Source organism: Carya illinoinensis, chromosome 10 (genome assembly GCF_018687715.1).
Source record: "Carya illinoinensis cultivar Pawnee chromosome 10, C.illinoinensisPawnee_v1, whole genome shotgun sequence".
Lineage (NCBI taxonomy): Eukaryota > Viridiplantae > Streptophyta > Magnoliopsida > Fagales > Juglandaceae > Carya > Carya illinoinensis.
In genome coordinates, this window is record NC_056761.1 from 30,693,370 (window position 1) to 30,837,548 (window position 144,179).

At 37.4% G+C, this 144,179-nt stretch overlaps 8 protein-coding genes and 1 long non-coding RNA gene across 25 annotated transcripts; 4 read left to right on the plus strand and 5 right to left on the minus strand.

Annotated features, from left to right (window-relative positions):
• Nucleotides 1-14,117: 14,117 nt before the first annotated feature.
• Nucleotides 14,118-18,619, minus strand: LOC122279226. Of its 4 annotated transcripts, none has more exons than XR_006229523.1 (3): nucleotides 17,114-18,619; nucleotides 15,783-16,805; nucleotides 14,118-14,527 (listed from the first exon to the last, which is right to left on the minus strand). XR_006229523.1 is itself a non-coding variant. In XM_043089681.1 (2 exons), exon 1 carries the CDS (start codon nucleotides 18,532-18,534, stop codon nucleotides 17,131-17,133), a length of 1,404 nt encoding a protein of 467 aa, XP_042945615.1. In that variant the 5' UTR covers nucleotides 18,535-18,619; the 3' UTR covers nucleotides 14,118-14,527; nucleotides 17,114-17,130. The 4 variants fall into 4 exon arrangements, 2 of the variants coding, with proteins under 2 accessions (XP_042945615.1, XP_042945613.1); XR_006229524.1 differs by lacking the exon at nucleotides 14,118-14,527 and having other exon boundaries at nucleotides 14,680-16,443; nucleotides 16,531-16,805; XM_043089681.1 differs by lacking the exon at nucleotides 15,783-16,805.
• Nucleotides 18,620-22,623: 4,004 nt separating this feature from the next.
• On the plus strand, nucleotides 22,624-25,840 carry LOC122278636 (protein FAR-RED IMPAIRED RESPONSE 1-like). The gene is made up of 7 exons (XM_043088817.1): nucleotides 22,624-22,686; nucleotides 22,782-22,904; nucleotides 23,022-23,930; nucleotides 24,208-25,341; nucleotides 25,432-25,545; nucleotides 25,618-25,689; nucleotides 25,772-25,840. The coding sequence occupies exons 1-7, from the start codon at nucleotides 22,624-22,626 to the stop codon at nucleotides 25,838-25,840; spliced, it is 2,484 nt and encodes an 827-aa protein (XP_042944751.1).
• A 21,228-nt stretch (nucleotides 25,841-47,068) lies between these two features.
• Nucleotides 47,069-48,229, plus strand: LOC122278637 (uncharacterized mitochondrial protein AtMg00810-like). The gene is made up of 3 exons (XM_043088818.1): nucleotides 47,069-47,084; nucleotides 47,271-47,395; nucleotides 47,516-48,229. Exons 1-3 carry the CDS (start codon nucleotides 47,069-47,071, stop codon nucleotides 48,227-48,229), a joined length of 855 nt encoding a protein of 284 aa, XP_042944752.1.
• Nucleotides 48,230-65,701: 17,472 nt separating this feature from the next.
• Nucleotides 65,702-72,184, minus strand: LOC122279952. Its single transcript, XR_006229696.1, has 3 exons — nucleotides 70,587-72,184; nucleotides 65,909-68,137; nucleotides 65,702-65,810 (listed from the first exon to the last, which is right to left on the minus strand). It is a non-coding gene; the product is annotated as an uncharacterized LOC122279952 (long non-coding RNA).
• Nucleotides 72,185-74,149: 1,965 nt separating this feature from the next.
• LOC122279951 (isocitrate dehydrogenase [NAD] catalytic subunit 5, mitochondrial-like) lies at nucleotides 74,150-82,065 on the minus strand. The gene is made up of 7 exons (XM_043090868.1): nucleotides 81,719-82,065; nucleotides 80,261-80,581; nucleotides 80,020-80,181; nucleotides 79,864-79,938; nucleotides 79,595-79,704; nucleotides 79,451-79,523; nucleotides 74,150-74,817 (listed from the first exon to the last, which is right to left on the minus strand). Exons 1-7 carry the CDS (start codon nucleotides 81,908-81,910, stop codon nucleotides 74,626-74,628), a joined length of 1,125 nt encoding a protein of 374 aa, XP_042946802.1. The 5' UTR covers nucleotides 81,911-82,065; the 3' UTR covers nucleotides 74,150-74,625.
• Nucleotides 82,066-82,207: 142 nt separating this feature from the next.
• Nucleotides 82,208-88,362, plus strand: LOC122279949 (protein FAR1-RELATED SEQUENCE 5-like). Its single transcript, XM_043090867.1, has 8 exons — nucleotides 82,208-83,529; nucleotides 84,458-84,536; nucleotides 84,627-84,758; nucleotides 84,855-87,149; nucleotides 87,264-87,353; nucleotides 87,460-87,534; nucleotides 87,611-87,665; nucleotides 87,953-88,362. Exons 4-8 carry the CDS (start codon nucleotides 85,896-85,898, stop codon nucleotides 87,961-87,963), a joined length of 1,485 nt encoding a protein of 494 aa, XP_042946801.1. The 5' UTR covers nucleotides 82,208-83,529; nucleotides 84,458-84,536; nucleotides 84,627-84,758; nucleotides 84,855-85,895; the 3' UTR covers nucleotides 87,964-88,362.
• Nucleotides 83,344-85,886, plus strand: LOC122278638 (protein FAR1-RELATED SEQUENCE 5-like). Its single transcript, XM_043088819.1, has 2 exons — nucleotides 83,344-83,529; nucleotides 84,855-85,886. Exons 1-2 carry the CDS (start codon nucleotides 83,344-83,346, stop codon nucleotides 85,884-85,886), a joined length of 1,218 nt encoding a protein of 405 aa, XP_042944753.1.
• Nucleotides 88,363-88,748: 386 nt separating the features above from the next.
• Nucleotides 88,749-89,300, minus strand: LOC122278639. Its single transcript, XM_043088821.1, has 2 exons — nucleotides 89,145-89,300; nucleotides 88,749-89,063 (listed from the first exon to the last, which is right to left on the minus strand). The coding sequence occupies exons 1-2, from the start codon at nucleotides 89,298-89,300 to the stop codon at nucleotides 88,749-88,751; spliced, it is 471 nt and encodes a 156-aa protein (XP_042944755.1).
• Nucleotides 89,301-94,064: 4,764 nt separating this feature from the next.
• LOC122280091 (ethylene-insensitive protein 2-like) lies at nucleotides 94,065-104,300 on the minus strand. 14 transcript variants are annotated; one of them, XM_043091059.1, is made up of 11 exons: nucleotides 104,162-104,300; nucleotides 102,883-103,073; nucleotides 102,628-102,764; nucleotides 102,426-102,504; nucleotides 102,228-102,316; nucleotides 101,426-101,469; nucleotides 101,143-101,253; nucleotides 100,847-101,059; nucleotides 97,926-98,105; nucleotides 95,142-97,832; nucleotides 94,065-94,743 (listed from the first exon to the last, which is right to left on the minus strand). In XM_043091059.1, the coding sequence occupies exons 5-11, from the start codon at nucleotides 102,313-102,315 to the stop codon at nucleotides 94,366-94,368; spliced, it is 3,705 nt and encodes a 1,234-aa protein (XP_042946993.1). In that variant the 5' UTR covers nucleotide 102,316; nucleotides 102,426-102,504; nucleotides 102,628-102,764; nucleotides 102,883-103,073; nucleotides 104,162-104,300; the 3' UTR covers nucleotides 94,065-94,365. The 14 variants fall into 14 exon arrangements, with proteins under 14 accessions (XP_042946993.1, XP_042946989.1, XP_042946987.1 ...); XM_043091055.1 differs by having other exon boundaries at nucleotides 101,426-101,504; XM_043091053.1 differs by having other exon boundaries at nucleotides 101,426-101,512.
• Nucleotides 104,301-144,179: the final 39,879 nt, after the last annotated feature.

Below are 144,179 nucleotides of genomic sequence, written 5' to 3' on the forward strand. Positions count from 1 at the left end.
ATTTACATTTAAAACAAGTCATTCACTACCCACAAGCATTTGCCAATCTTTTATATAAACAAAAATTATGTCATGATAATACTTGTCATTCTATTCTTACTGCTGATTCATTCTTTGTGAATGACAATCAAACTAACAAGTTCTTCTCCAAGGTAGAAGTGAAAATGGCTTGTATCCAATGCACATGAAAGGCTTGTTCACCAATCAATCCAAATGACACATTGTTTTCTTTGGAATCAAAACCTCTTCCATCATTTGGCATAACCCATAAGGACACCAAACAAAAAACCTTGTGAATAATATAATTCCTAGTTTTCAATTATCAACTTCAAGTTCAAAAATGTCTACTACACTATGTGAGCCTTTACAATTATCTAAAAATAAAAGGTTTCCATTTTTCTCATCTACCTGAGTTGATTGAGTTGAATTATTACATATTTTATAGATCTAGAACCAATATATTTTAAATATTTCATGATATTATTATTAGTTTTAGATGGAAAATGGTTAATAAGCATAAATCCGAGTTGTGATTTAAATTAGTTAATATTTGTTATGAAATCATTGAAAAGAGAGAGCCATAACGTGTTATAAAACTTTTAAAAGGGAGAGAAAGAGATAGAGCTCAGAGAGGTTATGAAACTTATGAATTCCTTAAAGGATACATCGATATATATAGGAGTACAAAGAAGACTATGTTTTTGACGACTAGCACTATGCATTTGACGACTTGTACTATGCATTTGACGGCTAGCTAAATGTGGTCATACAATTCAAGATAGTTTATAACACTTCCCTTTTGGATGACCATATTTAAAGAATATGCCTCGTTAAAACCTTGCCAAGGAAAAACCCTGTGGAAAAAAAACCAATGGCGAAGGAAAAAGAGTACAGTATTCATGTGTATCGCCGAGTGCTTTAGGATTGCCTCATTAAAACCTTGCAAAGGAAAACCCAGTGGGATAAAACCTTAAAGAAGAAAAAAGAGTACAATCAGCACAAGTCTTCAAGACATTACTTCCCTTGAAAAGTGCATGATAACAAGTTTTCAAACCTCCGCATTCCAATGTTCTGCATAATCTTCTTAAATGTTGCAGTTGGTAATGCTTTAGTGAATAAATCTGCCAGATTTTTACTTGACCGTACTTTCTTGATATCAATTTCAACTTTCTTCTCATGAATTGCAATGATCTTCTTATGTGTATATGAAAGATAACTCGCATCTGTACATCCAACTAACTGTGGACTTGATCCATGTTGATAAAATAATCACAACTGGATCTTTCTGCTCATCACTACTCTTCTGGAGTTGTACACGTCTGGAGTTCTTGTAAATAACACAGTTAGTGGAGAATTCATCAATATTAAACTGCTAACCTCATTTTTTAATAAAACAGTGGCCAGCCTTTTAAGATCAGACAAGCACCGCGGATTTTCAACTCCTCTGTAGGTGTCAGGCGTGCTGTCAGGCGCCGCAGAGCTATGAAGCTATATTTCGTCTCTTTTCTCTTGCTTCACGAGAGATGTTGTATCATAATTTTCTCTATAAAAGAGATATTCAGCTCATCTTCATTCGCATCTCATTTTCTTCACTTTTTTGTAATCATACTGCATTTTTATTCTGCAATCTCTTTCTGCATTCTTATCCTACAATGGCTCAGCGATCTTCTCATGGCCAATATATGAGGTACTCTGCATCTCGTTCATCAGCTGTTCCTGCTTCTACCACAGGTGCTATCATGCAATATAATGATCTGACTCATAGGTCAGATAATGAAGCTATCTATGAGCTTGTGAGTCTCGGTACCCGATACTCATCATCCATTGTCGCATTTTCTCAGCGACTGCAATCCAGAACTTGTGGAGTTGACAATCTCCACGAGAATATTGCTATACTTCAGCGACTTCTTCTGGAGTCCAACATGAAGATAGAATCAATAAAGCAAGAGAATAGGAATTTAAAATCCTTACTTAAATCTTCTTTTCGATTGCCCACCCCTTTAGATAGGGATGCCATGCAGATTCTTGAAGAACAAGAGCGTTTGAAAAATGAGGCAAAATGCCTCAAATTTCTGTAATTCTTGTTTCAAGATAATAAAATAATATTTCACAAATATTCATATTTATGTTTCTATTTTTTGGTAGATGTTTTGTGTGCTCCCTTTTATTTCTTCTTTAATAATGCACACTTCATATCAAACCCATAATATGAATCTGAAATACTAATTGTATTAAAAGATGGTATTTCATGACTAATAACATCATCCATCTTCCCCTTGAAGCCGCAAGGGTTTCAGATTTATATTTCAAATATGTGCAGTTTTCATTAGCTCTTCTGGAGCCTCAATGACATTTAAATCATATATATAAACTGCAATAATAGCTTGTTTCCATTTGCGTTTGGATTGCTTTAGATCATATAAGGATCTTTGAAACTTGATAGAATACATATTTCCAAATGTATTCATATTAGAAGTTTCAGACATTTTCTATCCTTCAGGGATTTTCATATATATATCATGATCCAATGATCCATATAAATATACAGTTAATCATGCATATCCAAACTCTTGGTAACTTTCAAGCTAATAAAAATCTCAATATGATTTCAACTACTTTAAAATCATATCAATATTGTTTCTTCGAGAAACTAACTTGTGATTTCTATATCACATTTTCATATTAAAAGTTTCAGGCTTTTTATATCATGAATATAAATATCCACTGATATTTAACAAAAATCACCTCTTTAGGTGTTTGGACTTCAAGTCCATATTTATCACATTTTACTTAGTGATATCAATTCTGCAGGAATTGAGAAACTGACTCGTGATTTATATATCACATTTTTATTTCCTTTCCATAAATACCCACTGACATTCAACAAGCATCGCCTCTTTAGGTGTTTGGACTATAAGTCCCGATGCATCATATTTTACTAATGAATCAATTCTGCAGGAATTGTTTCTTTCAAATTTGGCCAATATTTTACGTCGTATTCTTCGACGATTCTTGATTCACTTTCATCATTACTTCTGGTAATATCAATTGCCATCTCATATGGAAATACGTTGTCGACAACGATTTTATTTCTATCCATAATTTCTCCATTATTCATGAAATGTAACAAGATCTCGTTATTTTCAGGTACCTGTCTCTCTTCAAGGGAAGACATTTTCATGAAAAACCTCTTCAGGAGGCACTCTTCAAGAGTTTATATAGGAGAATTTTATATTTGGATGGACTTTATTGCTTGTTTTGTGCGTATGGCCTCTTCAGGAGCACCAAATTATTTGTGCCTTTCTCTTTTGAGATGCAGTACCTTTTGTATCAATAGGTCTCACATGCTTTCAGACTGCTGAATTTCTTAATTGTCCTACAGGGACTTCAATCCTCGCTAGAATTTTAGCAGCTAGAATATGAGACATTTTTATCTTATTGCATCCAAAATTTAATTCTCATCTGAACTTCTGGTTCACATATGATAATCAAGATAACGTCGAATAATTTCATCTTATTTGCTTCAAGCAAATTTTTCTTTCCACTTCTGGTAGTAAGACTTTATAGTAAAAGAATCTTCTGGTTCTTTTATGGACGTCCATATGAAAATCATTTGACTTATCATAATTGATTTTGGATGATCAAGATAACCATAAAAAGATACAAATATTTTGAATCATATCACCTTTTGATGCATCATAATATTTGATTCAATAATTTGTATAATATCATCTCAAAGAGAAAGCTTACAGCTTTTCCAATACGAGCTTCTGGCCTGAAAAGATATTCATTATCACGTCCAATCTCTTAGTTTCTTTGAATGAAACGCATCATTCTTTTCACTTCAGGGAATAGAATGATATAAATTCATTATCATTCACTTCAGGGAATGATATAGATCTAGTAAGACGTAACTAATGATTCTTATCAAAAGCTCATTATTTTGCTCAGTCACTGAAAGACCTGATACAAATTTAGAATATATTGTGAACGTTTGCATTTCATATTGCTACTTCAGGAGCATACTCGATATTGCTACTTTAGGAGCACATTCGAGACGTTCATTCAAATATATATTCTTTCCAAAATTTCAATTATGCAACTTCAGGTGCATAAATCATAATGAGCTTTTGGTACAAGTATCACTCATATGAGATACTCAATAAAATTATTGATTTAGGGCGATCCTTCAGGGATGCTCCATTTCCATTCTCAGATAAATCATATCATCAATAATTTATAACAAATATAAAAGAATAAATAAAACTTTCATTACTACAAAACATTGCAGAATATAAAAATATTTTATAATAAGATAAAGGAAATACATTAATTAAAAAGGAACACTTCCATGATCAACTCTACCACTAGAATCCTCAAAGAAATCAGAAACATCAAGGCCTGTAATATCTTCTCCATCTATAGAATCTAAAGCATATGATGGTTCAGTAAAATTTGTTTCAAATTTCTTTATTTTTTCTTTTATAGAAGATTGATATAAGTCAACCAAGTGCTTATCTGTACGACAGACACGAGCCCAATGTCCAGTCATACCACATCTATGGCATCCATCTTCATCTTTCTTTAAAAATTTGTTTTGAGGACCTTTGCCCTTCTCTGAGTTGAACCACTCCTGGTGGTACGGTGTATATCTATTATTGTCCCTTTTAGTGTGGTCACTTCTAGAACCTCTACTTCTATAGTTTTTCCTACCACGTCCACGCCCTCGTTTTCTTTGAAAAAATACACCATTCGCTTCTGGGAATGATGTAAATCTAGTACCATTCATTTCAGGGAATGATATAGAACCAGTAGGACGTGACTGGTGATTTCTTAACAAAAGCTCATTATTTTGCTCAGCTAATAGAAGACAAGATATAAGTTCAGAATAGTTTTTGAACTTTCGCTCTCGATACTGCTGTTGCAGGAGCACATTCGAGGCATGAAAAGTAGTATATGTCTTCTCTAACAAGTCATCATCAGTGACTTTTTCACCACATAATTTCAATAGCGAGCTAATTTTAAAGAGTGCAGAGTTATACTCACTAACACTCTTGAAGTCTTGCAACCTCAGGTGCATCCAATCATGACGAGCTTTTGGGAGGATTACAGTTTTCTGGTGTTCATATCTCTCCCTTAAATCATTCCACAAAATAAGTGGATCTTTCACCGTTAGATACTCAGTTTTTAATTCTTCATGAAGATGGTGCCGAAGGAAAATCATTGCCTTAGCACAGTCCTGCAGGGACCCTTGATTTCATTCTTTAATTGTATTTCCCAGGTTCATCGCATCCAGATGGATCTCAGCATCAAGGATCCAAGATAAATAATTTTTTTCAGAAATGTCAAGAGCAACGAATTCCAATTTTGTAAGATTTGACATTTTTTACATATATAAATCAGGAACATAAGCATGTTTAACATTCACAAAATCAATAGAATAAGTATAGAGTTTTCATTAAGTAATGTAACATTTCATATTCATTTTGGAAACTACAAAAATATATTGAAAAACTTACTTGAAGTAAAGGACTACTAGCTTCAAAATCGTCAGAACTTTCGTGCTGATAACGTGTTATGAATCATTGAAAAGAGAGAGCCATAAAGTGTTATAAAACTTTTAAAAGGAGAGAGAAAGAGATAGAGCTCAAAGAGGTTATGAAACTTATGAATTCCTTAAAGGATACAGCGATATATATAGGAGTACAAATGAGACTATGCTTTTGACGACTAGCACTATGCATTTGACGACTAGCACTATGCATTTGATGGCTAGCTAAATGTGGTCATACAATTCAAGATAGTTTATAACAATATTATGGTTTATGCTTAATTTTATAACCTATGATTTAATTGGGCAATATTTCCTCAAATGCACAACACATTTTTTATATTATATTCTTTGTTTTTATTTTTGTGGTTTCTATTTCTTTTTCAGGTCTTATTCCAGGTTGATACATTTCCTAGTAATTTTGATATTAGGAGGAACCAAATGCGGACGTTTGATTTTTTTTGGAAGCACAAAAGCAAGCACCACGTATTGTTTTCCTAAAGAATCAAAAAGTAATGAAGTGGTGGAAACATGTAGGACCCAATTGGGAACATGAGTGAAAAGAGTTTATTCCTTGGTAGGATACGGAGCAAGAAAACAAAGAAACAATACTTTTATTTTCAATAAACACAAAAGTGACTGGAAGTATGGAACATGCACAATATAGACTGAATTAAAAAAAAAAATGCAACGTAGCAGGCTTTGTTCTGGACGTGAGATGCAGCAAGCAAAGTTTTCTTTTCTTGCTTTTTTGACGAACACAGGCATCACATGGGAAGCTTCTTCTTTTTTGGTCTCTTTGGGTTTTGAGACCAAAAAAAAAAGCAACACACAAGTTTCTCTTTTTGGTTGAGACGAACATTACCCAGTTTATTTCGAGGCAGCTGTTTCGCACAGGAGCTATGCTGCACACGACAGAAGCAACACAGCAAATAAAGAAAAGATAGCAGCCACATTGCACAAGTTGGATGGAAGACACAATTTCTTCCCCATGATTTCTTTCGATTTTAACCGCTACAAGAGCAGACGATAGCAGAGGGCTTTTTGGTGCAGAGCATACAGCAGCATTTCAGCTTGGGGGATTTTCAGCTTTCAGCACTTCAGCTTTTGGACGCATGGGTAGGAGACATTTTTCTTAATGCTTCGGTGCTCCTTCACAACCGCAATTTTGGTTTTAGAAATTCATTTTTAGATTTCATGTATTTACTGGAGGAGCTTTCATCGCATGGACGGGAGTTCCTAATGGGAATTGCTGCAATGGGAACAGACAGACGGGAGGGAGTTTTTTGGCTCTATCTTCTCTCCACCTTTGCTCTCTTTTAAGGGCAATTTTTCAAGTGTTGGGTTTTTGGTGTTTTATTTTAGTTTTCTGATAGAGAATTTTTTTTTTTTTATTTCCATGGCTCTTATCATAAACTTGGCTAGCTAGATTTTTGTAACAAGGTTAGAGGTGAAATCTAATAATTTAGACATTATTTCGGATCAATAATATAGTTTACATTTTGAGTTTGATCGATTGAATGGTTTTATTATTAGATACTTTGATTATCAATATATTTATCTTGATTCATTGTGATTTTTGAGTATATTGGATGCTTGAAAAATCTATGTGATATTCAAATGAGTTTGTTAATATTTTAACTATCAATTGTTCATGCTTAATCTTTAGTGATTAGTTTTTTTTTGCCTTAACTGCTAAATCTTCCAGTTTGACAGAATCATTATTCTAGTTTAATTGAAGTCAATTGATCAGATACAATATTCTCAATTATTAGATGGATCCTTGAAACTTTAGTCGTTCTCCACATCAATTTATTTTACCATTTTAGTTGTATTCTGTTAAATTAAATATTTTCATCTCAGTAATTTTCTCCTCTATCAGATTAGATGTTCCTTTTAATGATTTGTTTATATTGTTTAAGTTTATTTTTTTTTATCATATAAGTCAATCTCTATGGATTCGACCATGTTAGATACTACGACACATGTATACTTGCAGATAAAACTGCTCTAAATTTTTTATTCACTAATTTGAGCAAAATTTAGGCATAATAAGTTTTTGGTGCCATTGCTGAGGAACTTATACATTATGATGTTTGGTCTACTCAAATTCAATCTATTGATGGATGACGCTACTATGTTCTTTTCATAGATAATTTTTCACGCTTTACTTGGATGTTCCTTCTTAAACTTGAATTTGATGTACTTTCATGCTTCATCAAGTTTAAAACTTTGGTAGAAAACCTGCTCTCACAAAATCAAGTATTTTCAATCGGATGGAAGTGGAGAATTCACTTCTTCCCTCTTCAAACAATTTCTAGACAGCAATGGCATTCACCATTGTCTTTCTTATCCTTATACAACCCAACAAAATGGCCCAGTGGAGCGAAAACATCGCCAAATCATTAAGACAGGTCTTGCACTATTAGCCACTTTTCACTTACCTTCCAAACATTGGTCTAATGCATTCTCTTCATTTGGCTACCTCAACAATTGACTCCCCACTCCCCTACTTAATTTTTCTTCTCCCTTTTTCAAGTTGTTTCACAAACATCATGACTACACATTTTTACAAGCCTTTGGATGTGCATGGTTTCCTCTCCTCAAACTATATAACAACCATAAGTTGGAATTTCAAACCTAGAAGTGTATCTTCCTTGGTTACAACTCCCACCACTATGGCTACAATTGTTTGGATCTTACTTCCAACTGCATCTTTGTCTCTCGCAGTGTTGTCTTTGATGAACAGACCTTCCCTGCCACAGATATGCAAACTTCTTCTCCTCTGCCTTGCAAAGACCAACACATAGGTATTGTCTCTTCTCTCTCACTCACTTGTTACAACTTCTAACCCCTTCAATTTTCCATCTACTACACCTATTTCATCTTCATTGCCACTCCTTCAATCAGACACTATTTCTTCCACCGACTCAGTTCATAGCACCATCAGTTCTTGCTCTCACCCAGTAACCACATCTCCTACTGCCACACACCCCACCTTAGTGCATTCAATGACAACTAGAGCAAAAGCAGGCACCTTTCATCCCAAATCATTTTCTAAGTATCAACTTTATTACTCAACCAAACATCCCCTCAAAGCCTTTCACACCACCACGTTACCTCCTGAGCCTAATTCTTACACTCAAGCAACTAAATCCTTGGAATGGAGAGAAGCCATGGCAACAGAATTTCATGCTCTTCAACTCAATAATACATGGAATCTTTGTCCATACCCTAAAGACCATAACATCATTCATAGCAAGTGGGTCTTCCGAATCAAACAAAAATCAGATGGTTGTCTTTATAGGTACAAGGCACATTTAGTTGCCAAAGGTTTTCAGCAATGTTATGGCATAGATTACACTAAGACTTTCAATCAGTGACCAAACCATCCACCATACGTGTAGTTCTCACTCTTGAAATCCCCTTTTATTGGCCTATCAAATAGTTGGACGTGTCCAATGCCTTCCTCTATGGACAATTGCAAGAAATTGTATACACAAAGCAATCACAAGGTTTCAAGCACACTAACTTTCTAGAGTATGTGTGCAAGCTCAACGAGTCCATTTATGGACTCAAACAAGCTCCAAGGGATGTTTTCCACATACTCTCTCAAATTCTACTCACTCTCAACTTCAAGGAATCCCAGGTTGATCACTCCCTATTTACCTTTCACAAAGATAACATTCACATCTTTCATTTGGTCTATGTTGATGGCATCATTTTCACTGGAACTCATACACACCATATTTCTACTTTGATTCATCAACTTCAACAAGAATTTGCAGTTAAAGACCTAGGTACACTTGCCTTCTTCCTAGGCATTCAAGCAATATGAGACCACATAGGCATTCACCTAAATCAGTCAAAGTATATTCTAGACCTCTTACATCAAGCTAACATGGTTGGAGCCAAATCATGTTCCTCTCATGCTGCCTCAAGTTCAAAGTTATCAGTACACAATGGGGATCCACTCCTAATGTCACTACTTATCATCAAATCGTGAGTGCACTTCAATATTGCACTTTAAATAGACCAAACATAGCATATTCTGTTAATCAATTGTCTCAATTCCTTCATTATCCAACAACCATACACTGGACTGTAGCAAAAAGGGTTCTTCAATACCTTAAAGGCTTCATCACTCATGGTTTACATCTTAACACTGGCTCACTTTCATTTACTGCCTACTATGACTCAAATTGGACAGGTTCGGTTGACAATAAAAGATCCACCAAAGGCTTTGGTGTCTTTCTTGAATCTTCTCTTGTTTCATGGAGTGTTAAAAAACAAGTTGTGGTCTCTCGAAGTAGAACAAAAGCTGAGTATTAATCATTAGCGCAAGTGACAGCTAAGCTTTTGTGGCTAAGGATGCTCTTACATGATCTGAAACCCCCTCCCCTCACGACACCAACCATCTGGTGTGATAATCTTGTTGCCATTTCTCTTGCATCCAATCTCATATTTCATGCCCTCACAAAACACATTGAAGTGAACTACTAATTCATTCGAGAGAAAGTAATCAATTGAAGAGATATTTAGATTAAACACATTCCCACTTCAGCTTAAGTTGCAGATGTCTTCACCAAAGGTTTAACCATTGCCAGATTTATCTTCCTAGGTAGCAAGCTAATGGTTCAACCTCACCCCATTACCTTGAGTGGGGTTTGTTAATGTTATAAATTCTCAAGACCATAATTCAAGTCAGAGCATATCTCCAGACAAGCCTAATTCATGCCATATTAATCTTCAGGATCCTCACAATCAACTTAGCCTGATATCAAGGATTCCACCATTACATAGCAAGATTGTATTTAATTCTTTGTTTCCATTTATAGCTTGATTGATTAGCTGTACATAATATATGGCATACTCAACTACTCTAATTACTCAATAATTTGTGTATATAAACACCTTCAACATATCAATAAGACACATGCTTTTCTTGGCATTCTTTTTTATTACACTGGCGTGGTGGTGGGTATGCTGGGTAGCGACACCTTTGCGAATGGATGTCATTTTCAGTTAGGGAAAAATTAGAGGAGAGAGAAAGAACCGGATGTGAAGAGGAATGAATTCACCTCTCGACGTCTACTTTGGTGATCCACGACGGAGATGGCATGAGCAAAAGAGGAGTTGTTCTCTCGGCACACTCACTACATGTACATCGTGTTTGAGGGAGGATAATAATGTAGAGAAAGGGACAAAAATAAGTGAAAGTGTGACTGGTTAAAGTACTGCACAAAGGAGTACAGGCGAAATCGACTTGATGAAGTTTTGCATGATGCAGATTGTGTGCGTTAGTCGGCTAGTTGTCTAAAAACTATTTTGATAAATATAAAGAAAAAAAAAAGACTGTAGAACTTATCACTATGAATAATTTTATTTGAAAACTTTTACACTACACAATTTATGTGACACAAGCTTCAAGTTTGGCCTGTACAGATTCAAGCAAATTCCTCCCTGCAGTCTCTTTTTGCCATTATGCTGCTACCAATAAAAAGTAGCCCTCTTCTCTCCCCCAATTAAGCTCATAATGGAAACTACTAGGATTACCTCGCCTTGGTACAAGCCCAGACAGACCACAATCTAACATGAGTGGTCGATGGTCAAAGCAAATAGCAACAAATGAATCGACTTTATAGTTTCTGTTCCCATCTAGCCAAGATTGATTAGCCAACACTCTGTCTAATCTCTCTTTGGTATAGGTCTCATCCTCGTGCCTGTTACTTCAGGTAAATTTCTCCCCTTGCCAACCCAAATCATACAAATTCCCACATTCTAAAACATTTCTAAATAAGTCCATTTGATTCTCATTCCTCAAACAGCCCTCAATCTTCTCATCATTTGATAGAATCTAATTAAAGTCCCTAATGACACACCAACCTAAACCAACAGGTTTTAAGGATTATAATAATTCCCATGCATCTCTCCTTTGATTAACTTCTGGATGACCATAAAAGCATGTAAGAAGCCATCTATGATCACTAAGTACATTTGATATTATAACATTTACGTGCCTAGCAGAGTAATTAACCAACTCAATATTAAGATCCTGATTCCACATAATCATAAGACCACAACTTTTACCCCTTGCATCAACACCAATACAATTCTCATATTTAGCTTTTATTACAACGAGCTTAGCACGATAAGTAGACAATTTTGTTTCCATGACAAACACCACCTCGGGCACTTTAGTCTTCACTAAGGAGCAAAGATATTGAACTGTTTGGGGGTTCTCAAGCCCTTGAAAATCCCAACTTAATATTTTCATAATGCTTGGCGGGGCTTACACCCAGCCTCTGCCAATTCATTATGTAAAACATCCACAGTTTTACCTCTCTTAGAAGTTACTAAGTCTAAGAGGATAGAATCATCTTCATCAATTAGTCTTTTCCTACTCAGCTGGATACCCAATTGTGTACCAGGCGAGCCTTGACCTCGAGCCCTCCTCTTCCATTTGCCTCCCCCTTTCAGAGCAGGTTGAGTCTTTCCTCTACTAGATACCTTCCCCTACAATCCACTGGAAGAAGTTGGAAGGGATGGAGTTGTTAAGTCCTCAGAAGATGGAGTAGCAAAAGAACATGGACGTCCCCCCCCATTTGAATCATATGATTATAGTCTTGGGCCAAAACAACTTCCTCTACCTGTACTGGGCCGCCAGGCCCAACACTGCCCATCACCTTTTCCTTATCGCAACCAGTAACTACACCAGATAACTTCTTTGCTTTTGAATCCTTTTTAATAGCAACCACCGAAATTTGCTCAAAACGGTTACCACTTCTCTCAAATAATTGATAAACCTTATCCCCACTTTCCATGCCCTGAACTGAACCATCCTTATCCCCTCGAAATTCTCCTTATTTCATGGAATTGCCAAACCCCCGCAGTGCCTCCAAACCCTTACATTGTCCGCCATGTTCCGAGCTATCCACAGATCCTTCCATCCCCACATCCTTCTTCAGACCACTAACTTCCTTCCCAACAAAACTAGTTGAAGAAGATAAGGGTGATGATCTACGTCGAAATCCTCCCTCTACAAGAAGCCATGCACCAAGCTGTAAACCTCATTATCATTCTTCTCAAGAGCCAGAAACACCATAAGGACGCCCTGCAAGATCATGAACAATCCACCCACACTCAAAACAAATCTTCGGTAGCTTTTCATATTGGAATGAAACCCACAATTTACTCCCTAGATGATTAATGAACCTGCCACGAGCAATAGCCTTATGCAAAGGAATCTCAATTTTAACTCGTAAATATCTTCCCCATCCTATTCCATCAACAGCCACATCAACCTCTAACACCTTGCCAATAGAGGCACCAACCTACTCGCCATACTCCCTTATCATACATCCCAAAGGGTGGTCATGTAACTGCACCCAAAAAACCTCACTTTCAAATTTGATTTGACTAGGTAATAACGTTCCATCATACAGAAGAAGAAGAAGAAGAAATAACATATTGTCGAAGAGCCACGTACGTCCATCCAGTATCCATTGCTTATTAGCATGCGTAGCGAACGTCACCACAAAAACATTCTTGTCAACCTCTTAAAAGATAGCCTTCCTGCTAATTCTCCAGATTTTTGCCATTGAGTTTGCTATAAGATCATTTCTCACACTTCTTTCATTGCAAATTTTACCAATAAGACTAAGTTCACCTTTTCTCTATACGTCAACCTCCCTTACCGAAGGAATATGAATAACCACTTCCTCCTCGTCCAAGAGGTGTAATTGCCTCCACTTATCTTCAAGATCGCCCATCACACGAGGATCTGCAAGATCTAACTCACTTCCTCATAGCAAAACTTAGAACACCACCTCTGAAATCGCTTGGGCTCTACCAGAGATGAGACTCAATAATTAACGTGCACAATTATTGATAATAATCAAATTGATTATTACTTTTGGGGTCATAGTGCAGTGTGGCAAGCACTTTCCCTAATTGTTATGAACTTAACTCCACAAAGCTCTAGCCATCTTCAATATAGCAAAAGATGGTCAACGAACTCCCCACTTCTAAATATTGCAGCACCGATCAATCACCACAATGTCTCTTTTTCTTAAATTATCTATGACGAGAATGTTTCCTAAAGGGTCCTTATCCGCCCAATACTCTTCCAAGAAAAGGGATAGTCAGCATGCTTTCCAGGACCTCCATGCTCCTTCTTTCAACAATGTGGGTTTGGTGTTTAATAGCATTTTTGCCTCAATCTTACTGAGCATACTTTGTACTTATCCCAAGAATCTAAGTGGTGATAGATTCTCAGCTTCACACTAAGAAATATGGGAGCAACTTTTTATAGTCATTTCCCTTGTATTGGTTTCGATTTTCGTTTTGTATTGACTTATGTGGGGTATTTGTTAGGATTCCCCTTCTCCATGTTTGAACTACCTTTTAATTTAATACAATTATTATCCTCCCATCAGACAAAGGGACTGTTATTGGGGATGTGTATTCACTCCATGCTCCAAGGGGCTACAAAAGAGTTAATACACACTCTTTCCAACAATTCATGGCATCATTAGGAAGGCGGGGCAGGGGTAATTGCTCTTCGTTGCTTGCACAAACTTATAGCATAGGCAAAGAATATGCCATTCACTAAAATTATCCTAGGATAAGGAAATAAACATTTTCAAGAAACATATGTTGGGTTTGTTGTAACTCGGGGGAGCAGCAAACACATTCTCAAAAGGCCACAACACTGCAGCGTCATTGATGCTCACTTCTAATTTTCTTCGTTCAATAAGAAAGATTTGAGCATGTGACTGATCTCAACCTCATCATACCTCTTCATCAATTGAGTCAAGAGCCAGGAGTGTCACCAATGCTTGTATGAAGCTTTGTGCACTCAACTGTAGCTTTGATAGAAGCACCCCCCAAGTCGAGTAAAACTGAAATCGGGACTCCCGCCTAAAAATTTATTCTCCACAACCACAAGCCCTCTCCTTCTCCTCGATAGACCACCTAGATTATATCAAAGAAAGATAATAGTGTGACTTGATAATGTTGTGATGTACTTTGTTTTTGATTGATAAAAAAAAATGTCGTGAAACACTTTTTTGATAAGTCAAGATTTTATTGATTACATAAAGAGCGTTATCAATGTACCCACCTAATTTGAAAAAGAGAACCATAAAGAGCGTTATCGATGTACAGAGGAAGTATACAAGATAAACATCTAATTTGAAAACGAGAACATTAAAGAAAATCCCTAAAGCAATCAAAAAATCCCTAAAGCTATCAAGAAACAAAGTTGAGCAGCCATCCATTGGAATAATGTTCCAAAACAAAGACCACTTCTGGCACTGTCTTCTCGCAATTCTCAAAGTTCCAATCGTTCATTTATCTCCATGAGCACCACATTAAGCATGCGGGATCAACTTCCGTAAAATATCCTTATTAGGGATAGCAAAATTTCCTCTCCAACATGATAAAAGATCCACCAAAAATAGAAATTGGAAAAATGCTTAAAACCGAACAACGTTAAGTCATTGTCCCAACCTAGCACCATGATCTTTCCCTGATAACACATGATCCTACAAACCTCTATAAGATCATCTATTTGTTTTTATTTAAGTATTCAGAACCATGCTTCTTGAGCAAGTTTATTGTAGTCATTCATAACTCCATTAGCAACTCTTAGCACATATAAAACATTCCTACCTTAATAGCTACACCTTAGGTAGGCAACCATCAGATTTCTGTTGGTCTAAACAATAAATACTGGATCTGATACAGGATTATCAAGGAACTTACTGATACTCGTCACACGATAATTGTTTTTTAACAAGTCCCTTCACACAAGATATTGTTGATTCTAAAGCTACACAAAGTAACTTTTGTAATTTTTTTTGTCTCCTTTGTTGTGGAATTTACTCCAAAACTTCTAAAATATATTTTCCAAAATATCATAGAGTTTTAACTTTTAAGAGAAAAGCATAATTGAAACTCTGGAACTCAAAGCTTATAACTTCTCTACCACTCAAGTCTCCTACATAACTCACCTCAGTATAAATTATCTCCACTCCAGCTATCCAGGGAGTTTATTTATTTATTTTGATAAATGGGTATCTCGGGAATTAATCCAAAAATGTTTCCTAAAGACTTGAAAGTACTAAAATTGCAATTGCCTAATGCTAAAATAGATAACAGATAATTACTTCTCAAAAAAAAAAAAAAAAGATAACAGGTAATAATGTATCTTGAGATCTGTGTTTACCCAAACAGATTGGGTTTGTGTCTTTTCATTTTCTGTGATTTGCAATGAAGGTCTCTCGTTGATCATCATCTTCTTCAGTATTTTCCATTAAAATTAAAGATGGGTTACTCAAAACTGGTCCTTATTGAAACTAAGGTTTTTAAGCTCTCTGTGGAAGGTAGTCGATCGGTGCATATTGTAGAGTGAGGTAGAAAGGTGGTGAAAGAGCTTGTTCTTCTTGGCAGTGACATGGCTTGTGCAGATGTTGGAGGAGTGTGCTTGCTCAAATGGGAAAAAGGAATTTTACAAAATCTACCCTGTAAGCAGCAGTGCTTTCATCGCACATAAATGTTATAATGCTTATGGAAGATTCCTGATTCTAGTGGGATATAGAGGGGGTGGAAGAAGAAGCCACATCATAATCCCTGAAGAAGTGGAAGGGAAGGGTTGGAAAAAAAATGGCTATGGAGATCCACGAGGTGCATGAAAGCGTAAGAAAATCTGGGAAGAATTTATCATAAGGGGCTGGAAACATCCAACAGGACTCGGAAAAAGGCTTGCTTAAGTCATACGCGGAGGCTGTCTTGACTCCATGCACTAGCTCTGCCATTAGAGGAGTCCATTGTAGGCCGGAGGAAGCACTAAGAAGAGATGGGCAGTCACGAAGGGCACGAAGGGCAATCTGGACAATTCACAAAGGCATGGTGTTACCGTTGTAGAGGCATGACAGACACTTTGGTCAGACACACTACCAACCAACAACACTTACGCAACAAGGGCGGGGGGCGCTCAACTCAGTGGTCATGGTGCAGAGCAAATCACCTTAGATAGCAAAAGCCTCAAAAGGGAGATACTAGACTTGAGGGAGATGGTCAACTGCTTTATTTAAAGGGTAAACCCACGTTTCAGGCTGGGCTTAGAAGTATCTGCAGGCTATATATGGATTTAAGTCGTACGCAGAGGCTGTCTCGACTCATTTGAAGAAGTTAAATAGAAAATGATCACAGACACAAATGCTCTGTAATATAACAGCACAAGTACTTCCTGCAGTAAATGCGAAAAATATCATTAGCATTGGCGAGTTCTCACATCACCATCACATACAGGAAACATTGCAAGGCATTGAAATCATGATCCATGCAAGATATACACATGAAGCTTTTCATCCAAAAATATACACAAGTGGCATATTGCCTTGTAATGTAATAAGAGTACGTACAACGCATTGATGCTGACTACACCAGACAACTGTGGCGCTAATCACATGTTGCATAACAAGTACACACAAAGCACCAAAAGATTACTGCTAATTTATCTTTAAAATTAAAGCTTCCTACGGATGAAAGTCTCACCTGATCACCACAGAGAATCATCTTAGGCTGTCAACCAAACCCTCCAATTCTCTCCTCCCAAACCTCCTACCCTGCAAGCTAGAATCCTTACACCTTACAGCAAAGTAAAATATGAGCCAAGCCACCATGAAATAAACCTCCACAGCTGACTGAAACACCATTGCAAAGACCCTCCCACAGACTCGAGCAAGAACCCATCTTACAAATGAGCCACAAAAGATAGCTTCCAAACACTTAATCTGGATAGCCTGGTTCAACATTGTCGATATCAGATAACAACCTTCCTTCATTATCTCCCTCCCGGTCCTCCTTGAGTCTACTATGGCAACCCAAGCATCCACAGAAAAAATAAACGCCACAATCGTATCGGCCAAAAACCACGTAAACAAAAACCCTGAAATCTCCTTCTCATAACCACTGATCCATGGAGACATGATCGAAAATGGCATCAATTTCAACCTCACAAAAAGCTTAAAAAACGAGTACTGATCTTCGATTTCGCCGAAATACCACAACCCTAAGAGTTGAGTTAGTGCATCTCTCACCGCCCATCTCATCAAAATAAACCCTGAAAGCCTCTTGAGGCCCAATCTCGAACCCTCCCACATTGTACCGAAAAACGAACTGAACCTCCCTAACAGATCATTCGCAACAGTAATAAAAACAATGCCTAATACCAATGAATACGAAACGAGAAACCCTAGAATCACCCAACCATAGGCGGCGGATAGAAAACTCACAAGGAAGAGCAGCGTTGCGGCGTCGCGCCGACCAAGCTCTAGTCCTCTGATAAGGAAATGGAAATCCACGATTCTGTCCAAGTCTTGAACTTCCTCCGAGCTTTCCCCTTGCTCATCTTTGTGGTCGTCGCGTTTGTCATCTTCGGAGGAAAGATACAAGCTCTCAGCTCGGAAACTAATTCCGGTGCGGACGATCTCGGGGATGTTGATCCCGTTGTCAATTACGGGACTCGAAGACCCTAATCTGGGGCTGAAATTGTTGAAAAAGACAAGGGTACCATTGACTGGTGGCTTGCTGTTGAAGCCGAAGGTGGAACGATCCTCTTCTTCATTGCCGGAGAAGAAGTCCTCGTCAAGGGTACCGATGCGAGTGAGGTGAAGGAAGGGGCGGCGGCGGCGACGGCGTAGAGCGGCGGGGGATTCATCGGGGGAAGAAAGGCCATGGCGACGGGAGGCTTGGGAGCCGGCGAGGTCGAGACGGGATAGGAGCGCCTTGAGGGAAGCATCTCGATCGATGAAGGAGGTGAGATGGCGGGTGCCATCCTCGACGGTGGTGCGGAATGAGAAGAGGAGGAGGGACAGGAAGAGGAAGGTGGGGAGTTTGGAGGTGAAGGAAGAAGTTGTTTCGCGGAAGATCTGCGAGGTTCTGGAGAGGTTCTCCAGCCGGAACTGATCAGTCATGGCGTTGATTTTTCATGGGTCTGGGGTTGGGAGAGAGACCAATAGAGAAGACGAGCGGCCTGCGTGTTCTCGAGAAGGAAAATGACTTCACGCGACGAAGTAGCGCGTAATTACTACGCGCTGGAGGTGTGAATTCAGATTTGTTGGTGCTGAGGGTGTACACGTACATTTGTATCATTTATTTTTTTAAAAAAAAAAAACAATATCTGTCATTTTTATATCACTTACAACATATAATTTTTTATTTTTTTTAATTTAATAAAAATAAAATAAAAAATTCAAAAATTAAATATAATATATGATATAAAAATGATAAATAGAATGGTTGTTTATTAAATGGCTAGACCGCCTAACATTGAATTTTTCTGGCTACCGTTTTGATTTATAGGTAGAAATCTTGAGGGGCTGCTCTCTATCATATTATTAAAACTCGTTTGATTATATAATTTATTTCATTTTATTTAATTATTATAATATTTTCAAATTTTTATAATAAATTATTTAATTCTTTTAAATTTTAAAAATAAAAATAACACTAAAAAGTTATATTTTAATAATATTTTATTTCATTTTATTAAAATGTATTGCTAATCCTATATTTTTTTAATAGGATGGCACTACAGCCAAGCTACTGTTAGTATAAAATTATATTTTTTGTTTTTTTATTTTTATTTTTATTTTTTTACATGTATTTTTTAATACTTTTAAATAATTTTTTAAAAAAACATCATAACATTATTAAAAAAATATTTTCTTAATTATAAAGTAAAAAAAAATATTTGACAGCTGGAGCTGGGAACGGGGACTTAGCATTTTTCTTTTGAATAAGATAATGATTAGTTTATTACTTCTTATTATCTTTTTATTATTTTTTTTAATTTTTTATTATTATTTTATTTTATTTAATAATTAAGAAAATAACTATTAGTGAAGTTATATATTTTTTAATGGTTAAAAATGTTAAAATAATATTTAAAAAAATAATAAAAATTAAACAATTTAAATACACTATAAAATAATAAGAAATGGTAATCCTATGACTAACCTTTCGAATATGCTTCGAATTTGAGCGGCCCAGAGAGTGGGATTGATTGGCAGATGATTGGTTTGTTTGGAAAGTTTTCTATGCCATCGTGTCCTTTGGAGCTATTCCAGATCAATCCATTTCCGGTTATGACTTACGACTTATCAAGAAGAATGATGCTACACAAATCATAGTTCACAATAATATTTTAAAATAAAGATATTTTTAAAATAATATTATTTTTATAAATTATTTTATAAAAATATCCATCATTTCAAACATAAGTGCATAACATATTATAAAAACATTATGTGTAAATAATTTTTCTATCAAGAATCCTTAAGTTTACTAGTCTACGGGCAGATTTTTGGACAATATGAAAATTTTTCATAATTTGATTCTTAAATATTTTTTAAATATAAAATATTTTTTAATTTCAAATTTTTAATTTTTTTATCTAATTATTATTTAATTATTATTAAACACAAAAATCAATACAACGTAAAAACAAAATATAAAAGTCAATACAATTTTTATAAATTTCAAAATATAAATTATATTAAAAAAATATATATTCAAACTTTTATAGGTTATATTCAAACAATTACAATTTAAAAGACAAGACATCGAGGCTTCTTGCTTAGTTAAAATTACTATAAGTAATGGAGTGAAGAGGAACCCTTTTGTGTAAAATAGACCATGTTTAATCATACTATTTGAATATCTAAGAATTTTTTTTATAGAACTGTTATATATACAAATAGATTACACAAAATAAACTCACAAAATGATACGGTTTCATAGAACTCGTTAGATCTACTTCATGATAAAAGTATATTTAAAATCTGACGTATAATATCAAACTATTTTAATTTGTGAATTTGCTTTTGTATAATCCATTTATAATTAAAGTATTTTTCATTATTTTAGCTGAGTCCATTTTCACTTATGTCTTCCATGCATAAATGAGTTGATGTCAACTTAAAACAAAAATTATTATCACACACAAGCGACTTATATTGGCATTTAAAGCATTGAAGAAATTATGAAGGTGGAAACTAGAGTATGAAGAATTAAGACAAGTGAATCAATGCTTTCTATAGAAACACTAGCTCCATTTTCCCCACAACAATAATAACATCTTGCTAGAATGGTTATTAATGGTAAAATTTCCCAGATAATTGATAATGAAAGGATTTGTTCCATCATCTTCATTCCACCCTTGTGCATCATAATTAGAATTAGCCTAGGCAACTATGATTGTGATGCTCTCAACCTCTCGCCTGGGATTTGATGGAAATCGCAACGTCAAGATTTGAAACAATAGTTATACACCCCTCACAATCATGACAGATAATATGCATAAGCCTAACATGTTATTAGCAATATGCAATAACTTACAAAAGAATGTTAATATATAGCTTGTATCAAATAGATTACATCCCAATTTAAAATTTCCTTGTTTCCACCATAATATTTAAATTGCAAGCCGTATATCATAAACTATAAACATTGATAACCCTTTATAGATATATACATTTATATACATACATCCTGTCTCCAAAATGTTCAATAGTTACAATGTCCTCCTTCCAAGAAACTTCTTAATCAAAGTATTATGGGACATCAACCTGCTCTTCCTCCTGGTCTTGCTCTATTTCCTCTACAATAATGCTACATACCACCGGGGCGTAACCCCGGCGCGTCCCCGTGACTGACGTGGCAACTGCCACGTCAGTCGGGAAGAAAAAAAAAAAAAAAGAGAAAAAGGCTGAAGAAAGCAGAGAACGCGGGAGGAATTGGTTTGAGGTGATTTTGAAGAGAAGCGGGCAGAGGCGAAACCGGAAGCTCTCATCGCCGAACTGGAAGCTCCCATCGCCGAACCGGAAGCTCCCATCGCCGAACCGGAAGCTCCCATCGCCGAGGAGTTGAACCCTTCATTCCTCTGTGCAGTCATCTGTTTTTGTGAGTAAGTAAGAGAACGGTGAAGAAAACTGTGCAGGATCTGAAAACCCCAAGCAGAGACGTTGCCGAGGAGGTAGAACTGGTTTTTAGCTTGTTGTTTCATCTGCATTTGTGGGTAAGAGAACGGTTTTAACTGGTTTTTAGTTGTTGTTACACATTTTCTGGTTTGTTTATTTGTTCTGTTGTGTTAAACTTTGTTTTTATTTGTTTTTGGGCATTTTCTATTGCTTAGTAGTGGGTTATTTTGGGTATTTTCAGTAGCTTGGGTTTTTTTTTTTGGTACTTGCGTTTGATTCAGGAAGGAGAAAGCTCATTCAGTAAACTGCACTTTAACCGGGGATGTATCTAGCATTATTGTTAGACTTTTCCTTAGAATTTGTAATGAATTTGAGGGTCACGGAGGTTTGAGGGTCACGGAGGTTTGAGGCTCTGTGATTAATTTGTAACGTTTTTGAGGTTCTGTAATGAATTTGACACTTGTGGAGGAATAGGCAAATGAGAGGTATTTTGGTGAACACCAGTATGTAGACTACTGAATTGGCAAACCAACAATAACCTTTTGTTCTTATCATGAAAACATACATCAAAAGATGAGAAAGCAAAATAATTACCACTTGGATATTTAACAATATGTTCATCAACATCAACACCTAAAAGGTTGAAGCCTGCTCTAGTCAAAAGATTACCTGCATCCCGCACCTAAACAAGAAAATCTGAGAATGTCTAATAGGGCCTGTAATTGACATATATTTCTCATTTTATGTTTCTTACTCTATTATTTTCAAATTGAATTCTCAAAATAAAAATAAAAAATTTTGAGCATTTTTTTTAGAGTGGGTTATGATAAATTTTGAGCATTTTTTTTAGAGTGGATTATGATAAATTTTGAGCATTGGTAAGACTGGTGAGTTAAGACTGGGAGAGCTGGGGTTTGTTTGGATTTCTCTTCATTTCATATACATATGTGTATTTGCATGTACATGCATGTTCTGGAGTAGTACATATGTATATGAATTGATGATGTCCATTAATTATGATTGGCCTCCATATTTATTAAGACTTACTTAATCCTGGTTGTAGTTCTATTATATTTTCCCAGCATGGAAAACGAGAATGAACAGGCAACTACATGTCCATCATCTAGCTCAAATCCTCTATCGGAGGTATGTATGTTATATAATTGTGCACTTCAATAACATTGGTATTGTTGATATTTCTTGTTTGAAAATATATTAATAACTTTATCCAATAATGTTAGGCCATACCATCAACCACGCAAAACATTCCACCTTACATGGCTGGTTACTTTGGACCAGTGCCTACGTGGTCACCAACTTTTCTATCATATCCGGCTGGTAACCAATATCCAATCAACATACAGGTAGTGATAACTTGTAGCGGATTTTATGTGAATAAGTTGTCTTTTTTGCAACTATTACAAAAATAAGATGCCTTAATTGCAGCAGTTAGATTGATGAGCTTTTATAATTTGTTGCAGAATTCTGGTTACGGATTTCAAGGAATCATGGAACCTCCGACTCCTATCAGCAATACAAGCTCTGCCACGAGCAAGATAGTTGGTTCAGAACTCGATAATAGAGCTGATGGTTGGGAATCTGAAGCGCCTTGTGGATCTCCTATAGTTGAACAGCGTACTGAGGAACGACCAAATCATACAGAACCTAATATTGGCAGTCCCTTGAAATCTCAAAATGTCAAAGTGGTTGATGATGATATGATTGAGGAGCCAAAGTCGGGAATGGAGTTTAATTCCCTTGAAGAGCTATTATGTTATTATAAGGAATACGGTAAAAAATGCGGGTTTGGGGTGATGACAAAACGGACTGATAGGGGAGAAGATGACTCTGTTAGATACGTCACTCTTTGTTGTGCCCGAGGTGGGAAGGCCCGGAATAGGACGTTGAATGTTGCCAAGCCACGTCCAACAGGAAAGACAGAATGTAAGGCAAGGATTAATGCCTTAAAGCAAGATGGAGTGCTGAGGTTGACGACAGTACATAATATCCATAACCATGGCCTCAGTCCGAAGAAATCCCGCTTCTTTCGATGTAATAGAGAAGTTAGTGATGCCGTAAAAAGGGTCCTAGATACCAATGATTTGGCTGGCATCCGAGCGAGTAAGAGTTACGGATCTCTCGTTGTTGGAGCGGGTGGATTCGAGAATCTCCCATTTCTCGAAAAGGATTGTCGCAATTATATTGACAAGGCAAGACATCTACGACTTGGCACAGGTGGTGCTGGAGCGCTTCGACAGTATTTCTTACGGATGCAATATAAAAATCCTGGATTTTTTTATATGATGGACATAGATGATGACGGGAGGTTAAAGAACGTCTTTTGGTCAGACCCCCGTAGTAGAGCAGTGTACCAATATTTCGGCGATGTGGTGACATTCGACACCACATACCTAACAAATTGATATGGGATGCCCTTTGCACCATTTGTTGGTGTAAACCACCATGGGCAGTCAATTCTGTTGGGAGCCGGCTTGATTTCTAGTGAGGATACTGAGACATTTGTGTGGTTATTCGAGACATGGTTGCAATGCATGGATGGTATCGCTCCGAAAGCAATTATCACTGATCAAGATAGATCGATGAAAAATGCAATCGCTCGTCTTTCCAAATACCCGGCACAGATTTTGTCTTTGGCATATACTGAAGAAAGTTCCCGAGAAACTTGGCTCATATGGTTCCTACAAAACTGGGATGAAAAGTGCCTTGATGAAATGTGTATATGACACCCAACGTGTTGATGAGTTTGAGAAGTGTTGGGATGAGTTGATTACCACTTACAACTTGCATGAGAATGCGTGGTTGCAGAGCCTTTACGTTGAGCGTGAACATTGGGTACCGGCATATTTGAAGGAGTGTTTTTGGGCTGGAATAAGTACAACGCAGCGAAGCGAGAGCATGAATGCATTCTTTGACGGTTATGTACATGCTAGGACAAACTTAAAGGAGTTTGTAGACCAATTTGATAACGCGTTGAAAATGAAGATTGAGAAAGAAAATCTCGCAGACTTCCAGTCATTTAATGTCACAATCCCCCTCATATCTCGATCTCCAATTGAAAAGCGGTTCCAAGAGTTGTACACAATTGCGAAGTTCAAGGAAGTTCAGCAGCAAGTCAACGGCATCATTGACTTGAATCCGAAGTTACATAAAAGTGATGGGAATGTAAAGACATATATGGTTGAGGATGAAGTAGCTCTTGAGGAGTTAACTAAGTTGGTTCGGCATTTTGTGGACTTTAGTGAGGATGATGCAGTTGCAAAGTGCTCTTGTGGTTTATTTAAGATGAGGGGGATATTGTGTCGGCACATCTTGGCTGTATTCAGGTGTAACGATATTAGAAATTTGCCAGAAATATACATTTTAGATCGATGGAGGAAGGATATTAAAAGGCGATACACATTAATCCACAGTAGCTATGATGAGGGGGACCAACGGCCAGATGCTAATAGATATGCAAGTCTCTTAAGTATTTGTTATCAAATGATCACTCATGCAGCTGGTTCGAGAAAACATACTGAGGATGCGAGAAGTAAGTTACATGCCATGATTGAGCTGTATTGTGCAAATGAAGAACCCCCATCTTTCACTCAAATTGGTTCTAATGTGGATCCTTCGGCAAATGACACTACGGTCGGGTGTCTTGGGGAAGTACACAGTCCACGTGTTGTGCGAGGTAAAGGTAGACCTCCATCTCTAAGAAGAGCATCCAGGATGGAGATAGACATGAGGAAAGTAAAAGCAAAGACAAAGAAAGCACCGGTAAAGGGAAAGCGGAAAGAGGTACCATACTTTTGTGTTATTCGGGGGTACCAATTTGGTTTATTAAGACTTCCAGTATTTGTTATTAATGTATATTTTTTTATTGATTAGCGAGATGGAGGAGATACTCGGGTCGTGGAGAAAGGAGATGCACCTGTTGCGGAAGTATGCAGGAGTTTATTTGGCACTTCTGAGATTGATCTCTCCAATGTTGGAGACATGCAGGTATATTAATAAGTTTATATTTATTATTAAGTTCATTGATTTGGTTGTATACTTACCATTGAGCTCCAGCAGGCTATTCCGGGTGTGGGTATAGACATTACTGGAACACAGTCCCGAGAAATCGTGATGCAGAGTCAAGAAAGTGTATGTGGATTTGTGCCCTTTATCCTCGACATTAAAACTAATATTTATTTGTAATATTAATATTTTGATTTATTATTTACAGATGCAAGTTGGGTTGGATGGATCACTCTTGGATTTGTTTGGGTTGGGCGGATCACAACAGTTGGAATGATGAGATTGTTATTTGTGGAGCATCAAGTGGTTGTGAATATTTAGTAGTATTGAATGCATCATTGACTTGGATGTGTACTTGGCTCTAAAGTCTCATATGCTGAATGAGAGTTTAGTTTATGGAATGAATGAGTTTATTTAGTTTATAATGTTTAGTTTCGAAGGCTGAATGAGTTTAGTTTATGGAGGAATTGATGGTAGTTTTTGCTAATTATTTATGATTGAATGAGAGATCAATAGCAGTGCTGGAACTAATATTTTCTGCATGTGCTTCTTTTACTTGGAACTAATATTTCTCTAAGTGTTGCTCTGTCCAGTTGGATATATAGTATTTGGGTGTTGGGAATATGTGTTTCCAGCGTTGAGAATTGATAGGAATCTAAGTGTTTCCAGCAGGTATTCGGACACCCAGCTGAGTATTTCCAATAAAAGCGTACTAATTTTTCTTAAAGTGATATGTGTGTGTGTGTTTAAAGTGTGCTAACTTTGATTCTGGGTATTAGTTTTAACTGATTGATGAAGCTCATAAAGAATAGAGAGGACCTTTTTTGTCAAATCGAGAAGGTAAAGAATAATATTTTTACTAGAGTATGAGCATGGACAACGTGATGTAGACTTCCAGAAAAGTGCACATTTAAACATCTCCAATTTACCACAATTATTTGAGGTACACCTGCTAGATATTCGGACGCCTACATGTCCATCATGGTGCTGTCCAACAGCAATTTGGCCTATAACCGATAGACCATTCCAGCTGCTAGCAAAGATTAGCACCTAGAATCATGCTAATAGACCAATTCCACAAGGATATTATCCAAAAAAATATTTCATCAGCCTTCCAAAAATAACATCTCAACTAATTATAATTTCCATCACATTAATCCACAAGAAATAATTACTAAGAAACAACACCATTTTCCAATCAAGTTTCTTCCATCAATTTCATATAACCAACCATTTGGGCAGAAACAAGCTGAGCTTTTACTTCAATTACATTCATCTCCAACTCAGTTAGATAACTAGGATAATATTCCACAAAATACAACGAACTAGTTAACAACAATCCCAAATTCACTTATAGTTAGCTAGGTAAAATGCATGTACAAGTACAAAACAACAATAAATCCAAAATAGCGTGCACAATCCCTTTCTTCTAGCTTCTTGTGCGTTAAGCACCAACTCCTTATTCGTAACCTCGTCGCTTTTATTGGACAGCACCATACTTACCCTCTCGAGGCGATCCACTATCTTACGGAGCTCATTCTCCCTCTTTTCCAGCATCTCAAGTATCTTCTCTACTTCTTTCTCCTTCATTAACAGTTCATCAATTCTTTCTTGAACTTGTAGCTCAATCACTTCATTACCATCCAACCACTTGAAAAACTTACAATATGGTAAGCCCTGTTCAGAAATATTTCAAGAATTTATTAATAACAGGAACTGTGCATTATATTAATGGATATACAGTTGCAAAATATTTTAGGCAACAAATAATGTAGTTACATGGGTATTATACTTTGAACACCCTAAGAAGGGTCTTCTAGGATTTTTTGTAGTAGTTGACCATTTCAATGTGGCTTCCAACTCGCAGAAGCACACTTATTTTCCCAAACTACGTTTGGGAAAAGATGATGAAGATATTGATGATGTGGATTTTGACATTCTAAGATGAACCCCCATAAAACAATTGGATAACAGTTGAATAATAATGGAATAATTGGTAAAGAGCAGCAAGTTTTGACAATTTAATGAAGAGCAGCACAAATAGAAAGTATTCTGTTCAGTATAATTAGTTTTTAACATTCCAATTATGCTAATGAAGGGAAGTTAGTGAAATACTACTCTGAAACACATAAACCAACAGTCCTGAGTTATAATGGTTTTTAAAAAAGCTTCTAATCCCAAGTTTTCAATGTGGCTTCATAAAAAATAAAACTCCACAAAATTATTTTAAACAACAGCTGACAGAATTATCTTCTTCTCTCCCAAGTTTAGAACTATATTTATTTGTTACAACTTCCTTATACCCAACTTCCTTAAAGATCTGTATCTAAACAGAAAAGGGCTAAAAAGAAACACTAGTGTCTAACTTCATGAGAATCCATCCACACCGATCCAAATAGCACCAAGTACATTCATAGCAATATCCACCCATCCATTTCCAAGAGCAACAACAGAGAAATATTCAAATCAAGAATTGAATAACTAAATGAGAATCATGAGAATCCATCCACACCGATCCAAATAGCACCAAGTACATTCATAACAATATCCACCCATCCATTTCCAAGAGCAACAACAGAGAAATATTCAAATCAAGAATTGAATAACTAAATGAGAATCATGAGAATCCATCCACACCGATCCAAATAGCACCAAGTACATTCATAGCAATATCCACCCATCCATTTCCAAGATTAACAACAGAGAAATATTCAAATCAAGAATTGAATAACTAAAATGAGAATCATGAGAATCCATCCACACCGATCCAAATAGCACCAAGTACATTCATAGCAATATCCACCCATCCATTTCCAAGAGCAACAACAGAGAAATATTCAAATCAAGAATTGAATAACTAAATGAGAATCATGAGAATCCATCCACACCGATCCAAATAGCACCAAGTACATTCTTAGCAATATCCGACCATCCATTTCCAAGAGCAACAACAGAGAAATATTCAAATCAAGAATTGAATAACTAAATGCAAGCTTTAGTTGTAGCGTATATATGGAAAAGTCTAAACTCGAAAATGGGTATAAAAGGTAACAAGGCAATAACAATATAAAGAAACGAAATAAACCTAAATTCCTTCGGTCTTCCCACAGCTTATCTACTGCCCGTGCAGCTCGCGGTGGTTGTTTCGTTTTGGAATGGGTTGTTTCTCAAGCAAGTGCCTTCATGGCTTCCCATAATCTTTGAGTTAGGGTTCGTCTGGGTTTCAGCTTGGAGGTTAGGGTTAGGGTTCGGGTGGGTTAGAATGGGATGAGTTAGGGTTAATCCTGGAGCTTGAGGGTTCGGCTAGGTTATGGTGGGATGAGAGGGAGGATGAGAGGAACTGGTTAGGGTTCGGGTGAGGGCGCCGACAGGCTTCAGCGAAGAGAGAGATGAGGGGGACGAGATTAGAGAGCCACGAGCAAAAGGCTGAACACGGGAGTCAACCTTTCAATCATCCCCATGAGCTGAAAACGGCGTCATTGGATTTAGTTGCCACGTAGGCAACGGGGACGCAAAGTGGACGTAGCCCGGGGATGTTTAGAATTTTCCTTTGCTCTATAACAAGATTTATAGTTTCAAAGAATGAGATTGTAGTGGGATTATTATAGCGAGATTATAATCATTTCGGTAAGTTAGTCCTAAACTACACTCATGTAGATCATGCAATGACAAAGATGCAATTGAATATGAATGTCAATGCGCATGTTAAAAAGACTTTTTTTTTAAAAAAAAAAAAATCTGAAATTACAAACACCATATTCTTATCATATTAACATACACCATGGCCTCCCATCATAACCATGTGTACGCATGGCTCTCTTCATCATACCTACAAGTAAAATTTGTTGATGTGACTTCGTCTGAAGAATGCATTTAGCATCTCTAACTCCTACGAGTAGAAGGGATCCCCTATGTGTAACAACCCGTACCCGCATAGGTCGGAAAGTTACTACCTGTAACCTATAATCATATCTCTCAAATACAAATATCATTATCAAAGATTCCAAAACAAAACATAAATTCATCATTTTCAACTTAATACATAGATTTCCTCCACAAGGTCATCAATGTGATAAATCAAATAACATAAATCAATGTTTCCACAATCTTTCAATAACTTCAACATAATAAACTGATAATTCAATAAATCTCACTAAACCCAAATAACATAAAGAAATTCATATAATCAAACAAAACACTTCTATTAGCAATGGTACTCTTAGGTACTCAACTCCCTATCCTCATCTAGCCTTACTCAATCTTCTATTCTTGATCCCTATTTGAACCATCAATATTATATAAAAAATATTGTGAAGATGATAGATGAGTTATTAACAACTCAATAAGAAAAAAACATATACTAGTCTGCTAATATAAACATTTTTAAAAAGTTCAGTATGCAAAAATAAAACAATTTATTTTTAGATTTTATATCCCAGAAACATATTATCAAAACATCAGAACAACATTTCAATTGTTCATATTCAAATACCTTTTGGTATAACATGATTGAACATTTTCATCTTATTATATCATTTTATATTATATCATATCACCATATCATATCATATACCATGTTTAGCCCTCGTGGTAGGATTGTGCTATCCTTGGTGGCCTGGTAGAATTGTGCTATCCTTGGTGGCCAAACTAGGCAGTATCAGAATGTGAAACTTTCTCTTATTTATTCTCAGAGTCCCAGGTAAGCACACAAAAGATAACACGCAAAGAAACCACTTCTTTCTAAAGTAGGTGTATTCATATCAAATATGTTGGTACCAACCACATAACAAAATCAGAACAGAATCAGAAAGTCATATCGAAGATTTTTTAGATGCCATATCATATCAAACAAAGTATTGAACATTTTCATATCATTTTTACATATTCAAAACGGATTCAAAGCATCTTCATATAACATGTATAAAATTTACAAATTTTATATTTGCTCTTTTGCACATTTCAGAAACGACAGTCAAAATATTGCTCATGTTTACACAAGTCATGTCAGAAAACACTTGTTCTTTTATACAAATTTTATGAATAATACAAAACACATAACTAAGATTGTTTTCACATATGTTTTCAAAACATGTCATGCACAGCTTTCATAAAATCATCCTCAGTTCATTTTTTTTATACAAAATTTAGCATAGAAATCCCGCTTACCTAATTCTTGTAGCGTATTCTCTACATTCTAGGACTGTAATCTACTTGTGTCATGATAACTAAATTATAATATTTAGTTAATAACCAAACTAGCATATAGATTTAGTTAACCAAAATCTTCACCCTCCTATGAATAGAATAAAACAAGTCTATAAGCAGTTTAATTCATATACAAGTCCAACGCCCATTATTTGTAGAAATAAATCAGCCCTCATTTACTCTCGTCATGTCAATCTATTAAGCATTTTGCAAACTAACCTATCTCACACACTCAACTCGTTTATGATATCATAAAAGTCACTCCCACATGTCAAAAGCATTCCAAATCAACAAACACATCAATCCCGAACATCCATACAACTCACACTATCCCTACTAGCCCAACTTAACCAACCCAATCACAGTCACAATGTACACCCGAACAGCCCCCATAACCCTACCCAAAAACAACCATTGAGCAAAACTAGACAGTCACATAATACAACATATCCCATAACCAACATTAACCCAAAACAGTGAAATGCACCTAAACAATTTTACATTAGCTCTAACAATCAGTATATAACTCAAACAATAACAAAATAGCCACTTCTCAAATCCCGAGCATCCACTTATCTCATTACACGTCCATTATAATTTGTCCAGCCTTAAGACCAGTCCAACACAATAAGCTCATTTACAAAAATCCCACATAACCACTACATCAACCACACAACAAAGTCAACTGCCACGAAAGCACAATTACACATATCTCAATACACAACAAAGTTAGCAACATATTCATATAGGTACAAATATACAAATCCCTTTTAACTAAATAATAAAAATGCGTTATTAACACTCTAATTATTTTATCAAATTTTATGAGTTTAATTCAATAACACTCGATGGCGTGGAGATGTTGTCAGTGGCTTATTTCAGTGCCTTGTGATACAGCATAATGGTGTTAGTTGAGGTTTGCATATGAGGTTATTGGATGACTAAGTGAGAGAGGGGAAACTAAAGATGACAACAAAAGTAAAAATAAAAACTACAATACTCTTATATAATGAACAATATGTTACATCAAATGCGACGAAGATAATTTAATTTAAAAGATGAAAAGGGGTTTTAGGAGTGTTAGAGAACCTGAGTTGTTTATAAGGGTGTTTATGAAGGATATGTATATTTGACAAAATCATGAAGTACTGAGCTTTGTTGTATAGAGTTGGTTCAAAAAATAAGAAGTTGGGGAAATGGTTTTGAGGGTTGTATTAGGCTTCTTCACCAGTCAATTAGGGAGGTTTGGATAGTGAGTTGAGTTGAGATAGAATGAGATGAGATTCGAGTTGAAAGTTGAATAAAATATTATTAAAATATAATTTTTTACTCTTATTTTTGTTTTGAAATTTGAAAAAGTTAAATTATTTATTATATTTTATTTGAAAATTGGATAAAGTTGTAATAATTAGATTAGATGAGATGAGATGCGTTGAGATGTTTTCGAATACAAACAAATGCGCAAAGAAGCAAATGTTCCATTTTCTTGGTGGCACTCCACTCATTCTCAAATAGCTATCAACATTTTTTTTTACACCAAAATAATCTCAATCCGTAAAATATCTTAGTTCTATTTACATAGCAATCAACATCAAAACAATTTTGATTAAGGCTAAAAAAAAAAAACTGGTGAATTGGTTCAGTTTGAAATTGGTTCCATTTTTTTCAAAATCAATTGAAACCAGTTCGGTTTTAGTTTTTATTTTTTTAACACCAGACTGGACCAGTTCATATATATATATATATATATATTTAATGTTTTATATTATATAAAATATTTTTTATCTGTTTTTTTATATTATATATAATTTGTATAATTTTTATATATAACATATATAATGATAGATAAAATAATTTTATATTATATGCTAAATTGCAAATTAATATAACATTAACTTTCACAATCCTATTATTCATGTATAATAATAATCTAATAACATAAAATTAATATAAAATTTGATATAACATAAAAATAATCTTATAAATCTTAATATAACATTATCATTAAAAATTTTAATTTTATAACATAAAATTTTAATTTTAAATATGAACATTTGATCACATGTTATTAATATAAACTATATATGTATATATTAAGGATAAATACATTTTCTAGCATAATAAATTATAATATATATTCTTTTTGATAAATATATTTCTATATATTTGATCACATACACTCATATAAAAAATGTATGTAACCATCGTATTATCACTAACATATATGTAAGCAAGTATATTATACTAATATATATAATCAAATATATAAATAAGTTAAACACTAACATATTATCACCAGCATATTGTCACTAACATAAATAAGTTAAACATTAAAAAATTATATTCTAATAATATTTTAACTTTATAATATTTTTATTCAAAATTTTTCTTTCATTTTCCAAAACTCTTTAAAATATCTTAACTCAAATTAATTTACCACTATTTATAAATTATTCACTACTATTTACATGTCATCTCGTCTAATTATCAAAATGAGGCCACAATGTAGCTCACCATTTTTTCAAACTTAAATAAAACATTTCTCAAGACTTTCTTGATTCAAATGAGTTTGACCACTTTTTGCAAAATCCCATAAACCAGTCTTTGAGCATTTTCTGAAGACTTATAAAGCATAAAAGAATGAAAAAGGATAAACACACGTGACTTTTTACAGTATTTTATATAGTAATGTTTTAAAATGAGGGGTATCTTTGTAAACTATTTTATAAAATTAACATCATTTTATTAAGAAATCCTAATTTTATGATTTGTATTGTGAAATGTGTTGTATGGGTATCATTACTCATTTAAAAAAAAAAAAATCAAAGATCATCCAAAAATAATAAAATTATCTTATTCTACATAATAAATAAAGATGAAATAAAAATTTTCATTCAAAATTTAGAATGAAATAAATATCTTATTCTACATAATAAATAAAGATAGAACTTGAATTAGTCTAATTTTAAACTGAATCTAATATCCAAACAGCCAAATTCTTAAATTACTAAACTCATCTCAACTCAAAACTTTTTTGTATATGAGATTCACAATCTTTTTCAACTTAATACCTATTTACATATATGACTTATAATTTTTTTCAATTTTTTATAAATATATCTAAATTCATTTTAATCTTTAAATATATTTAAACTCATCTCAAATGTATCTTACAAAACACATTCTATTATCTTAACTACTACTATTCATAAACAATTTATCTTATCTGAATTAAGCTCGACATCCAAACTGCCTAAACATTATGCTGCACTTCTCTAATTTCGGACGGTGAAGTACATACAGAGCACCTGAGTCGGTCGCATGGGATGGGATGCATAGAAAACACGTCGAGCAAGCACAGTTCGGCCCATGAACGGTCAAATTACCGACACGGACCGGTAATCCCTTCGAATTTGTCCATACTTCATTTTGTTTCTCTTTTCTAGGCAATTTGTCCATGCTACACTGCCAGCAGTACAGCACTGCAACTCATTGACCCTTGCTTTATTACTTCTCTCCCAAGCAATCCCATTTTCTCATCGAGCCAAACATCACACCAAGCGATTCCGTTCCTTCATGCCCATTTCTGAAAAACGTAATCCCATATTTTCTTTCTCTTTGTTGCTTGTTGTCTGTTTGTTGTCCATCTTTCATGTTGTAAATATATACGGGTATTGAGTTGCTATCGTTTAAGCAAATGTTATAGGGTTTTGATTTACTCCATTTTTATTTGGTTCTTTTGCTTTTAGAATTTCTTACGTCCCGTACTGATTTTCTGTTTATACAATATATGGATAGATAGATATCGGTATATGTATGTATATACTGTATCCTTGTTCCCCTTTATTTTGAAAATGCTAGTGACGTTGTTCATGCAAGTTTTTGAGTATTTTATTTCTTCTCTTCGTTCAATAATGATGAAAGCTTAAGGTTTGGTCTGGTTTGGTGAAGTTGTTAGAAAGATTATAATGTAGTTCATCTTTATGAAATTTTGGCACGTAATCGACTGTACCACACAATCCAGATTAAAGGTTTTCGTTTATGCCAAAGATTACTGCTTTACTCCTATTCTACCTGAAGCTTCATGAGAAGAGATTTGGTTCTTTCTTTTCTGTTGATTTGCGACCGCAGGCATAATATTTTGGTAGACTGATTTTTTCTTTGGTTTGGATAAAAGGTTATACCTAGATGCCCTTTACAACTAAGTATTGTTTTCGGGGTGGCAAGGAAAGTTCACATGTATCAAACTGCTCATAGTTGAAGTTCAGATAGCTAGATTATGCAGTCCCTGGTGGAAATTGTTTCTGTGGATTGAATTGAAGATTAAACACTGACCTTGTCTGCTTGTGTGACGCCTAAATCAATTTGAAGTTTTAGCTCTATCAGGCAGTTGTTGTTATTATTATTATTATTGTTAATCTTTCCCCCCTCTCTCTCTCTCCCTCCCTCCCTCCCTCCCTCCCTCCCTCTATTAGTTCTGGTATGTGATGTTTCCCGTTGAAATTTTTTATTACACTATTATTTTCATCATGAGAAATTATTGAAATTGATTGATTAACTGGTTGTGGAATGCTAAATGATGATAGCTTCAATGCAAAGATGAAGTGTACTAATTAGCATCATTCAACTGCTTCTGACTCTGCCATGACAGATATAGATATTGCTCATTAAGTTCCAAGAGTGAAAGACAGTAAAGAAATCCATTTTTCCAAGCTCTTCAAGTACAATAGACATGAGGGATAGTCTAGTCAAAAAGACAATTGGGAGAGTTGAAAAGTGATGGATATCAAACTTTTGGAAGAGGTCGAAGATGCGTGATTGGCGATTCTTCCATCTCTATGTCGAAGAAATCTGAGAAAGGCTCAAGCTTATTGAGTACTGGTAAGAAAAAGGTAAAGTTGGAGATGAGTGGGGAACACTTTAAACTATATAGCAGTGGACACAGCAGAAGTGACATGCTTGGTGTCAGGCCTAAGTGTAATATTCCCATGAGAGCAGTAGGGGATGCCTGCAGTTACAGGGAATGGCTCAAATCACGCTTGAGAAAAACTAGCATGTCAGGTACTGCCACCTGCTTTTAACTTGATAAGTTTCATGCATTTTACCTGGTATATTCTTTGTTTTTATGATCACCAAATAGCGTGCGTGCTGGCCTGGTGGAGGGTAGGCCTATTGGCTATCACAAAAGTAAAGTGGAGATTTTGATAGTTTTGCCCCTTTAATGTCAACTGGGTAATGCCTCGTTCGGTTCTTGGCTTGATGCTTTGCTGGGGTAAGGAAAAGGTGGGAGGAGAGCCAATGTAGTTTATAAACTGATGGAATTATGTCTAATTTGGACTATATAGCTGGAAAGGAATGATAGGGCATCAAAGAAAATAAAGTAGTCCTTAGAGGGATCTATTTGAGATTGGTAATGACTTCATTCTCTTGAGTAAAGGCTCTAATAATTTGTTATAATTTTTTCTTGAATTTCATTGATTTCTTAAGTCTTTGGATTTTGTTTATTTTTATTTATTTATTTTTTTTAATTATGATTTTTATTTATTTGTTGTCTCTTTCCCATTGGGACACCCTTTGTATACTTCCAGTTTACAGTGGTTGTGCCCCCTTTTGTATTTAACACTAACAAGATAAATATATATATATATACACACACATATATATTATTGATTGTCAACATAAGAAGATGGCTATATATTCTATATTTCCAAGTATCTAGATTATCCATTAGATTTTGACAAGGAGTTGGCTTGTAAGTTAGGTCATTACACATCCACAAACTTTGGTAAATTAGTAAACACCTCATGTATTTGTTTTTTCTTTTTACTTGATAGAGGTCGTGCTAGGAAAGAGAAAAAAACTTTCTAAAGGTGGCAGTGATGTTACTGAAGCTAATGCTTTCAAGGAAGTTTCACCAAGACTGCCCATTCAAAAAGACCAAGGTACCCTCCTGTTGGTTTCCATTTCTTGTTTGCCATCACTTTTGACACCCCTGTCACTTGCTGCATACTAAGTGGGATACTATTGTAATAATAATAACATCTAAGTTCTTTGTAGTCTCCGTACTTGTTTTGGCTCAAATGTTTTTCGATAGGAATTTCAGCTCAAAATTTTAACTAGATGAGAATTTTGAATCATATTGAAGTTTTGTTATGGGAAACATAAAGCCATTTTTAGTCATCCCATTTAGACAACTAATATATGGCACTTCTTATCCCCTAGTATTTTTTTCCTTTTTTCATCGGGATGAATCTTAAAATTGACGTTGCTTGCAGTACATATGTTTTTTGGCCTCGAGCAAAAGATTTGGCAGGAATGCGCAAGAAAAGCACTAACTCCTAAATTGGATGTTCTGATGAGCTCCTTGTCTCCATCCGACTTGGAACATTGTTCTAAGGATTGTGCAACCCATGAGTAGTTGGTCTGCCTAGTAACAGTTCTTTAGTCCAACTTCCTACCTCTCTCTATAATGCGTATATAGTAACCACCGTCGACTGAAATCTCAAATATTTTGTCTCAATAAGCACCATCTTTGAATGGTTACTAGTGATTGGTAATGGTCACTTGTGAGAGTCATCAAGAACGAGAGGCAAGAGAAGAGAACAAGTGTAAGGAGAGAAAACTGTGATACCACATATGATAATAAGTAAGGTTCAGTGGTTTATAAGATCCCACATTGCTTGGGAAGGAGAAATTCTTACTCTGTCCTCCCTGCCCCGCAGGGAGACTACCTAGCAGGGCCCCACTCTGCCCCTTGCTCTGCACCCCCATATATAATTTTTTTTTATATATTTATATAAATAAATATATTGTATATAGATATATACAATTTGTTACTTATCAAAAAATATATACAATTTGTTAAGAACTTGAAGTTGTATTCAAGTTATTGGATTGCTTTGGCCTTCTAGGCCAACTTTTATATAGGAGGCCAAGTAAGTCCCACATTGCTTAAGTATGACTATTGTATTGCCTTAACCTCCTAATAGTAAGTCTCACGTTGTTTAAGTATGACTATTGTATTGCCTTGACCTCCTATATAAAGGTTGGCTTGGGAGGTCAAGGCAATCCAAAATAAAACTCTAATGAGTTTAAATTCTTTTTGTATTATAAATTTTAATTTATAATTTTAATTATATTATAATTTGGTCTAAAAATATATTTTGGACCCAAAAAATAGTTTTAGACCCAATGGGTCCGCATGGTGCGGGGGGCGGGGCGGATGAGGTTTTCAACGCTGCCCTTACCCCCTGCATGGTGCAGGGCGGGGTGCGGAGAAGGGACCCCCATCCTGCACCATGTGGGTATCACCCCTACTCTTTATAATGTTCCAATGGGATTTCAGTTGTATCATTGACTAGTCCTTTTAGAGTATAGGCCACGTGGTTTAGGTCTTCCATTAGGATGTTACAAATGGTATTAGAGCCTGTCTTAATTAGAAATGTGAGACTTGAGTCGTGCCACCTATGACGGACTTGCTTGACGAGGACGTATGGAATTTAAGGAGGGGAGATTGTGATACCCCATATGATAAGAAATAGTAGGTGGTTTATGGGATCCCATATTGTTTAGGAATGAGAAGTTCTTGCTCTTTATAATGTTCTAATGAGGCTCTAATTGTATCATTAACTAGTCCTTTTGGAGTATAGGTCATATGGTTTGGGTCTTCTATTGGGGTATCACAAATGGTATTAGAGCCTATCCCAATTAGAAATGTGTGACTTGAGCTATGCCACCTACGAGGGACTGGTTCGATGAGGACGTCGGGAATTTAAGGGGGAGAGATTGTGATACCCCATATGATGAGTAAGAGTAGGTGGTTTATGAGATCCCATATTGCTTAGGAATGAGAAGTTCTTGCTTTTTATAATGTTCTAATGGAGCTTCAATTGTATCATTGACTAGGCCTTTGGAGTATAGGCCATGTGGATTGGGCCTTCCATTGGGGTGCTACAAAAATCATCCTTAAAAGAAAATGTTTAGCATGACACATTGAGAAGCTTCAACAATTTTTTTTCTTCTAATTTGTGATGCGTTCAAGTGACACCTATTTAAGTTGTCTAAGGTTTGCACTTGAATTTCTTCCGGTGGATTGGGTATTAGAAATTTACTTTTATTCCACAAAGCTCTCTTAGGGAGATGGTTTGGTGGCATGCCAGAAAGAGAGAAGCTTTGTGGTGGAAGCTAAATATGGTATTATGTGGGGATGAAGTTAGCGAGTCTTTTGGAGTTATGGTGAGAAAAAAATTTGAAGAGGTTTTAGGATTTCTCTGGTGGGGGGTAACTGTCTACTCATCACTCGGCCCCCAAGGGACAGGTAGAGATCCCCTTGTTAATGTGGGCAGGCTTGGCGGAATAAGTTCAAACTGTTAAAGGTTGGGCAGGTTCCGGGTATATTTTATCCAATATTCAATCCTTGTATATACCCATGGGCCCATTTGATATATATATATATATAATATTATCTAAAACAAAACAACCCTTGTACTTGGGCTATTGCTTATCCCTATTATCAGTAAAATCTTGTTTACAAATAAAAATACAAAAATTATCTAAAACAAAACGCTTCTCATAGTGCACCAGTTCACTTTTTCTCTTCTTCATTTTCTTCTTTACTTCTACTCTATTTCTTTACAGAGCCTATGACCATACAAAAATGAAACACTTTTTTTTTTTATAAGTAAGAATGAAACACTTATCACTCTGTAGTACTTAACATGAATCTTTGCTTATTGATTGTGGAGGTTTGGACATTGGAGGTTATGGGTTTGTTACATGCTTGAAGTAGCCCGGGCGAGCCCATCAGGGTTGGGGCAGCCGAATATGCAGAGGGGTGGGTGTCAAGATAAGTCGAAAAAGGATGAATGAATAGCCGAATAGTTGGCCTTGTGATTTCTTTCTATTATATAAGCTGTACAAGGAATTCTATACATGGAAAGAGCTACGTAAATGCTACTGTTATTCCTATACAATCTGTCAAATATTAAGCTAATTACACGGAAGAGTAAATCAAGGAAATAAGTATGAAACAAATATGGAAACAAATATGGACAGCAAAGCTGTCCATTGACAGCCCCCCTCAAATTGATGCGGGTTGATCAACAAGCATCAATTTGCTACTTAGGAAGCAGTGTCGATGACGAGTAAGAGCCTTGGTGAAGATATCGGCAATTTGTAGTTCAGTGGAAATGTGGGGAAGAGTGATAACACGAGCGTTGAAGGCTTCACGAATAGAGTGACAGTCAACTTCAATATGCTTGGTGCGCTCATGATAGACAAGATTGGCCGTGATCTGAATAGCACTTGTATTATTGGCATGTAAAGGAGTAGGATCAGGCTCAGAGAAGTCTAACTCAGCAAGCAATCCTCGAAGCCAAATAATCTCGGAACAAGCAAGAGACATCGCTCGATACTCAGATTCTGTAGAGGACTTAGAAACTCGGTCTTGCTTCTTACTCTTCCAGGAGATCAATGCATCACCTAAGAACACACACCAACCAGTGATGGAGCGACGTGTATCAGCACAACCAGCCCAATCAGCATCGCTATAAGCAACAAGACGGGGAGAATTTCCTGCAGGAAAGAATAAGCCACGGGCAGAAGTGCCCTGAACGTAGCGTATGATCCGACGAACAGCAGCCAAATGGAGATGACGAGGAGTCTGAAGAAACTGACTAACTTGCTGTACATCAAAAGAAATATCTGGTCTAGTGATAGTGAGATAGACAAGGCTACCCACCAATTTCCGATATAAACTAGGATCAACAAGTAGGTCACCCTCCTCTTTGCGAAGCTTGATATTTAACTCCATGGGAGTATCGACAGAGGTAGCTTCCTGCAATCCAGCTGTAGCTACCAAATCACTAGCATACTTGTGTTGATTGAGGGAAATACCCGAGGAACTACGATGCACCTCAAGACCCAAAAAATATGTGAGAGACCCAAGATCTTTCATATGAAAGGATTCTGAGAGATGAGTCTTAAGCTGGACAAGTAAAGCAGAATCAGAACCAGTGATCACAATATCATCAACATAAACCAAGAGGACAACAATACCCATGTCTGATTTATGAAGAAATAATGAAGTGTCATACTTGCTCTGCTTGAAGGAAAATTCTAGTAAAGTGGTTCGAAATTTATCAAACCAGGCCCGCGGAGCTTGTTTAAGACCGTAAAGAGAGCGACGAAGTTTACATACATTGGAGGTCGGAGAGGGAAACAATCCCGGAGGTGGCTTCATATAAATACACTCTTTAAGATCCCCGTGAAGAAAAGCATTCTTAACATCTATCTGATGTAGTGGCCAATCATTGGAAGCAGCAAGGGCTAGAATCGTACGAACAGTAGTCATCTTAGCCACAGGAGCAAAGGTCTCCTCATAATTGACACCATATTCCTGATTATTCCCAAGAGCAACAAGTCGAGCTTTATAACGATCCAAACTCCCATCAGAGTGAATCTTGACTGAGTAAACCCATTTGCAACCCAGAGGAACTATAGTGGAAGGACAAGGCTCAATGTCCCAGGTGTGATTGGCCTCTAGAGCGGCAATTTCTTCCTGCATAGCTTGTCGCCAACAGTCATGCTTAACAGCATGTGAGTAGCATGTAGGAATATCAAAATTGGACAATGCAGCAGTCAGAGCTGGAACAGAATTGCCAGAAGAAAAACCATACCTATCCGGGGGTACAGACACTCGAGAAGAGCGACGTACCAAAGGCTCTGGAGGTGCAGCAACTGACTGATGCCGGTGTATGTTAGGATCAGATATTGGGTTAGCCACCGGAAGAGACTGTGAGCAGGAGCGTCTCGTATACACCATACCTGGTTTAAAGCGAGAACTGACATGATGAAGATCTGAGAGCTGCTGCTCAAAGGAGGGAAGGACCACAGTAGAAGAAGAGGGCACATATGACATAGGAAAGAAATGTTGATTTTCAAAGAAAATAACATTTTGAGAAATGCGTGTACGATGTAAAGTAGGATCATAACAAACAAATCCCTTTTGACACACATTATATCCCAAAAATGCACACCGAACAGATTGAGCAGATAGTTTATGTCGCTCATGAGGAGGTAAATGAACAAAATATACACAACCAAAGATACGAAGATTATCATAACTAGGTTGCTGAGCAAACAAGCGGAAATAGGGAGACTCCATTTGTAATACTTGGGAAGGTAAACGATTAATCAAATGAGTAGCAGTTTTTAGAGCCTTAACCCAGAACATGGATAGAACAGAAGATTCTAACAAAAGAGTACGTACCACATCAAGAAGATGGCGATTTTTGCGTTCAGCTACTCCATTTTGTTGGGGAGTAGCGGGACATGAACGTTGGTGAATAATACCTTTAGAAGCCAAAAATGCCTGAAACTCAGTAGACAAATATTCACCACAAGAATCTGTGCGTAAAGTCTTAATAGTCGCAGAAAATTGATTGTCAACATACGCTAAAAAATTAGTGAAAGTACGAAAAACCTCAGATTTAGAACGAAGAAAATAAACCCAAGTGAATCTGCTATAATCATCAATGAAAGTCACATAGTATTTGAATTTGTCATGTGAACTAACCGGGGAAGGTCCCCAAACATCACTATGAATAAGCTCAAAGCAGCTAGAAGCTCTATTGGCATGCAAGGGAAATGGAAGAATTTTGCTTTTACCAAGCTTACAAGAATCACACTGAAGAGATAAAGAAGAACATTTTTTATTATCAAGAAAACCAGAGTGCAATACATGAGATAGAATCTGAGTATTGGGATGGCCTAAACGACGATGCCACACCATACTTAGATCAGGAACATTATTACAAGCAAAAGACTTAATAGAAGAAACTGAAGAAAATGACGGAATAGGTAAAAATAGTGGAAACAAGCGCCCCACTTTAGGTCCCTTCGCGACCGGCTCCCCCGTTACCTGGTCCTGCACAACACAACCATCACCAGAAAAATTAACAGCACAATTGTTATCAACTAATTGACCAACAGAAATAAGATTCGTGGAAAGTTGAGGAGCAAGAAACACATTAGTAAAGGTAGATGAGGCATCTCCGACAGCAGCTGTGGGTAGAGATCTGCCATTGGCAGTCTGAATAGCAGAGTGACCAGCATAGGGCCGAACATGACACAGAGATGTGGGAGTATTCGTCATGTGATTAGAAGCCCCTGAGTCTACATACCAAAGTGTAGTAGAATTGTTACCTTGAAAGCCCATCGCAGATAATGCGGAAATAAGCATCTGTTGCACCATTTCAGGGGTGCAGTAAGTGGCGGCAGGGGATGCAAGATCAGAAGAAGCACCTGAAGAAGAGTCATGTGCTACAGAAGTTGCTGCAGGAGGAACAATAACAGAAGTCTGAAAAGCGTGGGCCTGATGATTCTGAGGACGGATACGACATTTTTTGATAATATGACCATTTTTCTTACAATAAGAACAATACTTTTTAGGACAATTGGCAGCAATATGCCCAAATTCCTTGCAGCAGAAACACTGCAGATTCTTAGAAGTCATAGAGGATCCTCGTCCTTGGGCAGCATAAGCCACAGTGGGCGTCCCGGAACTGCCATGAGATTGGTCCAGAAGAACTTGAGTACTAAGACGTTGTTCTTCGCGAAGTAACTCACCAAAACAAACATCAAGAGAGGGAACAGGAGATCTATTCAGTAGAGAGGAGTGAACAGATTCATATTCCGGGCGTAGTTTCATAAGAAACTGATCACGCCGGCTAGTCTCATGAAGCTTCTGAATAGTCGAAAGAGCAGCAACAGGAACATCCGCTATAACCAAATCGGTATATTCATGCCAAAGAGTCAAAAAAGGCCGAATAGTAGTCTTGGATGGAAAGACTACCATGTTGAAACATGGCAATCGCATGTTCCAACTGAAAGCGACGAGCATCATTATCTTGATGATAGACCGTCTTCAAGTAATTCCACATGGATTTAGCGGAGCGATGCGCCCGCAAGTTGGTAACAATATGTGGCTCCACCGAACCAAGAAGCCAAGACATAATCCGAGCGTCAAGAACAGCCCATGAAGGAATAGTCTTGGGTTTGTCAGAAGTGGATGGGTCGTCAACATCGGTACCGTCAATATGACCCCAAAGGTCTTTTCCCTTTAGAAAAAGTTCAAACTGAAAAGCCCAAGTAGAGTAATTTTTGCCAGTAAACTTGACACACACAGGTGCAGAGTCCATTGCAAAAAAAAGGAACCCGAGATAGCAGAAAAATAGTCTAAAAAAATTGAAAGAGACCAATAGAAGGACCTGCTGTCGACAAATAATAGAAGCCCAAAAAATATCCAGACCAAAAAAAATGTGCCGAAAACACCCACTCCAGGCAAAAAAGAACGACACCCAAAAAAAATACGTAGAGACTGAGAGAAATACCCAGACCTTAAACAGAAGCTGCCGAAAAAGACCACTCCAGGAGAGGAACGGGTCGATAGACTGAGAAGTTGCCGAGAAGACTCAAACTGAAATAGAGACTGCCGAAAAACACTACCCCAGAAACAGAATGCCGAGAAGCTGCCGAGAATGCTCAAACTGAAACAGAGGCTGCCGAGAAACACTACCCCAGAAACAGAATGCCGAAAAACACAAGGCTGTGACGTTAGATGTGAAAAACCAGAAACAGAAAAATGCCGAGATGTGCTGCCGAGACTCAGAAGACGCCGACACACAGAACCGAAGGGAAAAAGACCAAAAAAAAAAAATTCACGCGGGCAACAACAAACCGAGAGAAAAAAAAAAATTTTCAACCGGCTCTTGATACCATGTCAAGATAAGTCGAAAAAGGATGAATGAATAGCCGAATAGTTGGCCTTGTGATTTCTTTCTATTATATAAGCTGTACAAGGAATTCTATACATGGAAAGAGCTACGTAAATGCTACTGTTATTCCTATACAATCTGTCAAATATTAAGCTAATTACACGGAAGAGTAAATCAAGGAAATAAGTATGAAACAAATATGGAAACAAATATGGACAGCAAAGCTGTCCATTGACAGTGGGGGCAAGGACCAGATGGCGGTGATAATCCACCTGCATAGGGTGGGTATCACCCTAATTTCTCTTTTTATTAGTTTCTGGGTGGGGCCTAGGTCTAAAATCAGATTTTGGCACGATGCCTGTTTTGGGGACCAACCTCTGAAGACAATGCACTTGGATTTGTTTCGTCATTATATTCGTAAGGAGGCATCCATTGCAGAAACTTGCAATTGTTAGATAATAAGCCCCGGTGGGGTGTTACTTTTTATCACATCTGCCCATGATTGGGGGATGGAGTTGTTCTCATTAAAGTTTTATTGATTATACTCTTTGAGAGGTGAAATCCTATTTCGAAGTGCTCATCTCTGTCAATGATATCTATATATGGCAGTAAATATTTATGTAAATAGCAGTAGTTGTATATATGGGCATAGGCGCTAGTATTATTTCCTTTCCTGTACTGCTTTATTCTTTCCTATTTTACAGATAATTTCTGGATTGTAATTAAGGCTCAATTTATATAATATATGGGAAAACTCATTTGAGGGTATTGAAGCAAATTTGACATGGTATCAGAGCTAACTTTTCTAGGCTAAGTTTTCACTATTGTCGGCATCAAATATCTCTGGGTTAGTGTTCCTAAAGTTTTCCCTTTTCGATACACTCTGTTCTTGGCTATTCTGGTATTTCGGTACTTTCTGTTGTGGGTCAGTGGTCACTGGGGTTATCCGCACCCTCTGTTTTTCAGAGAGGTGTTCTTTGGCTGTTTTGCTGCACTCAGTTCATGGGCCAGTGTTATCTGGCATTTTGGTGCACTTTTTTATTTTTATTTTTTTTTACACAATTTTTTCTTGGTTGTCGGTGCATTTATCTCTCGGGTTAGTATACTTTTGGTGGTCGACAGTTTCTATTTTTTGTGGTGGAAAATTTTTCTGGTTCTAATCTTGGTGTTGTCTGTCGGCAACTAATTTTTTTTACTCATTCTGATGTTGTGATAAACATGTCGGGTGAAAATTCAATCATTCACTTTAATGAGAAGAATTATGGAAGCTGGGAATTCCAGTTTCGAATGTTTGTGAAAGGAAAGGAATTATGGGGTCACTTGGATGGATCTTTTGTGGCTCCTACTGATCTCAAAGAATTTAGTTCTTGGTCTGGCAAAGATGCCAAGATTGTTTCATGGCTATTAAGTTCCGTTGAACCCCATATGGTCAACAATGTTCGATCATTTACTACTGCTAAGGAGATGTGGGACTATTTTAGGCGTGTATATTATCACGACAATGCTGCACGCAAATTTCAAGTTGAGTTAGATATTTCCACCTACAGGCAAGGTAATCTCTCTATTGAACAGTTCTATGCTGGATTTCTAAATTTATGGAGTGAGTATTTTGGGATAGTACATTCTAAAGTTCCTAAGGCAGCCCTAGAAGCATTCCAAGTTGTTCATGCTGAGAGTCATAGAGATCAATTCTTGATGAAACTAAGACTTGAGTTTGAGACTGCACGAGCTGGTTTGATAAACCGTAATCCTGTTCACAAGCTTTCTGCTCAGGCTACTCAGTGTGCTTTTCTTGGGTATGGTAATGTTCATAAAGGGTTTGTGTGTTATGGTGTGGATGCTCACAAGCTCCGTGTCTCTCGAAATGTGGTTTTCTTTGAAAAGCAATATTTCTTCCAGTCTTGCGTTTCACATGATTCTACTTCTGCTCAGTTGCCTATTTTTGATGATGTCTCTTGTACTCTTGAACGTTTTAAGCCAGGGCTTGTTTATCAAAGACGTCGTCCACAGTTTCCGCTACACCTTCCTATCACAAAACTGACATCTGATCCCATCCCAACTGAACCTCGACGATCATCTCGAGTTTCACGCCCCCCGGATAGGTATGGGTTTGTACATACTGCCCATCAGGCTACTCTTGATACTACTTATGTGCCCAAGTCTTATTCTCAGGCTGTTGCTCAAGCTTGTTGGTGGCAAGCTAGGCAAGATGAACTTCAAGCTCTTCAGGATAACCACACTTGGGACATCGTCTCATGTCTTGATGGTGTAAAACTCATTGGCTGCAAATGGGTGTACACTATTAAACTTAGGCTTGATGGTACTATTGACAGATATAAGGCCTGTTTAGTGGCTCTTGGAAATTGTCAGGAGTATGGCCTTGATTATGTGGAGACCGTTGCACTTGTCGCCAAGATGACTACTGTACATACTCTTCTCGCCATTGCTGCTTCCAAAGGCTGGTCTCTTAGGCAGATGGATGTGAAAATGCATTCTTACATGAGGATTTGAAGGAAGAAATCTATATGTCTCCTTCTCCTGGTATGTTCAGTTCATCCTCCATTGAGATTTGTTGGTTGAAGTGATCTTTGTATGGCTTAAAGTAGGCACCGCATGCATGGTTTGAGAAGTTTCGCACCACTCTTCTTGATTTTCATTTTACTCAGAGTCGGTTTGATTCTTCTCTTTTTATTCAGAGAACTGTCATTGGACTTGTTCTTCTTTTAGTATACGTCGATGATATAGTTATCACAGGTTCTAATTCTCACCTGATTGAGCGACTACAGCAGCATCTCAAAACTACCTTTCATATGAAAGACCTTGGCCCACTTCAGTATTTTCTTGGTCTCGAGGTACATTCTTGTTCCAATGGTATGCTTTAGCTTCAGCACAAGTATACCCAAGAGATTCTCATCTTGGCTGGACTTCAATCTAGAAACTCAATACTTACACCTTTGGAGATCAATTTAAAGCTTTGTCGGGATGAGGGTGACATATTATCTGATCCTTCTCTGTATCGGCAATTAGTAGGGAGTTTAAATTACTTGACTATTACCCGACCTGATATTTCCTTTGCTGTCCAGCAAGTTTGTCAGTTTATGCAGGCTCCTCGTCAATCTCATCTTACAGCAGTACGACGGATCATTCGTTATCTCAAAGGTACATTTGGTAGAGGTTTATCCTTTCCTACTAAGAATTCCTTACAATTAACGGGTTACAGTGATGCTGATTGGGCTGCTTGTGTGGATACTCGTCATTCCATTACTGGTTGGTGTATGTTTCTTGGTAATGCTCTCATTTCTTGGAAAAGTAAGAAGCAGGATCGTGTATCCAAATCTTCTACTGAATTTGAGTATCGTGCTATGTCATCAGCATGTTCTGAGATTGTGTGGCTTCGGGGTTTACTGAGTGAACTTGGTGTTCCACAACTTACTCCTACCCCTCTTCATGCGGATAACACCAATGCTATTCAGATTGCGGCCAATCCTGTGTTCCATGAGCGCACCAAACACATTGAAGTAGATTGCCATTCCATTCATGAGGCATTTGATCATCATGTAATTAAATTTCCTCACATTTCTACCGAACACCAAACTGCCGACGTCTTTACCAAGGCTATGTCTCGCCACCGTCATCAATTCATGATTGACAAATTGATGCTTCTTGATCGACCAGCATCAATTTGAGGGGGGATGTCAATGATATCTATATATTGCAGTAAATATTTATGTAAATAGCAGTTGTTGTATATATGGGTATAGGTGCTAGTATTATTTGCTTTCCTGTACTGCTTTATTCTTTCCTATTTTACAGATAATTTCTGGACCGTAATTAAGTTTCAGTTTATATAATATACAGGAAAACTCTCATTTGAGGGTATTGAAGCAAATTTGACAATCTCTCCAGTTCTCTCTTTATTACATGGAAGTGTATGTGGAGAAACAAAGCGCCTTTGAGGGATGATTTTTTTAATGATGAGAAAGTGGCATATTGTTGTGCTGGAATGGTGGTGCATTTGCGGAATCTTGCTTATTTTCTTCCTATAGCTAGGTGGTTATATTTTTTTCATTTTGTTTCTGTGTACTTCGGTTGCGCCCTTATCTTCTCTTAATGAAATTTCTGAATTATTTCTATAACAAAAAGATCCTTTTCTTAGAAGGGTCCCTAATAAGCTTGTCTTCCTCTCCTCATCTCAAGCTAGTAGAATATAGCAGATTAAAGAATCAAGTATGTGCATCAACCTCCCAGTCATGTCACTTGACATGATAGAAACATAGCTATGACAAATTTGTGAAAATCAGAAAAATGGGCGTTGCAACATTGTCTAAATACATTTTGCTGAATTCATGTATGTGTGGAATGTATTTTATACATGTAAGATGTTTGCCTGCATCTACGTTCTACTAGTAGTAATCAGTTTTCATCTGATCAAATTATTTCAACTCTTCATTTGTAGAAACATTCTGTCCAAAACTGTCTGTGCAGGTTGGTCTCTATTGAGTGTTAACCGATTGTCTATAGAAAATCTTGTTTTAGAAAAGTGGATCAACTCTTTCTTGTATACAGCCACATATCTTTTGTGTCAGTTAAATATCTATTCATGTAAAGAGATGAAGGGAAAGGAACAGAACTTGTCTGAGGATGCGTATGATATGAATTCATCATGGCCACAGTTATGTAGAAATGTCAATCCTACTTTGACATGGCTGTAAATGCCACATCAAACCTTGTTCTAGTGAGAAATGCATGTCTGTGTCCTTTCTGAAAAACTTGCATGTCTGTGCCCTAGTATCTTGAACTTCAACAGAATCACTGATATAAATGGTTGCAGAAAACCATATATGTTTAGTATTTGAAAGCCTTCTCAATTACTTGCCCCCAATACTCTACATAAAGCTTCAGACAGTAGAATAATCTCTTTTGAATGGAAGGTAAAATATTAATATCAAATGGATCATGGACAAGACTGACAACTCAAAATTTACCATTTATTTTTTTCAGGGTAGATTTTGGTTCAAGTAAAAACCGGTTTGTTAATTCGGAACCGAGCCATGAGTTGCAAAGCATCTTTCTTCCTGTATGCTCGCTCATTTAATATTCTGCTTTCATTGTGCTTTTATCAACTAATCATTTTTCTTAAACGAATTATCTATTAAAAAAAAATTAAAACAATATATTTCATAATGGGTAGATTGTAGTTCTGTAATTTGTGTGCATTTTTTAGCGTTAGCAGGTTGCAGGGTATAATTCCTAAAGGTACTTCTTTTTGCTAAGAAATGAGGAAACAAGAAGAGAGGTTTGGTGCAATCTAATGTTTGAACGACTCAAATAGTCATAGTGTTCAAAGGTTATAACACTTCTAGTACATGAAGGGTTGTTTTGGGCTTCAGCTGTCTTTGATGCAGTGACGAGTGAGAGACAGTGCAGGGAAAGAGAGGCAATGTAAAGCAGAGAGATATTGTGGTATGCCTTTTTGAGTGTGGGCAACAGTCTGCGCCTGCTTGGGCTTTTGTTGGTCTATCTTTAGTAGTGCAGAGTTGGTCGTTTGCAAAAAAGCTGGCTTGCAGCTGGGTTTCTGTTTCAGCAATGCAGAGGCGGGCAGTGAGAGATAGAGCAGAGAGAGAGAGAGAGAGAGAGAGAGAATTGTTTTGGGAAGCATAAGAAACTAGGGAGGATGTGTGAGAGATGAGAGCTACGTTTGTGAAATATATAAAGAGGGAGGAAGGGGCTTTCAGTCTTATTTGGAAACGTGGGCAAGGGAAATTTAAAAAGAAAAGGGACTGTAAAGGTTGAATTGGAGTAGGAGGGCACAGTGGGTACTGTTAGAGAGAAGTATGGAGGAAGAAAACTATAGAGGCCTTACCGAGATGGGAGTATGACAGGCGGGAGGAGTTTCGGTTGATTTCCAAATGGGCCAGATCCGTAGATCCAAGAGAAGCCCAACTTATACAATAAAATATCAGAAGGGCTTGTAGAAGTTTATGGGCCCAATAAAAATTTTCATCTTAGCCATATGGAACTGCTGATGGGGTCTTACATCGTTATTGTAATTTGACTTTTATTTCTAGTGGAAATATCTATATGCTAATTTTATTTCATCTGTTAAGAATCCTTGAGATTTTTCCTCTGCACATTTTCTTCCGTTCAATACTAGGATGGATGGGACTGTGTGGCTAGGCTTAACATGGAACGTAATGGAGAATGTCCCGCAGATTTGCAGAGTATGAAATCCTGTATAAAGGATAAAACAGATGGTGAATACAAGACTTGCATCATCTGCAAGCATGGAGGAAAGCTCTTGTGAGTTGCCTTATTTTTATTGATTTCTTTCCATTATTGCTTGTTTATCTTAAACAAACTTTAATATGGGATCTTACCTTTTAAACCCGTTATCAATTCATCATCTCCAATTGTGTTTACTTTGGTCAAGTCTGTTTCTTGGTTAACCTTTTGAATTCTTGGATGTCATGCATTTACTTATACACAAGATCAATACCCAGTTCTAGTCTTGTCTAAGGCTCCATTTGGGTAGTGAGAACACTCCACTTCTATTCATTATTTTATTATTACTTTTCACCTACTTTTCCCTACTTTTTACTACTATTCAATATTTTATTATTACTTTTTCACTACTATTCACAAAATATTTGAGATTACCTCACTACTCAAACACAACCAAAAGCTTCGTTTGTTTTCGTAGATGAGATGAGATGAGATTAATTGAGATAAAAGTTAAAAGTTAAATAAAATATTGTTAGAATATATTTTTTTAATATTAATTTTATTTTGGGATTTGAAAAAGTTGAATTGTTTATTTTATTTTGTATGAGAATTTGAAAAAGTTGTAATGATTAGATGAGATGAGATGAAAAGTTTTGTAAAAGTAAACGAGGCTTAAGTCTTCTGGAAGGGGTGGCTTGGATATGGTTGTAGCCTTTAGCCTCTTTTTAAAAATTTTATTCTATAGTTTCCAATGTCTAGGGACACACTGTTGTTCAAGAAGTTAGATGGTTTTTTGAGCTTACTTTGTAAATGGTTGTTTGCCTCCTGATAATACCTACTATTGTTGGTGTGTCATCCTCCGACACTCCTAATTCTGCTGTGTTTAACAGCTTATGAATAAGTGTTGGGGGACACTGTCATTCTTCTGGTGAATGTACCTTGTACATCCCAGCAACATGATGCTAGAAGCTATCAAGTTTTTTTTTTATAGGTAAAAATAACTTTATTAACAAGAATGAAATAGTTGTTGCTCAAGTACTTACAAAAAAAAAAGAAATAGGTGGTTGCTTAAGTACGTAGGGAGTACACAAGAAAACACCTACTACATTCTAGGAACCAGAAAAAGAAACAAGAAAATCATAAGCACTAGTTCCATCAAATACAATGTAGGAGAAAACCAAAGCAATGAAGTTTGCACAAAAAGCCTTCAAAGTTCCTCTAAATTGCACTCCCTCTTTTCAAAGAATTTATCATTCCGTTCTAGCCAAATACACCACATAAGTCCAAGGAATCATTCTCCAAACTGCAGCCACCTAGGGCAACCTCGAAGACCATTCCAGCAAGCTAGGAGATCCACCACCATCTCCCCAGCATCACCCATGCGATACCTGATCTACTGAAAATCTCATCCCAAAAGTGCCTTAGCCACCTCACAATGCAATAATAGATTCACCATTCTTCTTACACATGAAGTACCAATCCATGACAATAACACCATGCTTTCTCAAATTGTCTATAGTCAAGATTTTACCAAGAGAGACAAATAAAGAACAACTTTGGAAGGTACCTTGCTCATCTCAATCAATACTCACAGCATGCATACAAGGCACTGAAAAACTTAGAAAAAGCACCAATTTCCCCAATCACGGGCATCTCTAGTAAAGCAAATGTTCCACTTATAAGAATCATTGGTGTTGACCAAAAGGTCCAACACCAAGGCCTCCTGATCAGAAGCTAAACGATGAAGGGAAAGGAACACATTCTTGAGTGCGAGGTCACCACACCAAGTATCATGTCAAAATCTGATTATGGATCCTTCTCCAACCTCAAAATATATGTTAGTAGCAAAACTCTCCCAGTCCTTCCTACTCCGTAAACTCCTTAGAGCATTAACCCCCTAAGCACTTCCATATTTGAAGTCAATAACATCCATCCAATAAGTCGGGTTTTTTTTTTTTTTCCCCCTTGGATGAATATTTGGAGGAGTCCGAAGAGAGAGAAAACCGAAGGCACCCAATTCTATTCCAAGGGGTTGGGGTTGGGGAGGTGTGTTCTATTCCAATTCTGACTTGGTGTATTTTGGGTAGTTTTTCATGGGTCTTTTGAGTCATTAGGAGCTCTCTACTATGAGCTAGGTGTTTTTTTGTATACATCTAGTGTACTTAGTTACTCCTATTAATATATATAATATTTTTACTTGTATATAAAAAAAAAAAAAATCCCTCCAAAAAGAATCTCATTCTAGGTGGTACTTCCACAACCATTTCCCAAAAACAGCTTTGTTAAAATTTGTCAAATTACAAACCACTTATTGTCCATTAGAAATTGGAGAGCAAACTTTTTCCAACTCTCCAAATGGAACTTGGCCTCCTTCCCAATTTCCACCCCACAAAAAAGCTCACTTGCCAACCATCTCTCGATCTTCTCAATGACCCCATCCCAAATGACTTTGGCCTTAAAAGGAGCCCTTAAAGGTAGACCCAAATATTTTGTAGGCAGAGAAGTGACCTTGCACCCAAAAAAACTAGCCAAGCTTCTGATATTGCTCACAACCCTCACTTGTAGTATCTCAGACTTCCCAAGATTCACCTTGAGCCTGGATGAAGCTTCAAAGCATAACAAGAGGGGCCGCAATGCTTGTATCTAACCATGATCAGCCTCGCAAAAAAGTAAAGTATCATCTGGAAAAAAGATGAGAGACAATGATAAAACCATTATTAGCATGTCCCACCAAGAATTGAAGAGAAAACCTCAACCATCTTGCTAAGTTTCTCCACAACAATAACAAAGATGAAAGGGGACAAAGGGCCCCCTTGCCTCAAGCCACAAGAGTTGCTGTAAAAGCCCGTAGGGGTGCCATTTGCCAACACCAAGATACGAGTCGTGGATACACAATGCCTAATCCCAATTCACATAATACAAGAGGAAATCCCAATTCAAATGATCATATGCCTTTTCTATGCCAAACTTACAAAGAATACCAAGAACTCCCTCTTTAATTATACTCTTCAGGCATTCCTTGGCAATGAGCGCTAAGTCAAGAATTTGTCTCTCCTTACCGAATGCATTTTAGGGCTTAGAAATAATCTGCTCCATAACCGTATTCATACGGTTGGTTAGGACTTTTGAAAGTATCTTATAAACCCACTCACAAGACTTATGGGTAAAAAATACTTTACCTTCGAAGCCCTTGTTTTTTTTGGATAAGAGCAGTGAAGGTCGTCTTGAGGCATTTTTGAACTTCATAAAGGAATGAAACTCATGGAATAGCCCCAAAACATCCTCTTTCACGATATCCCAGCAAGCTAGAAAGAATGACATGGAGAAGCCGTCAGGCCTGCGAGCTTTGTCTTTTGCCATCCTCCTAATCACATTATGGATCTCATCTTCACCGGAAGGCCATTCCAACCATCTAGCACTTTGAGGATCAAGTGAGTCAAAAGCCAAACCATCAAGATTTGGCCTCCAATTAGCTTGTTCTAAGAGGAGACTCATGATAATGCACAATATGATCCTTAATCTTGAAATGATTAGAAATCACATGGTTGTTAGAATGAAGCATCTCAATGGCGTTGCTTCTTCAAATCATTCTTCAAAGTGTTAAGCTTACTAGCAAGAATGAAACTAGGGTTGCTAGGAAGTTGATAAGATGACCACCAATGTTTAACCTTCTCCCCAAAACCATCAGCTCCTAACCACATACTTTTAACTTAAAATACATTTGACCCCCTTAAATACCTCCCAATCCAACAAAATAGGGAAATGATCTGTGCATACCCTAAGCAATCTCTTCTAACACAACTCTAGATAATGAGCCTTCCAAGAGGGAGAAACAAGAACTTGTCCAATCTCGACCAACCCTGATTGTTGGATCATGTGAACTCACCTCTAACAAGAGGAAGGTTCAAAAAATTGAAATAAAAAATGAACTCAGAAAACTCATTCATCGTTGAACTAATACAAGACTCCCCAAATCTCTCACTAGGAAAGCAAGTGATGTTAAAATCCCCACTAATACTCTAGAATGAGAGAATAATTTGCAGGAATAATTCTCATTAAATTCGTAACATAGGTACAAGGCAGTATAAATAGATTACAGCAGAAGGAAAAGGAAAGAATAAATCAGGAAAGAATAAATTAAATGCTAACTTTTAAGGAAACTAAATCTCCTAGAATATTCACACATTTACAGCCATTATCTCTTAGAATACAGCAGAGTTGACTAGGCAGATTTTGGAACTTTCCAACACTCCCTCTCAAGCTGGTTTGAAGATATCTTCCATAGCCAGCTTGCTGATTAAGTTTTCAAACTGTTTCTTCTGCAGTCCCTTTGTAAGTATGTCTGCTACTTGCTCAGCTGTAGAAATATAGGGCAAACAAATTACCCCACTATCTATTTTCTCATTGATAAAATGCTTGTCCACCTCCACATGTTTTGTTCTATCATGAAGAACTGGATTGTGAGCAATAGCTATCGCAGCTTTATTATCACAATATAATTTCATTGGTAATGAACTAGTAACTTTCAACTCTTCCAGCAATCTTTTAATCCACGGTGCTTCACAAATTCCATGAGCAACATCCTCAAACTTAGCCTCTGCACTACTCCTTGCCACCACATTTTGTTTCTTGCTGCGCCATATTACTAAATTTCCTCCAACAAATGTGCAATAGCCAGAAGTTGATCTCTTATTAGTGACACTTCCAGCCCAATCTGCATCAGTGTATATTTCCACTTGCAAACTCCCATGACCTCCAAACAATAAGCCTTTACTTGGAGTCCCCTTTAGGTACCTTAGGATTTTGTATACAACATCAAAATGTTCAGGTCCTAGTGAGTGCGTAAACTAGCTTACCACACTTGTTGCAAAGGCTATGTCAGGCCGTGTGTGAGAGAGATACAGTAGTTTCCCTACCAATCTTTGGTATTGTTCTCTATTGATTACTTCTTTAGGTTTAGCTGGTTGAAGTTATAGATTCGGCTCTATAGGTGTTTCTGCAGCTTTACACCCTAATAAACCTGTTTCTCCAAGTAAATCAAGAATATATTTTTGTTGGGAAACAAATATACCTTTCTTTGACCTTGCAAACTCTTTGCCAAGAAAATATTTCAAGTTACCTAAGTCTTTGATTTCAAACTCCTTAGCAAGAATCTTCTTTAATCTCTCAATTTCATTGTTGTCATCCCCTGTCAGAATAAAATCATCAACATAAACAATAAGTATAGCTATTTTGCCTCCACTAGTGTGTCTATAGAACATAGTGTGATCAACTTGACCTTGGCAGGAGCTGTGACTCTTTATCACCTTCCCAAAGCATTCAAACCAAGCTCTAGGAGATTGCTTAAGTCCATACAAAGACTTCCTCAATCTGCACACCTTCCCCTTGCCTTCTTTGCCTTCAAATGCTGGTGGTTGATCAATAAAAACTTCCTCCTCTAGGTCTCTATTTAAGAAGGCATTCTTAAGATCTAATTGATACAAGGGTCAATTGGAATGGACTGCTAGGGATAATAATACACGGATTGAGTTCATCTTGGCTACGGGAGCAAAAGTTTCCTGGTAGTCAATTCCATATGTTTGAGTGAACCCCTTTGCCACAAGTCTTGCTCTATACCTCTCTACACTACCATCAGCCTTGAATTTGACTACAAATACCCATTTACAGCCCACAGTCTTCTTCCCTTTTGGTGGATCACCAATTTCCCAAGTGTCATTAGCAATTAGTACATTCATCTCTTCTTGAACAGCCAATCTCCATTTCGGGTGATCCAAGGCTTTCTGAATGGTTATTGGAATAAATAGATGAGAAATATTGGATGTAAAGGCCTTATGGGTATCAGAGAGTCTATGATAGGATATATATTTGGCAATAGGATGTGTGGTGCAGGTTCTAACTCCGTTCCTAAGGGCTATAGGTAAATCTAGATCAGCAGAATTGTCAACAAAAAGAGTTGGAGTGGAAGAGTTACCTGGTGTATTGGAAGGACCAACTTGTAGAGGTGATGATGATTGGCTTTGCTCCGGATTGGAGGAGGGATTTCTATTATTATGACAATCTCTTCTTCTAGTATAAACACGAAGTTCAGATGTCTCTGGTAGTATTTCTCCCCCTAGTTGTGAATCACTTATGCCTTGTATAGGTAGACTCGGATTTCCATTATTTTCACTAGATAAATTTTCTGTTTTCTGACCTCCTAAGGAGTATGGATGTTCATGTCAATGAAAACATTAGGAAAAAGATTAGAAGTTTGCCAAAACTCATCTTCACTCCTTTTTCTCCCCCTGAAGATAGTTATGGCTAAAGTAAGGCTGTTTTTCAAGGAAAAAAACATCCATACTGATGTGAGTTTTCTTTGTAATAGGGTTAAAACATTTGTACCCTCTCTTATTAGGAGCATATCTGAGGAAAACACATTTTTCTGCCCTAGGGTCAAGTTTGGACCAAAGATGGGTTGGTATATGAACAAAAACAGTGCAGCCAAAAACTCTTAGTTGTAAATCTGATGTTACTCAACAAGGAAAAGCTCCTTTAGGCAAGCTAAAGGAGTGATGTATTTCAAAACACGAGTAGGCATCCTATTAATAAGATAACAGGAAGTCAAAATAGCATCACCCCATAAATATTTAGGAACATGCATAGAAAACATTAGGGCACGTGCAACCTCTAATAAATGAAGATTTTTTCGCTCCGCAATACCATTTTATTGTGGGGTGTTACGACAAGTAGATTGATGTTGAACACCTTTTTCTGACAAAAAAGTTCCTAAACATTTGTTGAAGTATTCATTACCATTATCAGTTCTAAGGATACTTATTTGTGTTTGGAACTGATTTTGAACCATATGATAAAAATCCTTGAATAATTTTTCAACTTCAGATTTATCACTCATCAAATACACCCAACACAACCGTGTATGATCGTCAATAAATGTCACAAACTATTTTTTTCCAGATGCAGTGGTGATTTTTGAGGGACCCCAAACATCACTATGAATTAAATAAAAAGGTTTTGAAGCACGATAACCTTTTGATTGATAAGTGTTCCGGTGACTCTTGGATAGATGACAAGTATCACAATGAAGAGAGTTGCAATCAACAATTTTAAATAAGCTGGGAAACAAACGTTTTAGATAGAGAAAACTAGGATGTCCAAGTCTAATATGCCAAAGCATAATTTCTTGTATAGGCATAGAACTAGTACTACTACTACTCAAACCCTGAGCTTGTTTAATGTTGAATAGGGTCTCATCAAAATAATAGAGTCCATCAATCATCCTAGCACTGCCAATCATCCTCCCCAAGAGTTGGTCCTGAAATTCACAATGGGAATCAAAGAATATGACACGACATTTAGAATCCTGTGAGAGTTTACTAACAGACAACAAATTACAAGCAAGTTTAGGAACATGAAGGACAGATTTTAGTTCAATTTTCTCAGAGATTTGGACAGAACCTGTTCCTGCAATAGATGAGAAACTTCCATCTGCAATTCTGACTTTTTTAGTACTAGGATAAGGGTAATAAGATTGAAAAAAATTGTGAAGTACTGGTCATATGGTCAGATGCACCAGAATCAATAATCCATGGTGCAAGAGTTAAGCCACAAGAGTAGGTACTAGGGGTATTACCTGTTTGGGCCAAGGAACCAGTAGGAGGACCGGATGTAGGAGTGGATTTCAGCAATTGAAGAAGATGATCCACCTGCTCAACACTTAGGAAATTAGCCTTTGCTTCATTGGCTCTAGGGGCTATATAGTGGCTGCCAGAGGTTCCAGATTTGCTGCTCTTCCAGTTTGCAAACTTTCCATGGAGTTTCCAGCAACTCTCTCTAGTGTGGCATGGTTTATTGCAATAATCACACCATACCCGAGACTTATCTTCATACCCCCTTTGGTTAGAATAGGACCACTGTGCAGAAATATTGGCAGTGGACAGATTTGTGCTTGTAGCACAATAAGGAGCAGGGTTGGCAGCAACTAATGCAGAGGTCTCCACAGTTTCATCCTCCTTTTTTTTCATTATGACATTCCGACGACAATCTTCTCTTCGCACCTCCGAAAATACCTCTCCAAGTGGAGGTAATGGCTGTCTCCCTAGAATCCTTCCCCTAACTTCATCAAGAATTCATTATTAAGTCCAGCCAAGAATTTAAAAATTTTGGATTCTCCACCATCTTCTCATTATGATTTCAATCATCAGAATTTTTCCATTCATAATCATTAAATAAGTCTAAGTCTTGCCAAAGTCCCTTAAGAACATTGAAATACTTGGTCACACTGCCTTCTCCTTGGTGAGTATTGCTGATTTTCTGCTGCAATTAATATATCTGAAAATAATTTCCAAGGTCAGAATACATCTGATTAACATTTTCCCAGAGCTCCTTTGTAGTCGAATAGCACATGTAGTTGGCACTAATTTCTTCATCCATAGCATTCACAAGCCATGCCATCGCCATGGAATTTTCTGCATCCATACAGCATAGGATGGGTCTGTTTTCTCGGGCTCCTTGGTTTCACCAGTCAAAGTATCCTATCTTCCCTCTCCCTCAAATATACAACCTGACTGCTTGTGACCATCGTAGGAAGTTAACCTCATTCAGTCGTATGTTTGTAATTTGGACACAGTATGGTTCAGAATGGGTAGGTTTTGGTTCTGATTTGTTGTTTGAAGCATCAGCCATGGTAAAAGGCTTGACAGCAACAGAAGAGGGAATAGGGTTTTTACATGAATCAGAAACGGAACTTGCTCTTGATACCATCTAGAATGAGAGAATAATTTGTAGGAATAATTCTCATTAAATTCGTAACATAGGTACAAGGCAGTATAAATAGATTACAGCAGAAGGAAAAGGAAAGAATAAATTAAATGCTAACTTTTACGGAAACTAAATCTCCTAGAATATTCACACATTTACAGCCAATATCTCCTAGAATACAGCAGAGTTGACTAGGCAGATTTTGGAAACTTTCCAACAGTATGGGATTGCGAGGGAGTAGGAAGCTTCAGTAGGTATTTCTCTAGAGTTTCACTTCAATGGAATGGCAACATTTTCCAAGCAGCCCAAGATTGGGAGATTAGTTCTATGACAGAATTTTAACCTACCGTGCTCTTCTGGACCAAGAATCGGAGGTGGAGACCAGACCCTTTGAGCCCATATAAGAAAGAGAAGTCTAGCACCCGCTCATTCTATCAAATCCTCATTATTAAAAAGAACAACCTCTTTCCTTAGAGGAGTATTTGAAGGACTAGGGCGCTTCTTAAAGCACCATTTCCTGTCCGGACAGCTTCATAAGGAAAGCCATGGATAATCTAAGAAAGCATCAGATCATTGTTGTTGATTGATATTGTATGCATAAAAAGAACAATAAAACTGTAGATGGCTCCCATATGCTCCATGTGGTGCATCTGGAAGGAACTTTTTTTCTTATAAGTAAGAAAATTAATTGATCCTCATAATTAGGCAAAGCCCAGGTAGACAGGCAGTATACAAGAGAGAAATACATAATTACAGCCTACGAGCAAGAAGAAAGAAGCATAAAAGTCATTAAAATTAATCCCCTCTAAAACAATGGCCTTAGCCCAAAGTAACAAAGATTGGAAAAATGAGTCTGATCCGCCCCAATGAGCGTTCTCTGTTTTCAAAACATCGTCCATTCCTCTCATTCCATATACACCACATAAGACATAGAGGCACCATCTTCCAAACAACTGCTATTTGATGATTTTTCCGTATTCCATTCCAACAAGCCAAAAGATCCACCACCCTCTTAGGCATCACCCAAGCAATGTCCAGCCTTACAAAGATCTCATCAAACCAATCCATTATCAAAATGCCATACTTCCTCAACTTATCTATGGTCAGAACTTTCCCATGAGAGGCCAGCCAACCAAAAAAAGCAACTTTTAGGAGCACTTTGCTTTTCCAAATGCGCTACCAAGGGAAAGCAGTTGAGTAATGGGTATACACAGCATTATATAAGGATCTAACTGAAAAATTCTTGTTCCTGGGATGAATCCACAGCAGTTTGTCCTTCCCACCACACTCCAAATTTAATGCATACAAGGTGCTGAAAAAAACCAGAAATATCTCCCACTTCCCAATCTTGAACTGCTCTAATGAATGACACATTCCACTGCACCAGGTCGTTTAAAGTGTCCATATATTCAGCAACAGAAGCTTCCTTATGCAATGCAATTCTGAAAAGAGAAGAAACAGTCTCCTTTAAGGCAACATCACTACACCAAATATCAAACCAGAATCTGACTCTAGTTCCACGACCTGCCACAAATCTGAAATTACAAATGAAATCCTCCCAGCCCTTCCTAATAAATTTCCATACTCCAACAAATCTGAACTAAATAATAGGAAGTTTTAAAGATTGCAAGCAGACCGCGAATGAAATTAAAAATTCTTGACACTTTTGTTTCTTCGGGCTTATGCGATACTTTAATGGACTATATGTCCTTGACTCTCTGTATCGGCTTATAATCCTAAATGGGTGTTTCTCTTATATAAGACCTGTGTAGTTAGGCTATGCCTAAGTAAATTTCACAGCTACATAACAAAAAAATGGTGATTCATCCCAAACCAAAAGACAAGCTAGCATGAATGTCAAATAGACATCACATAGATGCAAGGTCACAGAGACCGATAATCACTAATGCCTCACAGACATCAAATAGGCATCACATAGACAAAGTGTTGTCACCAATGTGACACAGGCCTCAAATACCATAAATACGACTGTGAAATAGCAAAGAGCTTACAAGTTAATATAATTAATTTTCATAGTTTATTTCCAAAATGTTATGTAAAGAGATGTTATCATGCAATAAACCTTTTTTTTTTTTTTTTGAAAATTTTATTAACTGACTATGCATCTCACTAGTAACCACAATTCAAGAACTCTCCTTGAATTCCTCAAAAGTATTCAACCAGAGTAGGAAATGAACAAACATTTTATAGTAGATGACACTACTAAACTTACGTTTTGGGAAAGTGCGTCTTCTTTGGGGTTTTTTTGCATCAGTTGGAAGCTTTTTTGGTACTGCAGTTCAGATGATACCTCTCTTGTGCAGCTGCGCTGTGTGTGTATTGTTGCCCCCCTATTCTTGTCTGTGTATTTGTGCTTGTGTTGTCTGTGATCTTGATGTACAATGATGATGAATATCTTGGGTGCGCTTGTGCACTTACGCATGATGCAATTACTACTAATGGATATTTTTTCTGTGTTGCGTTGGAGCTTCTTTGCCGGAACATAGTATTGATCACATTGAATCAAGTGCTCTTGCAAAACTGCACTTAAATTATGTCTGCAAGGAAGCGGAGGTGGATTATATCTACTCCAAATTGGAGAAGATTAAGAAAAGTTTTGCATGTTGTTTGGAGAATGCAGAATGTGTCAAGGGACATTGGGCAAAAATTTCAAAATCAACTATGTCTAACCAACAAGATGTGGTAGAAGGTAAGATGCAAAGGAGCTATAAAAGTCATCCTCTTTCTGATCTATTCGAACCTACCACAGTGGAACAGACACCTGACATGGTGAAGAATGATAGCTCCAATAGCATCAAAGACATCCTAGATAATGTTGATACAAAGATGGAAAAATGTATGCAAAACCAACAAAAAGAATTTCACAAAAAGAAGATGGAAGAAAGGCAAAGTTGGAGGAAGCACACAGGTTAGAGTTGGCCCTTATTCGCATCAAGCATAGTGACATTTTAGTGAGGTTAGATAAGCTTAGGTTATTAGATCATAACTTAAAGGAAAAGATGGATGAACACAATCATCAGATGGAAATACATCTAAAAACACTTGAGGCTTCACAGTTGGCTTCAAGATTTGAAAAGCAGCAAATCAAAGCTAAAGTCTGGTTGGGAAAACCAAAATCAGGGGTCCCAACTGCAATATCAGATAATGCCTCTTGGAGTGACTTGGAGTTGAAGGTGGGCAGAATGCAACCAAGTGATATAGCTGGAATTGATGATGGATCCCACAATGCTGCTCCTAAGAGCATGCCTTCTTTTCAAAACCAGAATGATGGTGGAAGTATGCCAAGTTATCCAGCTGAAGTTCCTGAATTTTCTAATGTTGAAATGATATCTTGTAGTTTTCCCATGGAAGCAGAAAATGTTTCAATAGTATCTGATGCAGAGAATAATGGATCAGAAGTAATGGCCTTAAAATGGGCAACAACTTGTGCTGAGCAGCATAATAAAGTCGGTTCCCGTGATGGTCCCAAAAATGGTGCCCCTGTGCTGGGTTCTTCAGATTTGGAGAGTTCTGTTTGCAATGTTCAGACCATACAATCAGTAGAAGGCCCTTCTGAAGTTCCTCAAACACTAAGTGAAGTGATCATGCGGCATGAATCCATGAAAATGTTACCTAATACTGTGCAACCAAATGGAGTGTGTCCTCAAAAAGATGCTGTGACATTGGACAGCACAGCTGATACTCAGGACAGGCAGCAAGATGGAGAAGTCATGGCTATTTCCAGAGATTCAACTGGTTCGGAGTTTAATGGGACTTGGCATCCTTGGTGCAGACAGATACTTGCCCAGCCCATGGAAGTTCGTTGGCATCACATCAGGTACTTGAATGTTTGTTCAAGTAGTTTCTATTGGGTGGTTTTACTCCATTTTCTAAATAACTTTAGGGATTATCCAACAGATATGTTTGAATGCAAAATTCATTATGAAAGAATACTAGCAGTAAAATAATTGAAAAGCAAGAAAAAGCTCTAGAATTCTTTCCATTTATGAAATACTCCTGTGCTGTTCATGATGATCCATTAGAAGAACAAAAACATATGGATTATTGACGTAATAATGAATTCGTTTGCCTTCCACGGTACATTTAGTTGCTAGAGGAAGCCAATAGAGTCCTGCTGTTTTTTGTGATGCCTCTGGCTGGGATGAAATTTTCTGCTGTATTTTAGTTTGAAGAACTAGTATATAGAGAAACGGACCTAGAATTGTTAGTACTCCTTGTGCCCAAGTACAAATGTCATTGATGAAGGTACACTGTTTTTGAGAATATTTTCCTGTATCAAATATCTTTCTTTTTGGTTTCATTTTTTCACAGTTTTCATATCTCTGTGTATTATTATATGATGCCTGTGACAAAGTTAGGTGTTTGCTATTGAGATTGAGGGAAAGAGAGATACAGATCCACGTACAGGATCGTTTTATAAGCAATGGGTCTGTTTTAAATACATTTGGCCCGTGTATCAACCAAGGGCAAGAAACAGACCGGTCAAGGGGAAATCTGCAAAATCCTTTTGACCAAGTCATAATTTCTGGCAATACCACCATCATTACCGTGCTGTTTTATCATTCTAATCTTGAAAACTAAGTCCTACTGTCTGAGTTTTCACAGCCTATATCGACAAACCCATCCTCCACCGAATTCAATTCACTACTTGCATCCCTGGGGAATCTACAGGATTTGTCCAACCTCTTGCATTCTGCTATTTGCTTGCCACTGCCATCTTCCATATATATACCTGCTGGTAGAAGTGAACATGTTGCAGATAGGAGCAATACACTGCAAATTGAAATGGAAAGAATACTAAAGGATAAGGAACAAGCCTTGGAGAGGCATTAAGATATGTTTCGTCCAAGATGCCTTTGAAAATAATTTTTTTATTCACAATTCCTTTTGGTGCTTATTAGCTCATAGATATTTCCTGTTTAATTAACTAAAGTTTATCATTTTGAGTAGAAATTGCAGCTGAGATATAAATGTGATAAAGAGATTGAAGAGATACGCAAGAAGTATGATTTGTTACTTTAGGATGCTGAGACTTCATTAATGCAAAAGCAGAGGGATCTTGAGACATTTCACGACAAAGTTAATCTAAATAAGGAATTGGCAGATGCTTTGATAGTTAAGAGTCATGGGGCAATTGGGTCAGTATGCATAGAACAAGGTATAAAACTGATCTAGTACAGCATTCAGTAATATCTCTCTCTCTCTCTCTCTCTCTCTCTCTCTCTCTCTCATTTAGATGAATGGTTTTTTGAAGAACTACTGTTTGTTCCAGGCATTTCTGCTGAAATGTCGGATTTAACAAGGGCTGTGTTCCGTCGGAATCGGAATTTCGACTTCCGACTCCGACTTTTGTCGGAGTCGAAATCGAGCTCCGATTCTGATTCCTCTCGGAATCGGAGTTCGATTCCGTTCGGAATTTCGAATTCCGAATTCCGAACGGAATTCCGACTTCCGAAATCTGATTACTGTCGGTAGTCGGATTTCCAATCGGGTCCGGAATTCCGACTTTCGACTTTAATTCCGACTTGTAGTGGTTGATACGTTTTATCTTTTTTTAAATTTATTTTATCCTTATTTCTAAAAAACTCTCACTTTATATATAAATTATTCTTGTTTAGTATTTCTCAATTAAACAAATAGGAATTATTTTATTGAATGGAATTTGAATATGTATTAAGTATTTTCTACTCTATTAATATTTATCTTTTTTGTTTTTGTATGTGATAGTGATGCTAGCTTAGTACTTGAAAGGTGAAACTTTAGTTTTTAATAATTTGAGGTATTTTTGTATAGATTTCATTGTTATTTTCAATTTTCTTGAAATATATAAAAGCTTGAATACGTTAAAGCGTATAATTAATTAATTTTCCTGGTATAACGAGTATTATGGACAATATTTTCAATGCAAAAGGTCAAATATGTTTGAGCACGTTAGACTGCATAATTAATTATTATACATAATTCAGAAAGTCTTAAACAATTAATAATAGGAATAACAGCCTATTTCAAAGTTTGATTAAACAGTCCATAAGAAAAAACATCCTATACACTTTGCAGCATCGTACTTGGTCATTTGAAGTACCTGAAATTAAGATAAAAAAGTATTCAATCAATAAATGTAACCAAATATTGATACAGAAAATTGAACACAGTAAAAGTAAAATTTAATTACCATTAATACCAATAAAGATTAAGTTAATTCTAATATCAACTTATCTTTATCCATACTCCATTTATCGGCAACTATATTGGGGTTCACAATTACATCTGTGAAATGATAAAAAAAATATAAATTAAATAAATTTATGAAATCATAAAAATAATTAAAATAATCAATAATAAAAAAACAAGTAAAATAAGATTACCATCTTCAAACCTATAGCTCTCATCATTAATGTCAATGCTATCTAGTCCAAGGGGTGTATCACTGATCCAGTTCTTTGTGCAAACGAGGGCCTCCACAGTTGACAGTGACAAAGAACTCCGGAAAGCATCCAAGACTCGACCTCCAGTGCTAAACGCCGACTCAGATGCAACCGTTGTAATAAGAATGGCTAGCATATCTCGGGCAATACGGGAAAGGATTGGATACTTGATGGAATTAGCCTTTCACCAAATGCATATCTCAAATGCAGGACTAGGTGCCTCGACTTCTTTCATAAAATACCGTTCAACCTCTGAAGTACACCGTATAATATTCTTCGATGCAACGAGCTGATTATACTAATTCATGATGTCGTAATTCCTACGGCGTCGAGGCAATGTGTCAGTCGGGCTAAAGTCATCAGAGTGAGGTGTCGGAGTCACGTGTGAGGTACCCCGCTGAAGATGAAGGCTGTCCACTATTTTTTTGTAGTGGTTGTACAAGTCATCGAGATCAGTTTTCAGCGCTGTAATAAACGATGCAACCTTCATTGCCCCGAGGACGGAATTTGCCTAATATTCTATCACGGCCAACTTGATTTGGGGGTCAAGGATCACAGCCACAAAGTAATTTATTTATCTTCTCAATTTGCCCCCAAGATTTATTATATTTGGACAACATCCTCTGAGCCATACCAGATAACAATCCATTAGGGTTATCACAACCATCTTCCAAGTGGTGGTGTAGTGTCGAGATCTGACTGAACCACAAGTTTGCAGTCGTGTATGCGGATCCAGATATTTTCATTGTAATATAATAAAAAATCTGCAAAAATGTAATAAAGAATCCTACACTCGTCCAATCATGTGTGTCCGGCGAACCGAACCCCTTTCCTGCAGGCTCCAGCAAAACATACTTAAGACCCCCATCTTCCACCTCCATCCGCTCAAACACTTTTTGGTACTTCTGTGCCACATCCAACATCATGTATGTATAGTTCCATCGAGTGAGAACGTCCAAGCACAGCGTCCGAGAATGTTTTATCCCAAGTTCTTCTATTGTCCTGAATTTTTTCAGCCTTTGCGGGGAAGCCCTCACATACCGCACAATGTTGCGGACTTTTGTAATGGAATCGTCAACCTCTTTTAACCCCTCAGTCACAATCAGGTTGATTATGTGAGCATAACAACGAATATGGATAAACTCATGGTCCCGGATGACATCATCTCTCACTCTCGTATTCCGCTTGATCCATTCAATTGCAGTAGCATTAGCACTGGCATTGTCAACTGTAATGCATAAAACCTTCTGAATTCCCCAATCTTTCAAGCAATCATCCATCGCTGCCCCAATTGATGCACCCTTATGATCATTTATTTCTTTGAATCCAATAATTCATTTTTTTAAAGTCCATGAACTGTCAATGTAGTGTGTTGTAATACACATGTAGGAAACATTCTGTATAGACGTCCATGTGTCAGTCGTAAATGAGACTCTCTGGCCGGTCGTCACAAACATTTGTCTCATCTCAGCCTTCTCTTTTAAATGCCTTTTCATACAATCTCGCATCACTGTATACCGTGACGGCAATGGAAATCGTGGCTCAATAAGCTTGATAAACTTTCGGAACCCTCTTTTCTCAACTGTAGTAAAAGGCATCTCATCTTTAATGATCATCTCGGCAAGCGCATCTCTCAACATCTTCTCACTGTATTGAGGGATGACCATTTTCTTGGATTGCGTACCATCAGTCGTAGTAGAAGTTTCATAACTTAGCGTTGTCTGATCTCGGGCCGTCAATCCTTTCGCTATCTTATACCTCTGGCAACTATTTAGATGTGATATCAAACCAGCAGTGCCTTGTTTCTTTGAATGACATGCAACTTCTATGCCACAATGGTTGCAAGCTGCGTGCGGTTCTGAGGGATCACCGTCAACCTTTGTGAAATGTTTCCACGTCGTCCACGACTTTTTTTTATTTGATCGTGGACGTGGTGGTCTGGCCCTCGCGGATGAAGGTGGTGGTACATCCAGCTCATCCCCAATACCCATCTCCTCCTCATCATTAAATGTATCCTCATCTTCTATGTTTACCGGGAGTGGGAATCGACTACTTGCACATGAAGTTTGTGTTCTGGAAGTGGGTCTGGATCTCGGTGCTGGGGACAGAATTGTGGCATCCTGATCTTGTTCTGGGGTCCCATATGGTTCTTCCTCCATAGCTTGAAATCTGAGACATTTAGTTCCAAAAATGTCGAAGTTTATTAAATAAAATCAAGAATCAATATTATAAGAAAGAGTAAAAACAAATTCAATGGTATAGATGAAGATCAATATGCATGGAAATTGCTATTGCACTGAAGCACATGCATGATTTAATTACAAAAAGAGTAAAATTAAAGTAACTTGCTTTTCCAAATATGAATTAAAATGCATTTATAGGAAAGCTATATTAAGTACGAGTACTGCTCTAACATATTAAGCTGCCACCAGCTAGGCATGTCACAAAATAACTAATAACATATTGATCAGTGAACTTTTCACATATTCATATGCTTTGATTCTGATCTCTTAATTGTTTTAATTAATTTCCTAGTAAGGAAAATGATATACAGCTAAAATAGGATTGAAATTAGAGCAGTACTCGTAATTTCCCCAGGTGATCATGCCTAAAAACATGATGATGAAGCCTCACACACGCATACACCCACACACACACACCTCTTCCCGCATCCAGAAAAAGAAAACCTCACTAGCAAGCCTACAACTGTGACAATGAAGAAAAGCCTAAAGGAAAGGTTCAAATCATATATATGGGATTATGCTTTAAAAAGATTAGTCAAGTTTACACCTGAAGATTTTTCAGAATCGTTAAAAATGCAAGGAGTGCTTTTAACTCCAATACAATATTTATGATAATTAACCTGTTCCCCACTCATATATATACCTACGTACGTACTTTAATGAGATGCCTAATCAGCTGCTTTTATCAGACTCTTAAAATGAGATACTTTACTTGTTTGATGCTGGCACTCGTTGTAAACTATACAAATTTTGTACAAGAAAAAATAGATATAAATGCTTATATATCTATATATATATATATATATATAGCTTAGTTATCCAGCAAGGAAAATGAAGGTAAGAAGTTAGAAACAATGAAGTTAAGTGCAAAAAAGCATCCAATTATTTGAACTTATTGTCCTTTTTCTTTTTTTGAACTGTATAGATACATGCATCAGAAAAGAAAATTGTACTTACCCTTCTAAATACCAGGCTAAACTTCATCAAATTAGCACCCTTTAAACCATTCTAGCTATTTCCTAGCCGACATGTTGCATTCGAACCAGTTGAGCTTTTAGATTAATTATAATATTCAACAAAATGGTCGAAGCAGGTACCTCGAACATGAAGATAAAAATATAGTTGATTGAAACTTTGAAAAGAGGAAAGCATGCACTTAGATCAACTAAGTGGTCTTTTTGGTCTTATGTGCAATATCCTTGTGGAGAGAATAAGAACCAGACAACAATAAACTACAGTCGTAGCTCCTTATTAAACTACAACAGCATTTAGTATATATATATATATATAAAAGAGTATCAAGATGCAGTTCTAAAGCAAAAGCAAAAGTGTGTCTGTTCTCATTAACGTTTGATTATGTCTGTGACTTTTCTTTGATATCCAACAAAGCTTACAATTCTCATCTCAGCAAAAATAGATATCTATCTTCTGAGGCAAAAGATAAATGAGAGAGAGAGAGAGAGCAATAAAGCAAAAGCTGCCTCAAGAACCCTTTTATTCTTCAAAAAATGATGGACGTGGGTTTGCGTTTCTAAGATAAGATGCCATGCAAAAGTAAAAGGAACGCAGTTCGCGTTAGTCCATCGCCCTCAGCTTTTAGAAGTGTATGCATTTTGGTACAGCATGAGACTCTAATACCAGTTCACTTTAGAAAAGATGAAGTTCTATATATTTATGTATATATATATATTGTGAGAGAACTTCTGGTTTTCTTCAAAATTTTGTGAGAGAACTTCTGCATAACCTTCTCTTAGTAGAGAATATCACACTTGAAAATTAAAGCCTTATCCAAGACTATTATTAATTCATACTTATTATTTTTAGTCTTAATTAGAGAATGTAGCTTCGGGTAAGGGTAACTAATATATTGGTAGTTGATCTGAGTCAACAACATTGGATTCAGCCTCTATGTTTATTTTCCTTTGAAGGGGCTTTCTTCTGATCTGTGAAAATATTCATAACTAAATGAACACGCTACTTTACCAAGCTTAAAGTATGGATATGGCCGAAGAACCCCAATGACGAATGCCCAGTTGTGCCCTTACACTAATTAAAAGTAATGGGAAGGGAGGAGAAATCTGCATTCAAGCAACCCATAAACAACATAGAAGAACATTAAAATACAATATGTCAATAACTCATACAAGTAAAATACAATCGTGTTACTGACTTTCTTTGTGACATTTCCACAAACACGTAGGCCGTAGCCTTCAAAGTCCATCCAACTAACACACAATGGTTGAAAAAGACCATCATCCTCCTCAATACATTCACGGCCAACGTAGAAAACAGAACATTCACGGCCAATTTCCAATTATCAAATAAATAATATCAAATCTTTTAAGCAAATACACGAAGGAAAAATTTAAATTTACCGATTGTATTATCTTGGTTGCAATTTGGCACTGCGGCGACGACAACCTCTGCCAATTTACGGCGGACTATGGTCGATAGTCGATGGGGGGCTGTGGTGTCATCGGTGAGATGAGTCTGAGCTAAGTGCTGAGCAGCTGAGGACAGTGTGTCGGAGCGAGGCTGCGTGAGGGGAGAATTATGGCTAAATGGTCAACCGGTCGAGGACTCGAGTGAGGAACAGACCTCTAAATTGCTTATGGCCATTTAGCCGTGATTCAAAGTTCAAACGGTGTCGTTCTCTTTAAATGGAACGACGCCGTTCCAATTAACAGGTAGACAAAAACCAGATGCAAAACGGCGTGGGTTTTTTTTTTAAAAAAAGTCAGAATCGGAATCGGAATTCGGAACCTACGGTTTACCGATTCCGATTCCGACTTCCGTTATGGAGTCGGAACTGCTCCGATTCCGACTCCGACTTCTGAACCCTCCGATTCCGTCGAAGTCGGAATCGGAGCAGAAGTCAGCCGGAATCGAACACTTCGGAATTTTGCACACCCCTAGATTTAACCCTACTAATTCTGGACACGAAGATACCAAATGGGCTATATCAAACTGGCATGTCCAGTAACTCCTGTGGTATTGAAATGTCTTCCTAGTTATATCGAAAATCTCTTATCTTGGGATTCTTGGAAGAGTTGATGTTGTAGGGTTATTATTTAGTATAATATTTTCTAAATTTTCTCTTGACTCAATCACCGTATGGATGAAGCTAAATTACAATATCGCTGTCATGTTTGGATTTAGTTAGCAATTTGTGTATTAAAAGAGCAACTAGTTAGATGGTTAGAACCCAACACTTGCGAAGTCCACTAATGATCCACGAAAAATCCAAGAGAAGCTTGGTGAAGTCTGTGGGAACAAAGGTGGGAGCGGCATTCCAGTCTGTTTCCAAGTGCATGTACATCTTATGTCGTGATCCTTATTTTCTTGTTTTGTTGTGCTTCATATTTTGTGGGTTTATTCCCCTTTTGTCGTGTTTTATTTGCTACGAGTTTAAATTCAGATTCTGATATCAAATCATGATTTACATTACTGTTAATTGAAGCATGCCCCATAAATTTAGACCCATCCATCTTGACATAGATCAGATTTTGCTATGAGATTACATTCATTGAGCTATAGGTTTGACTGGAACTCATAGATGACAGATTAGATTAGAAAGGAACGTTACCCCCTAATCCCCCCTCAGAGGATTAGACAACAGAAACTACTGAACTAGCTTTCAGCTCATTCATTTATGTCGATTATCAATAGAACTCGAACTAAACCTCCTAGTGATGTTGAAAAAGACAACGAATTGGAATATGGTAAGTGATGATCGAGATCACCGATTCGTTCTCCTAGTTTTAAAAAGCAACATCAACATCTGACTAACAGCTATGTTATGGGGCTGTAGCGGATTTTACCATTGCCCGGTAAGGTCTAAGGGCTTGTTTGGACGCTTAAAGTATCTTAGAATTCAATGAATAATAGTAATATAGTTTTGAATTAAAATATTTTATTGGGTTTTGAGAAAGAACAAAAAAATTGAAAAAAAATATTATAAATTAAAAAAAAAATTGAATATAATTTTTTAATATAATTTTTGTTTTAAAGCTTGAAAAGGTTGTATTAATTTTTGTGTTTTGTTTTGAAGTTTGTAAAATTGGCTTTTGTGTTTGAATAATGAATAGGTCATTATTAGATGAAAAAATTGAAAAATTGAAATTGAAAACTGTTTTGTGTTTGAGAATGAAATTTTGAGAAATTATGAGAATTTCATGTCTCATCTGTGTCCAATAAGTCTACCTTAATGCATTTCAAGTAACTGGAATATTGCACAAACATGCACTCCCACGAAACTTACGCAGGTCCAAAAATTTTGAACGGCTGCAATGCATTTGTATGCAAGCAGTTCATGCTTGCATATTTGCATGCACACTGAAATATGAAACACAAGTGCTCTCAATGCCGCATAGCTTACTAAATTTCTTTGTCTTGCAGCAGCATTATCTAGTTTCACGAATGAGTGGATTCAGCTATTAAGTTAGCAATCACTTCAGATGACTGCCCCAAGACAACAACGTTCAGCAAGCCTTGAAATCAATGTACCACCTGTAGCCCCACCAGCCGTGGTTGACCGAACATCAGCAGTTCTCTCTACCACTCTTGGTACACCACATTCTAGCTTCATGATCCAATACCCACGGAACCTTCAAAATGGGATCGAGTTACGTGCCCCTGCCCCACACCTTCGAGCTGTCTCAACCACACGCAGTGGGACGCCAAATGAATCACCCAGAAATCCTCTTGCAATGTCAGTTAAGCTGTCTCGCAGCATCAAGGCACCCCCAGAAGTGTAGCAGAACCCATCAGCTAGAAATTGCGGGTAAGTTTGCCGGCGACTCCATGGTTATCAAGGTATAAGATTTCCCAACTTGAGGTCTCAAGTAGATGAGAAAGACAGCCCTACAATGTTTATTACTGCTGTATAAATCTTTCGGACAACATTAAATATTGTGGACTATCTTTTCTCACTAGTCCCTCAAGTTGAGGGAATCTTGATACTGTTATTGATGACACCTTTGGTGGACAGTGACAAATCAAGTTACTACCTTTGTAGGATTTTAGTTCGACTTTTTGGACGAACTGTCCGCTGCTGCTCGCAAAGACGGTAACTGATTTGCTCGCACATTTCACGTGCGGCAACTGACAGTAGACATCTGTATCATTTGTCATTTTGGGATGTCAATGCACTGACAATGGGGCATTGTAAACAGTCACGTAGTAACTTTTTGGAGACAAATCTGAGTGGCAGTGTTTTGGTTTTTTGTGTTTTATAATTTTATTTGGGTCCTGCTTTCGTTTAACTATACAGATGCTTAAATGGGTCCTGCTGATAATTTGTACCAATTAATATTACCGATCTCTAGTTTTTATATCTAAAAACAAAAACGAAAATGGTCTGAGTTACTCTCCCAGAACCAATAACCCCAAACTTTGTGCCCGTGCATATGGTGTTGACTTCTTCTGAAGGCAAGCCAAGAACGGGTAAAGCTACAAGGAGAGCTTTCTTCTGCATAACCTCGTTTGCTTCAACCCAAACCAAGCTCAGCCGGTGGCTTCGTCCCAAATCAAACCCAGCACCTTCTCATTTATATTAATCATTTTAAATGTATAATTGGATGAAATTGTTTTTTTTCAGTTTTAAAAGTGGTGTAACATATCAAGCATTGATTGGGGTTGTAAAGTACATAAATTCAGGCTCATCAGGAGGGAGAGAGAGAAGGGAGGGTCGAGGGGTGCTGCAAAACATAGAAGAAAGAGGAAAATAAAGAACAACCTCGAACGAGTAACGCCAAGAATTAATCAAGTATCACGGAAAAATGCCACTCATATTTTATTTTGCCTTCCGACATTAACGTAATCCGACAAAACTTACTGCTCTGACAATTCCAATGTTAAAATGCATGTACAAAGTATAAAAGGGGAGTGGATTGAAACAATACTTCAAACTAAGGAACAGTCGTATGAAACCAGAACATTGCAAATATACTTTTAAATTAATAGCAGTTGTTAGTGAAATTAAATACCACTGTGGAAGCTTAGGAAAAAAGAACACAAAAAGTACCACTCTGAATGCATCATACATCAGAAGCCTATCCAAGAGGCTGGGAATAGAGAGAGGTTAACACCACACCAAGATCCTTTTATTTCTTGTATTCACAAAGAATACCAAAACCACAGGGAGAACAGCATGAGTCTATGCCTATTCTGCAAAATAACAGTCATGATGATTTATACTGGAACCAGATCATATTCTGTCCATCAACGCCCCTCTAAATGCTATAACTGTAATTTCTTGTCGACCAGATTAACTTCAAAGCATCAAGCTGATGTGGTCTTTATTCCCTCTGGAAAAGATCTAGTAAGGTTCCGAATATGGCTCCATTAAAAACATCACGACATAGAATAGCCTTCAACTTTATGCAAAACTCAAATCCTATATTGAAACATTCTTCAAAGATGATCACAAATTGCCTTTGTAAAATCAGTTGTAGATGAATGGCCACCGAGGTCAGCAGTTCGGTACTTGCCCTCTGCAATTGTGTTAAGGATGGCATCGTGGATCTGATCAGCTTTGTCATGGAGGTTCAGATGGTGCAGCATTGTGACGGCACTCAGAAGCAAAGCAGTTGGATTCGCCAAATTCTACATAAATTCAACAGTAACAAATATAATTAAGTTGCATATATTTTCCTTCATGAGAAGTATACCTAAAGAAACAAGGAGTTACAAGTGCAGAAGCACAAGGAATGTTATCAGGGAGGAAGAAAAATAAGGGAGAGGAACAAAAAATAACCAATTAAAAAAATTTCAGCAAGTTGCAATAATCTATAATCCTCCACTAAAACAATCCTTCCCTTGACATTCAGTCATTAATTACTGACCAATGCAGCTATGCACACTTCTAAGAAAAGCCATGGTGAAAACACTCCACAGATCTTGTCTGTAAGACGAACTACAAAATACAATACGGAGCTTGTCTAAAAGACTAACTAGTGATGCAACACCAATATCATACTAGTCTCCACATAGCTGATGGCTTTGAATAGAAATGAAAACAGTTTTCAAGTGTTTGGAACGGTTATCATTTCAAGTGTTGGAATAGAAGAAGATAACTATGAAAATCCCCATCAAAATAATTTTCTCTCGGTAGAATAAGTGCATGTTTGGGATTGCGGTGAGAAATATAGCTTATAGCTTTAGACGTAACTTATAGCTTAAGTAATAAATTCTACTATTAAAAAGTTATTTACTGTTTGGTAACCATATGTTTAAAGCACTTTCAAACATACTACATTTATTTGGAAACAAATTAAAAAAGTGTTTTCTGAGGTAAAAATGACGATCATTCAATTTTTAAAAAATTATGACCATATCCATAAAAGTTTTGAAAGTTGTAATTATCTAAAAGTTGTATAAAGTATTTGCCCGTTAACAGTCTTATTAAAATTGAAACTACATTCCAGATTATCTGGAAAAGTATGTTTGAGAAAAAGCATCAAAATGATGTTTTTCCTCAAATGTACTTTTGAGCTTATTTGAGATTAAAAATTATTTTAATATGTAACACCTAATAACCTAATTTTTCTATTAAAGAGCTTTTAAGGTTATTTAAACACTTTTTAAGACTCCTAACGCAACCCCAAACAAGTCCTAAGCATAAAAAAAAGACTACCCAGGATCAAACAACAGTGGTTGTCTTACTGCTTCCAAGGATCCCCAAGCTTCATAACAGCTAGAAAGTTAAAAGCGCAGAAAAATTATCTGAAGGGATGGAATTAACAAGTTTTTGGAAATGTGGTTCAGCAAAGGTGCTCTCTCTTGGAGGAGATACAAGGTCTTGACGGTGAGGAGGAGGTAAGAACTCTCTTTGAATCCGAGAGAACTCGCAAGAGTCGTGTACTCACAGAACTTGAAAGAGCAACATTGATTGGAGGAGATCTTTTGGAGACAAAAATCAAGGGCACTATATGGCTAAAGGAGGGAGATAAGTGCACGAAGTTCTTCCATTGGGTGGGTAATTCGCATAGGTGGAACAATGCAATTGAGACATTGATGGTAGACGGACTAATTTCCTTGAACAAGTTAGCCATCAAGAACCACATCGTATAGTATAAGAGGGTGTTCCAAGAGTTTCATGCTAACAAAAGGTTTGAAAAACAGTCTCACCGCTACTTTCTTAGCCCTCATTCCTAAAAAGATGGGGTCGTGGATGCTTGAGATGACCACTCCATTAGCCTTGTGAATGGGGTGCACAAGATCCTATCTAAAGTTCTAGCAAAGAGAACGGTGATGGAGTTAATTTCAATGCCTCAAAACGCATTTGCCAAAGGTAGACAAATTCTTGATTCAATATTAATTGCAAATGAATGTTTGGACGGACAACTCAAATCTATTGAACATGGGTTGCTTTGAAAAATAGACATGGAGAAAGCTTATGATAATGTTAACTGAAACTTCTTGCTTTATATACTTGCAATAAGTGGTTTTGGGGAGAAATTATGTGCTTGGGTAGTGTGTTGTATTTCTACAATTCGCTTTTCTATCTTGGTGAATGGTTCTCCTGTGGTTTGAGACAAGGGAATCCACTCTCTCCACTACTTTTCATTATCTGTCATGAAAGCTCTCAGCATCTGATATCGGGGCTTGTGGAAGGTGGTTTTCTCCATGGCTTCTCGGTGGGGAATGGCGATTACAACTCTATTGATATTTCTCATTTGCTTTTTGTCGATGATGGTGTCATCTTCTGTGAAACAAATCATGGGCCCATTCAATCTTTGAGGACACTTCTTCTTTGTTTTGAATTGTCTCCGGTTTGAGAGTGAATCTTTAAAAATCTAAATTGGTGCCGGTGGGGGTTGTCCTTAATGCAGTGAATCTAGCTTGCCGCCTCTTGGGATGTAAGTTATCTTCTCTACCCATGAAATATCTTGGCCTATGAATGGTGCGTCCTTCAAATAAGAGGGGATTTAGAATGCTGTGATTAAAAAGGTGGAGCGTAGATAGGCTACTTGGAAGAGGTTATATTTGTCTACAGGGGCAAGCTTCCTCTAATCAAAAGTACCCTTTCAAGCCTACCCAACTATTTCCTGTCCTTCTCCCCTCCCTATAAAGGTTGCCAATTGAATTAAGAAGCTACAACAGGATTTCTTGTAGAGTGGGAAGGGGAACAAGTTGAATTTTTATTTTTATTTTTATTTTTTTATAAGCAAAATATTATATATATTAATAGGAGTAACCAAGTACATTGAATGTATATAGGAAAACACCTAGCCCATATTAGAGAGCCCCTAATGACCCAAAAAACCTGTGAAAAACAACCCAAAATACACCAAGCCCGACCCCAACCCCTTGTTTCCCGTAGAACTAAAACTCTACCCAAAAACCCAACCTCAACCTCTTGTTTCCCATCTTCACAATGCCCTCCCTTTAGACTTCCCTCTAGTTGAGCTACCACCCTTAGCGTCGTAGTTGATTGCCCAAGAACGAGTTGAAATTTCATTTAGTGAACTGGTCAATTGTTTGAACACCAATATCTGGGGGTGGATTTGGGATCTGTAAGTTGATGAGGTTCAACCAAACTCTTTTGGGTACATGGTTGTGGAAGTACCAACAAGAAAGTGGGGCCCTATACAAGACAATTATAGCTTCAAAGTTCGGGGAAGTATGGGGAGAATGGTGTTCGAATGAGGTATGCGGTCCATATGGGATGGGTTTGTGGAAACATGTTAGAAAAGAATGGGAGATTTTTCTAAAACATGCACGTATTGAGGAGGGTGAGGGTTCTCAAGTCAAATGATGTAGTGAACAAAGACTCAAAGACACATTCCCTACCAATTCTGAGCGAAGGATGCCTTAATAGCTGATATTTTGGTCTTCACTAGTGGCTCCCCTTAGTGGAAGATTTCTTCAGGGTAGCATGGGATTGAGAGTTGGAGGTTATCACCGAATTCTTGCTTTGTTGTATTCCGTAAGAGCGACCGAGGGAACCAAAGACAAGATCAGCTGGAGCCCCTCCAAGAAAGGTAGATTCACAATCAGATCATTCTACCAAGTCCTAACTAGTCACAGCATGAACACTTTTCCATAGAATATATGGAAGACAAAAGCTCCCCTAAAAGCAGCTTTTTTGTTCGGACAGCCTCCTTAGGCAAGATTCTTACTATAGACAAAGGAAACGTCATGTAATGGTGTTACATTGGTGTTGCATGTGTAAGAAGAATGGGGAATCAATAGATCACCTACTTCTACATTGTGAAGTGGCCAAGACCATACAGTATAATTTTGTTTTTTTTGGTGGGACTTGGAATATCATTGGTCATGCCTTGTAGGCTGTTGGATTGTCTAACAAGTTGTGAGTCCTCCAAGGCAATCCCAAGCAGCAACTATTTGGAAGGTGGCCCCTATATGTATGTGTTGGTGTATTTGGCGGGAGAGAAATGATAGAAGCTTTGAGTATCACGAGAGGACCATGCATGAGCATAAAGTTTTCTTTTTTAAAGCCTTGTTCTTATGGGCGGGGGTTAATGGGCTAAGTGTCCATGAATTTCTATTTTCGGTTGTAAACTCTAGCTAGGTACTTCTCCGGTATACATCATGTGTACTTAGGCTATTCCTTCTTTTCTTATGAATAAAACTTCTAGATTACCTATAAAAAAGAGTAAGCATCAAAGAGAATATTTTAACCCCACTTTTTGAATCCCTTAGTAGCCCCTTTTAAGTTCTGTAGTCCCAAACAAATCCTGAAAGTCTGGTTATCTTGAAGGTGTTACAAATCTACCATCTTTTTTTCCCCTTTCTTCAAAAGCAATTCTACAATCTCTTCTTGACCAAATAATGCTTTTTTTTTTTTTTTTTTTTTGCAGTAATAATTTATTTCATTGATATAAGATAGGCATAGCCCAGGTACACTGGAGGTATACACGTGAATACACCAAATAATGCTTATAATAGCCACATACATAGTAGAGTTTTTTTCCTCTTATTTCTTTAAGTTGGTGAATAATATGAGTATCAAAGTCCCACGAAACTAAATATGTTGGTGTTGGTAATACGGGATCAACTCAATCAGCATGATGACTTAAACCTAAAGGGGGAAAGTCCCTTCTTTGGATCAGCCATAGAAAATTATTTAGTTATTCATGCTAACCCTTTAGGTTTAGGAAATGATAGATTAAAAAAAAAAAAAAACCGACATATAAATGGATATACATGATTACACACCATAGAACTAGGAAAATACAAGGTTTATACTTATACATTCACTTTGAGGGCTAACCTTTCCAGCAATATCAGGTGCTGAACCATGAACAGCTTCAGCTAGGGCAATGCCTCCCTCACCAATATTGAGGCTGCAAGTCAAGTCATGACATCAGATGATCTAGTTGCTTATTATTGGACATGTCTATAGGTACGCACAAACCTTGGTGTCAAGCCCAAACCCCCAATCAACCCAGCACAAAGGTCACTGATAATGTCACCATATAGGTTAGGCATCACCAATACATCAAAAAGTGCTGGATTCTTCACAAGCTGCACATGGAAAAACTAGATATAAGTGTAAAACCTTGCATAAAAAAAATCTCAAGAACATGCAGTTTCACAGCATGTCTTAAAATGATTTTATTTACTAGCATAGGGCTGCACACACATAAATTTCAATAACACTTGTAGAGGAAATCATATTGATACCATCATACAGCAATTGTCAATGACAACTTCCTCATATATAATTTCAGGGTACTTCTCTGCAACCTCACGACAACACTGAAAGTGAAGACAACTGATGTTAACATGATGCTAGGGTAAACAACCAAATCTCTAATCTATGCATCCACTAGCACAGACCTTTAGAAAGAGACCATCAGTTTTCTGCATAATGTTGGCTTTGTGTATTGCTGACACTCTCTCTCTTCCATGGATCTTCGCATAGTGAAAAGCATATTCAGCCACCCTCAAACTGGCCTGTCGAGTAATGATCTTGAGGCTTTCAACCACACCTCTGACGACCTGAGCATAAAAAAGGCGAACAAGTTCATATTCGTGCACATCCAATATTGCCTATCCGCCTATATCAAAATACACTTACTTGATGTTCAAGTCCACTGTACTCCCCTTCTGTGTTTTCACGGATAGTGATCAGATTTACATCATCATATCGTGTTTTATAGCCAGGGAGACTGTAGCAAGGCCGTACATTGGCATATAAATTAAGTTCTTTCCTTAGAGTAAGATTCAAAGAACGATGACCCTTTCCAATTGGAGTGGCCATCGGCCCTTTCAAGCCTACCCTATTCTGCCGAACAGATTCTAAACTTTCCCATGTTAGAAAACTTTGGGTTCTAGGATCTATCTGGTCCCCAACATAGTGTTCTTCCCATTCAATAGGAACATCAGCAGCTTTAAATACCTGCTTAGCTTGAATAATGAGATTAGTGCGAACATGGCTATATTAGATAGTGATAAAGGCATCATCAGTAAAAATATTGGCAAGTTAAAATCATGGGGACTCAAACATTATGATTGTTTACAGATTTAGAAAATTAGTACATGCTAAAACAGCAATCAACCCCAAATTTCCATATCTAATATAACGTGTCCAATTTTGGGATAGAGTAGCAATTCATAAGAAGTAAAAAGATACAGACCATGCTGTCAATTACAGAACACAAAGCAATACAAAAGAAAAGGTACAAACTTTAAAAGAGAAAAGGCTCGCTCAATAAAATACAATAACTGGAAAATCCCTTGCAATTAAATTATTCATGACGATGGATTTAGATGTCTTTCCTGATTTTTCTTATTTTAAAAAAATATATGGTCATATGAATCCGCACAAAGAAGCCTAATGAAAGAATATCACACGTAAGAAGCCAACCAAAAGAAAACACAAAGATTTAAAAGAAAAGATTGGCATTTTCAGGATCTTTAATATGCCCAGCAATCTCATGACTCATGAGCATGGAAGGCATATTCTCATCAGCAATACGAGATACTTTTGTGTCTTCAACCCCCATTCCCAGGCTAAGTTACTCCAGCCACAGATACTAATCGCCATGAAAATTTGCACCCAAACACATTAATTTCCTCAGCTTCCCCTCGTTATTACAGGGCTTTGAATTAGTACAAATTATTCAACAGTCCACAAAGGACTAAATTTGTGCATATGCTCAAAAAGGTTGATATCACAGAAAAACATCCAAGTTGATCCTAATGGACCTTTATACTTGCAAACTCTTAGGGTCCAGACCGGACTCAAAACAGTTAACAACGACATTAAGGGTTTAGCAAGTAAACCAAAAAAAAAAAAAGGAAACAGAATATAAGTCAAAGATATTACAAAATGTCTAATGCAATGAAAGTGAGAAAGAATACCAAAATCTCCGTTCTCCAAATAAAAAATTCCTGATGAGAAAGTTGCCTCTAAAAGCAGCTAAATTCGGGTTCAAAATCGTGCGTTGTACATATAAGTATATTATTTATTAAAATGTTATTTCAACTTTGATAGAATCGATTGGATATCGTAGAAAGAGAGAGAGAAACGGACCTGTTTGACAGATTGGGCGATCTCCGGGCCAATACCATCCCCAGGGAAGAGAGTGGCTCGGATCGACGTGGGCACGGACGAGAAGGCCCTGGACATAAACGGTGGATTAGCATTTGGGGTTATGGCGAAGGAGAGGATCTGGCTCGACCGGTTTCTGAGGACGCGTCGAAGGAGCTTGGAAGCCATGATCATTGAATCACGGCCACAACGGAGAGAGAGAGAGAGAGAAGGGAGAGAGTAGCAAGATGCTTCAAGACAGACAAAAATAAAACTAGGTTATAATATTCGTTCGCACCGTTGAAAGTTCTTGAGCTGAGTTCGTGTGCCAATCACAATAGTCAACCGGGAAAAGCTCGACGGGTAAAAAATCATTGTTGACACAGGCCAATAACATTCTGCCACGTAAGACATTTAATAAATTTCTCTCTACATTTATGCGTAGTAAATAACTTGCTTCTCTTCCCTCTCCTCCCTCCTCTCTCTTTTTCCCTCTCCACCCAACTGGAAATTCCTCTCTCTATGATACGTTCTCTCTCCAATACTTTCTCTCTCTAAATTAAACAAATTAAGCACAAACTTCATTTTTAACCCATTTTAATGTGATCTTTCTCCCTCACCCCACCCAACTGCAGCTGCAACATCCCCCTCTCTTTTGCTTTAAAATACATTCTCTCTAGCTTGCCACGGCATCGAATAGAGCTCATGCGCATATTTTGCTTTGAAGCTTTGCCTCACAAATCAAATGGACGGGATGGAGTTGAATCTCGAAGGAGTTAAAAGTACAGGCTTTGCAATATTGCCGTTTTGGCGTTCGATTATTTCTACGCAAGACAATGAAGATATTTCAAGAGTCGTTTTACGCATTTGAAAATTGGGATTTTTGTTGTAAAATGTTTGAACGAGTCTGAAAGTGATTTCATTGGAAAAATCTATTTACAACCGGCCAGGAGAACCGCGGGGCACCGCATCCCACGTGGCCACTTGAAAATATAATTTTTCTTCTTCCTCAAAACCAACTTTTTCCTCTCTCTTCAAATTCTTCTGCTTTTCCCTCTGTGAACTTCAACGAACCATCTGCAGCTTATTAGTGCTGTTAATGGCGACTCATTTGTTCTTTTCCTTTCCCTTATTTACATTTACAAGTCATTATTACTAAGCTCTTCTTTTCTTTTCTGTATTATTTGTTTTTCCGTACTCCCAATAGTACTCTTATGACCATATTGCTAAGCTTAAACGATGTAGGAAAACAAAATCCCAAAAAATTCCATTACTGAGTTTAGCGAAGCCATAAGTGTCCAGGTCAAGATTGGACAATAAGTAAGGGTCTAATCACAAACTTTATGCTGGGTTTGCAATTTTTGTTATGGGTATTCTTTTTTAGTTATAATGGTGTCTTTGGGTCTGGAAGAAGAGATCACGTTGCCTGTAGCAGACCAATGATCCAGATGCCGAGAAGAAAGACACAATGACGACGACGACGACGACGCGATCTCTACGCCCGTCTCTGTCTTTGCTATTTAACATGAATTCTTCCCCCTCTCTCTCTGTTTTCTTCTCTTTTTTAATTTTTTGTTCCTTTTTTTTTTCATTTATTTTTATTTTATTATTTTATTGGCTGACGTGGTATGCCGATGTTCCCACGGTTTCGCAACTCGGTTGCATGTAGTAGAGCTCTGAAACCCATTTCAGAACCGGACCTCAACGCTGCAGAAAAAACCCATTTGAAGACCCATTTCAAAGCCGCACCTTCACGCTGCAGAAGGTTTTCGTCCATTGGTTCAAGCTGCAGAAGCTCAGCGTCCATTGTTGAGGTACGCATTTAGAATCCCAGTTGATTGTTGTCGTTGCAAGGTTTCGAAAATGTTGAACTCAGGAAACGATTTGAGTGTGGTGTGGTCTGTATTGTCCACATTATTCTAGAAATCAGCAGATTTGCGTTTGGGTCTGTGTACAAAATCTAGTGGGTCTCACGTTTGGGTTTTTATTTTATTTTCATGTTGAAAATCTTCTGTTAGTCAACGACTCTGTATAGAATGTGTAGTTAGTTAACGTGATTTCGGACTTAAAAACTTACTGCTTGTGTATTTGCATGGCTCCAACGATGGCCATTGATTTTCGGGTTGTGCTAACCTTATCTCTGGTTGAACAATATGGGAGAGATAGTATTTTAAGTTTGATGAATGGAAATGAATAGGAAATTCATCTGTAGGCTTAGAGGTAAGAGGAGAAAATGAATGGGAAATATTCATCTGTTGACTAAGTAAGAAGAGTCGTTGTGAAAGAAATGAAATTACAAAGTCGTTAACATATCTTGAACAACTAATTTAAGTTAAGTTAGTATATGTTTCCCCTTTTGTTTTTTTTTTAAAAAAAGCAAAAAGGTTAATAATAATACTTACTTGAAAGAATTTTTCTGACTGCTTAACCAAAACTTTATCTGAATCATCAGCATATTTGATAGATTCTCATCATCCCTCTTGTGCACAGATTCTTCATGTATAATATCTTTATCATAAAGATGCCATAGAATCTGTATAATAAAACAACTCAATGAGTTGAAGCAACAAAATAAAATAAAATCTAACTCATCGACTTCACTCGGGTTTGATGGAACTAAATGATTCATCAACTTTTGCTTAACCTTTCGGCTCCAAGTTCAGTTGTGTTTATTTCCAAGTTGTTCATTAAATTTGTACTACTTGTAAGGCATATTTTATCTACTTTTGTGGAATTTTACAGTTCATATCGTCTCATCATGGAAAAAGGGGAAGAACACTCATCTCCCCTAACACCATCTAGCTCAAATCTCCCAACCACGGTGTGTTATCTTTTTAGTAAATTTGTTGGACTATGTTGGGTTGATATCCATGGATTTTGTACATGAATAACTTGTGTAATAACATGTTAGGGCATACCGTCAACTTCTCTAACATTCAGAAATTACATGCACATGCACGGTTACTATGGAGAACTTCCTACGCGGTCACCAGGTCTAATGCAATAGCAAGATGGCTACCAATATTCATTCAATATTCAAGAGGTGATACAATTGTATTCTTAAACTTTTGTAAATTTTTAGTTTGAATTGCCTTTATTAGTGTCATATGATATTAAAAAATGCTCGCTTTTCTTTTAGTACGATGTTGGTTACCCAACTTCTGTTATGACTACTGGATCCGCCGCAAACAAAAGAGATGATATAGAAGACTTGTCTCCCGAAACTGATATCCCATGTACCTCCGCTGAAGTTGAAGAAAGCGGAAAAGATAGAGCTGATGGTATGGAAACCACCACGGATGTCGTTGCCAAGACAGCTCAGTTAGATGATGGAGTTGGTGGTGACACGATTGAGGAGCCCAAGTCGAAGATGGGGTTTAATTCTTTTGAAGAGGTAATGACTTATTACAAGCAGTATGCTAAGAATATTGGGTTTGGAGTGATGACAAGAAGGACTGAGAAGGGAGATGATGGGACTGTCAGATATGCCACCCTCGGGTGTGCCCGTGGTGGGAAAACCCGTAATAGGACGTTGAATGTTGCCAGACCACGTCCGACTGGGAAAACGGAGTGTAAGGCGAAGATTAATGTCTTAAAAGTTGACGGAAAGTATGAGTTGACAACAGTTAATAACATTCATAACCACGGCCTTAGTCCAAAAAAAGCCCGCTTCTTTCGATGTAATAGAGAAGTGTCTGAATCCGTAAAAAGAGTGTTAGATACAAATGATTTGGCTGGTATCCGAATGAATAAGAGCTTCGGATCTCTTGTCGTTGGCGCGGGAGGTTTCGAAAACCTCCCGTTTTTGGAAAAGGATTGTCGGAATTACATCGATAAGGCCCGACATTTACGACTTGGCGCTGGTGGTGCTGGAGCACTTCAGGAATATTTTTTGCGGATGCAATACAAGAATCCTGGGTTCTTTGCGTCCATGGATTTAGATGATGACGGGAGGTTAAAGAATGTCTTTTGGGCAGACCCCCGTAGTAGGGCAGCCTATGAAGATTTCGGTGATGTGGTTACATTCGACACCACATATCTGACGAATAGATATGGGATGCCATTCGCACCATTTGTAGGTGTAAACCACCACGGCCAGTCAATTCTTTTGGGAGCTGGATTGATATCCAGTGAGGATACGGCAACGTTTGTATGGTTATTCAAGACTTAGTTACAGTGTATGGATGGTATAGCTCCTAGAGCTATTATCACTGATCAAGACAGAGCAATGAAGAATGCTATTGCTCTTGTCTTTCCACAAAGTCGACATCGATTTTGTTTGTGGCATATCTTGAAAAAAGTCCCTGAAAAGCTTTCCTCCTATTCTGCCTACAAAAGTGGGATGAAAGCTGCTTTGATGAAATGTGTGTATGACACCCAAAATGTTCAAGAGTTTGAAAGCGCTTGGGAGCAGTTAATCACCACTTACAATCTGGAGGAGAATAGTTGGCTGAAAAGTTTATATACTGACAGAAAGCATTGGGTACCGGCATTCTTGAAAGATTCTTTCTGGGCAGGGATGAGTACAACGCAGCGGAGCGAGAGCATGAATGCTTTTTTTGATGGTTATGTTCATGTGAAGACAAACTTGAAAGAGTTTGTCGACCAGTTTGACAACGCTTTGAAGAAGAAAATTGAGAATGAAAATAACGCTGACTTTCACTCATTTAGCGTCACAATTCCCTGCATATCTAGATCTCCGATCGAGAAGAAGTTTCAAGAATTATATACGAATGCAAAATTCAGGGAAGTTCAGCGAGAACTGCAATGTCTTATAGATTTGGCCCCAGAGTTGCTTAAGAGAGATGGTGGTGTAAAGACATATCATGTAGAGGATGAAGTTCATGTGGAAGACTTCACTAAGCTTGTTACATATTCAGTGGACTTTAGTGAGGTGGATACAGTTGCAAAGTGTTCGTGTGGGCTATTTCAGATGAGGGGCATAGTGTGCAGGCATATTTTGGTTGTGTTTAAGTCTAATGGTATAAAAGATTTGCCAAATCAGTACATTTTGGACAGATGGAGGAAGGACATCAAGAGGAGGTACACGTTAATTGCTGGCAGCTATGACGCAGGGGCTCAGCGAGCAGATGCTAACAGATATTCTACTCTGTTGAATATCTGTTATAAGATGATTACTTACGCTGCGGGTTCAAAAAAACATACCGAGGATGCAACACAGAAGTTGTATTCAATGATTGAGTTATATAGTGAGAACCAAGAACCTCCATCAAGAACATGCACGGGTTCCAATGTTATTCCTTCGATACCGGAGACAGCTGCATGTGTGGGTTCACAGAAAGTACTCAGTCCGCTAGTAGTAAGAGGAAAAGGCAGACCACCATCTCTGAGGAGAGCATCGATAATGGAAAAAGAGATGCGGAAAGTTAAAGCGAAGGCAAAGAATGCAACAGTCAAGGGAAAACGGAAACAGGTACTTCACTATCGAAACTGGGGAGTCCAAATATATCACATGTTATTAATTGGTTTTGATATGTTATTAACGCATTCCATATATAACATGCACGGATTACTTGTTTTATTTTAGAGGGATGGAGGAGATACAGCATTGCCAGATACGCGTCGGAATTTATTTGGCCCATCTGAAAAAGATATGTGTGAAGTTGGATTGTCGCAGGTATATTAACTTTAGAAAGTTTACATTTTTCGGTTGCTAGCTTATTTGCTAGGAAAAGGCAGTTTGGGTTGTATTATATTTTTGCCCATCTTTATGTTATGACCAGCTTGTTGAAGACAACTCAATAATTGAAAAATCTCGAATGGAGCGCCAAGAATCAATGATCGCCAGTCAAGAAATAGTAATATTTCTATTGCTATTTTAGCGAGAAATGTAATATTGACATTACACTAAGAAACTGCTATTACTCCTTGCAGATGTTATTTGGGATGGATGGATCACAACCAATTGATGGATCACAACCCGTAGATGGTCAGTGACTTTTAAGTTTATTATTGGTAATGTGGATCATTTGAGTATTCAAATACATGTTGAAAACTTTGGTAATCTTGGTATTGTTATATTTTAAATATTAGTAATAGTCATTGAATTTGCTTGTTGGAATTAGTTGTATAGCTACAGAAGCTATATACGAATGCATTTAAAATGATTTAATTTAAATTATATATACAGACTACAGCCAAGAATTTTATCACCAATAAATCACATAATTTAATTTTGTAATTTATCTAACACAAAATTGGGATTGTGTTGTGTAGGTACTCATTAATGAATATAATCCGAATGTCTCCTAGCAGGAAGTATATTGAAGGGGCACTATTTGGACTGTACATGATTAGCCAAAGTCATTCAGGGAAATGAAGTTCATGTGGAACATGCGTATGGGCTATTGAAAATGTTGGATGTATTTAGTGTTCCATCACCAGGTCGGGAAGGGAATTTGAGAACCATGTTTTATGTTGAGTATTGTTTGTATATTCTGGGTTCTTGCTGCCCAAGTTCATGTGCAATAGCATTCGGATGGTCTTTCACTAACTAAGTGAGGTGAATGATAGAATGTGGGCTGATTTAATTTGGGTGTAAAGACAATACTATGGAAGACCCGTTTCCTCCTATTCTAACAGTTAGATAATCTTAAATTTAGTTGGATTTCTATCTTGACATTGAAGAGCTTCTCATTTACAGGCAAAAAGGACAATAAGGCAAGTTATATAGAAGTTATTTAAAAGTTGGCGTTTTGAGGCCATATAATTTACCAAAACTTCATGCAAAAGATTACATGAAGTTGATATTAAAATCCCACTGGCCGCATGAATCATTTCCATGCAAAGTCATTCAGTAATACAAAATAATTACAGTTTTGACATAACTACAACATCCACCACATAATCATTTCCATGCAATACAAGAAATGGATGACAAAAAATGCATGGCACACTTGTAAGAGAACCATGTTTCAGGTGCAGTAGCAAACATGGTTCACAAGTTTCACTAATATATGAAGTATCATTATATATACAGCAGCAACTAAATTCTAACACTAATCTGAAATTACTACATAACCACCAAGTAATATGCTAGAACAAATGCTAAAGCCCAAAACCCACGGACTAATATGCGTGAACGTCTTATTTCTGCTTCACGTACAACAACCACCAACTCTTTCAGTAACTCCTCATTTCTATTGGATAGTATGAACTCGAAGTCGTCTACTCTTTTACGCAAATCAATAATGATCTTCTCAATATCGACCAGTTTTTTCTTCAGCTCCTTCTCCTTGCTGGAAATTTCAGTGTGAGTTTCACTTGGGTCCGACAATGGGTATTCATGGCCATCTACCCATTTGAAATACTTACAATATGGTAATCCCTAGAATTTTATACACATTTGAAGCAAAAAATGTTAGATGAACATCAAAAAAATAATTTAACTAAATTTGAATTTAGTTACCTCTTTGTTGTACTTTGGACAACTTAAGAAGGGTCGTCCTGGATTATGTTGAGTATTTGAGTATCTCAGTTGGGCTTCAATCTCACAGAAGCATTTCGGATGACCCCTCTTTTGTTTGGCAAGAGATGAAGAAGACGTTGTCGTCGATGATGACATATTCTCAGACTTTAAACAATGATGCCAGAGCTCTAGTAGAGATCAAACTACAACAATCAGCTTCTGTTGTAAATCCCGATTATGAACTTCGAAAAGCAGGGGCTCAGTTTTGAGGCATGGAAAAAAGAATACAAAATTAGATTATAGGAGACAAAGGCAAAGCTACAAAATTAGATGAAAAATTTCTCTCGGTCAGTCTATGAATGCTTGTTAAACTATCTCACATCTGTGCGTGGGAATGAACATCCGGCTGTGAGTACTTATTTTCAACTTATGATTGTCCAATCTCTTATGTAAAATACATTTACAATTTCCTCCTATCCTATTTTACAATCAACCAATATAATTTCTCTAAAAATAATTTTAATTTTATAATTTATATTAAAAAAATCTATTCATGCTTTTTTAGTCATCTTCTCATACAGTGTTAATTTTATATTATGAGATGATGAAAAGATAATAATATTGATAAGTAGTATTATTCAATTTACTCGTATTTTTATTTCATCCCAACAATGATATCAATTAGAGTAAGCCAACTCCAAAGTATATCACCTCAAACTTGACATAAGTTTAACACCAGAATAAACAATAATATCGGCATGTCCAAGAGTAACTTCTCCAATTAAAACTTCCACACCCAATTCACCAAATTAATGTGCCAACTTGCATGAACAATATAGGTCTCACATGCAACGCCTCTTCTTCATCATCCTCAGCCCACTACGTTCATGTTTTGCATTAATGTCTTAAAAATTGGGTTCCTAATTCCTAAAAATTTCTCTTCTAATATAATGTGTACCCAAATCTACCCCAAATCTTAAAATCATCCAAGCCATCAGGCTAGGATTCAAGGACAACTTCACTTTGTGTCATCAAAATTCTGAAGTTTATAAGTTCTAACAAGGCATTGAACAAGATTATTCTTCTTCCAATAAAGCCAAACCTACTAATCACGGGCAAAACTGAAATTAGCAAATTGTTTTTGTGACCTCTTCAGCAGAGCAATATAATGCTTCAACTAGGCCCAAATTCTTTTTCTTGGGACAAGATCTGGTGATTTCCAAAATAATGTGGACAATACAGACCACACTCAAATCGTTTCCCGAGTTCAACATTTTCAAAACCCTGCACCTTCAAAAATCTACTTGGATTCTCGAAATGCAAAAGAAGATGAACTTCTAAACAGTAGGAAGACCAAGTTGACAACGCGTACCTCAACAATGGACGCAAGGCTTCTGGAATCACCAATGAGAGAAGTGCGAAAGTGAGGGAAATTTCTTCGCTCGCTGACCAATCGGTTTCGCACGACCTGCCTTCAAATGGGTGTTTTCTGCAGCGTGAAGGTGCACCACATATCTGGTTTTGAAATGGGTTTCGCACGAGCTGGTTTCAATGGTGAGATTTCTGGTTTGAAATGGGTTTCGCACGACCTGGTAGATCTATTGAAATTTCTTGTTTTGAAATGGGTTTCGCACAACTGGTTTCAATGGTTAAATTTCTGGTTTTTTCAAATGGGTTTCGCATGACTGGTTTCAATGGTGAAATTTCTGGTTTTTTCAAATGGGTTTCACACGACTGGTTTCAATGGTGAAATTTCTGGTTTTCAAATGGGTTTCGCACGACCTAGTAGATCTATTGAAATTTCTGGTTTTGAAATGGGTTTCGCACGACTTGGAATGGGTAGACCTGGTTTCAATGGATTTATTTCTGGTTTTGAATTGGCATTCGCACGAATTGGTTTTCAAATGGGTTTCGCTGAACGTGAAGGAGATAAGTGTGGAGGCAGCCATCTAGCCCTAATTTCATCCTCACTCTGTACGTGAAGGAAGAGGGGAGGCGAAACGATAAGCCCCGGTGTCATCCTCGATGCAGTGCGCAACGCACCGTTTCATTAATCGTGCCATGTGGACGGCGTGTACGCGAAGGGTACGCGACGCAGTGTGCAAATAGCATTTTTCGTTTTGAAATAGCATTTTTCTTTGAAATGGGTTTCGCACGAACTGGTTTCAATCATTTTTTTTTTAATATATTGGCTGACGTGGCTTAAGCGGTTCCGCAGCGGGTACCCCACGGCGGGTACCTGTAGCAGTATTGTTAATTTTATTAGTTCTCAGCCCCTATGCTGAGTTTTGTGCTTAATTTATTTAATTTAGAGAGAAAGCGAGGAGTATATTTTAGAGAGAGAGAGAGAGAGAGAGAGAGAGAGAGAGAGAGAGAGAGAGAGAGAGAGAGAGGGGAGGTTGCAATTGGGTGGGGGAGGGAGTAGGGCTGTAATTGAGCCAAGCCGAGCCGGTTTTTGACTTGTCGAGCTCGGCTCGACTCGACTCAAAATATTGGAGTCTAAATTCGAAAATTTTTTTTTTATTTTTTGTTCGAGCTTGAGTTGATAAGCTAAACTCTCAACTTGAACTCGACCTCGAGCTCGTCTTACAAACGAGTTCAAGTCGAGCCGAGCTCGAGTTTGAATTGTTTTTTTTTATTTGAAATAGATTTAATAATTAATAAAATATATAAATAAATAAATAACTAATATTAAATTTATATAACTAACAAATAGAACATCTATTAAATTAAAAAATTTATAAATAATTAATATCTTCCTAGTTGATATTTATCTAAAATAACAATATATTATATGTCTATATATATTATTAATACATACAATTAATATGATAGCATATATCTATTTCATATATAGTTCCTACATACTAGTATATGAAATTATTAAATTTTATCGACTACTTATTATACATATTATAAAATATACCTATGAAGTATATTTACTATATAGATATAAGTAATTAGAATACATTATATATTTAATTATAAAAGTGGTATTCTTATATTATTAGATACTACATATATACATGCATAAGTGTATGTATATATTTATCAATATATAAATGAGTTTTAATTGAGTCGAGCTAACGAATCGACTCGAGCATAAACGAACGAGCCTAAATGAGTCTTAGTCGAGTCAAGTCGAGTTTTGTCAGGTATGTGTCATTTACAAATTGAGCGGATATCTGCTTTCATGAACGAATTTTTTTTTTTCAAGAGTCAAGTTCAATTCGAGTTTAACCGAACGAGCTATCGAACAAACTGATCATTTATAGCACTAGGAGGAAGAAAGTGAGAGAAGAGAAGGAAGAGAAGCAAGTGATCCGGTACACCTGAGTGCAGATAGAAATTTATTAGATGTCTTAAGTGGCAGAATTTTATTGGCATGTATTAAAATTGGGTTTTCACCCATGCTGTTGGGAGCTTTTCCCTAGTCAATTACCCCTCGTACGGCATTACAAATTGGAATGACATACCTTTATTACAGACTCAATTTTCTTTTTTAAATATTTTAATATTTTATATAGAGTTATTTTTACATATTTTTTACAGTTTGTATATTTCAATAATGTGATTGGTTATATCATTTTTTTTAATATAAATAATTATTTTAACCAATTACATCAATGTAATGCATAAAAATTATATAAAAATATCTGTACGTAGGAGAGCTCAAACTCTCTACCTTTTTATGAAAAAAAAAAAAAAAACACATTAATGCATTTGGTCACTTTGGTTGTCATTCGTCACGCTAGCTATCATTTCCTAATTGTATTAAATAAAACTATTATTTCTTAACTCAAAATAATATTTATAATTTTAGATCGTGTACTGCTCATATTTCATTTAAAAATAATGGATAAATTAAGAAATTTATATAAAAAATTAATTTTTTAATAATAATTCTCACTTTTTTTTAAATAGAGTACACAAAAAACTGTCCACTCCTACGTTATGTATAACATGGAAAAATTTAGTTACAAGTATAACTGTGTATTAATATGTGTACCAATCTAATATGATTAATCAAAAAGTAAATTTTATTGAAAACAGTATTAATTTAAATTTAAAATATGAATAAATCAATATTAGTACGTAAATTAATATACGACTTTATTTATATGTAGCAAAACTCTTATAATATTACCCTTTGCTAATACATAAAACCGCTCGAAGTCAAGCTCTCCGAGTCCAATCTAGACAATCGGCTAATAAATTATTAAAAAATTATGATATACACAAATTTATAGAGGAATTTTGCGTGGAAAAAACTAATGCTTCACAAATTATTAGTTATAGATTAGATTTAAAAATCTGATATCATCGTTTTTAAATCATTTCCTCAATATCTCTTAATATGACGTTAAAGACTTGATCTATGAATATAATATAATAAATAATCTCCTTAGGAATGTGATATTATAAAAAGAAAAATACTTTAACCACAAAAATAAACTCATAAACTGATATGGCTTAATGTGATATGTCAGATTATAAAATTACTTTTATAATAAAGTGGATCTAATATATTCCATAAAGTCACATGAATTTATACGTATATTTTATATAATATGTTTGTCTGTAACAATTCTCTTATAGAAATGGTCACTAACATTACTCTTAAGCTTAAGTTTGGATACATAAATTGTTTTATCTCATCTTATTATTACAATTTTTTCAAATTCACATATAAAATATAATAAACAATTCAACAGTTCCTACCTAATACCATTTCCAGTTTTCTTCTTTTTTAAAAATATATATATATATATATATACTGGCATGATTGTCGAGAATCTCCCCACTCAGTTTGGACATTGGTTTAGCATTAATAATAAAATCAGCAAATGAGCTATAGAAAGAAGCATCTTGCTAGTTGCTATAGTGGCTTTCAACTCATCAGAGAAGCAACGCGTTACGTACCCAACACATTATCATTTTTCCACCTTTCTCCTAACCCTTTTGATTGATTCTTCTGCAATTACACATCCACCAATTCTCATACCATGTATATTTTTTTTTTGATAGATAATTCTCATACCATGTATATGTAACACATGGGAATAAAATTTGCAGCAACACTATGATACACAATCAGAGAGAGAGAGAGAGAGAGTCCTCAAACCACTGAGGTCAGATGATCCGGACCAGGAGCTGCTGTCCAAAATCAAGCAAAGCCCTATAATCACTGAACCACTAGAACCAAACCGATGGCAACAAGCTATGAGCTGTATGGAGCAGATGTCAGAACCTTGCGTGGCCCAGAAGCCTCATGAACACCAACAGGTTTGCTGGATAATCGTCGCTTGTAGCGTTTGAGGACAGACGCCAGATTTTCTTTTCCCTTCGGGAAAGCCACATCACCAGCTGCAGTGCCTGTTCTGCCCTTTCGGCAAGAAATTGCAATCTCTACATCCTTAACCATGTCTAGGAGCATCCCTGCAGTGGTGCATTTCCCCCTGCCCGGTTTTGAAGCTGGGGGTGGCATTCCATTTGAAACAGGTGGGCTTGATTTCTGCAGGAACGTTGCAGGGATCTGAAGGCAGAAGCACGGGGACATTGGAGAACGTGGTTTCACAAAAGCCACGTCTATGATCCCCTACTCATAAAAAGAAGTCACTGTCAAGGTCACCAAGCTAAAAGGATTTTTTTTTTTTTTGCAAAAAGTATAACTAAAGACTCAAAGATATTCATCAGGGAATGTACTCGTTCATAGATACAATGGGTGTAAAAATCCCCCAGGATAGATGGATTTAACAAGATATCCTAACAGTGAGCAGGTATTCATCAAGAAGAGACGCCAGGAAGAACAATGATGGGTGAAACCTTCCTCTCTAAAGATAAAGGATGAAAAGGTTGTTTTCTGCTTGATCAACAATGGGCAAGAAAGACACAATGGGCAAGAAAGACATTGATCTTACCGCAGAGACCATGATTACCACAAACAAGCAATTCTCAACATATGCTCACACCATAAACTAGCAAAAAAATATTTACCTGAAGACGGTTGAGTACATAAGTATATTTCCCCCACAGCTGTGGACGGCTTTCCATGAGTGACAGGTCAAGAATCCGATGGATGCACCACACCCCAAAGCTTACCATCAAATCTGGTCTCCATATACAGCCCTCCCCACAATGAGGAACAGAGGAAATAAAAAAGTTATTGAAACTCACCTCATTATTCCTCATTGCAGAACCAAATTTCCTCTCAGAAGACAAATACTGAGGGTCACCCCTGTGAACCACCCGATTCATTTCTCTAGTTTCAGCTTCATACAAAAACCTCTCCCTTGCAGCCACACGGTCTATTAGATCCTCATCAGCCCCATCATTTTGACTAAACAACCAATCAGATCCTTCCAATTTTAGTAACTTCACAATGCAATCTCTGAAAGCCTGAAGAAGCTTTGCCTCTGAATCCACAACAGAAGTTGCTTCTTGAGTTATTGAACTTGGCCTGCTTCCAACTCCTCCGCTCCCAACGGTAAGATTTTTGTCAGCTACACCAAACCGCTCAAAAGGCTGTCTAGACCAGAGGGATCCAGTACTAGTGGGGCTCAACTGCGAGGAAAAACCATCTCTATTTATTTTTGATGGAGAGAGTTCATCAAATGCCAAAGGAGCTCCGGTCCTTAATCCCAAGTTTGGATTTGGATGTAAAGATGGTTCATAACCTGTTCTACGAACAGAGGATCCATATCCAATGGGATGGTCCCATTGAGCACTCTTATCAGTCACATATAAATCCCGCTGTGGAACAGAGAATCCAGACATGTCTGGCAAACTATGGTACTTTTTCGTGTTGGCTGAACTTGCCATAATATCAGCTGGTCTTTCTGAATGAAATGGACTTTCTCGGTATATTGAAGGGTTCTGGTAACTGGAGGGCTGACCAGAGCTAAACCCATTTTGCAACTTTTGCCCCAACGCAAATGCAATTGAATCCCTGTAGCCTGTAACACCCAATGAGGGGGTACTCAAGGCTGCTGACTGCATTGGATTATTCAAATTATCAGAGTTTCTTTCTTTAGCCATTCGATAGGAAGCAATCTGATAACCATGTATTGTAGCTGGCTGATAATCCCAGCTTTCAGTAGATGGTAGATTGCGCAAACTAGAATAGCGCCTCTCACCAGAGTCAAGGACATTGTGGCTTGGATTCTGCACATATGCATCCAACAACTGCATGGGGTTGGACCACAATGATGAAGATCCCCTTTGAACCCCATATGATGACTCGGAATTCCTTTGCACATTTTGCTGCTTGGGAGCCTCATATAAACTTGAGGTGATTAGATTATCAGATCCCTTAACTCCTACAGACAGCAAGCACCTAGAAAACTCCTTTGCAGTAGTATCCACTTTTAGGGATGAAAAGGCAGATTTAGAATCCACTCCCAGAACCACATCCAGTTTCTTTGACTTTGCTTCTTGAGTAGCTTGGCCGTGGAAGTCATACAGCTGCCCCCAAAACTCGTCAAGAACTGCAGCAAGTTGAAGCCTTGCGGCACGACCCAATCCGGCTAATCTTGAAAGACTTCCTGTACCACTCCCACCTTCATCACCTTTCCCACTGAGACTTCTAAATGATCCTGGACCCTCAGATATCAAAGATTGGGTGCTCCCAGACAGACCTTTAGATGATTCTTCGGGCTCCCAGGTGTCTCCCTCATCATTATCTTTTTCAATTTGTAGCTCTCCCTCAATTCCCAGAGTCTTCTCAAGAGGGAACATTGATTTAGCTTGTACAGTTTTGTCCAAAAATTTAACATCAGAAACCTCATTAGAAACAGTTGAAAGTGGGATTGATGGGACTGACTCTACTGTGGCTGCTGATCCATCCATGCCACATATGGGGGAGCTTGAAAGTATAGCTTTAGAACAATTTTCCACAACAGTAGTCAAATCAATCTCTTGATCAGGTTCCATAATATGTTCAGGCAAATCAACATCAAAGCCAACTGGCATATCTGAATGACTCTTCAAATCCTTCCCTCGTGCTGATAATGGTTCTTGCTTCTGAACAGGAGCCTCTCCATGGTATCCAGTTCCAGTTAAATCTGTATCCTCTCTGTGTGTGGATGTGCCAGGTACAGCCTCTGGTGTACCTCGGTACAGCTGAGCATCTAATCCAGCACTTGCAGATTTTAATGGGGTGGCTAATAACCAAAGCATCAGACCAAGTGATGCACAAGCAGTGACAACAAGAACTGGGTAAGGGAAAGATAAACCACCCCCCATGTTCCACCTCAAATTAGCTACCCAATCACTATTCCCGAATATCATTTCTACCATAAATATAAGCTTTAAGACTAACATCCCAATAAATGTGATGAGGGTTAAAAACTCCACAAACTGAGAGATTTTGTAGACACCCATTATTGGTCTTGATGCAGCAACACGGAAAAGAGGGATCACAGAAGATGGCAGCAGTAGAGCTACCATCACCTGCGTGACTATAAGCAATTGATACATCCCTTCAGCTCCTGAACTCCACACACAGTAAAGGGCTGGAACAACAGAAATAACTCTGATTGTAGCACAATGAAGCCAAGCAGGAATGTCTACCTTCAAGAAATCATGCAAAACTACTTGTCCACATTGACCCCAGTTTAATGATGTGATTTGATTAGAAAAAAACAGAACCAATAAATAGGCAAAGGGAGCAATGGGACTCCTAAACACCTGTATTGATGATAAGAAATTTATCTGATCAGTATCTATTAAGATGCTGAACACTATCTTAGTGGCAGTCAGCATTATAAGAACAAACCAAACCTGTTCCATTAGTGACATTGAATCCTGAAAAGTGAGCAAGACAAGGCCGGAGAAGACATTTGCTGCTGATATCATCAGCACATAATTCACCAGATAAATACCACTGAAGACACATAAGATGGCAACAAAATGGTTATGACACATGGCATCCTTGGAAATGTTTGGTGATCCCTGAGACTGCTGCAAGAATTTGACAGATAGCAAAGTCTCAGAAAAGCACACCTCTGATCAACATCATTGTAGACAGTTTCCTTCGCCCTTGGGGAGGGGGAGGAGCAAAACTTGGGAGGTCAAATCACATGTTACATACAGTATATATTATTCATTATGGTCTCGCATTTTATGAAGTATGCTTTTATGACTATAATGTAAGTTTCGCATATGCCATGACAAATAAGTCAAAGAAAGTTACTTGGGAGAAAGACAAAAGGGTTATTAATGCGCTATGACTGAGAAACATGCCATACCAGAATATCGTTTTGCTTACACTATTTCGGCATGAACAAATGGCTAAAAAGAACTAGTTACAAATAATATCAGCAAATTATGTTTTCATATACGTGTGTGTGTGTGTGTCTATATGCATATATATAACAATTCAAGGAAAAGAGTGCAATCAAGACATGTTCCGCCTATAAGGTACTTCAAACAGGACATATATATGACCCTGGAAAATGTACTAAATTTTAAGTAAACCACAAAGAAAACAAGATGAAGAAGTACAGAAAAGCACTTATGCAACATGTGTGCAAGTGCTGATAAGAAGAAACCATGACAATGATGTAGTTCAGCTTGCTGTGTTGTAGACATGGAACGATCAACAAGAATTAGGCCTTGTTTGGGTAATGAGATATTCTCAAATATTTTCAAAACTTCTCATAATTTCTTTCCCAAACATCACTCAAACACAAAACGCATTTCAATTTCAAATCTTCAACTTTTTTATCTAATCATTATCCAAACACAAAATCCAATACAACTTTCCCATACTTCTAAACAAAACACAAAAAACAATGCAACTTTTTCAATTTTCAAAACAAAAATTATATTCAAACAATTTTTTAATTTTATAATATTTTTATTCAACTTTTTCTCTCCTTTCCCAAAACAACTCAAACCATTTCACTACCATTCACAAGAGTGGTCTAATTACCTGAAGAGAACATAAAAAATGTTCAATGGTTGGAAATCATCCTCCATTGAAAAACTCATGTCATTAATCTTTAGCAATTTAAATATATTTCAAGAAAGCTTTCTAAGAAGATGACCCTTGCATCACACCAAAATTCTATGAAACAACTTTATACAAGTACGATTAATGTAGGGTTACCAGCATTACTGACTAAAAACCATTACAATGTCCAAGGATAGTTAAAAGAGACCAATATATGACTCCACCTGCGGATCAATCAAAATATATACCGATCATATACCATAGCTGTAACATACAAGGAACTCCTACCACAGCTATCAGGACATAGGGCATCTCTTAGCATGTATTATTGTCCAACCATCTGTGTAACACCCCAATAGAAGGCCCAAACTATATGGCCTATACTCCAAAAGGATTAGTCAATGATACAATTAAAGTCTCATTGGAACATTATAAAAAGCAAGAACTTCTCATTTGCAAGCAATGTGGGATCTCATACATCACCTACCCTTATCCTTATCATATGGGGTATCACAATCTCCACGGCGTCCTCGTCAAGCCTATCCGTTGTAGGTGGCACGGCTCAAGTCCAACATTTCTGGTTGGGATAGACTATGACACCATTTGTAACGCCCTAATTGAAGACCCAAACCACATAGTCTATACTCCAAAAGGACTAGTCAATGATACAATTAGAGCCCCATTGAAACCTTATAAAGAGCAAAAATTTCTCCTTCCCAAGCAATGCGGAATCACATACACCACCTACATCCTTAACATATGAGATATCACAATCTGAGGTTTTCAAAATAATTTCATTGTATTTGGGCTCTAGCAACAACTCAATAGGACCTACATATATTATCTACTCACCAACCAAATGGAGTCAACAACTCAAGGTTTTAATAGTGACTGCTGATTGTCTAAATCTCTTTTCACCACAATTGATCATCACATACATAATGCTATGTGGCACAATTTAAAACTCATAGCAATCCATTACAATCTATCTGAACTCGGATAGCATATAGTTGTGTCCCTTTCTTCCGTATATATCTTTGTTTTAAATTATTTACCCTACATAAACACAGTGCAAAAGAAATGCAGGCGTAGCCGATGCCTGGGAAAGCCGTACCCCAACCAATGGTTGCAGACTACGGTTGCATTTAAAAAAATTATTCACCTTCTTAACTATGGTATCATGTAGGTTGTTGAATGATCGGTATAATCTACAGTATTTTCCTATTCTCTACATCATTTCCAGATTCATCACAAAGAGACACCTATTTAGCCTTCTTCTGCAGTTATCTCGGAGGTCACACAATCTAGAGCACCATGCTAATATTACAAGATCAAATCTTTTACAGGTTATTTTAAAAAAATTAAACTAAAGCAAACACGCATGCATGCCATTAACTCCAAGGCTACCACCGTAGACACAAATGAAAATTTATATCAAAAGGCCAAAATCCAAGATTTAATGTTGATCCAGCGGAGCAACAAGGTATCCCATGCACATGCATTATTGCAACACAAAGTTTACAAAGCCAAACATTGTAAATTTTCTACCTCAAAGCTACAGTGGCAGTAAAATTTAAAGTAGATATGGAATGCCAGATTCATTCACATACTTGTAAGAAATGAAAGATAAAAATAAATAGGTGCAGACATGCATATGCACATTAAATACAATGAGTCACATGGTTCGGAAACCAGAAAATATTTGTATAGTTTGAAACAAATAAAAGGGGATAGAAGGCAAAGACACCTGTAAGATAGAAGAATGGAGAAAAAAGTTATAAGGCATGATGCTTGCCCCAAGAAGACTCATCAGTGCAAATGCATTCTCCCCACATAACTTTGTTAGGATCCAATTCATGGAAAGTGAAATTTCTGTTTGACTGATCAGTACTCCAAGAACAACAGAAAGCAAGATAAAGCCTGATATGCATATGCATAGGAACTTGGCCTTGCTGTTCTCCTGCAACATTAAATTAAAAAATCTATATAAATAACAATGAAAACAACGAACTTTCCAAAAAGAATGCACATGAAAGCACTTACCAGGAGGATGGCAAAAAGTGGAAATAAAATAATATTGATAGCAGTCAAAAAGACACAAGAGAACAGGTCCCACCCAAAAAGAAGATTAAGTCCATGTGCAAGGCCCAAGATCTAGCAAAAGTAGTGTAATCATATGTTAGGGATAAAACAAAGCTTGTAATCAATGCTGAAAATCAAAGATTAAATTGCATCCCCAGTTCAGTCATAATTCTAAAGAGCAGGCACTAAAATAATCTTTTTTGAAAAAAGTAAAGAGGTATCATGATGATGAATGAGAAATTACCGAGGTAAGATCCAGCACAATCACAGAAAGCTCTATTTGGACTCCTAAGAATAAACATGTGAACTTATCATACTCATCCCTGCAAATCTTTGGCATAATAATTCAGAAAGAACACAAATTAGATAATTATAAACGTGTGCACACGCACATGCATGCGCAAAGACAGCATGCACACACAAAAATAGAGAGAGAGAGAGAGAGAGAGAGAGAGAGAGAGAGAGAGAGAGAGAGAGAGAGAGAGAGAGAGAGAGAGAGAGAGTTGTCATCAACTTTGAGCTTTTTTTTATGATTATGTGCATTGGTAGCCTAGTGGGGGAAGCAAAGGAATCAATGCTAATATGGATAATGAACTAGAACTGAGAAGAAAAAAATTTAAAAAGAATGCAGCCAGCTTTTTCAGAGGAACCACGTTCTGAAAACCACATTCAGGGCAGACATGCAGGCATATACACCTAATAACCAATCTGCCTATGGGCCAGGCAGAGCGTAGAAATTTTTTAACCCTTAGTACTCTGCCTTCTTCACATTATTATTAACGAATCAAACCAGACTACAGTGTAAAAGTAAAAAAAAATTCATAAACAAAATTCTCTAATTGATTTTCTTATTCCATACATTTCATTGTTACAAGGGTGAAAGGGGTGAAAGGGTGAAGGTCGACATACTTATCAAAACAGTAAAAATAAAATAAAAGTTAAAGGTTGACACAACAAACCAGAAAACTAACAATACGCAACAATGGAGAAAAATAAAACAATAATTCCATACCACAAGTAAAACCTAAAGGCAAAGAAAGCTATACCTGAGCAAGATCTCGTCCAGTGACCAAGCCAATCCGAGCTGACAGGTATTGACATAAAATAGCAGCAAAATTGAAAACAAGCATCCATGCTACCAGTTCAAACCCAAAATGGGAACCACTTTCAGCAATTGCTGCCCACTTTCCAGGGTCAACATATACAATTGAAATCAGAAGCACAGGTGCAACAGCAGGAAGTACCATATTAAGACTACCCCGAAGATTGTTAGAAACAGAACTCTCAGAGGTAACAGTCCAGCATGATACTTAATCAACACTTCTGAGAAATGGAAGGACCCCCAATTGAGTGTAAATAATAAATCACATGCCTGCCAACATTATTAAGAGAGGATATACAACCTTCACAAGTCAGTCACTGAAGCATTGGGTCAACAATACTAACCACACTAAAGCACAAGTTTAATCCAACAAAATTGGATGAACTGGTATGGCATCCAAAGATGACCCAGATAAGTAATAAGAGTCTGCCAGGCCCTATAATGCAACTTGCTTGAATCAGACCAAATAGCTTCAAATTGCCTGCAATTTATGATAAAAAAAAAAAAAAAAAAAAAAAAAAAAAAAAAAAAAAAAACTTCAAGCACCACCCACAGTCTTTAGATACAGATGCCTTTGACAAAATTACTTGAATACCAACCCAGATGGTGTTGACACCCAATAAGGTTTCTATTCATCATCTGAACATGATTAGAAGCTTAATCCAATTCATGCAAAAATTCCACCGTATACTTGCATTACAGAGTATATAAAACCGATTCTCAACTGACTTCCACAGGGCAAACTCTGTAAATGAAACACCAGTCTTCATGCCCCTGGCTTAGATCTAATCTGATCCAATAAATCAAATCAGTTGCCACCCAAAAGATAAGAAAAAGAAGCACAAATTCAAATGAAATGCAATAAAACTTTGAACACCATTTGAAGAAGCAACTCGATATATTAGAACGATATACAACTGAAATTATGACCAAATCAAAGTAAAAAACCACCAGAAAAAACACGAAAGCATATGCAGCTTAAAATATCATCAAGCCCCAATAGGATAATATAAATGTAGAAATCACAGAGAAGAACCTTAGTCAACGTCTATTTCCACTAACTCACTATGTTTACCGACAAGATGCGTCTCTCCTTCTGTACTCTGGTGGATAAAAGCTCAAAAAATTATGGGTCAAGCTTAACTTTATTCTCAGCCCTTGATCAGTAGGCGGGTGGGGTAAGCCCTCTACTTAAGATTCCATTCCATAACGATGCACTGAAAAAAAGGCCCAACTCAAGTACATTCCAAAATGAAAATTGCAAATCAAAAAAGCCTATACAACGGTACAGCCAATGCTCCCTGTACGTTTAGATTTTGTTGGAGTTATAATTACATTGGTAACAACATATCGCACTCAATTATATATACGCATACTACAGATGAGAATACCAAAAGCAGGACAACAATAACTATAGCCACCACAACAAGATTTCTAAGCATATAAAATCAGCTTAACAATAATTATATTCATCAAACAAGAATCTACAAGCAACCCATCAAATTCCAAACCATAAACATCAACAAAATGCATAGACCCAGCTCCAAAACCCATCTAAGATCTTCGCACAGCAACTCTAAAAACATAAACAACACCACCCCTGCCCAAAATAGACTGAAAAGCAGAGACTTCCAAAACATGCAAAAAAAAAAAAAAAAAAGTCAAAAGCCCGAAGCCCTAGAATAAAAATAATTCAGAAGCGCCCGCCATGGATCTGTGGGAAGAAGAAAATTGAGTGTCCAAGTAACCAACTTGCCAGATACCATGGATGATGATGATCATGAAGACAAAGACACGATATATAACTAGATAGATAGTTGGGTCTCAATCAAAATCAAAGATGGCCGTGCAGTTAGGGCTTTTGGGAAATGGTTATACCTTCTTCTTCTTCTCCTTTACGTTCTCTCGCCTTTCCTTCCTATGCCAATCCCTATCTCCAGTCCTACAAGTAGATCTCAGACCCTTGAGCATCTTCAATATATTAGACAAAATTTTTTTTTATAAGTAATATATTAGACAAAATTAAAAGACACTTTTGATAAATATGAGATAAATATTGATTCTTACCTATTCTATTTACATAAATTTAGACATTAACATAGTTATTTTTTCATTATATGATAATAGAATAATATAAGATAAATTTTATTTTGATTATTTATATCAAATTTTCAAATTAGATTATCTATTTATTTATTATATAGTAATAAAATAATTAATAATTTAAAAATATTAATTATTAATTATTTTAATTATGTATTAATTTATTTTATTTTATCATTTTTATCATTTTATAATTTATTTTATTTAAGTTGCATGGGGTGAATTTTCTACGAAACAGTGGTTATAGTTAAGTGGAATGATAAGGAGAGAAATAATTGATAAAATAAATATTTGGTGCAGCTACAGTAGAAAGTAAATTTGAAAATGCTTTTGGTGTTTACTATAGCTAAAGTCCAACTTGCTAAAGTCCAACTAAGGACTTTAGCTAATTTATTGTGATTAGGGCTATTCATCTGGGTTCCGACTCGGAAATCAGGGTATACCCAACCCGAAACCCGGATTTGAAATCCGGGCTGGAACCCAGACCGGGTTAGCCCGGGTTAGATCCGGGCCAAAACCCGGGATGGGTTCCGGATTGAAACCGCTTTTTTTTTTTTTTTTTCTTTTTTCTTTTTTTTTTTTTTCTGTGTTGTATTTGTCCTCTGTGGTCTGGAGGTCCCACCCTGGAGCCGACTCTGACTTTGGGCTGATCGGTATTAATTTCAGCTGTACAGAAAGTATAGCCCCTCTGACTTTGGAGACTGCATCCCATTAATTCCCATGTAGCTTTGCTGCCTAGCCCCCAGCCCAAAAGTAGAGTATTTCGGACCTCTCACTCACACGAATGGCTGCCTTCCAAATCTTCTTCTCCATCTTCTTCTTCGGCTTCTTCTTCCTTCCGAAAATAGCACCAAGTCCCACCAACTGCAAACCTTCATCTTGCAATGGCACCCAACATCTGTTGGTGAAGTTTCCTTACCGACTGAACGGCTCTCAAGCCGAAGCGTGTTGCTATGATCCGAGGTTCGATCTCTCATGCAACAACCAAAACCAAACAATTCTCACTCTCCCTTCCTCCGGCGACTTTGTCGTCATAGAAATCTCATACCGGGAGCAGTGGCTACAAATCGGCGACCCGGAACAGTGCATTTTCAAACTGTTGTTGCACAAATTTAGTCTATCGGGCTCTCCTTTCCGGTTGGGCCGATATCCTCCATGACCGAAGCCTCCGTGATTGAGCTTATTAAGTTCAGAGAAGTCATTGGTGGCGATTTGCAGGAAACGAAGCTCGAAGAAGAGGTCCCACGAGTCGGCAACAACGTCGTCGTCTGCTGCGTCCTCCCCGGTTGTTTGGCTGCAGGCTCTCAATCTCTTCTCCCAGAAAGCACGGAGACAAGAGAGACAACTCATGAAGACATAGGTCCGGGTACCGGGTTTTTAATCCGATACCCGGATTTTAAATTCGTAAATCCGGGTTTCGGCTCGGATTTAATCCGGTCCGGAACCTGGAACCGGAATCCGGTTTCCGGGTCGGGCCAGATAAAATCCGGCCCGTATGAACAGTCCTAATTGTGATGGTATTTTGGGATCTAATAGCTAAATGTGAAATGGATTTAAGCATTGAGGATGCTCTTAAAAGCATTAGATTAGCTAAAGTCTAAATATTTGAATTTTAGCTACAGTGACTTCTAAAAGATTTTTTAAACTTGTTTTTTTTTTTATAAGTAAAGATTTTTTAAACTTGTAAGTCACTATAGATAGGCCAAATGTGTATTTTATTATTTTTTTTTATCTTTCTTCCTTCTCCCAACTACCCCCTTTATTATTTTGTACTACTTATAGCCATTTGCATAAAACTCAGTTCACATTAAAGAATTAAATCAAAGCAAAGGAGAGAAATGCAGTGAGTCCTACAAAACAGCAATGCTACCGATGGAAGAAATTAAAATATTAAATAAATAACAAGAAATAACGTGAAAAAGAATTACTATAGTTGGATGAGGAATAAGTAGATTTTTTTAATTATTAATTAGTAATTTAATTTAATTAGAATATAATTATTAATTAATTTTTTAACCCTTAATTTAATTAGAATATGATTATTAATTAACATATAATAGGTAGAATGGTAAAATATGATAAAATAAGATAAATTAATAATTACAAAAAATTAAATCTGTTTTTAATTATTAATTACTCATTATTATATAATGAATAAATGGATAATCCAATGTGAGAATTTGATGTGAATAGCTAAAACTAAATTATTGTTATATTATTTTATTATAATATAATGAAAAAATAGCTATTCTAATATGAAGACTTATGTGAATAAAATAGTTAAAAGTTAAATTACTCTTCATATTAGCTAAAAATGTCTTTCAACTTTGGGCAATCCATTGAAAGTGCTCATGGGTGAGAAGATGAAGAGATAAAATACCCATCACATCCAAACCACTACATTCATCAAAATAAAACAAGTGTCTAGACAAGTCTTGAGATTACTAAGATGATGAAGCAGCATCAATTGGTTTGTCACTTTCATGTCGTAGGCTGTTTTCTCTACTGTAAGGAGCCTTGGCTCCTTGAGAACAATGAGAATTGATCCATTAAGAATAAGCCAGCCATATATAAACATAGAGGTATTAAACATTCAGAAATTCTTCTCATTAGCCTTTGTAGTTGATAACACACCCCACACCCTTACGTGGCTAAACCGGGTTCACTAATAAGTGAACCGGTTCAGTAGCTTACCAACAGTGAGAAGACTCTCTCCAAGCAGACCTCCCTCCCTCTACCTCCCTCCCCCTTCTGCAGCTCCGCCTCCCCTTCACCCGTGCTTTATCTCCCCCTCTCCTCTATGATTACCCTGTCTTGAATCATTTTTTTCCAAAAACATTCATCTCCTCGTGCTTTACTCACCCTCGAAACATGATCAATTATGCCCTAACTAGCCTTCGATTTTACTCTCTCTCTCTCTCTCTCTCTCTCTCTCTCTCTCTCTCTCTCTCTCTCTCTCTCTCTCTCTCTCTCTCTCTCTCTCTCTCTCTCGTCGCTCTAGAGATCCGGGGAAGGGAATCCGGCGTCTAGAGATCTTCGGAAGAGAACTCAATAATTTAATCTGCGCGACGGTAAGCTATTTTTCCTTACTCCGGTATCTTCTACCGTAAACCTAACAATTGAACCCATTCTCGTTTTGAAAAATTTTCCTAAAAGAGGCTGATATGAAGATTTTCTATTAAAAAAATAATAAAAATAAAAAACTAGAGCTTTCACAATGTCCTACATAACTACATTCATGAATAAATAAAACTAACGAGGGAAGGTAAACCATGTAAATTCATCACTCTCTCTCTCTCATTTGCGGACATTTCCATAGGTCTTAATTTTTCGCATTACTAGTTGCTAACCATTATCTATGGCATTCTAACTCTTGGAGTTTTGAGCGGATTGCCTCCTCGACTTTTCGTTTGTTAGATTTATGCTAACAAATGAAAAGTCTCTATTTTTATGGACGTTTTGGGCAATTATTACTCTAGCATTCTATAGAAAATTAGTGATTGATTTTATTTTCTTAAATCTACTCTTTACAAATTTTGACGTTGGATACCAGTATTGACTTTATTTTTTGTCTTTTGGCACGAATTATGATTATGGGAAAATGTGGTTTTTTTTTAATGGAATTTTTTTTGCCACTTTATCAGTGAAAATGGGATGAGTTGAACTTGGTAGCCAGAGTTTTGGTAAGACATTATTCTGGAAGAGTTTATTTATAAAGGGTATTTTATGAGTTCTATAAGATACAAGGAGATTTTTTCTTGATTTGGTACCCAAAACTTTGCAAATATGGTGTAATTTCAAACCATTTGGCTCGCTGATTGATTATTTTCATAGGTCGGTTATTCATATAGAGAAGTTGTCATTGCAGGCAGTGAGGATTAAGGAACACAATTCTTTCAAGGAAAGGTGTTTGTCGAATTACCACAATGTGAGGACTAAAGAAAATTCATCGAATTTCATAGTAATTTTGAATCATTATGATCTTATACCATTTCATTGTCAGTATGTTAACCTTCAAAATTGATTATTTTGATCTTCTACCTTCAAAATAGATGTTTTGTGCCAGGTGAAAATGTGCAGAGTTGGGTTGTTTTGACTTTACTTCGCAATTTGGTAATTAGTTAGTCATTTGAGATAGAAGTTGTTATTTGAGAATCAGGGGATTGTGTGTTCTTTCGAGTCATGGCATATAATTGATCTTTTCAGTTATTTTTATGTGGAATACTAAATTTAGATATATTCTGAGTAGAGGTGAAAGGTAAAGAAAGATATGTGTGACCACCCAAAGTGGTTGGGATACATGGTTTTCATATTTTGGCTTGAATCTGCTTATGCATGGGCTCTTAACTCTATATTTTCTTTCATTAATTTCTAACAGTTGGAATAGCTTATAAAAAAAAACAATGTGAGAATAGATTATAGTCGAAGATAGTTCAGCCTAGCTCATAGAGTACTAGAGTATACAGCTTTTAGAATGTAATTGTATTAATTTAAAATGTTGATCAAACGGTCGGGTTTGGTGGAATTGGATAGATTTCTTGTATCTCCTTCTTGGGAAGCCCACTTTTCGATAGTTTGTCAGAAACGGTTAGCTCGTGTCAGCTCAGATCATTTTCTTATTATACTAGATTGTGGTGGTATTCACAGTAGTTGCCGGTACTTTAAGTTTGAAAACATGTGGCTTGCAGCGGATGGGTTTGTAGAGATGGTGAGTGCTTGGTGGTCATCATATTAGTTCACTAGCACGCCAAGTTTTATTATTGCAGGCAAGCTGAAGGCCTTGAAACAAGATCTGAAGAAGTGGAACTTGGAAGTTTTTTGCCACATCGACAATCAGAAGACTGCCCTTTTGGAGGAATTGCAAGAGTTAGAGGGAAGAGAATTATTGGGAGATACCTCGGAGGAGGTACTTTTGAGGAAGGGCGCGGTGTTGGCAAATTTGGAGAGGGTTTTGTTGTCAGAGGAGATTTGTTGGTGTCAAAAACCCAAGGCTCTTTGGTTGAAAGAATGTGATAAGTGTACGAAATACTTTCACAAAGTGGCTAATTCACATCCGGCGCAGTAACGCTATTGAGGTGCTACATTTAGGTTCTCAAGTGTTATCTTCTCCTCCTAACCTAGAAGATCATGCTATGAATTATTATGAGACCCTTCTCACAAAATCGGCTTGTTGGAGGCCGAAGCTTGATTCCTTATCCTTTGAGGCAATTGACTCTCATGGTGTGCGTGTCTTGGAGAGACCTTTTGATGAAGATGATATTTATAAGGTCATCTCTGGTATGGCTAAGGACAAAGCGCTGAGTTCGAATGGTTTTTCAATGGGTTTCTTTCAAACATGTTGGGATATTGTTAAAGATGATGTTATGCATGTCTTTAGGGAATTTCATTCTTTTCAAAAGTTTGAAAACTCCCTCGATGCAACATTCATTGCCCTCATCAAGAGGCATCATTCATTGAGGATTTTCGTCCTATAAGCTTGGTTAGTGGCGTGTACAAGATTATCTCCAAGTTTCTTATCAATCGGTTAAGCCCTGTGTTTTAACATATTATTTCCAAGTCTTAGAACGCATTTATTCGTGAGAGACAAATTCTTGACTCGATACTCATTGCAAATGAGTGTTTGGACCATAGATTGAGGGAGGGACGATCAGGCATTCTTTGCAAGCTTGACATGGAGAAGGCTTATGATCATGTGAACTGGTAATTTCTCTTATACATGCTTAGGAGATGTGGTTTTGGTGATAGGTGGATTGCTTGGATGTGTCATTGTATTTCTACTGCCCAGTTTTCAATTCTAGTTAATGGCACACCTACTATTTTTTTTTTTATAATTCCTGGTGTTTGCAGCAAGGAGATCCCCTATCTCCTCTTTTGTTTGTTATAATTATGGAGGCTCTTAGACGGATGGTGCGTGCCTCTGTTGGTGGAGGTTTCTTATCTGGTTTCCAGGTGGGTAATGGTTCTAGTGGCTCGATTATACTCTCACACCTTTTTATTTGCAGATGATACTTTACTCTTTTGCGAAGCGGATAATAGCCAAATCCAAACTCTACATGCATTGTTACTATGCATTGAAGCAGTATCGGAGCTCAAGGTGAATCTTGGAAAGTCCGAAATGGTTCCGGTGGGTGCGGTCTCAAATATACGCAGTTTAGCAAGCCTTTTGGATTGTCAGGTGTCCTCTTTGCCACTGAAATATTTGGGTCTCCCATTGGGAGCAACTTTTAAGGCTAGAGCTATTTGGAACGAGGTGGTGGAGAAGATAGAGAAAATGTTTGCTGGTTAGAAACGGGTGTATTTATCGAAAGAGGGTCGTCTCACCCTTATTAAGAGCACTCTTACCAACCTCCCCACTTATTTTTTGTCTTTGTTTCCTTTGTCGGCAGGGGTGGGGAACAGGATTGAGAAGCTCTTTAGGGCGTTCTTATGGGGGGACATGGGGGAGGAGAAGAAATATCATTTGGTTAGATGGAAGACAGTTTGCGCTCCAGTTGTACATGGAGGTTTGGGAGCGTGTGACTTGAGAACTTTTAATAAAACTTTATTGGGGAAATGGCTATGGAAATATCACTCGAAGAGGGGATCGTTGTGAAAGGAAGTTATCGACGCTAGACATGGAGCTGCGTGGGGTGGTTGGTGCTATAATGAAGTGAGATGGGAGTATGGTGTGGGTTTGTGGAAGTTTATAAGGAGGGGGTGGTCATGCTTTGAGAAACATATTCGTTTTGTAGCCGAAGAGAGCAATCGTGTTAGTTTTTGGCGGGATGTGTGATGTGGAGATTAGGCTTTGGAGAAAGTTTTTTCGGTTCTTTATCGTATTGCCGCTAACAGGGAGGCTTCAGTGGCAGATATGTGACTACTTTCTCATGGCTTTTATAAGTGGAATATTCTTTTTAACAGGAATTTTCACAATTGGGAATTATTTCTTGTATTAGATTATTTTAGTCTCCTATACACCATGGGGAATCCTCTGGCTCAGCGTGGTCGATTGAAGTGAAAGTCTAATAATCACAAGAAATGTACTATTAAGGCGTACTATAAAACTTTTTCAACACTAGATCATCCCCTGTTCCCTTGGAAGAAGATTTGGAGGGCCCGCGTGCCTTCCAAAGTAGCTTTCTTTGTATGGAACGCCGCCCTTGGGAAGATCTTGACCACGGATAATTTGAGGAAGAGGGGTTGTGTAGTGACAGATTGGTGTTATTTGTGTAAAAAGGATGGAGAATCTGTGGATCGCCTTTTACTGCATTGTGAGTTAACAAGGGAGTTGTGGGATGAGATTTTTCAAAGGGTTGATGTTGCTTGGGTTATGCCTTTGAGGGTGGTGGATTTGTTGGGTTGTTGGAGGAAGATACAAGGTTGTCATCAAGTGACAGCAATGTGTAAGATGATTCCATTGTGTATTATGTGGTGTATTTGGTTGGAAAGGAATGCGCGTTGCTTTGCAGACAAGGAACGCACCATGGTGGAGCTGAAGAGCTTTTTTCTTCACACTTTATTGCTTTGGTTTTTTGCTATTGTACTAAATGGGATAATGTTCATGATTTCCTGTATTTAATTCATCACTCTTAGAATGTATTTAAATGTTTTTATGTATACTTCCTATGTACATGGGCTATGCCTTTTTCATTCAAATCAATAATATTTATCTCTTACTGATAAAAATAAAAATAAAAAACTAAGTGTATACTTTTGCTAGTTGTGCCGATTACTTGACAATCATTAATGTGCTTCCATGTGTTTTGGAGAATGTTTAAGCTCTCTTTGTTCCAATTTGGAACTTATTCTTTAATGTGCAGATAAATATTAAGATTTGGGTTGCTCATACGAGTCGATTACCTGATACCTCAAGTAGATATCCACCATCTGTTTCTTCAGACCCAGGATCCAGTACTAGTAAGTTCCCGAAGGTATACAGTACTAGATGTCCACCATCTGTTTTTTTTAAGAAAAATTCTATTCATAAGTCTCATACACCACACACTACTCTTTTTGTTACTTTTTAATTTTTTTTTTTCTCTTACCCAATGTGTGGTATATGAATGATGAGTAAAAGAATTCAATTATTTTAAGAAGAATAAAACTAAAAAAAATTTAAAAAAAATAAAAAGTAAAAATTAAAAAATTATGTAGTGTGTGGTGTATGTAGCTTATAAATAACAAAGCACAAAAAAATATAGAAGAAATAGCTTCATACAATGGTGAAATAAGGATACAAATTGAGGACTTGTTTCTTGCTTTTCACAAGACCTAATGAAACATGTAACGTTGGATTTGGGAGCATGGTACTTAAAATAGATGTTAGATACTACATTTCTTCTCCAAATAAAAACTCAACTTTTTAGAAAATGACTTATAAATCGGCCATATTAATATTCTTTAGAACTGCTATACTGGTTATTTTTTTTCTTTTTCTTTTTTTCTCCTGTAGCATTCCAGAAGTAATTCAATTCCAAGTGATAATCGCTTACGCTACAATAGTTTTTAATCTACTAAAAAACTTCATATTTCTTGAGCCAAGATTCTATTTGCAAGATTGGTATATAAATGATACAAGACTTTCACATCAATAATGCATTAATTAATATAAAGGAGCTTGCAAATTGACCTACTCTTTGGCAGTACTCTAGCCCTAGGTATACAAAAGGGTACAAGTCAGTCAGTCAGTCAGTCTACGATGTTGAAGGTCAAGAGCACCAACATCAAGTTTCCATTTTACGAATTGATGCTATTCTGAAGAAGAACACGAATATAAAAGTCTCAATCACTCCATATGATCACGATTAAATGATAGCAGATGATCCAAAACTACTTTTTTTTTTTAATCGGAGATAGCAGATAGTCTAAAACTAAAAGCTGATGTACTCACTCTAGGAGATAGAAGATGACCCAGACGGAATGTGTCTTAACATAGAAATAATAAAAGCTGCCAAACTCAACAACACTACATAAAACCACCAAACCACAGGGGAGGAAAATTAGGTGTTTGTTGCCCGTGAGTAGATCTGCTGGCTTGAATGTGCAGAAACCATCCTGATCAAACCTCTCGCCATTAATTCCCTGATTGCCCTCCTTGCAAGTGATCCACTAATCTGTACAAGCCATACCAAAATGAGGCATAAATTAAATATAAAGAACACATTTTTTTTTATAAGTAAATATAAAGAACACGTATATTTAACAATGATCACACTCCGATGTCTTTTGTTTTACAATCACTTGCTATTCGCTATGGTCCTTCCTCTTTCAAGTTTCAGCAAATGTAGGTTTCTCATGCTAATTTCAAAGAAGTAGTTAACAAGGCATGGAACGATCCAGTTGTGCCTAGGGGTATTTTCGATTTGGTTACTAAGTTGAAGAAAATGAAAGTGGTTTTAAAGGAGTGGAATTGTCGGGTATTCGGGCACACAAAGACAAATATTTAGGCATTAGAGAATCGGATTGAGAATTTAGAAAGCCAACTAATTCAGGTTGGTTTTTCGGAAGAAATTGACTCTGATTTACTGGTTGCTAAAGAACAGCTTGATATATGGCTTCAAAGAGAAGAAACTAGACTTACTCAATAGGTAAAGATTAGCTGGATGGAAAAGGGGAGGCATCGGCTCAGTTCTTTAAGACTTATGCTTCGTTATCTAAGCCTGTTGTACGAGAGATGAGACTTTGGGATGGGACGCACTTGAACACTCTGGAAGATATTCATTCAGGTGCGGTGGATTTCTTTAGTTCCTTTCTTCGGGCTAGACCACATAGAAATCTTCCATATTTGTCGGCGTATGTGCAAAACACTATTTTAGAGGAGGAGAATGATTGCCTCCTTTTGCTCCCTTCGATCCAAGAGGTAAAAGATGCTATGTTTTCCATTCCGGTAGATAGTAGTGCTGGCCCTGATGGGTTTAGATCTGGATTCTACAAAGCGTGTTGGGATATTGTTGAAACTGATGTGGTGGCAGCAGTTAGAGACTTGTTTTGTGGGATTTCGATGCCTAAATTCTACTCGGCTTCTTATATTATGCTCATCCCAAAAATGCAGCAACCTACGGGTTGTGATAAATTTCAGCCTATAAGCTTGTACTATGTCGTTTATAAGGTATTTTCAAAAATTTTGGTTCGAATGATGTCTAGCAAAATTATCTCCCCTGAACAAGGGGTTTCCTTGCCTGGGAGAGGTATATTTGAAAATATTACATTGGCTCAAGAGATGATTCTAGTGATAAACAAAAAGGTTCATGGGAGAAATAGTCTTATTAAAGTGGACATGACCAAGGCGTATGATAGTCTTGACTGAGACTTCTTATTACATGTCATGAAATCTTTTGGCTTCTCTATTATGTTCTGTGATCAGGTAGTGTATTACGACTCTGTGGTTTTCTGTGGTTATGAATGAGTCAGATAAAGATTTTTTTTCCCAGTGGTCGTGGCCTACACTAAGGAGATCCATTATCCCCATATTTTTCATTTTGGTTGAAGAGATTCTATCCCGATTGTTAAAACATAATTTTGAGATGGGGAAAATTGTCCCATTCTCCCATCTCCATTGCACTCCCCTTGCCTCACACCTACTTTATGTTGATGATATTATGGTATTTACAAATGGTGGTGGAGCTTCTCTTCAAGCTATTAGTGATGTATTTACGTTGTATGAAAATTGGTTTGGTTAGGTGGTGAGTAGGGAAAAGTCATTTATTTTTTCTTCAAATACGTTACTGATGCTCGGAAAAGAAACTTGTTGCAGTTGACTTCTTTTCAAAGGGTTACTTTCTGGTCAAGTACTTGGGTGTTCCCCTTTTTAGTGGATGGCTAAAGGTGTCATACTTTGAGGATTTACTAAATCATATCTGTGGTTGGTTGGCGGGGTGGCAAAACAAGTTCTCGTTGGCTAGTGCTTGTCTTCTTTTATTGCGACATGTTGTATCGAGTGTTTCGGTTCATTTGCTTTCGGTTCTACATGGTCCTAAGATAGTGGTGGCAACCTTAAACAGGATTATGAGTTATTGTTTTTGGGGAGTCTTGAATGGCAAGCAAAAGAATAAGTGGGTGGCTTGGCGGAAGGTTTGTTCTCTGACCCAGGAAGGGGGTCTGGGTAAGAAAAATTGAGGAAGTTCAATTTTCATTATTCATAAAGCTTGCTTCGAACTTATTGACCCAAGATTCTCTTTGGGTTACTTTCTTCAAGAATAAATACTGTAAAGGTGAGCATGTGACATTGGTGGATCATAGTAAAGGCTCGTTACTCTGGAAATGTATCATGGCTATGGTTCCGAAGATCCTTAGTCACACTTGGTGGCGGGTTAAGGATGGTCAGGTTTTCTTTTGGCGTGACCCCTGGTTAAAATCCAGCCCTATGATAGAGTCTTGTGAGATTATTGCACACCTGTCTTTAAAGGTAAGGGAATGCAGAATTCAGAATGGATGGGATGTGGAATTGTTAAAAGATTTGGTGGGGGAGACAAAGTTGGGAGAAATCCTAGATTGTCTAAGGGCACATAAAGAAGGCACATATGTGTTGATTTGGAAACCCGCTTTGAATGGGGTGTTCTAATCTCAGTCGGCGTGAGATTGCATCTGTGTTAGTGCATCGAAGTCTGAATGGGCTTCTTAGATATGGCATTCCGCTCTCCCCAAGAAATACTCAGTTACTATCTAGAAGGCTTTAAATTTTAGCCTTCGTGTTTATGCTTGTATTCGAAACTTGGGAATCCCCCTTGTTCCCAAATGTGAATGCTATAAGCAGGGGTGTATGGAAGATCAAGACCATGTCCTTGCCTCAGGGACGATTGCTTCTGCTATTTGGAGATGAGCTTCTCTACTTATGGGTATGTCGTATGACCCGAGTAGATCCTGGAAAGCTAATATGGAGCTTTGGTTTCGAAGGGCATCTCATACATCGCAAAAAGGTACTTTATTTGGTCTTGTTTCTATTATTATAACTTGGTCCCTTTGGGTTTGGAGATGCAAAGCCCACATGGAAGGAAAACTGAATAAGGTGGATATCTTGTGGGGGTTGATAAAAGCTACGGTAGTTTGGGTTGGTTTAAGATTGCGTGCTAGCAAAAAGTTTAAAGATGGGGATGAAAAACTTTTACAAAATCTCTATATTCCTATTATAGTGGTTAATAGACCAAGACATTATCTTGTGACATGGAATAGGCCAAGTGCGGAGTGATTTAAACTTAATGTGGATGGAAGTTCTTTAGGCAACCCAGGTTGGATAGGAGCCGGCTGTTTAATTAGAGATGATAAGGGTTGTCTGATTTGGGCCTTTGCGAAAGAGATGGCTATTGGAACTAATAATGAAGCTGAACTACAAGCTTTATATTATGGTTTACAGTATTGCAAGGATTTGGCAATTCAAAAAGTAGGGATTGAAGTAGATTCATTGTTAGTCACTAAGTGGTTGGTAAAAGGAAGATGTAGCATATGGTACCTTGAAGATTACTATGACAAGATACAAGACATTCTCTCTACATTGGAAATCAAGATTATTCACGTCTTTAGAGAAGGTAATGTAGAGGGTAGATTTTCTAGCCCGTTGGGATTCGGATCAAAAATCTGAAACATGGGCAAACTTTAATGATGTTCCACACAAGCTGAAAGGGATATTGAAAGTTGACAAAATGGGCCTTTATGCCCTCAGAAGTTAGTGTCCTGTGTTTGGTTCTTGTTGGTTTGTTTGTTGGTCTTTGGTTATAGAATGTTAGGTTTTCTTTAGACTTGGGTTTTGGGTGGTTTTAATTCTCATATTGTAACCCCTTAAGTGTTTGGTTATACCAAGTATTCCTCCACTATAAGTGAATATATTTGAATAAAATTGAGGAGGGATCACTTTTAGACATGTGGTCTCAACTCTTTTAAAAAAAAACACATATAAAAAGGAAATATGAGAAAAGAGGACAAATCGAGTATATTAAAAGCACGTAGCTGTAGACTTTATTTTACATGTATAAGTAGCTGTAAACACTACAAGAAAAAGGGTCTTTTGCGACTAATTTATTGCAACGAAAAGACAATTTGTCTTTTCGTTGCAATAAATTGGTTGCAAAAGACATTTTTTCTTGTAGTGAAACTTTCGTTTCAATAAGTATAAATAAAGTTTTATTAAATCAAGAATTAGTAATAGTCCAAGTATACAAGAAGTATACAACTGAGAATACCTAGTTACATATGGAAGCTAGAGTTGTAAACAAGGAAAATTTTGATGTAAATTATTTTTTCATAGGTAAATAAGATTTATTAATCATAAGGATAGGCAAGAAGAGCCCAAGTAGCTCTCACGTAAACTTAAGGCATCCTTGTCAACTTTGCAGGCAAACGCTCACGTAAAACCAAGACGATGAACCTATCAATAGCCTAGGCCTTGACCTTGTAAGCATTGAGTAGAAAGCATACTTATGCTAGAAAATTATTCGAAGTACACATTTTTTTATCAAACTGTAAAGATATGAATATATCTGAAAGATTTTATATGATTAGAAACCTCCTCTTTAACAGAATGAGTAACCAAAAAACTACTAGACAATTTATCTTATGACAAGCACACAAATAAAAGAAAAACTATAATCATGCAATCTATAAAAAATTGAAATGGTATGGTTTCGACCTACCATCCTGAAAGGGCACATAGGAATTTTAAGAAAAGTAATGTTGTATATAATCATTTTTATGTGTTCCTTACGCACTCTACTGATGTGATTGACTGTATTAATTTTTTTTAATACACAACTAATCATATAAGTGAAGTGTAAAAAAATATACAAAAGTGACTGTACGTAAAAATTTTATTTTATTAAGAACGGGGGGATTTTAGTTTCTCTTTCTTTTTCTTTTTCCTTGCACACTCACCCACACTCAATCATAATAAGCTTGTGGAAAGCATCAAACTAGTAGGGCATGTTTGTTTGTATATATTTTGCATCTGGTCCATTCTCAGGATTCTGATATTTGAAAAGAGTTTTGCTATATACAAGCATAGTCGTGTACTAATCTGTATACCAATACTGATTTATTCATACTTAAAATTTAAATTAACACTGTTTTCAATAAAATCTACTTTTTGACCAATCACATCACATTAGTACATAGATTAATACACAATTGTGCTTGCAACTATATTTTTCCATTTGAAAATGGATATGTTGGGTCGTTATATTCAATAACAGGTTTCTTTGGTTGACATTCCTCATAATAAAAACAATCTTCAACCTAAAGGACTTATGGACCGAAGTGTGACCATCCAAAAAAAATATATATATATATATCATACTTTGTAAGACCTATCTTTTTGTTTTTCTATTCAATTTCCATAGTTGACCTATCTTTTTTTATATTTTATTAATTGTCAAACTATAATAATATATTGTCTCCATTTTTCATTTTCCTACCTACCTGCTTTTAATTTATCTTTTTGTCAATGTTTGACTCTTTTAGACAAACCACAAAAAAATAAATAAAAGTTTAAAATTTAATAAAAATGATGGTCTAACATGCTACTAAGGCAATCAAGCACCAGCTTGCAGCATGAAACATGTCAAATGGTGTACACATATCATACCTTTGTAACCCAAAAGGTGTGCAAGGACTATGGAGTTTTAACTTTATGACCCTGCACGTTCTCATTGACTAAAGTTCCAAATAAATCTGTATACAATTCTGTTTATTAATGTATTCAATACAAATACAAACACAAACACATCAAAACATTTATTATTTTGGTTAATACTTTATTTTAAAACATTCTCTTACTTTTTTGTTTTTTTTCATATTATTGAAACTAAAATTTATAGACATTAATAATTTAATATTGTATAAAACACTTATATCGATAATAATAAATATTATACAATGAGAAATGATATTTATTATCAAGTCTCGCGTACTCTCTTTGAAAAAAATGATTAAATTTAAAACACAAATTAAAAAATAAATTTTTTAACGATAGATCCCGTATTTGTTTGAAATGAATGTGCAAGACTTATACATCTTATAACTGTATCTAGTATTACTCATTAATATGAGGCAAAAGAAATAAAAAATTGCATTTAAATACTAACAAAACTTGCAGGGAATAAGAGTGGGACTAAGAGAACATACTAATAAGACATTCTTCCACCTTATATGAACAAACAATTCTATGCATTATCCACATATCACATAATTTTTTTTATTTTTTATTTTTTTCCTTACTAAATTTGTGGTGCATAAATAATGAGTAGAAAAATTCAATTAATTTTAAAGGAATAAAATTAAAAAAATTAAAATAAGTGTAATATGTAAAATAATGAGTAGCTAAACTCTACCTAAATTGTTGTAGAAAATTTGTGCTTAAAATCGAAGTGCTACAAGGTCAACTCAATCCAATCATCTGTTGCTTTTTGCACTTACCAATGGCAATGTGGTCCTTTCGATTAGCCTCGCTTATTTTTAGAGATGAGATGTGAGTTGAATAAAATATTATTAGAATATATTATTTTTGTATTGTGATTTGAAAAAGTTGTATTGAAATTTGAAAAAGTTAAATTGTTTATTTTATTTTATATGAAAATTTGAAAAAATTGTAATGATTAAGATGAGATGAGAGTTTTGTAAAAAGAAACGAGACCTACTTCTCCCTAAATATGGAACGCATAAACTTACAACCTAACCCATAAATTGCAATTAGATGTTGAAATCCTAACCCCCCGCGCGGGGGGGGGGGGGGTGGAGGTTCCTTCATGGACGTACTCCTTTTCTTTCTAATTGTAAATAGAAATGCATTTATTTCCAAATGCTATAGTTCTTTATTCTGAAGGTGATGATGATCTAAAATCGTCAAAATGATGAAAAAGATAAAGGAAAATGTTTGGGGACACTACAGGCACTTTCTGACAATAATTGAGTGAGACACTATAGGCACTTTCTGACAATAATTGATCACTCTTACAAGAAGCAATGGGCGTTTTCATGTGTCAGATTGCTGTACAGGCTGCTTTACTTTAATTAGAATAAATTGTAATTTTTTTTAAATAGAAAAAACCAATAGATTTGTGTATTTTTGTTGCTAATAATCACTTTTATATTGACTCCAGTCATAGAGGTTATCATCGCCTGCATCAGACTTAGCAGGACTATGAACTTCACCCAAATCTGCTTCCTGATCTTCAACAACTACTACCCCGTCCTGCTCAGGTTTTGCCACTTCCTCCTGTGCACATATCAATAAATGCAATTATTGTTTATTAGGTTAGAAAGAAGCCTCAAGACTGCATGAAAAAAAAATAATAATAATAAAAAAAAAAACCTTAATTTTACCAAAAAAACCTATAACCATAATCCTAACTAGCATAGTCAAAATAGACGATGCCTCATAAACATGGTCATTTCATGCCTAGTGGGCCTTGAGACCAGGTTCCATGTTATCGTAGCAGAAGATAAACGAAAACACCAAAAAGCTTACCTTCGCTTGAGAAGTCAATTCCACTATCTCCTCCTCCCCCTTGCCTGTCCTTGCAACCTCGTCATCTACATAAGCATCTTCTGCCTGAGAAGCTTGTTGCAACCGCTCAATCACCAACTGGAAATGGGAATGATCTAAAACAGAAAATTATATATTAGGCAAGTTTTTGGCTTTTTTACTCATGAAGATTACCTTGATAAAGACCCCAATAGAAACCATAAAATATATCCTGTTGAGTTTGATACCAAAATGGTTAAGCTTAGTTTCCCAATGCTTATATGCGAGACTACGTGAATTAATACTATCTAAATCATGCTGAGACTACTAAAACTATCATAGTACAATTGAGAGATAAAGAAAAAGAAGATTAACGATGAAGGACTTCACCTTTAGCACGACTGGTTAGGGCTTCAGAAAGCCGTAATGGATATTGACGCTCTCCCTTCTTAAATTTCAACTTGACTTGATGACGAGTTCGACCAGGAAAAAGTTGTTGTATCATAGAAAAATCTGTCCCGAGCTGCTGAACAGCCTATATCACAGATTAAAACAGAGATTAGTTGAATTTTTATGTAAACAGCAACCGATGGACTGGACCTTGCCACTTTTGTCTGGAGAAAAAGAACAAAAAATAGAGAAATTAAATTCTTTATTCCAATTTAAAAAAAAAAAAAATTGATAGGTAAATTCCAATTTAAAAAATGACAGTGGATGATAAAGGACAAATCAGTAACCAACTCTAGGGAGTTAATACTGTCCCATCCCTTTGCCTCTCTTGCACTATCTCAAATTTCAAGCTTTTCAGCCTACACTTTTATTTTTTGGTAACAAATGCTTCATTATCAACATGAATTTTACTAGGGAAGGTGTTTACATTTCAGTACATGCAGAAAATCCCATTCTTAGTGCATCTAATTAGCATAAAAATGATTGAAAATTGCCACATGAAAGGTTCGTATAGACAGATCAAGGGAACCAAAAACCATCTTATTTGGTAAGACCCACTTCAAAAAAAGGAATAAAAGAAAAGAAGATCCACTTAAATCACAACATCACAAAATGCTTTATATGGTTTCATGGAAATCACTTTACACACTGCAAAACCCTTCCAGAGTACTGCAACTCTAGGGCTGGTTTTAAAGCTCAACTAATGGTAAACTCAACTATAGATTTAAAATCAACTCTAGGTTGGAATGCAACGTGCTCCTCGAGATTTTATGTGGAGTTAGTTTTCATGATTTTCTTCTATCTAGTTCTAGCTCCTAACTTGTAATTAGGTACTCTCCTTTGTATACTTGGGGCGTACTTGGGCTTCACCGATTTACTTTTTTTTTTGTTATATAAGTAATATAAACTTGTATTGAAACAAGTAAATAGACATTGCCCAAGTACATAGGAAGTATACATTAGACGAATTGAATTGTTTATTATATTTTGTGTGGGATTTGAAAAAATTGAATTGTTTATTGTATTTTGTGTGGGAGTTTAAAAAAGTTAATGATTAGATGAGTTGAGATGCTCTCTCAATCCAAACGGCCCCTTGATATATGACTAAACAATAATCGTTCCAGGTAGTGGCAACAGTTCAGTGAAAACCAACGGGCATTAGCACACTAATGGGGTGACCTCCCTCCTCCTGCGCAGAATGCAGATTATGGCAAATATACTGAAAAAAAAAATTTATTAAGTCCTCAGAAACCTTAGATTACCAATAAACGAAAATCCTGCAAGGTGTTCATTAATTACCAAAACTGTTATCTCCCAACAGATCCACAAAATTCACTGTAAACTAAAGATAACCACTGAGCAGATCTCCAACCTTACTAATCCTTTAACATTTGCCATCTGTCATGTCCAATATACCTTCATCTTCCTCTATTTTGGATTATAATCGCACACCGCATATGTTCCGAAATTTCACTAAAATGATAACAATTTGGCCAATTTATTTTGGATCTACTTGTTGCACCTAACAAACAAAATATAAAACACATCATCGGATGGTGCTGTACATGCAGAAATGGAGGGGGAAAACCATCTACTACTTCACTGTGAGGTTGCTAGTACCCTATGGTACGATTTCTTTGACAGAGTCAATTTAGCATGGGTTACGCCTCGACAGGTAGTAGATCTCCTTGCTACCTGGAGAGAATTAAGGGGCAACACCCAAGTGCAGCTATGTGCAAGGTGACCCCCATTTGTCTACCATGGTGTATCTGGAGGAAGAGGAGCGATAAAAATTTCAAAGATCATGTGCGGCACTAGATGAACTTAAAACTTTCTTGCACAAAACTTAGTTCCTTCGGGCGATATCCATATTAATGTACACTTATATTCAATGAAAAATTATATTCATCATCTCTATACACTATACATTATATTTGTTTTAATTTTTTTTTTATTTTTTCTTACCAAATATGTAGTATATGAATAACGAGAAAAAACAAATCTAATTAATTTAAGAAGAATGAAACAAAAAAATAGTAAATAAAAATAAATGTAGTATGTGATTTGTGGGATGATGAGTAGCAAAATTCTTATACAATTAATCATTATATATTGTGTTGTGTTATTTTATGAGTTATTCTACAACCACTGAGAGTGTAATACGCTATAAGTTCATCTCTATTTCAAATAGAAAATAATTTAATCATAAAAAGAATTTATAAAAATAAATTTATAAATTACTGTGGTATAATATAGTAGATTAGATTGTAAAAGTACTATTTTATTATAAAATATATATAATATATCATATGAAATTATGTTAATTTGTGAACATATTTTTATAGAATAAAAATTCTATGTATAATCACTTTTGCGTATTCTCTATACATTTTACTAATGTGATTGGTTGCATTACTTTTTTTTTAATATAAAATAAATATTTTAACCAATCACATTAGTAGAGTGTGTAATAAATATACAAAAGTGACTGTATGTAACATAAATCTTTATAAAATATTTTTGTGAGTGTAACATTTCTCTTCCAAATGTTTGAATACGTCATTTTTACAAGTGTTTTAATTAAACACGTGATATATATATATATACACACACTGACACACGAGAGATTCTGATACATTTTGGGACTTTAATTTGATGTTTTTAGTTGTAAAACACTTTGAATTTTACCCAATTCTAAATCGTTTGTAGAGCCAAACTAGAATTCCACAACGTTTGATTTTACAAATAAAATAAATTAATGCCTTTATTTTTGTTTATAAAATAAATAAATACTCTATTCGGGTACCGCGCGCGTTATGCCCGATCACACCATTTTGCTAAAGTAAAAATAGTAGGGTTTTTTTTTGCTATGATCTCTCTATTTGATAATATCTAAGATTTGTTTAATTATTATTATTTTTAAATAACGATTGATCTAAAGATTATTAAATAATTTAGTCCAATAGGATGAGTTAATGATGAACTAATGTCGTCGTTTTCAGTATTTTCCATTTGTTTATTTCAAATAAATTTTATTATATGAAATAATAGGACAAAGTTTGGTGGTAGTCAATTTCTTAGTAAAAGAACAAATGTAGACCAGATGTTTGTAAAGAATACTAAGAGAATGAATACACATTACTGCAACAATTTTATCTCTTCTTCATTGAGATTTTCACTACTGTAGCGGTACATATTTATAGAGGAATTATTTAACACATTCTGAGGAGGTGTCCATGGAATGCATGACACCTGTCCTATTTCTTACATATTCTGTTATTTACAGAGATTCTGGAATATTATACTATACAAAAAGTTTGTTAGTCGTGGATGGTGCTGCTGCATTATTTGGTGCTTTAATATCCTCCCGCGATTCAAGCGGCACAAACTTGAGAGTGAGGCTTGATCGGAGTAGGTGAAACCGAGGAGTAGACAGAGGCTTTGTCAGGATGTCCGCTAACTGGTCCTTGTTGGAGATAAATGATACTTGGAGTGCTTTTGCAGCAACCCTATCTCTCACAAAGTGATAGTCCAATTCTACATGATTTGTCCTTGAATGAAGTATTGGGTTGGCGGATAGATAGGTGGCACCAATGTTGTCACACCATAAGGTAGGGGGCTTTGGAAGGAAAATTTCCAATTCCTGAAGCAGTGATTGAATCCAAATAATCTCACACGTGGTATTGGCTACTGATTTGTGCTCGGCCTCAGTGGAGGAACGAGCTACGGTGGGCTGTTCTTTTTAGCCCCACGATATGAGATGTGGTCCAAGGTAGACACAAAATCCTCCTGTCGACCTTCTGTCATCTGGGCACCCAGCCCAGTCAGCATCAGCAAAGGCTGATAAGGAAATGGTAGAGGATGGGGAAAAGTGCAAACCAAGGGACTGAGTATTTGTGAGGTATCTTAAGATACGTTTGACGGCTTGCCAGTGGGGCTGCCGAGGTGAATGCATGTATTGACAGACTCGATTAACTGCAAATGACAGATCGGGACGTGTGAATGAGAGGTATTGAAGACTTCCAACTACACTGCGGTATAGATGGATATCTTCAAATGAATTACCATCTAAGACAGCCAGTTTTGTTGAAGAGGACATAGGGGTAGAAACTGATTTGGACTTAAGCATGTTAGTCTTGACAAGTAATCATGTATATATTTAGACTATGACAGGTATAGTCTGGACGAGTCTCTGGTAACCTCAATGCCTAAAAAGTAATGAAGGGATCCGAGATCCTTGACAGGAAAATACATGCTGAGAGATGCAAAAAAATCAGAAATGAGTTTGGGACTAGATCCAGTAACAAGAATGTCATCCACGTATATGAGTAAATAAATTGCATCAGTTGAATTTTTGAAGACAAACAAAGATGAATCTGCTTTAGAGCCATGGAAGCCGAGTGAAACCAATTTGTCACTCAGTTTAGCAAACCAGGCCTGAGGGGCCTGTTTGAGACCATAAATGGATTTGAGCAACTTACAGACATGCGTGGGGTGATCTGGATGGACGAACCCGGGAGGTTGGCGCATGAACACTTCTTCTTCAAGGTCCCCATGTAGGAAGGCATTTTGGATGTCTAGTTGATGGAGGGGCCAGTTGTAGGTTACGGCTAGGGACATGAGCAACCGAATAGTGACCGGCTTTACGACAGGGCTGAAGGTTTCCGAAAAATCAAGTCCAAATTGCTGATGAAACCCCTTGGCCACTTAGTGTGCCTTGCGGCGTTCCAAGGAGCCATCAGCTCTACGTTTGGTTTTAAGGATCCATTTGGATCCGAGGATATTTAGATGGGGTGACTCAGGTACAAGGACCCATGTTTTGTTGTCGAGAAGGGCTTGAAATTCCCTGTTCATGGTTGAACGCCATTCAGGGTATCGGGATGCTTCGGTTATGGAGGTTGGTTCTTCTGGGATTGATTCGACAGTGGAGATAGAGTGTTCTGTGAGAGAGAGGTGGGGTTTGGGAGTCGGCCATGGAATGGTGCCGTTGGTGTGTATGCAGGGGCAGAGTATATTTGACTTCGAGCGGGTGACCATCGGGTGAGGATTTGAAAGAGAGTGAGGGACTGGTTGAGTATGAGTGCAAGTTGAGTGTGGAGCGGAAGGGGATGATGAGTTCGGCACTGAGGGGAGGGAGTTTGTCGTGGAAGCATCTGGGGAAAGAGTTTGAGATGAAACCCTAGAGTCCGAAAGTGGTGAGGTGATGTGGGTTGGTGGGGAATGGGTGGAGTTAAGTGGGTTGGATGTTGATGGTGGAGTGTTGGGTTCGGTTGAGAATGTATTGGGCTGGAGAGGAAATACTTGATCAACTTGGGCCTGGGAATGACGTGTTGTTGTTGTGAATTGGGGAGGTGTAGGAGTTTGACCGGATGAGGAAAAGGGAAATGTAGTTTTATTAAAAATTACATCACGGGAGATGTATGTACGTCTAGTAGGAGGATGAAAGCACTGATAACCTTTGTGGTCAGGGGTATATCCCATAAAAACACATGGTTGGGATCTAAAATCAAGCTTGTGTTTGTTAAAGGGCCTCAAGTTGGGCTAGCATAGTGAACCAAAAATCGTTAAAAAGGAATAATCTGGTGAGCAGCCCATTAAAACTTGATAAGGAGACTGATTTTGTAAGATTGGAGTGGGTAAGCGATTTATTAAGAAAGTGGCTGTTTGGAAAGCCTCAGCCCAATAAATTTGAGGCATGGAAGAATGGGATAAAAGGGCCAGGCCTGTTTCTACAATGTGCCGGTGGCGGCGTTCAACAGTACCATTTTGTTGATGGGAGTATGGACAAGTGATGCGATGTACAACTCCCATTTTTTGAAGGATGGAGTGAAGGGGACGAAATTCACCCCCCCCCCCCAATCAGATTGGATGGATTTTATTTTTGATGTAAACTGATTGGTGACATAATGTGAAAAAGCAATAAAAATGGGAGACACATTTGATTTTAATTGCATAGGAAAAATCCAAATATATTTGGAGTATTCATCTACTATAGAGAGATAATATCTGCATCCATTTGTGGAAAGAGTGGGTGCTGGGCCCCATACATCTAAAAACAAAAGTTCAAAAGGTTGTGAGGACCGAGTGGAGGTAGGTGGGTGGGGCAGTGCGTGGGCCTTGGCCTGCTTGCATGCTGAACAGGAAGAGAGACCGTGAGCAGAGGTGGGCAGTTGAAAACGTCGTAGGGTGTAGGCTGTTATTCTGGGAGAGGGATGGCCTAGTCGAAGATGCCAAACGTCAGTGGTGGTTCTTGTGCCGATGTGTGCTTGAGGTGAAACTGAAGGGACTGAGTTTGTGGAGATGGAAGTGGAGGGTAGGGCATATAGGCCTTCTTCAACAGGGCCTTTGAGAAGTACTTCCTGGGAACGAACATCCTTCACAAGAAAAAAATTGGAGTGAAACTCAAAGAAAACGTTATTATTATTGCAAAACTGTCTGACTGAAAGTAAGTTGTGTGAAATTGAAGGAACATGTAGTATTCGGTTCAAGAGAAAATTGCCAGATGGAGAGGGAAGCAGGGCATTTCCGACATGATGAATGGGAAGGAAGAGCCATCACCAATGCTGACTTGGTCTGATCCCTGGTATGACATTGTGTCGCTGTTGAGGTTGGAGAAATCTGGTGTGAAGTGATGTGTAACCGCTGTGTCTGGAAACCAAGTTGAGGTGTTGGTTGTTCCAGTGAAATGTGCAGCTAAATGAGGTGGAGGAGAAGCCTGATAAGACTGATTGAATCGATTGTAGCAGACCATAGCAGTGTGACCATGTTTATGGCATACTTGACAGAGAGGTCTACTGTCGGTTCGATCAGTGAAGTAGTTAGGTGGACCACGGCTAGAGGTGGATCCATGTCCAAAGCCTCTACCTCGACGACCTCCTCTATAATTATTATGGCGACCTCGACTAGGAGAGGGTGATGAGTGAGTTGTGGTGTGGTTGGCCGAGAGTGGGGAACCTAAAAGAATGGAGTGGATCTGATGTGAGAGACGAGATTCGTGGTTGAGAAGATAGCTAAAAAGCTGATGAGGTGTGAGTGTTTCTGATCTTGTAGTAAGAGAGGTGACGAGTGATTCATAATCCGACCCCAACCCGGCTAGAAGATAGATAGAAAATTGGGTTCCTGAAAGAGGGTGACCAGCAGCACCGAGTTGTGAGGAAAGAGTTTTTGCTTTGTTATAATACTCAGTTATGGATTTGGAACCCTTCTTGAGGGTAGCAAATTGATAGGAGATGTGCATTATATGCGTAGAAGACTAGGCTTGGAATAAGTTTTCAAGATTTTGCCAAACTTGCTGTGAGGTGGTACAGTCGAGTACCTGAGAGAGAACATATTCGGAAAGGGAGGAGTTAATGGCAGAGATGACTAATTGATCTTGAAGGAGCCATTTAGAGTAATCTGGGTTGGGTTTGTCATTGACAATTTCAGCTGGGATGGGTTGTGAACCATCAATGTATGGATAGAGTTGATGACCTTTTAGGAATGGCACTATTTGTGCTTTCCATAAAGGATAGTTGTCAATGGTGAGTTTTACCGTGACTGATTGAGAGGCATTGGTGGTGACAGAGGGAGCGACGGTGGGAAGGGATGATTTGTTAGCCATGGGGAGACTGACGTGAGTCCTTTAGGCTCTGGATACCATAAAAGAACAAATGTAGACCAGATGTTTGTAAAGAATACTAAGAGAATGAATACACATTACTGTAACAATTTCATCTCTTCTGCATTGAGATTTTCACTACTGTAGTGGTACATATTTATAGAGGAATTCTTTAACACATTTTGAGGAGGTGTCCATGGAGTGCATGACACCTGTCCTATTTCTTACACATTCTGTTATTTACAGAGATTCTGGAATATTATGCTATACAAAAAGTTTGTTAGTCGTGGATGGTGCTGCTGCATTATTTGGTGCTTTAATACTTAGGAACAAGTGTATCTCTCTACTGTAAAAGAATATTATATTGTTTGAAAAGGACAGACATCACAAATTAATGTTTAGTAATTCATCTGAGCATAGAAAGTTCATTGGGTACAAAAAAAGATACATGAGAATAATTAAATATCCGACAAATAATTAGAGGAATAAAATTGTGTTTTCTCGATCAAGAGATATAGAAATCTTAGTAAATACACTAAAAAAAAAAAAACACTATCTACAATCATTTTGTCGTACTTCATTATACCAATGTGATTGACAGTGTCACTTTTTTTAATATAAAATAATTGTTTTAGTCAATCACATTAGTGAAGTACGCAAAAACTAAGCGCAAAAATGACTGCACATAGTATTTGGCCAAAATGTTTAGATATTAGATATATCTAATACCACATCATCAAATTGTTTTAATTATTCTCATGTACAAAAAGAAATTAAAAAATACATGAGAATAATTAAATATCCAAAAAATAAAATTGTGTTTTCTAGATCAAGAGATATAAAAATCTTAGAAAATACAAAAATGTGAGCTTTTTGGAAGATGATCTATATGGCCAGAATGTAGGATTGTTTCTCTTTGTGAAATCATCAATTTTTTCAATAGCTTTTAAATGTTTTGAACAATTGATTATTTCATATGGTATTAAAGAAGAGTTTGAATCTTGACTTTACACTTCACTATATTTAATTAAACATTTTACGTATTAGACCAACGCATAAGTGGAGTGTTAAAATATGAATTAAATAATAAAATCTATCTTTTTAAATCAGTTTATAATTTTGGAATAAGTGATGATTTTATATTCTTAATTAACTAGAAATGCAAATGTGTTTCAAGTCTTCAACACCTATTTTTAGCCATACAATTGAGTTACTTTTGCTAAACATGTTTTTTTGTGATGACAATGGTCGTGGCTAATGTAAAGTGCAACACTTTCTTGTTACCTTGTATTAACAACGACGGTCAAATGCATTGTTAAACATCGATGCTAATGACAAGGTATTTGGGGCGACCTATTATTTATCGTAATTGTTTTGAAATTTACTATTTTGAAAAAGAATATTCATGGAGACGTTTGAAGACATTCGAGCAATAGTATATATATCCAACCGGATCGTGATCCTTTGTTTTATTTATTACTCAGTTTCAAATTTGTTATGACAACTATTAAGTGATTTTAATAAATAAAATGAATAAAAAAGAAAAATATTAGCAAAATCATGATATTATATTTATTGTATTTATCTATTACATGTCATGTCAAGTTTCTTTTTAAGTACATAATTATCTATTATATGTTATGTTATATCATGTTTAACTGTTACACGCCATACTATGCCATGTTATTAGTCATTCTTACATGTCATATCATTTTATGTCTTACATGTCAAATTATGCCATGTCACATGTCATTTTATTTCATGCCATGTCACGAGATTCTCTATTGTTCGTCATGAAATAGTGTAACAGCTCGCTGGAAATTTAATTGTGAAATTTTTATTAGCTTTAGGAACCTCGTGAAGACCCTATAAGTTTTCACGAATCGACTAATCGCATAGGTTTTAGCCTGTCAACATAGTTAGTATTATCACAAACTATGGTGCCAGAAATGCGATTTTAATTATTTGAAATAGTTAGAAGTGTCAGAATAAATTATAGTCTACACCACTAGGTTTAATTGAATATTTATGATTTTTCAGTACTAAGTTTATTACGTTTATTTTTGGAGTGAATAGTAACCTCGGTAAATGTACTAAGCGCAGTATTTTCAAAATCACAGTGTGTAATGTCCAAATTAGGTTAGCGAAATTTTATTTGGACACTTGGCAAGATCTTAACCACACATAATTAATAGTATTAGATACTTGGCACAAAGAGAAACCATTAGATGGAATTGTGAAGGAAATCAAGGTGTGAGATCATGATACCTAAGCAAAATCTTTTCATCTGATCAACCAAATTGAGGCCCACTAAGGCCCACGAATTTAGCCACCTTGGCAAGGCTTCTTGGAGAAGTTTCCTCCCTCACTTGGCAGATCATTCATTGCCACAAGCTGCACTCAATAATATGGAGGAACCCACCCCATCAAGCACCATGCCCCATAGCTTTTGTCCTTTGCCCCCCACTATCCTTCACTTCATGTCACACGTATACCTCCACTCAATGATAATTAAGGTCCAAATAATCCCCCTACATAATTCTTGAGTCGTGCAAGACACACTCACTTCACTTTAATCATTTCTTCACCCCGTCCTTAGAGAGAAACCCAAAAGAGCTCTCTCGGGTAGATTTTTAGATCTTTTTGCGTGGAGATTTTCAATCTTTTGTAAGTATTTTCACATGATGACTCCTTCATAAAAGTTGTTCCTATTTGAGTTTAGTTTCTGTAGATGTATTTTTCGTATCATTCTATTGTCATTTGGTCAGTCAAAAGTATTTTTAACCATGGAAAGGTCATTCTGGGCGTGAATCTGGAGAGTATGTTATGTTTTGGAGTTTTTGACCAATCTAATGGACATATCTTGGTCCGAAAATTTTATGGAGTGTTCTTAGCATGTGTTTAAGAGTTTTCATTGAGGTTTTGTTGCATGAATAAAGCTTTTGATGATAGATTTTCTTAGATCTAGAAACTTGAAAACTGGAAGTGGCAAAACAGTTTTATTTGGAGAAAGTTTGAATATTTCGAGGTTTGATCTTACTTTAAAGGCTTTGATATTTTTATATGATGATCCTAAGTCTCTTATTTTCATGTTCGAATGTTATTTTGGAGATATTTAGTATTAGTTTCAAATATATGATTTTTCTATGCAAGAGGATTTCGGTTAGGCCTAAGATTTGATGTTTTTGGATTAGATCCATGTTTATTTTTTTCTAACTATGTGATTTTAAATTTTGATGGTTGGATCCTATTTAAGACACATCATTAAACCATGTGATGCTTTATTTCGACGATCTCACCTTCTTAAGCCATTGATCAAGAGATTTATCAAAACTAGTTGAGGAAAAAGTTTCTGTTTTTGGACTAAGTGTAAAACCAAAAACTCCAAATGTTATTTTATGATTTTGGTGACTTTAGTTTGATGATTTAAAGCATGTTTGATGTTAGGATGATATTATGAATATGTTAGAAGTAAGATTTGATTTTTGAAATTCTTGGAGATGTTTTGATTTAAGGTCAAAACTTGTGATTCAAGTGCTTGGATTTTTTTACAAAAAAGTTTGGTTTTGATTATTAGCTTTTTCTAAATGGATGTTTTAAGTATGGTTTTGAACTTAGGATTGAAAGATGTTTGTTGTAAAATTTTGGTTTAAGCATGAGTTTTGAAGTTGGAAGGAATTGCAACAAAAATCAAGAGAAATGACCTATGGATGTTTCGGCCATAGTGTGTTTTTCATAGTTGTGTTTTGTTTTAAATTTTTCTGAGTTGATATTTAAGTTTAGGACAAAATTTACATGAGAAATGTAAATTTTGAAAACTTTTGGAGTTAGTATGCAAAATCCTTAAGTTATGGGTAAAACAGTCATTTTCCCACATGTAGAGAGTAAAATGGAAATTTTACTCTTTAAGTTAGTATTTTTCATATTTCAAATTATTAGTGATTTAGTTCTAACTTTTAGAATCACTAATTACAGTTCATCGTGATCGCACTTGAAGTTTTATAAAAAATGCGGAGATCGATGTAAGTTAGCTTTTAACTTACTAGCAGTCTACTGTGTATGTGTGCTAAGTAAAGGAACTACTGTATATGTATGTGTGTTATCATATATGTCATGCCATGCCAATTTATCACGTAATTGTCTATTATATAGAATTTATTTGGTCATCAATTTTTATTTGTTACATAATATATTCTGTTATGTATTACTGTACATTACAAGTACGTCATGCTAAGTATGCCATCTATTATATGTATGTCAAGTCATGTAATATTCACTGTTGTAAGTATGTCATGTTAAATATGTTGTCTATTATATATTATGTCATATTACGAAATGTTTCTATCTCAAGTTGGTCATGTATTTCAAGTTATGTTCAAGTCACGTTATGTTACGTCAGGGCTTCAGTCCTTTTGTATTCCAGTCACGTTTCATATTGAGTGTGTAGAATATATGGGGCCACAACAACTGTGGAGTATGTATTTACACGTAGAATACATAGGGCCACAACAACTGTGGAGTATGTATTTTTCATGTTAAGTCAAGTTTGTGTAGAATACATGGGGCCACAACAACTATGGAGTATGTATTTTTCATGTTAAGTCAAGTTTCAGAACAAGTACATGATAAGACAAGTTTCATATCACGTTCATGTTAAGTCAAGTTTCAGAGCAAGTTCATGCTAAGTCAACTTTTAGATCAAGTTCATGTCAATTCAAGTTCAGTTCATGTTTCAATTTAAGTTATGTCAATTATGCTATGTTGTACGCCAAGTTATGCTTTAATTACTTATGAATTTGATTATGCAATTATGCTTTTACTGTCATCCATGCATCATTAGCTTGTGTGGAAGTTTTTATTAACTTGCTGAGATTTGTAATTAAATCTCACTGTGGTAGTCCCAACTACCATTCCTCCCGAATGGTAGATCTTGTTATAGGACCTAAAGGAGAATCAGAAGCTGACCAACTGGACACAGTTGACTGAGCGACGATGCGACGTCAATATTAATATAGTAGTTAAAGTAAATTACTACTTGTACTATAGAGTTGCATCTCCAATACTTTTTGGATCATAAGCATTTTGGACTAGTGTTATGATCTTAGTTGTTCAATGGGTTTGTATATATGAAGAATGTTTTAAGCATTTGGGATATTTTCACTTTGGTGCATAGTATTACTAAAGAAAAAAATTTATCCGCTGTGAATATTGCATAATGTTAGATGCATGTTAGGAACATTGCATCATATATGTCATGAACGGAGGCAGGTAACCTTGTGTTGCATGTCTTGACGCTTCAAATGTCCGTCTGATCCCAAACGAAATTTGAGGGCGTCACAAATAGAGTATGGAGTTCGTCACGAAATAGTATTTTTAAGTCAATTGAGTCTTTTACTTTTGAACGACCTAATATCCTAGTAGAACTCTGTTGTTCACATTGGAGCATTTAAATTAGTATGAAATTCTCTGATTTGACAAAGAACTATCAACATGCTCTGAATGGGACCTAAGTAACTCGTCATTGGAATGAAGTTAGGTGACAACGCCGATTGTGCCAAACCACAGTTCAATTTCATGTTATACACACTCGTACAGGTGCAGATACCTGTCACAGGATGTGTACATCATGTACTCGCAATGAGTGCAGATACCCGTGGTGTGATGCATATGTTAACATACTCACAGTTGGTGTAGATACTTGTGATGTGATGCACTATTGGTAGGGGCACACTGTAACAATCCTTTCTCTCTCTAATTGCCATGAGTCTCATTCTGCGTGTCGAATCTCGATTGTGTGTTTTTAAAGATATTACGTGATTTTTAAAGTAAGTCTAGTGTTTTAAAACTCTTGAATATTTTAATGTCCTGAAAATATTTATAAGGGATATTTCCAATGTTATAGGTCCAAACTTAATTTTAAATAAGACAATTACGATATGTTTGGAGCTCTATATTTTTTAAGAGCTCAAAAAATATTATAACTGAGCTCAAAAAATATTATAATTTTAGAAAATCATTTTAATTAAATGATTTTAGTCGTTTAAAAATATTATGAGATTTAAATTATGTTGAAAACTCTAATTAATTAGATGATTTTATTCTTTTAAAAGTAATTGGTAAAACTTCATCATTTAATTAATGATGAAAGATTATATTTTATAAGCTAAAATTTAATTAAATAATATTCTGTCCTAATTCCTCTTAGTGTTTTAAAGTTAAATCAGTGTTTTAATTTCCCATCATTAGATCAATTTGAAGACCCCAAGATGAAGGATTGGGATTAAAACCCTAAGGCCCTAGTCTTTTCCCTCACTTTCCTTTTCCCTATCTCTCTTCCCTCTCCCCTTATAGGCGACGAAAGCCCCTCCCCCCCTCACCCGAGCCTCTTCTCCTCTAGCCCGGCGCCGTTGCGCACCGCCCAGTCTCACCGCCACCATCGGCGTCTCCCCCTCACGCCAACCATTATGGAACCCAAGCCTCACGCAATGCTCTCTTGCCTCCTGTGGTAGCCCCACCATACGCCACTGGCATCTGCCTTTAGCCCCACCGAGCACCACCACAACCACCTCCTCTTGTCGGAGATCATCCAGCCACTGGGCTCATCCCCTCACGGCAGCCCTCTCCCTCTACTCGTGCCACTGCACTGCCACCAGTAGCACGTCCTTTCACTGATGACCACTCCCACACCCAGCCATGGCCCAACCAAACCCCTCACCTCTCCCACGCTCCTCCACTCTCCAAAGGCTTATCTTCGACCTTATGACGAGATCTACCGCCGTAGGCCATGCCGCCTCCACCTCACTACCATAACTCCATCGCACTTCTCTCAAGCCCTCCATGGCCAGCCAACAACTAATCGAGCTTCCCCTCCATTTCCATGCCATGAGACCCATAGCCCAAACCCCTCAACGAACCACCATGTCTCCGACGTGTGCCATCTCGACACCATCACGAGGCCTCCAACCCAAGACCTTAACCCAACTCCTAATAGCCGAACCCTAAGTTTGAATTTCAACTTTACGTGGTGGACAGCCACCATACACGGTGGATAGCCACCGTATGTGGTTTAGTTGCCACATATAACTCTTCCAACGCCTTTGACCGTGACAGGTAGCGAGTAATACACGGGTTAACCCTGACGATGGTATAACCATCTATCTTTCATTATTTATGTTAGATGTTAGTTGGTTGATTGTGGAGTTCGTCGTATAGTGAAGTGTTAGGCATAACTGTGTAGTGTGCCATGAAGTGTTGTGGACTGTGCTGTGAAGTGTGGGTGTGAAGTGTGTGTGTTGTAGTAGTGTTGTGGCGTAGTGTTGTGAAACGAGTACACATGACATGTACTCCATGTCGTGCAGCGATGTACCATGTGGTGTGCGTGATAGTAGTACGTGATGTAGCATAGTGTGAAGGGAGTACACGTAGTGCGTACTCCATGTTTTGTAGCAATACACTGTATAGTGTGCATCGTAGTAACATGTGGTGTAACTTGGGAGTAGTCTCAAGTTACGTGACGTGACATAGAGTGTAGTTCGGAAGGAGTCCTGTCATGTTAAGCGTTGGGATGAACTTGTAAAAGGGCCGAGAAGTAGGGAAAGTCCTGCCGATCGGGTTTGAGCAAGTTGGTATTGGAGTAAGGCACTTGTCCATACAAGTAAGTGATCAATAGATTGTATGTTGATCTTAGGTGATAAGGGAGTAGGATACATGTGCATCTGGTGAGACACATGTGCCGAACGGATTTACCATATGTAATGGGTAATCTATCTCAAGTATGATTACACGGTGCTTAATGTGACGCCCCCAATTCCCCACGCACGAACACGGGGAAATCGAGACGTCCGGATGGTGACAACCCGGGTCACCACCCTAACGACGGGTGCCAAGTGTGTGCAAAGGCAACATATGTGCACGAAGAAACACGCAGTGGATAACGAAAGTCATACAACTAAGTACCAAAATTTTTCTTAACGTAATACAAGCTGTTCAAAATATACATAAGATATTACAAAACACTAACATAGCTTTAAACCAGAAACAAAGCACAACATCAGCAACCCGGCGGAGCCGCATCCTCGGGCTCAGCCTCCTCCTCCTCATCCTCAAAACCTGCACCAAAAGCAACGAAACCAAAAATGGTACCGTAGGTAAGTAAAACCCAAACACCACCAGATAAAAACACATAGAACTCAAACAATATGCATGAAACATGCCCAATGCACAAAGCCCATAAAACATAATTTTTCCACACACGCCAAAAACCCATTTGGCCCAAAAACACATCCTTTCCGAAAAACATGCCAAAAGTCACATTTGGCCTTTATCCAACTCAAACCAAAAACCATTTTATCCGTATGCACCATGACCTCCCCTAGGGGTCATCCGCACACCCTGGCTCCAGTGCCACACCGCAGAGTACCACTATGCATGTGACACCTAATGAGCGATGCCCAGTTCCACGCCCCGCGTGTTCGTAGCCAATCATCCTCTAGTCCTCACCAGCAAAGGGCCACGGAGTCGGTGCGTAGAGCGATGCCCGGTTCCGCGCCCGGCGCGTTCGTAGCCAAGCAACCCCTAGCCCCAGCTCCCGTTGTAGCCTAGCGACAACCCAGGGGACATCACTCAGTTTATTCCTCTCCCGAGTGACCAGAGGAGCTCCACCAGGATAATACCCCATCCCGGCTTGGGGTCGTGATACACACGCACCCGTAAGACCACTTACGCCATACACAGGCTTTTCACACTTAATCACAAACACACGTGCATGCACCATGCAATGCCATATCAATGCATAAAAACAATCCAACAACATAAATCAAATAAACAAGCAACTCCGTCCTCCATCCATCCGACCCCCGAACTCCTCGGACTCAGTCCGGAATCAACCAACCAGCAGATAAAATAATTGAAAGAGCAATATATATTTAAATCTAAAAATAGGGTTTGGAAAAAATACTTACAGCGCTATATGACAATTTTAGAAAACACCCGGCGTTGCAAACGGCGGTGAAAAAGCAACGTTACAGTGAAAATTCACTGTGGCCGTGAGTTGTGAAATACCCACTTTTGAATGGGGACAAACCAGGGCTTGGGATTGATAGGGAATGGTCTAGGGATGATTGTGAAGCTATTGGAAGTGGTGGTTGGCCGTGGGTGGCGGCAGAAACGGCGGTGGGAGGCCGGATTTCCCAAAAAGAAAAGCTAGCTCGTGGGAGCTGTTCCGGTGGTCGTTGGAGGCCGAAAATAGGTGGGTTAGGATGGCAAGGGACCGGTGATGAAGTGGTGAAGAAATGGTGGCCGGAGGTGGAGCGACGGCGGCGGATCAAGCCAAAAACCGTGCAGGCTTTGAAGGGGTTTTCCGGCCAAACGGCCGGCCGGATGGGGGTGGGTTTTGGTGGGGAGGTGCGCCGGAGGGAGAGGAGTCGACCGGTGTGGGCGGTGAGCCGCACGGTGGCCGGACGGCGGCGAGTCGAGGCTGAAAGGGGCTCCGGCGTGAGAGAGAGAGGGACAGTCGAAGCGGGGAGGAGAGGAAAAAAGAAAAGAAAGAAAAAAAAGAAAAAGAAAGAAAAAGAAAGAAGAAAAAAGAGAAAAAGAAAAAAGAAAAAGGAAAAAGGAAAAGAGGTGTAGGAAAAGAAGATGAGGTCTAATCCTCATTCCGGAAAACAAAACTAAACCGTCGAAACGAGATTAAAAACCACAAAATAACTAAAAGAAATAAAACACATCATCAAACAAATTAAAAACCAAATTTTAAAATGCAATAAATTAAAATAATAAACTAATATATTAATTAAAATAAAACAACACTTTAGTGAAAATATACTCAAAAGAGGGTTATCACATCCTCCCCCCTTAAAACAAATTTCGTCCTCGAAATTTGCAGAGCAACCACCAACTTAAAGCAAGCCACATGAAAGCACATAAACCAACTGTGACCAAGATTAAGATACATACCTTCTTTATTCGAACAAGTACGGGTACTGCTCCCTCATGTCCGCTGCTCGCTCCCAAGAGAAGTCTTGAGCTAGCGGATCTCCCCAAGCCACCTTAACCAAAGGTATCGTCTTGGACCTCAACTGTTGCTCCTTCCAATCCATGATCTGCGACGGAACAACTTCATAAGTGAGATCCGGTTGCAACTGAATACCCGCTGGGTCGACGAAGCGTGGCTCTTGCTATCCAAAGCTCTTCTTTAGGGACGATACATGGAAGACATCATGAATATCCCCAAAATATCCTGGCAAGGCAACTCAATAGGCGACGGACCCTACCTTCTCCAGAATCTGAAAAGGGCCGACATACCTCGGATCCAACTTCCTCTTCTTACCAAAACGCTTAACACCTCTCATGGGAGAGACTTTGAGATAAACCCAATCACCAACTTCAAAAGACAACTCTCTCCTCCTGGTATCAGCGTAGCTTTTCTGGCGACTCTGAGCTGCCGCCATTTTATCTCTGATGATCCGGACTTGGCTTTGCATTTCTTGAATTATTTCGGGTCCAATTATCCTACTCTCCCCGACTTCATCCCAACACAAGGGCGATCTGCACTTTCTCCCATAAAGAGCTTCATAGGGAGCCATCTGAATGGTCGCATGGAAGCTGTTATTATATGCAAACTCGATGAGCGGCAGATGGTTTTCCCAACTCCCTTGAAATTCCATGACACATGCTCGCAACATGTCTTCAAGGGTCTAAATTGTGCGCTCTGATTGGCCGTCTGTCTGCGGGTGATATGCAGTACTGAACTTCAACTTAGTACCCAAAGCTGCCTGCAAACTCTTCAAGAACTGCGACGTGAACCTCGGGTCTCGATCCGACACTATACTCTTTGGTATGCCGTGTAGCCACACTATCTCCTTGACATACAAGCGGGTCAACTTCTCCAAAGAGTCGGTGTTATTAATAGGCAGGAAATGAGCACTCTTTGTTAACCGGTCAACAATCACCCAAACAGAATTTTTCCCACTAGGCGTTCTCGGCAAACCCACTACAAAGTCCATCGTGATGTCATCCCATTTCCACTCAGGACTAGGGAGGGGTTGGAGCATACCTGCAGGTCTTTGATGCTCGGCCTTCACTTGACGGCATGTGTGGCATTTCTCAACGTACAAGGCGATATCCTTTTTCATTCCATCCCACCAGTAATTTTTCTTCAAGTCCCGATACATATTTGTACTGCCGGGATGAATTGAATAAGGGGCCGCATGAGCTTCTGCCATGATTCATTCTTTAAATTCCGAGTCCTTTGGGACCACTCTGCGATCTCGGAACCGAAGTATCCCATCTTTATCCATGCTATAATGCAACGGCCCTCGAGATTTTCTGACTCTTTTTCTAATATTCAGCAGCTTCGGATCCTTCCTTTGAAGAGTCTTCAATTCTTCAAAATCGGTCACCCGAATATCCAGAACTGAAGATAAAATCTCTTCTTGTTGTGAACTCTCAATAAGGAGCCTTCTCATCCCACAAAGCAACGAATCCAAATCTGACGGCTCGGCTTCATCTTCTAAGTGCGACTTCCGGCTCAAAGCATCAGCAACTATATTAGCCTTCCCCGGATGGTATTTGATCTCACACTGATAGTCACTAATTAGCTCTAGCCATCGCCTCTGCCTCATATTCAAATTTTTCTAGGAAAACAAATGCTTCAAGCTCTTGTGATCAGTAAATACCTCGCAAGCTTCCCCATACAAGAAGTGCCGCCAGATCTTGAGAGCAAAAACAATCGCAGCCAATTCTAGATCGTGCATCGGATAATTCTTCTCATGGTCCTTTAGCTGATGAGATGCATAGGCAACAACCCATCCTTCCTGCATAAGGACACAACCCAAACCAAACTTAGACGCATCACTGAAGACTACGAATGGCTTATGCGGTTCTGGAAGCGCTAACACTGGTGCCGTCGTCAACCGGTTCTTTAATTCCTGGAAGCTTCTCTCACATTTCTCTGACCAAACAAATTCTGTATTCTTCCGAGTCAAAGCTGTGAGAGGTCCGGATAGGCGAGCAAAACCCTCTACAAATCTTCGGTAATACCCGGCCAGCCCCAAGAAACTCCGGATCTCGCGCACTGTAGTCGGGCGCTGCCATGACAAAATGGCTTCTACCTTACTAGGATCAACAGCCACTCCGTCTCGGGAAATTACATGCCCAAGAAATTTAACTTCTTCCAACCAGAATTCACACTTGCTGAGCTTGGCGTACAGTTGGTGTTCTCTCAATTTCCCAAGTACCAGACGAAGATGATACACATGTTCTTCAACATCTCGGGAATAAATCAGAATATCATCAATAAATACTACCACAAATGAATCCAGATAAGGTCGAAATACTCGATTCATTAAATCCATGAAAGCTGCAGGGGCATTAGCTAACCCAAAAGGCATCACCTTAAATTCATAATGTCCATACCTCGACCTGAAGGCAGTTTTAGGCACATCCTTGTCTCTGATCCTCAGCTGGTAGTATCCCGACCTCAGATCAATTTTAGAGAACACGGCTGCTCCTTGAAACTGATCAAATAAATCATCTATCCGTGGGAGAGGATATTTATTTTTGATGGTCACCTTATTCAATTCCCGATAATCTATGCACATACGGAGGGTTCCATCTTTCTTTTTAACAAACAAAACTGGTGCACCCCACGGTGAAGTACTAGGCTGAATAAATCCCTTCTCTACCAGCTCTTGCAACTGAGTCTTCAACTCTTTTAATTCAGCCGGTGCCATGCGATAAGGAGCTTTATGCACAGGAGCCGCTCCAGGTTCCAAGTCTATAACAAATTCCATTTCCCGCACAGGGGGTAGTCCGGGCAAGTTGTCCACAAACACATCGGGGAATTCTTCCACAACTGGAATGTCTGCCAAAGACTTCTCCTCAGACGACGTGGACACCATCTGAACCAAGAATGCATCCGCTCCCCATGCAATCTCCCTTTTTGCTTGAATTGCCGATATAATTACCGGCTTTTCCTTTAACTTACTCCCTGCAAATTCTAGACAATCACCATCTGGAAGCTGAAAGCTAATTATCCGACTTTTGCAATTAATACTCGCAGAATATCGGTATAGCCAATCCATCCCGAGGATGATATCAAAGCCCAACAGCTTAAACACCACCAAATCAGCATCCAAGAACCTTCCCTCAAAATTTAACGGGCATCCCAAAGCAACCTTGGAACACCACACCATTTCACCATCGGGTAGAGCCAATACCATAGACTTCGGCAACGGTTCCGTAACCAAATTACACACCCGCGCAAACGTGGAAGATACAAACGACTGCGACGCACCGGAATCAAACAAAGTGCAAGCATAAAACTCATACAAACGAACTCTTCCTGAACCAACACATCAACCCATGAAATCCAAAAACAAAGAAGAAACCAAATACACCGAAAATTAAATCCAACTTAAAATTAATTAATCCATACCTGTAATTACTCCAGCATCATGGGTCGCTGGCGCCTCATCATCCACCTCTCCGGGTGTGACAGCATAAACCTTGGCTTGCACTGCTTGTCTCGGGTTGGTTCTTCCACCGTGTCTACCTCCACGGCTTCCTTGAACTCTGACGGGGCAATCCCGAGCAATATGTCCCACTTGGCCGCACCGGTAACACTGGGGTCCACTACTCACCCGACACTCGCCCTCATGAGCTCTATTACATGCTCCACAAATAGGTACCCGTCCTCCCATACGAACACCTGAGGACGTTTGAGGTCGAGTTCTGGTCCGCTGAACAAATTTCTGGGGCGAACCCGAGCTGCTTCCTTCACCAGAAAAACTCCGCCTCTTATGCCCTGGAGGGGAGCCCACACTCAGATTATTTTCCCGCTCCACAAGGGTGGCCACATCTACTAATTCCTGAAAAGTGGATATACAATGGCTGACCACCATACGGCGTATGTCATGACGTAGACCCTCCTGAAAACGATCAGCTCGCATCTCCTCCGTGGCGATAAGGTGGTGAGCAAATCGCCCAAGTTCTATGAATCTCCGGGCGTACTGTTCCACTGTCGCGCCCCCTTGGACCAGATTTGAGAACTCTCTTGCCTTTTGCTTCCTTACCGCTGCGGGAAAGAAGTGGTCATTAAACTCCTTCTTGAAGCTGCTATGACCAGGTCACAGCAGCGAAAGACCCCAATTCTGATTCCAGCATCACCTTCTTGGTATCCCACCAATCAGACGCAGTGCCTTGCAAGAGATAGCTGGCGTAGAGCACCTGTTGAGCCTCGGTGCAACCACACACCTCAAATGTTCTTTCCAGATCTTTGATCCATTTTCCAGCTTGAAGTGGATCTTCTTCTCCAGTGAAGTGTGGAGTCCTATGCGCCAGGAAGCGCTCATAGGTGCATCTGGCTTGCACCATGCTATTGGACCCTCTCGGGTACATCCAAGGCCCTCCCTGATGTGGCCAAGGACGTCCTGGTTGTGGCCAAAACCGTCATTGTTGTGGACAAGGCCCTCCTTGTTGTGGCCAGGGACCCCCTTGTGGTGGCCAAGGTCCTCCTTGTGGCCAAGGCCCTGCCTGTTGTGGCCTAATATTCTGCTGCATAAACTCCGTCATCTGCCGTATTGCTTCGACTATGGAGTCATCCCTTGAGGTATTGTCCCGTGGCTCTTGAGTAGATTTCCTTGGTCTCCCCATTTTTTCCTGTCACCACAACCCTTGACCCCCTTTCAGAAAACAAAAACAAATAAAACCAACAACAAACAAAAACAGAACCACAGACCAACACCACATCACAGAAAACAAAAGAAACCAACTTGCAAAAACATAACCAAATAAATAAAAACAAGCAAACAAGCTCAAACAAATAAAACAAATAAAACAATTCAAATAACTTTACTTAACATAAATTTTAAAACACAACTTTAAAAGCATTCTGGTACTGCCTACGGGACACGTGGTTTTACCCAGAACCAAACCGCTCTGATACCACCTGTGACGCCCCCAATTCCCCACGCACGAACACGGGGAAATCGAGACGTCCGGATGGTGACAACCCGGGTCACCACCCTAATGACGGGTGCCAAGTGTGTGCAAAGGCAACATATGTGCACGAAGAAACACGCAGCGGATAACGAAAGTCATACAACTAAGTACCAGAATTTTTCTTAACGTAATACAAGCTGTTCAAAACATACATAAGATATTACAAAACACTAACATAGCTTTAAACCAGAAACAAAGCACAACATCAACAACCCGGCGGAGCCGCATCCTCGAGCTCAGCCTCCTCCTCCTTATCCTCAAAACCTGCACCAAAAGCTACGGAACCAAAAATGGTATCGCAGGTAAGTAAAACCCAAACA

Coding starts and splice junctions, on each gene's coding strand:
- LOC122278637 (XM_043088818.1), top strand. Junction 47,396..47,515: donor AGTATTTTCTTGGTCTCGAG/GTACATTCTTGT, acceptor ATCAATTTAAAG/CTTTGTCGGGATGAGGGTGA.
- LOC122280091 (XM_043091050.1), bottom strand. CDS start 102,428: ATGGTACTTCCTGCTGTTGCACCTGTGCTTCTGATTTCAATTGTATAT. Junction 101,513..102,227: donor CTGGACGAGATCTTGCTCAG/GTATAGCTTTCT, acceptor ATTATGCCAAAG/ATTTGCAGGGATGAGTATGA. Junction 97,833..97,925: donor CAATGTCACTAATGGAACAG/GTTTGGTTTGTT, acceptor TCATCAATACAG/GTGTTTAGGAGTCCCATTGC.
- LOC122278636 (XM_043088817.1), top strand. CDS start 22,624: ATGGAAAACGAGAATGAACAGGCAACTACATGTCCATCATCTAGCTCA. Junction 22,687..22,781: donor GCTCAAATCCTCTATCGGAG/GTATGTATGTTA, acceptor CAATAATGTTAG/GCCATACCATCAACCACGCA. Junction 25,690..25,771: donor TGATGCAGAGTCAAGAAAGT/GTATGTGGATTT, acceptor TATTATTTACAG/ATGCAAGTTGGGTTGGATGG.
- LOC122278638 (XM_043088819.1), top strand. CDS start 83,344: ATGCCGATGTTCCCACGGTTTCGCAACTCGGTTGCATGTAGTAGAGCT. Junction 83,530..84,854: donor GCTCAGCGTCCATTGTTGAG/GTACGCATTTAG, acceptor CTTTTCTTTTAG/TACGATGTTGGTTACCCAAC.
- LOC122279949 (XM_043090867.1), top strand. CDS start 85,896: ATGGATGGTATAGCTCCTAGAGCTATTATCACTGATCAAGACAGAGCA. Junction 87,150..87,263: donor TCAAGGGAAAACGGAAACAG/GTACTTCACTAT, acceptor GTTTTATTTTAG/AGGGATGGAGGAGATACAGC. Junction 87,354..87,459: donor GTGAAGTTGGATTGTCGCAG/GTATATTAACTT, acceptor TGTTATGACCAG/CTTGTTGAAGACAACTCAAT.
- LOC122279951 (XM_043090868.1), bottom strand. CDS start 81,910: ATGATCATGGCTTCCAAGCTCCTTCGACGCGTCCTCAGAAACCGGTCG. Junction 79,705..79,863: donor TTGACAATTGCTGTATGATG/GTATCAATATGA, acceptor TTCCATGTGCAG/CTTGTGAAGAATCCAGCACT. Junction 79,524..79,594: donor GGTTTGGGCTTGACACCAAG/GTTTGTGCGTAC, acceptor CTTGACTTGCAG/CCTCAATATTGGTGAGGGAG.
- LOC122279226 (XM_043089681.1), bottom strand. CDS start 18,534: ATGACTGATCAGTTCCGGCTGGAGAACCTCTCCAGAACCTCGCAGATC.
- LOC122278639 (XM_043088821.1), bottom strand. CDS start 89,300: ATGTCATCATCGACGACAACGTCTTCTTCATCTCTTGCCAAACAAAAG. Junction 89,064..89,144: donor GTCCAAAGTACAACAAAGAG/GTAACTAAATTC, acceptor ATAAAATTCTAG/GGATTACCATATTGTAAGTA.